This window comes from Mastigoproctus giganteus, chromosome 10, assembly GCF_048544385.1.
Source record: "Mastigoproctus giganteus isolate SK-2022 chromosome 10, ASM4854438v1, whole genome shotgun sequence".
Lineage (NCBI taxonomy): Eukaryota > Metazoa > Arthropoda > Arachnida > Uropygi > Thelyphonidae > Mastigoproctus > Mastigoproctus giganteus.
This window is the reverse complement of record NC_143584.1, coordinates 198,695,485-198,839,663: the sequence shown is the minus strand read 5'-3', so window position 1 is coordinate 198,839,663 and position 144,179 is coordinate 198,695,485.

Here is a 144,179-nt window from a genome sequence, read left to right as displayed (position 1 = left end):
TCTTAAATTATTCAAAATTAACGTAGAACACCATACAAAAATTCGTTTCAACAATCAACCAAACTTCCGTATATCCAAATTCCATCCATCAAATTAACAAATTAAATGTGAATTTTTCATCTACGTAAACAAGGACGCTAAAGCGAAATGAAATATACCGCCACGAAATATTTCCATTTAAAAATAAAATAAGGCGTAAATAATTATTATTAATGTATTGAACAAGAAAAGAATTACAACATATCTCACAGATAATAACATATCTCGAAACCACAAACAAAAAATATAACGAAACAACAAACAAAAATAACGAAATCATTCTGAAATTCTGGAAATAAACTTTAAATTCTAAATCACACTAATTTATTCTAACAACGATAATAAATAAGAAAAACTATAATGTTAAAAATATTAAACAAATGTATGTTTCCTTTCTTTAACATATTCGAATTTATTAATTATTTCATTTATGTTTATTTGATCCAAAAGAAATCCCTATTTTCTTTGTCATCTATTAGATTAGTGTTTTTCTTTTCTCTAACGATGAGTTCTGATTTTTAGCAGGGACGTATCCAGAGTGGTTGGTTAACCATTCTGGACACGTCCATGCTAATAACTGGGCTTCTGCTTCGATTTAAATGAAAACAACAAGAACAAAAAGCAATAATTAAATAAATAAAACAAAATAAAATTGAAGTACTAATCTCTATACCAAAGACGCTTCTCCTGTTCAGATAAAATCCTATTGGCCTAAATTGTTATCCGTGTCTCGGTCCACCTGCAGGTAACCTGTTTGGCAGCTAAGCAGAAAGAATGCCACATTGGTTCTCTCCTCTACAACGACCTAACTGCACATCGGTCACATGATAACAGCCTAACCCAAGGAAGGCTAGAGGAAAGGTGGGATCCATCACACGAAGATAGAGGTCATCAAACACAGCCATTTATTCTGTAGAATTTCTGGCCGAAGATATTTTCACATACGTGCTGTTTTGCGTATCTTAATATTGATTACACTGGGTTGTCTAAATTTCCATGGTTGAGATTTAATGTAGAAAAGTAACTGGAACCTTCTAGAAAGTTTAATTTGAAGAGTTATCAAAATATGGCTGATTTCCTTTATTCGAGAAACCTGAACGGTAAGAAATCATTTTAATTTTCGTTCGAATTTGTAGTGAATTGAACCTTTACATAAGCCACGATTGAGAGTTAAATTCCGATAATCTCTGTATACAACTTCTGAAAATTCGTAAGAGATAATATTGCTACTCTTGTCATAACTAAAATCTTTATAATCCAGGAAATAGTAGCAAATTGTGTAATAATGACCTTTTAGGAACAAATATTATGTATATTGTTCAATATCTTAAATACCATTTTAAGAATAATATACATCACTTTTGTAAAAATAAATTTAAAAATTATAATGAGAAATCGTGAAAACTTCCTGATTTTTAGACTCTACTAATAATGAAGAATTACTGTATTACAATGTGTATTACATGTAGGACACATGTCCTTAAGAAGTCAAAGTTATGCGCCTTTTCGTAAATACTGTATAAAAAACATTTTCGGTGCCGTTCTCCTAATTATTATCATTTTCTTTGATCCTTGGCCATTGAGAAACATACTCTTCTGTCTTTCTTTCTTTCTTTTCTTTCCTTTCTTTCTTTCATTTGAATGCTCACAACAGACGACTTTTGAAAGTCGTCTGTTGTGAGCATTCAAATCTCTTCCATGAGAACGTTGAATAGCAATTGATGAAATGACGTGTCAAGGTCCATGTGTGTTTATATTCTTCACTGAACATCCCCAATAGCAATTGCTACAGTTAATTTTTTTTTCTCTGTAATTCCTTAGGCAGCTTTCTGCCCTAAAGCACGTTAGAAGGGGAGACCAATACACTAATATAAGGATGGTGGTGAATTGCATTCCAAAGTTTGTGAAACTCGTCCCCAATTTACACACCAGGAAGGAGGAAGGAATTTAGGATCCTTTTGCTGTAGGCCTTTAATGGATCATTATTATCAGATACTAAAATTGGGTTGATTCCTGGGAAAATTGGAAATTTTTATCTGAGGTTGCAGTTTTAGTTTTTGAATGTAAGTAATTCAATAATGTCAAAATTGTAATATATTATTGCATAAAATTTACCATTTTTTCTCTATGTACTGTAGTATGAACTGAATTAACAGATGTGTGTGTGTGTGTGTGTGTGTGTGTGTGTGTGTGTGTGTGTGTGTGTGTGTGTGTGTGTGTGTGTGTGTGTGTGTCCCATTTTTGGTGTGTAATTTTAATTACTGACGACATTACTCCAGTATTAATATTTTTATAAATTATAAAATATCAGTAGTGGAATAACGTTTTCTACGTTTAAAATTGTTTTTCCCGTAAATTCCTTCCTCTCTCAATAATTTTCAAACTTGTGCAGTTAAAAAAAAAAAAACAAAGGGCAGCCACTGTTGCAATTTCCGAATATTTTCTGTACATAAAAAACAATGTAAAATGAATTAAATTTCTGTTTATGAACCCGGACAGAGGTCAGAAGAATTCTTATATGCATGATGTGTACCATTCGTGCCGTTGTCCATTCCATTTAGCAAAATCCAGGCTTTCGAGCTCAACAACCCCACCTAGCAAGAATACAGGAAAGCGGAATTAATCTGCAATTGCCTTTTCTAACTCAAATTCATATTATTATCCTTTGGTCTGTTGATTATCTGATGGTAACACCTACACCTTATATTTAGTAATTTATTTTAAATATCGGTTGGTTACCAGGTTGCATTGCTGTGTGGTAGTTCGCATAGTGCATGTTCCACTCAATGTATTATTCAACCAATGCTGTTTTAGATGATTAATTTTAGAGTATTTAAATATTGATTGGGAAGAAGCACCATAAAATCGTCAACTGATATGCAATGGGAGGACTAATTTTAGAATATTTCGTTAAAATAGATGGATCGTGAAGATTTAACGGTGAATAAAAAAAGTGGATGATGTATTGAAACTTTCTGATTTGATTTAAGACTTTGGAAAAGAAACTCTGTCACTAATCTCTGATATTGTTCCTAAAATAACTAACGACTCTGTCAATTATTTGCAGCTATATAGAACTCTGATGCTTTTCAATAATTTTAGGCAATATTTATTATTGAAAATGGCGAGAATTGAAAATCTCTCTATAATGATTTTCCCCTCTTTCGGCATACAAACTAACAATTAATCGTAAAATAATTGATTTAAAAGTGTCACTTTTCATGCTAAGAGGATCTGTGGGACAACGTTTGAGGTCGTTATTTGTTTCATTATTATTATTAGGTGTTTTTCCCCTTACTATTCTTATTTCAGGGTCTGGGTTCAAGTCATGCTTCTTTCCGAATTTTGCATTGTTTGTCAAGATCTTGGTCCTTACGGTCATTTTATTGATATCGTCACGTTTCGTATACTGAGGGGAATAGTTTGATGTGCTTATTTCAAGTGTAGGCCAAATAGAACCCCAAAACCAGATTTTCCAGAAAAACTGCTGATAACAAAGAAAACTACATCAAACTTTAAAATATGTTAAATCTGCTTTTAGATTTGAGTTCCACATCAAAAATAAACTTAGCTTAATCAGTTTTAAGTAGAGTATAGTTGGAAGAAAATCTGGTTTTCACAGTAAGATCACTACAGCTGACCCTGTAATGTTCGTACCGTACAAAAACCGCTCAAAAACACAAAAATAGGTAAAAACAATAACAACTAACAATCTTACGTGAGTCAAATTACCTCTCTCCATCAGTGATCACATTCTAAGTCAAGAAATCCATGAAGAAATACCTGAATAATCCAATAGTCCTCACAACTGCCACCGATCTGGTTTACCTATTAACCTCTGTGACTGTAGCGCCCTCTCCCTGCCTAACATATAATGGGATCAAATCATGAACAACTACTCCCCGACTTACACTAGGGTTGCGTTAGGAGGAACCCTACGTAAGTCGAAATTTCTTTAAATGCTTAGGCAGCACTCGCCACTACGCGCGCTGAATTTGCTAGAAGTAATAAAGAAATGTTTGACTAACACGTAAATTGAATTATTTATTCAGTCTTTTTTGTTTATCTCATGCATAGTAAAAATTACAAAATTGTACAAAATTATCCTTCTCTGATCTGTAAATGATCCACCAACAAATTTTCAATAAAAGAAATTTCTTCTAGCTACTCTTGGAGCTAGAAGAAAATCTGGAAGACAACAACTCAGATGGACAGATGAAATTCATGAGTTTGTGAGTAGCAAACGGGTGACCATTGCACAAAACAGAAGGAACTGGAAAGTTGCTGGAGCGGGCTTCATCCTGCAGTGGATTGAAAATGACTGATGAATATGATGAACAAAGTTCAGGTCTTGTTGGCTGTATAGAAACAGAGCAATCGACAAGGGTAGAATGTTGTGAAAATGGTAAATGAAAACCTCAGAACCATAAAATTAAAAATGCTTTGTAGTGAAGTAGACGCTTTGCTCTGCCTGGTCATTGCTTATTAATCAACATGGATTAACAATAATTACTGGAAGATTCCCTCCCAATACACTGGTCAGGTTCAGAACGCCATATGTGAGGATCAAACGAACCGCAATTGAAATGTGTCTCTTGTTAGACTAGTAATAAGTCATTCCTACTCCTTGCAGTTTTTCGTTTAAGATTGAAAAAAAAAATAAAAGAAAGAAAGCCAAATCTAGCACGATAAGCGTTAAAAACGACACCGCTGTCCATAGCCAGAGTGCTATGCGACAAATTTGTGCCTTGTAAAATAAAACACATTCCCCTCTGACAATAGAGTACGCACACATAAAAAACGTAAATTCACCAACACTAAAATAAAATGAGACTGTGATGTATATTTAATATTTGACACTGGTGTTGCTGAATATTTCACGACTATCTTTTATTCACTAATATTTCTACAAGCTTGGAATCAGTCTAAACAATAATCGGGTGGTAGCCAATCGCTGGGTGGATAAGAAAGTGTCACATTTAATCTAAAAGAACTTGCACGTTTATGAATGAAAATCGTGAATTGTCTTGAGAAATGAATCTCTCTTCCAAATTTCGCAGGGGTCCCTTTCAAGTTCGGCTCCAATGCAGCTGCATTGGCATGGTTATGCCACTGAGTTTGTGTTCCAGCTCCAACTCAATAAATAAAACGAAGAATAATATAAATTTTACTTACACAATAAGGAGCACAATTATTCAAATAAAAATACACCAACATTATGATACAATATTATAGCGATGCCTACAGCATTCGGCAGAGCGAGAGGGGTTGCGCGGCCATATAACGGGCTCCAGACTAAAGTAGTTAATTTTCTTACATGTATACCCCACCCCTAAAGTGGGGTATACATGTGGGAAAATTAATTGCTTTTGATATTTAAAGGGATGTGTAAAACCTGTTCTTGAGAAAATTACTTAGACAATGGCCAAAATTTCTACACCTTTATAAATTATACAGACTTTGCTGTTCACATATGAATTAAAATAAAAATAAATAAATAATGTCATTAATAAAATGCTAATAATATATTTCTAAACATATGTAAAAAAGTCATTATTTCAGGTTTCACAGGAGCCCTTAAAAATCCTTTTTCCTTCCCTTTTGTCTTTTTATTTATCTTTTTCTTTCGTCTATTCTTTTTTCGTTTAATTTTAATTTTTCTGCCAAGTGTGGGTCCCGATTGGGTCTAATCGGCCTAAGGCCGGCCCTTGGTGGACAGGTTGTTCTTTCTTTGAGGTTATATCCGTAGTTGCTGCTGTTGAGCATAACGGTCTGGCCGGTAGCACAGTGGTATCGTCACCGTGCTCCCCACATCAGGTGGTGTAGGCCCGGGTTCGTATCCCGTCGATGACACGGGGAACTTTCATGGGCTTTTTGTACTCCGTGGCTGAGTTAGTTGGTCTCAAGGGTAGATAGCAATGTTTTCCCCCAAAAACACTGGAGTTTTTTGCTCAGCAAACAGAGAAATCGACCACAGAATACACGCAATTAACAGACATTAGACACAGCACGACAGATGAATTTGATTATTCGAGTGGTCTAAATATAATAGTTTAGTTTTTTTGCTGAGTATGGTGAATTGTGGGTTAAGTGCCACGAAGAACCACAAGTGGGCTCAGGATATCTACCTGAAAGATTCCTCTCCTGATGGGGGATTGGCTTGGTTGTAAAGTTCACAATCGTAAGGGTGGTATTCCATTTCGCCATCATTTCTCCTAAGAAGTTTGTCACTATCGGATTGACTTTGTAGATGTTTAGAGTCTCTATTAGCCAGTTACGACACACGGAATCGATGCAAGGTATATACATGTTGCGGTGCTTCTTGTAGGCTTGCTCCACAACTGCAGCATCGATGGTTAATTGCTCCTTGCATCCTTTGCTCAGCCGCTTGCATTCTTTCTGCTGTTCGGCCATTATGTTCTGGCGCTCCAAGTTGTCTGATATCTTGCTGGTTATGCATCTGGTCAGGATCTTGTACATTATTGGAAGGCAGGTGATTGGCCTGTATTTCTCCGGGTTTCTTGTATCTTCTTCTATTATTATTATTATTATTGCTCTTATATTATTTGTCCCTGATTGGTGGTTCCACCTCGTGACAGGTATTGCTACCAAGTACACAGATGGTTGTTATGTCTATTGTTACTGTTAGTCGAGGAACTCTAACTATCCTACAGGTGTTCAGAATTGCTACTTTCTGGAGTTCCTTGTAGGTGTTCGCTGGGAGACCTATTGCTGCTAGACTGTTATGTAGGATCTTTGGTACCATACCGGTGGTTGACACGATCATCGGAATGGTCGTTACTTGTTGCATATGCCATATCATTGATCTCCTGTCTTAGGTTCGTGTACTTCTTGATTTTTCCCCATGGGTTTTCTGCAGGTTACCAGTGTTGGGTATCGCTATATCAATCAGATAGGTATCATTTTTCTTCTTGTCCACAAGATTTATATCCGGTCTGTTGTGCGGGATTGTCCTATCCGTTATTATGGCGCGGTCCCAGTACACCTTGTCGTTTGGGGTTTTTAGTACTGCCTGGGGTTTATACTTGTAGTACGGTACACTTTCTTCGACCAACTGGTATTTCTTTGTTTTGATGTATTATGCTGGCCACTTGGTCGTGTCTATGAGTGTACAGTCTGGGTGATCAATTTGCATCCCGCGGTGATGTATTGGATCGTTTCTCAGGCCAGGTGGCACCATCGACATGTTTCATTGGACTCTCCGGGTTCCTTGACGATGTATTTTCTATAGTCCCTGGGGTTTATTACCTAGTCTTGGATGGCGAGCATGAATCCTTCATTCTCGGGGAAGAGCGCCCCACTCGTGAGCTATGCATTGGAAGCAATTTTATCTATGTGAACTTGATGGAGATCATTGTAGTGTCTGCCATGGAGTGACTTCTCTGCTCATCTTTCTAGCTTCGTTTGTACCTCCTGGTTGGGGGCACTCCTCGCTTAGGTTGAGTGGGATATACCGCTTGTTAATCTTCCTTATGGCCTGGTGGAGTTCTGCTGTGTGTTTCTGGAAGTAATTCTTCAGGTTAACTATCGCTGTCTTCTGTTGCTGAATGAAGTCTATCAGGCCCCTTCTTCCTTCTTCCCTGGCAATTGTCTGTCTCTCCATGGCAGATTTCCGGTGGTGTTGGCGGCTCTTGATCATCATTGCCTTTGTCTTTTTCATAATATCCTCCAGCTCGGTGTTAGTCAAATCTATGACCCCGAAGGAGTATGTTAGCACTAGGACTGCGTAGATGTTTATGGCTTTAACTGTCATCCGTTCAGCTTTGCTTTCAGCAGGCTTCTGAGTCCCTGATGGTATTTTTCGGTCAGACAGCCCTTAATTTTCTTGTGCTGTAACTGCTGAGCCTACATCATCCGCAGGTATTTCAAGTCTTGCCCTCTTCCATGGCTTCGATCTATTTACCACTCTGCAGCTGGTAGTTTCAGTTGACTACTTTTCCCTGACGCAATCCGTGGGTCTTGCATTTATCTAGACCAAATTCCATCCTAATATAATTGCTGAATTCTTTGGTGATATGGAGTAGTTTTTGAATGTGCTTCTCGGTTCCCACGTAGAACTTAATGTCATCCATGTACACCAGGTGGCTGAGGGCGTAAAGGTTCTTCCTTCCTTCTTTGAGGTTATATAAGTACTTGCTACTGATGAGCATGGTAGACAGCGGGTTAAGTGCTAGACAGAACCACAATGGGCTCAGGGCATCTGCCTGAATGATTTCTCTCCTGATGGGATTGGCCTGGTTATAATGTTTTCGACCTTAATGGTGGTACTCCATTTCGCCATCGTTTCTCCTAGGATGTTTTTTACTATCGGATTGACTTTGTAGATGTTCATCGCCTCTATTAGCCAGCTATGTGGCACGGAGTCGAAGGCCTTAAGGTAATCGATGTAGTCTGATGTTGCGGTGCTTCTTGTAGGCTTGCTCCATAACCGCAGCATCTATCGTTAATTGCTCCTTACATCCTTTGCTTAACCGCTTGCATCCTTTCTGCTGTTCAGCCATTATGTACTGGCTCTCCAAGTGGTCTGATATCTTCCTGGTTATGCAGCTGGTTAGGATCTTGTACATTACTGGGAGGCAAGTGATTGACCTATATTTCGCCGGGTTTCTTGTATGCCTTTAGGCTTCAGATATGTGATTCCTTGAGTGAGAAACTTCGGAACTGTCTCTGGGTGCCTTATCATTCAGGTGAACTGCTCTGCCCGGTGATTGTGCGTGCAAGTGAGCTTCTTGTACCAGTAGTTGTGGACGTTATCTATTCCTGGAGTTCGCCAGTTTTGAGAGTTCTTGATGATCTGTTTTACTTCTTCTTCCCGAATCTCCCACCCTCTCATTTCTTGTACGTCCTTGGTTTTCTTACGTTCTAGCTCTATCCAGATTGCTTGGCTGTTATGTCTTACTTCGGTACTCCCTATGTTACCCCAGAACTCTTCAATCGTCCTCTTCTCGGGGGTTCCGTTCCCTTCTTTCCCGTCTTCTCCGAAACTCCTGTAGAAGTCTCTTTGAACCTCATCGAAGTTCGGTTATTATTATTATTATTATTATTATTATTATTATTATTATTATTATTAAATGGCCCTCTGACAAGTACACGGAGAGCACTGGACCATATATATAGATATGCATTTTTTTAATATATTTTTAAGGATAAAGTTGATTAATGTGTTTTGGGAGAGCTGTTCTATTACTGCTTACAATATGCCATATTATTGAAAAGGTAATATTCGGTCATTGTTATGAAAACTCTGAACATTAAATAAAAAATTTAAATGTCAGCAGGTTGCCAACTTATAGATTTCAGATCAGTTGTCTTACTGAAAAAATCTGGATGCCGAAGATTATTTACAGTTATTTTAATTTTTAGAATTTTTATTTCCGTAGACAATTGTAAAGACGTAAAATTTGGGTTGCTTCTTTCAGATGAGCCATAGGAATACACCTCCACCAGTCCTTGTGTAAACTATAAATTGGCCCTGCAAAGAAAATCAAAATGGGAGGTGTGGGATAACAGTCATTTCGAATGGACGAAAGTTATGAGGTAAACCTCCGATAATTTGTAGAGTATACATAGAGTATTTCAACATCATTCAAGAAGTTAATACTACATATTTTAAATGTAACGGGTCACATGAACTCCTGTACCTAAGTTTCCGAACTTGTGCTGGCAAAAATGAAAAAAGAATGGCGTCCAGATCTGTGCAAGCATTTATCTTCAGTTGAAGTATTCTTTTGGCAGTCCAGGAAAGATGGACTTCAGAAAAATTGTTTCAATGATCAGAATACACAATGGCCTCTCGGGTGATATCTGATATACAAAATTTATAAGATAAATAATGTAATCTTAATTGGAGAAGGGATGATATTGTCTTGCAGTATTCCACTTGTATTCATGCAGTATTCCACTTGTATTCACGAGGGCTTTATTTAACAAATAGGATTGAAATTTGATGTTCACTTCTGGAAAATAAACGACTTAACATTAATAAAATTACGGATTTAATCCAAACCAAATTCCTTTATCCTTGCCAATAAATGGTTCATAAATGTCATTCAAATTTTTTTCTGTAAGATTTTTCATTCATTATGCAATTTTATATATATTTATTTTATTTTCCTCTTTCCTAGGACTGCCCAAGGAAAATTGAGGAATAGCTACAAAATACAAACGTAAAAAGAGTGTACTGAAAGAAATTAAGTCAGCAAAAAGCACATCAATAAAAGAAACGGAGAACGACCATGAAAATTTACCGATTTAAAAACAAGAAAGAGAGAATGAATGTCCTATCACTAAACTCTCTGTTTGCAAATGGAAAAGAATTTCTGTATTATCACTGAATTCTATTATTAGTGCTATTGTGTCAGTTAATCTCTACAAAGTGGACGTTTCTCATCTTTAAAAAAAAAAAAAAAAAAAAAAAATCGGAACTTAATCTGCAACACGGTTTACCATTCAGGAAATCTTATACTACATTGGACTTCATGCACGCGTTAAACATTTAGCCTGTCTGTCCAACCTACATAAGTAATCTTATGATGGACATTAGTGTTCATTCAGGAGAGAAACCTTTCACCTCTCCAACCAGTGACAAGAAGTTTTCCTTTTCACACAGTCTTACACAAATATGAGAATTCATACAGGCAAGAGACCTTCCAGACATCAAAAGTGCGAAAAGCAGTTAAAAACATCACGAGATTTGAAATCACACACGGGAGTGCGCACAAATGAGAAATACGGAAAGAAGTTTGACACATCAGTAGACCTGAAATTGCATACGCAATTGCACACAAAGGACAAAACTTTCAGCTGTCAAATATGTGGAAAGAAGTTTGACCCATCAGTAGACCTGAAATTGCATACGCAATTGCACACAAAGAACAAAACTTTCAGCTGTCAAATATGTGGAAAGAATTTTTCCCGCTCAGATAATCTCAAAGTTCATCGCAGAATTCATCGAGGGGAGAAACCATTCAGCTGCGAAATTTGTGGAAATAGTTTTTCCCAAAAATCATATCTCAAAAGGCATTTTGCAATTCATACAGAAGAGAAACCTTTCAGCTGTGACAATTGCGAGAAGCAGTTTAAATCATCACGAGCGTTGAAATCACATTCGCGAGTGCACACAAAGGAGAAACCTCTCAGCTGTCAATTATGTCGAAAGAAGTTTTCCCATTCAGCGAATCTCAAATGTCATCTCAGAATTCACACAGGGGAGAAACCATTCAGCTGTGAAATTTGTGAAAAGAATTTTTCCCAAACATCACATCTGAAAAGGCATCTTACAATTCATACAGGGGAGAAACCGTTCAGCTGTCATAAATGCAGAAAGCAGTTTAGAACATCAGGAGAACTGAAATCACATGGGCGAGTGCACAAAAATGAGGAAATTTTTCAGCTGTCAGAAAAGCGCAAAGCAGTTTAGAAGTTCAGGAGATTTGAAATCACATACGCGAGTGCACATAAATGAGAAACCTTTCAACTGTCAGAAAAGGTAGAAGCAGTTTAAAACAACAGGAGAACTGATATGAAATAGGGAGTGCACACACTACAAACTAAAAAAAAAAATTTCAGATGTCAAATCTGGGAAAATAAATTTGGTCATTCAGGGAATCACATGAAGAAATAATTGGCTTTGAATTGAGGGGAATGAACTTTCCCTTCACGTCCAATCTCAAAAATAACCTTAGAATTCATAGAGAAAAGAAACCTTTCAAATGTCTGAAAAATGTTTTCCATTTCAGGGAATCTTAAAAATCATACACAGGAGAAACCTTTCAGTTATAAAATTTGTAGAAAGAAGATTTCTTTTCATGGAATCTGAAAAGTCATCTTAGAATTCTCATCAAAAAATATAATTCAGCTATCCAAGAAGGGAGAAGTACTCTGCTGAACTCTGAGTATTCCCACTGAGAAGCTCTCGTGGGTAATACAATTGAAAGAATGTTTAACTTTCCCATACCGCGTGGAAATGACCAAAGTTCAGTTCCCATCCATGATGTGAGAAAATTTTATGGAACTTTTTTCACAGAGTCGTTGAGTCAGTCGGAAATTGTTGCATGTGTTTTCCCCAGAAACATACATTTTTCTTCCAGCAAACAGAAATTCAACTACAAGGCACATGAAATTTATAGACAGTGTACGCACGGATGGCTCGAGTTGTGATACTTCTAAAACCTATAACAAGAGCATGTTAAAAAGGCTACTCTGGTGTGTGACTTACCCTATAGCATGCAGTTTACACGTAGCATCATTTCTCCTTTCATAGAGGAGAAAAAAATTTCAGGTGTCAGGTATACCAAAAGCAATTTAAAGCAGCAGGTAAGTTGCAATCCCATGCTCTTGTTCACACAAAGGAGAAACCATGCAGGGGGAAAATTTGTGGAAGAATGTTCCCTGTGGAAGTTTGTCCAATTTCTTGAAAGTTTTCCTCTTCGGGGTATCTCAAAAGGCATCTTAGAATTCATACATCTGAAAAACCATTACAGGGAATCTCAAAAATGCATTTCAGAAATCATAGAGAGTAGAAACCTTTCAGTCGTCAAATTTGTATAAAAAGGCATATTAGAATTCACACAGGGGGAACAATCTTGCAGCTCTCAGAATTGTGGAAAGCAAGACTTGTTCACACTATCTCAAAACGCATGTTTGAATTCATAAAATGGAGAAACCTTCCATCTGTCCAGTTTGGGGCTCCCCCAGTAACTGGGGATTTTATATATATATACAATTATATGTAAGAAATGTGTGACCCTAATATAATAGTTTGAAGTTTGTCCAATTTCTTGAAAGTTCTCTTCGGGGTATCTCAAAAGGCATCTTAAAATTCATATATCTGAAAAACCATACAGCTGTCCATCCGTTCACTTTGTTGTATTTTTGGAACACGAAATAACATCCAGAAATGTTACGAAAATTGCGTTCTGCATATGTTTATAATTTGGGATTCCCTACTCTGCAATTAAAAGAAATACCTCGTCGTGCTAAAGGTTAATAATACTGTCACAGTTCACTCAGGAAAAAACATTTCAGGTGAAGCTACCAGTGATTTATTTCTGCATTTTCAGGACAGCTTCTAAAGTATGAGGTGAGAACACTTTCTCTATTATATGGTAAAGGGCACGAGGGCTAGATCGAAAATCTCAACGGCTCTCTGCAATTTACCATTATGCCTTTCTGGAAAAAAAAAAATGTTTTTGTATGTTTTTGATGTTAAACGTCGTACAAAGACACTGTCGGAAAGTGATGTGAAAAGCTTTTCCAAAATTGCCGATTGATATGAAAATATTTTTCTTGTGTATATGCAACAGGTAAGTTGAAATCCCATCCAATAGTTCACACAGAGGAGAAATTTACAGCTGTAAAATATAAAATAAAACACAATTCGTTTAATAATATACAAAAAAAAAAATAAAATAAACTGTATATTCTGGACACAAATTTGAACATCCATATTCTCAAAGGTAGAAATCACTTTTCCAACAGGATCTACTCTTTCTCATTGATATGCTGTCATCCATGGCCAGATGATGCTAGAATGCAAAGGTGGTTTCGTGCGAAAATTATTCTAACAGAATCGTGATTTGAAAGCCACTAATATGTGAAGTTACATTTAAAATTGTTTCCATTGAACGAAGAAAATTTCCATATAGCGAACGGATTAGGAGAGAATTAACTCGGCATGCACTGTTCGCATTTCTGGCCTTTAGGCAATTAGCAATGCTGCGCGAATTAAGAGAGCTAAAGCATTCTACAACTTAGTGGTATCTGGTAAAACCTATCTGGCCACCTGTTCCACATGCTGAGAAGTTGCGCTGGTGAAAAGTGAGTAGTTCAAAGTGTATTCTCAATGGGTCCTGGCCCACCTTCTACTGCAGTGGTGTTCAACCTTTTTCCCGTACAGGTGCCATATTCAAAAATTTCAAAGTTAGATTTCTTTAGTGTGTTATATTTTCCACATCTGGTTGCAGTTAAAAGTAAAATTGAAAATATTCAAAATTTTATTAAGTACAATACACAATTACATTTACGGACAAAATATTTAATTAGAAAATGTTTTTGATAATTAACAAAATTTAAAATGCTGTTTTAGTTCACTTTTCTCGCGGGCCGTAGGTTGGACACCTCTGCGAATCAACTGTAAGCTCTCCGTTGAGGAATTAGGAGGGTGTGATTTTCTTTAACCCCCACAAATAATCATCTGTTGTTTCGTGGAAGTGTGTAATCCAAATTTTTCCGTAAATTTTCCCTCTCTCTGTTTACATGGTCACAATACCTGGTTATCCGAATGACACCGATATTTTGGACAGGTTCAAAAAAAAAAAAAAAAAAAAAGAAAGAAAGAAAGAAAAGAAAAGAAAAATATTCAAATTTAAGAGCTAGTGACAACACTGATGACGAGAGACGAAAAACGAGAACAACGGTGGTATTAATCTTTAAAGATATGAATTGTTGGCATTTGGTGAAAGCGAAGTTAGAAAATTGTCAATTAGAGTACAGTTAAACGAAAGAGATGCAATTCGCGGATACCTAATTGAAAAGAAGGTTTCAGAAGGCATTTGATAAACGCTCTGAGTACGATACCAATTTGATCGAATGAATGTGAACGAGGATTTTCAAAAATGAATCTGATCTCCAGCCCAACCAGCGCTTTGTTGATGACAAAAACAGTTTCTTCACTACTGTTTCTTAAAATTGTAGGCCCACTGCTGACCCGTTTCCATCCAGCAAAATACTGTATGTCAGTTCATGGCTGCTTCGGAAACGTCATTCAGCAACCGACACAGAAAGAGGAAGAAAAGAAGTCGGCAACCTGCGACTCGCGAGCCGCATGCAGCTCTTCTAATACGTAACTGTGGTTCTTTAACTTTACATCTCATATGAAGAACAATTTGAAATGAAGTTAAGAGGACTTAAAAATCAAGGACATGTGGAGGGCAAGACTAAAATGCCTTAAAAGTGAAATTGAGGATTTGGAGAGGCAAAAGGCTGCCCTCACAATTCTGCACAAATGGACGGCAATAGATGAGTTTAAAACGAACTATATTAAAATTTAATGAACTATATAATTATTTAATGAACTATATTAAAAATAAATCAGGACACCGTCATTTGCCATTGCAGAAACACAATGGAATAGGACAACTTTTATTAACAGTAGATGTAAAACCCATTGATAAGTAGCTTTCATTGTAAAGATGGACTTTTGACTAATCTTATCAGAATTGTCTGCAGGCCTAAGCCTAGAATAATCTTCTTCTATCTCACACCTCGTTTTCAAAAATCGCCACATTGGACTGTCAGACATGTTTGTATAACATCAATGCTAATAAAATATAAAACAGAAAGGAATAATAAATAAATAAAAAGAATAATCGCAAAATATAGGAAAACTTCACAATGCAATTCACTTCTAACCTACACAATCTAAATTTTTCAAAGTTTACGACAGCAATTGTGGGAGATAGTTCAGGAGTGATAGGCTGACGTCATCAACTTACCTTCCTCCCCTCCGTGCAATACAGCGCTTACCAATCGTCAATGGCCTTCCCTAGTTCGCGTCAAAAATCAAGGATGGACTCAACCAAATGAACGAGGTCCAACTGCTATACGAGGCTGCGCAGTTGTGGGAAACAACCGGTGGCGCCTCACCCTAAATACCATGCCAGTGGATTTCAACCCTTGTTCAACCTAAGTAATTTATTTAATTTTGCGGCGCCCCTACTCAACTATTCAATTTTCTGCCTGTTAGCTCCGCAGCACCAATTTTGAAAACCACTGTACTATGCCATTATGCCTTAAGGGGCTGAAAGACCTTTAACGGAATTGCTAACGAAACTGCTCGGTCACTGTCCGTCCCTGCAAGCGCTAGCATTCGCGGCGCGCGAAGTTCAAAAAACGATGTTTATTATTTATTTTATATATATATATATTTTCAATTATGATCTCTAGCGGAATCCCTAGCAATATCTCGCGGCACCCTAGGGTTCCACGGACCCCGAATGAGAAACCCTGCTCTAAACCAAAGACGCTTTCTTATTTGGATAAAATCCTGTTGGCCTGAATTTTTATCCATGTCTCGGTCCACCCACAGTTTCCTGTTTCGCAGCTAGCTAGAAAGAAACCACGCTGGTTCTCTCCTGTCCAACGACGTAACTGCACATTGGTCACATGATAACAACCTAACCCAACCAAGGTTAGAGGAAATGTGGGATCAGTCAAACAAAGATAGAGGGCATCAAACACAGCCATTCATTCTGTAGAATTTCTGTGCGAAGAAGATATTTTCACACAGGTGGTGTTTTGCGCGTCTTAGCCTTGATTGCAATTATTTGTCTAAATTTCCATGGTTGAGAGTCAATTAATACCGAAAAGAAACTGTGACATTCTGGAAAGTTTAAGTTAAAAAGTTATCAAAATTTGGCTCATTTCTTTTATTTCGGAAATCTGAACGGTAAGAAATCGTTTTAATTTTCGTTCGAATTTGTGGTGAATTAAATCTTTACATAAGCCACGATTGAGAGTTAAACTTCGATAATCTCTGTTTACAGCTGCCGAAAATTCGAAATAACAGCGAATTGTAGGATAACGACCTTTTAATCAGTTTTGTTATGGATATTCTTCAATATCTTAAATATCATTTTTTTTTTTTTTTTTTTTATGAAAACCCCAAACACGAAAGGTATCAAAACCTATAGTACTTAGTACCGTGCATGGGTTGAAGGAGAAGTATGGGGAGAGGGGGATGCCGGAAACTTTGCTCTAGAGACTAAACATGGGTTTCACCACTTCAAGGCTCCAATAAGCAAAGTGGTGGTATTGAGAAATATCCTCTTCTCCCTTTCTTTTTCTATTATTGCTGAAAACTTTAAATATCTTTCATCATGAGAACATCGCATAGCAATTGCTGGAATGACGTCTTCAGACCGTGCAGGTTTTGTATTCTTTCATTGAACATGGCCAATAGCACTTGCGACATTTAAATTTCGTTTCTTTTTGTAAGTAAAAGTAAACACTAACAATAAATTTTCACTTTTCGTCATAATATTCTGTTTAATTCCAGTTTACTTTATCTGCTGAACAGAAACAAAAGAAATTCCAAGATTTCTTACTGTAATTGCTTAGGCAGCCTTTTGCCCAGAGGCACTGTAGAGGGGGAGACAAAAACACTGCTTTGAGGGACTCTAAACTTTAGAGTCTAAAGTCCCTGAAGCTCCTTCTTAAATTAGACACCAGTAAGGAATTTAGGATCCTTTCCCAAACGCCATTATTGTTTTTGGGGTTAAAGTTTACAAAAGGGTACGGATACCTTGAATGTTCCGTGGACTTGGGCTGACAACGTGTTTGACAGGCGTTGCTTCTCCGAACAGGTCACGTGATGTTAGCCTCAGCCTGCACGTCATTTTTGATGGTAATTTTTTTAATTTTAGAATGCGAGCCACGCCGGTAAAATTGACCGGTATCCCGGTATTCAGGATACCGGTATTGTAAGACCTAATTGCTACCAAGTACACAGGGTGATTGCTGTTATGTCTGGTGTTACTGTTGGTCGAGGAATTCTCTGACAATCCTACAGGTGTTCAGGATTGCAACTTTCTGGAGTTCCTTGTAGGTGTCCGTTGGGAGACCTATTGCTGCTTGACTGTTATGTAGGGTTTTTGGCACCATATCTGTAGTTGACACGATGATAGGGATGGTCGTTACTTGTTGCATATGCCACATCTCTTTGATCTCCTGTCTTAGGTTCGTGTACTTCCTATTATTATTATTATTATTATTATTCCGCCGCTAAATGGCTAAGAGTAAGAATGTCTACTGTATTATCGCTCTTAGAGTAAATTGGAAATCTTTGCCATTTGTAAGTTGTTAAATTCTTTCTTTTGTTTTTTTATTTCGTGCAAGTGCATTATCTGAAACGTCTTGTGTTAAAACTAACTCTACTCCAAAGATTTGCAAACGTGAGTCCCAATACATGTATATGCAAAACATGTAACCTACCGCTGCACGTGCTAAAAGTGGTCATGGCTGTAACAATGGGTACCATTATCGTAGTTCATTGAAATAAGCAAGGTATAAAGGGATGGCGAAACAAAAGAAACAGCAGTGGAGGCTTATATTGTGCTGGAAAGAAGAGAAGGAAGAAAAAAGTGATATTTCTTACTCGGCAGAAAAATATCACGATTTTCTGCACTCACCAACTGTAGTAAAGGAAGACTTAGAGGTTACACAAAAGCAGGCGAACATCCTAAATATAGAGGACATACTAAGGAAGCTGTCCAGTAAAATCCATTTGCTGGATTTACTAATAGAAATTGTACCACTAAAGAAGCAAATGGAAGACCGGAAGACAGAAGCAGAAGATATCAAGAAATCGATTTCACTTGTCTCAGATTCTTTTGAAGAAATCTAAAAAATGATAAGTAAACTGCAGGACTCCAATGCTGAAATCAGCAAAAGAAATGTGGATCTGAAAGCTTCATTCAAGCAAAATGAGGAAAATTCGAACTTACATAACTTGAGGATTGACTCAATAGAACAACAATTGTTAGCAAATGATGTAGAAATAGTAGGAGTAACTGGATTAGCAGGCCAAGATCTAGAGCTTGTTATAAAGCGCAGCTAGGACTTGCAATGAAGCTGCACTACAGCACAATAAAGAAGAAGTAGTATACTATTACAGACCTAACAATAAGAAAAAAAAAAAAAAAAAAATGAAAAGCCTACACCAATTATGAAATTTTCAAATCAGGTGGTAAAGGAAAAATGGATGAGAAAGGTAAAGGAGATCCAACTGACAGCAAATGATGTCTATCCAAACAATAGCAATATTCCAATCTACATAAATGACCACTTAACAACTCACCTCAAGCTGGGAAACAAAAAAGAATACAGTTTTAACAGCGGTTAACATAAAAAGTGATGAAATTTCTAATTATAACATTCAAGGTGTATATGTTGAGAGATTTGAGAAAGGGTGGAGGAATAATAATATAGAACATACTTTAAGGCAGTACAGATTTACCACTTAACTCGGTCTTGTGAAAACTGCTGTGACAAATTATTAGGAGAAGATCCAGAAAACAAATTCATGATTTGTGCTTTTTATAGGCCACCATCAGATTCTATAAACAGTTTCCTAATTGAACTAGATAACACAATTCTGCTATGGATGACATACAGGCTGATAAGACCATACTAGTAGGAGATTTTAATATTAATTTACTAACCAATGAAACAGAAAATTTAACACTCAGATACTCTGCAATCTTAAACAATTATGGATTTGAACATACCTTATTTGGAATAACTAGGCAACAAAGGATGGAAGGTGATAGAACAGTAAGCTCTTGTTTAGATCACCTCAAAACAAATACAAAGTTGAAGTATGCTAATTCTTACATACTATTAAATCAATTTTCAGATCACAGAACATGTATACTAATAGTGGATAAGTATTCAAAACAACATTCATGTGTAGATATAAAATTAACAAATGTTACAAAGAAAAATTATTTATCAACAGATAAACTCAAACAGAACATTGATAACATGTTAATACAAGAGCAAGTATCTTACGCAATAAATGTAAATATCTTTTCAAATAAGATAATACAAATCATAAACTCCTTTATAAAAATTTATGCAGATGATATAATCTTATATACAATTGGAAAGGACCTGACAAAAATGGCTAAAGATTTACAGCAGGATGTAATGCATTTACAAACTTGGTTGTGTGATAATAAATTAGCACTCAGCTTTGAAAAAACAAAATTTTTGGTAATTAGACCTCCTCATCAAACCTCAGACAACCAAGCGTCCCTCTATTAAATTACATAAACATGAATGCCTACACGATCAGAATTTCCAGAATTGCAAATGTCTAACTGTGGAAGAAGTTTCAAATCATTTTTACCTTGGATTATGGATTGACTTCAGTCTAAGTTGGACAATGCATATAACAAATCTGTACAAAAAAATGAGATTTTATTTGTACTTTTTTCACTACATTAAGAATAAATTAAATCTTAGAACAAAAGTTACCTTATTTTATGCATTAGTGGACTCCCAACTTAATTATTTAGTAAATGTATGGGCCAGAGCAAATATAATTGAAATAAGGGTAATAAACAACTTACTAAACAGGATTCTGAAACTTTTAATGGGGACTAACTCTTGGAATGATCTGAATAAGAGAAGGCAGTTTTTGTTGAAATATAAAATACTTTATCCAATTCAAAAACTGAAGTTAAATTTAATCTTGAAAAATCTTAACACTATATTTGATGAGTCGAATCTGCAAAGAAATGTCTCACATAATTTAAGGAACCCTGAAGCAATTGTTTTGCTTCACCCTAGGTACTAAAGAGATTTGGAGATAGGCACACAATGAATATAATAAACAACTTGAAGGCTAGTTTAGATTTCAGGCCTAGGAGAAGTTATTCTAACTAAAAATTAAAATTCTTAATAAGAAAATTTTTGATACTGAATGATACTGTAGATTAGAATTGCTATGCAGATAAATTCCTGTCTCTGTTTGCAGTGCGAAATGTACTATGTGTTGTGATTTCATTATCTTTTCTGTTCCATAACAATCTTTTATGCAAAAACTGTTCTAAATGAAGAATTACAACTTGTTGTCAAGAAATTTACTTTTCTTAACAAGCTCATTTATTGTAAAAAAATTCCCTTGATAAAAATAAATTGTATTGTATTATTGCTCTTATATATTATTTCTCCCTGACTGGGGGATTCCACTCCTTGATGGGTACTGGTACCAAGAACACATGGTGGTTGTAATGTCTGGTATCACTGTTGGTCGAGGAACTCTGACTATTCTACAGGTGTTCAGGATTGCGACTTTCTGGAGTTCATTGTAGGTGTTCTCTGGGGGATCTGTTGCTACTAGGCTGCCATGTAGAGTCTTTGGCACCATACCGGTGGTTGACACGATCATCCGGATGGTCGATATTTCTTGCATATGCCACATCTCCTTGACTTCATGTCTCAGGTTCGTGTACTTCTTAATTTTTTTTCTCATGGGTTTTCTGGACATATCTAGTGTTGGGCACCGCTTTGTCAACCAACACTCACATTATTACACAAATTATTATTATTATTATTATTTAGCCGGTATGACAAGAACATGGATATCACTGCATCTATATATAATTGTGCAGTTTTTCACATATAGAGTTGATTAATGTGTTTTTTGGGATTCTATTACTGTTTAAAAAAAAAAACATTTTTTCATTGTTATGAAAATCCCGCATATTAAATAAAAATTTCATTAGCCTGCAGGCTGACAAATTCTAGAATTCAGATCACTTGTCTCACTGAAAATATCTGGACACCGACGATTATTAAAAATTATTTTAATTGCGAGAATTTTAATTTTAGTAGACATATGTTAAGAAGTAAATTTTGGGATGCTTCTTTTAGATGTGCGATAGGGTCCACCTCACCCAGTCCTTGTAATCCAGAAATTGGTTGTTGCAAAGAAAATCAAAATCGAGGGGAGGAGGGAGGGGAGGCGATAAAAGGCATTTATCTTGCGCCAAATGTAAAAGGGGAACAACAATAATTTCTAGAGCACACATAGACTATTTCGACATACTTCAAAAAGTTAATATATTATAAATTGGTGGATCACATGATCTCTTTTACATAAGAGTTCGAGCTCATGCTGGTAACAATTCACAAAATAATGGCATCCAGATTTGTGTAAGAATTTATCATCAGGTTAGTGCCTGATTATGGTACGAGCTACTGGGGCTCTTTATCCGGGCCTCATTCTTTAATTAAGGGGCGGCAAAAATAGAAAAACAATGAGGCAAGAAATATATACTGTATATCCTTAGTAAGGAGGCGCTGAAAAACCTTTCTCCCCGGGGCGCGGAAATACTTTGTTCCGTCTCTGCTTCCGTTAAAGTATTCTTTCGGCAGTCCAGGAAAAAATGGACTTCGGAAAAATTGTTTAATATGGTGGAAATGCACAAGGGCCTCTCCGGCGATATCTGATTTACAAAGTTTATAAGATAAGTCATGTAATCTTAATTGCAGAACCTACGATAGTGACATGCAGTATCCCACATGTATTAAACATTGCTTTAACAAAGAGGATTAAAATTTGCTTACTTCAAATACGCTATTTAACATTAAAACTACCCATTTAATCCAAAAAAATTCCATTACCCCTGGTAATGTAATTTGTTTCACAAACCGCATTGCAAATTTTATGTCGAGAGTTTCTTCATTGAATATGCAATTTTACATTTTATATATTTTCTTTCCACTTTCACAGGACTGTTGAAGAAAAATTGGAGAATTGCTAGAAAATGTAAACGTACAAATATTTTACTACAAGAAATTAAATCAAAAAAACCACAACAATAAAAGAAACTTAGAATGATCCTGAAAATTCACTGATTTAAAAACAAGAAGTAGAGAATGCATGAACTATCACTATGCTGTCGGTTTGCAAATGGAAATCTTTGTTTACCATTAACGAAAGAATTTCTGTACCATAACTGAATTCTATAGTTAGAGTTATTGTGTCTCTTACTCTCTGAAAAGTCGACATTTCTCATCGTAAAATAAAATAAAGAAAATCGTTACTAACTCTTAAACTCGGTTTTATCTACAGTATCAGAAAATCTTATAATATTTTAAAGTTCATGCAAAAGAGAAACCTTTCAGCTGTACAACGTGTGAGAAGAATATATTTTTCTATAAGAAAATAAGTTAAGAAAACCTAATTCAATAAGATAGACTTCGAGTGACCGTGAAAATTCAATGATTTATAAAAAAAGGAATAGCGAAGTATGCATGTAGTATCACTAACTTGTCTGGTCTGATTTAATGATTGAAATTTTTAAATGGAATTCTTTATATGTATCATTATCGAAAGCACTGACTGCAGAGTAAGTGAATTCAACATGTACTGTTTGTTGTTTGGTTTTTAGGAGAATTAGCAACTAAGGCCATATTGCTCCGGGATATAGGGTGGTCACTCCCTGACCTTTCCGAATCCTCCGTATTTGGTGGTGACGGACTCGAGCCCCGGTCTAATCAAGAAGCGTGTGCTACGCACTGCTACTCCTTCCCACCTGGCTACGGAGGCGCCTCCCAACATGTACTGCTCTAGTGTCTGTTAACATGTGCAAAGAGTTCTTGAAAATTAATAATAATAAAAAAACATTAAAAACTGTGCCACTTGGTTTTCCCCAGCTAATCTTACAATGCTTATTAGTGTTCAAGCAGAAGAGAACCCTTTCACCTGTCCAACCTGTGAGAAGTTCTCCTGTTCACAGAATATTAAACAACAAATTTTCACTGTTATAACTGATTCTAAAAGTAGAGGCCGTAATTTCAAGTTGTGGTGGAAAATGATTAGACTGGATTGCAGGAAGACTTATTTTAGCCAACGATTTAAAAACGACTGGAATAAGTTACCTACATGGGTAGTAAATATAAAAATATCCAAATTAATTATCCGTTTGCAGGGGCTCGAACCTTTACCGAATGTTCACCTCTGCAACTTCAGCAAAATCGTCCTCAAAACATGCACACATAAGAAAGAACTCTCATCCCACACCTCAGCTGCTCCTTGACCCTTTCATTGATTTCTTATTGTATATTACTGGGAATTTTATTTTACATAACATCAAAAATTGCCATCTTGTCATGGGCATTTAGCTAAATCGAATGGCGTTTTTGGCTTGAAATTACCCAAAGTCCTTAATTAACTATTAATTTTAATATAATAATGTTTTGCAGATTGTTCAGAGACTGAGAAGTAATGTTCTAGTCTAGTAGAGCTCACCTTACAAAAACGAAAACGGCCAGTTATTTCTTCCTCTTTTCAGGGCGAATTGACCCTTGCTCATTGGGGGTCTGTGTAAAAACAGAAGTCATGTGACTATACCAGTCACTGCTGTCTGAAACCACCGCCATCAGAGGGTGTAGTTGTGCTCCGGCATAAAAGCAGCATTTCTTCGGGCAGAGGCGTTTTCACCGCGGATCAGTTTACTCATTTCTTTGTGTGTCTTAAACTTAACAGCATTCATTCAATTGCTTTTCGTGGCTGAGCGTTCAGAGAACAAAAAGATTGGGTTCTCATTAGGGAAGTAGAAACGGTAAGAAATCATATTTTAAAATGCATAATTCATAATACTATAATTGGTTAAAGTAATTAAGCAATCTTTATTTCACACGTAAAAATTCGAAGACCACCAATCGGGACATTTTATGTTATTTGTTACGTTAGAATTATCGATGGTGTTGCCTTTTTCATTAGAAATTGCAAACTTCATTAATGTTTATTTCAATTTCATTAATAATAGTGAGAGGGATTAAAATAGCTGACATTTCTTTTAGCTTTTTTAAAAAAAATATTAAAATTATAAAAAATTATAAAAATTTTGACAAATTTTTAAAAATATGAAAAGAAGACTGATTTGACAGCAATATATCCTGGTGTCTCAGGGACTATAAGGTGCCGGAGTTAGACAAGTGGGAACGAATTAAGGGAACAACGAATTTTTATGGTCCTGGTCCCAAAAGATAAACCCGTTTTTCTGATGACGCCTTACTCAGAATTATCACAAATATATTTATTTTATTAATTATCATTACCTGATGAGAAATCTTCCTTTTTTTTATTAAACATTCCATATCATTAGTAGATGGATTGCCGAGGACCTGTACATAAATGTGCAGGTTTTTTTTTGAAGAAAATATATTAAAATGTTTTTGGTATTGCTCTTTACTTACTGCTTAAAAAATTAAACCATATTTTTCAAAAGGTTTTATTCCGTCATTGTTATGAAAATTTCACATTTTAAATAAAGACTCAGATGTGTGCAGGCTGCCAAATTTTAGATTTCAGATCACTTTGCCAACTGAAAAGTTTTCGAAACCAATAATTAATTTAAATAATTGTAAAGAAAGAAGAAAAGAAGTAAATTTTCGGTGCCTTCTGCGAGTAGTGCCAGAGAGATGGAGCTAACGTAGTTCTACTCCATAATGAGATCACTGAAATGCAAAACAAAGTTTAGAGATGGGGTAAAGAGCCATTTGGCAGCCTGCACACATCTGTTTTGTGATCCCAGTATAACGAACTACGGAAAAATTCTCTAGCATTTTGGGAATAAACAACAGCGTCTTGGCCAATAAATCATATACAAATTTTATAATATAAATTATTTCTTGCAGAAGCTGTGCTAGGGAAGATATAGGATATCTTCCAATATTCCCAAATATAATAAATAAATCACATAAATAAATAGAGCACAAAACGTTTTGTGATTCTAGTCCAAAATTTTTAAATCAGTGATTCAAAATAAAGCTTTCCTGAAAATTTTCTAAAATATTTCTTTTATTATTATTTCATTTTATTTTATTTTTAAATAGCACGTATGACTAGTACAGGAATAGCGCTGCAACCATATATAAATAAAAGCTGTTTTTTTTTTTTTTACGGAAAAAAAATAATATGTTTCTGGGATTGCTCTTCTAGTACTGCTTAAAATAGGCCAAATGTTTGAATAGGAAATGTTTGGTCATTTTTATGAAAATTCTTCATAATAAATAAAAAAAAATCATGTGACTACAGGCAGCCAAATTCTAGAATTCAGATCGTCTCACTGAAAAAATCTGGAAACCGACGATTATTTACAATTATTTTAATTTCAGTAAACAATTGTAAAGAAGAAAATTTTGGTTTGCTTCTTTGAGAAGTGCCATAGAGACCAGCTCCACAAGTCTTTGTAATTCATAAATCGATCATAGAACGGAAATCAAAATGGGGAGTGGGCGGGATTACAGCCATTTCGCATTGGCCAAAATTATGAGGCAAAAATCCGATAATTTGTATGAATTTCAAACTTATTCAAGAAGTTAATGCCTTATATTTTAAATTGAACGGGTCATATGAACTCCTGTAGGTAAGTATCCGAGTTCGTGACAGTAACAATGAAAAAATAATTGGGTCCAGATTTATGTAAGGATTTATCTTCAGTTGAAGTATACTTTTAGCAGTCTAGGAAAAATGGACTTCGGAAAAATTATTTAACATGATCGGAATACAAAAGAACCTCTCCGAAAATATCTGATATATAAAGTTTAAAAAATAAATAATGTAATCTTTATTGCAGAAGATATGATAGTGTCTTGCAGTGTCCGACTTGCATTAACCAGGGCTTTATTTAAGAAAGAGGATTGAAATTTTCTGCTCCCCTCAGACAAATAAATCACTTAACATTAAAATTACCGACTTAATTCAAAATAAATTCCATTATCCATGGCAACAAATGATTAACAAATTTAATTGCGAATTTTTTTATGGTAAGTTTCTTCATTCAATATAGAATTTCATATTTTATATATTTCCTTTTCCTCTTTCACAGGACCGTTCAAGGGAAATGGAAGAATAGCCAGAAAATATAAACGTTAAAACATTTTATTGTAAGAAAATAAGGCAAGAAAACCATACAATAAAAGAAACTTCGAATGACCCTAAAAATTCACTGATTTATAAAACAGAAGAAGTGAAGAATCCGGGCAGTATCACTACTCTGTCTGGCCTGATTTAACGATTTAATTTGCATATGGAAATTTTTGTGTATCATTATCGAAAGGAATTTCTGTACGATAACTGAATTCCATTTAAAGATATTGTGTCAGTTAATCTCTGCAAAGTCGACGTGTCTCATCTTAAAATAAAAAAAAAATTCGTTATCAAATCTGCAATTCATATTACATAGAAGAAAATCTTGTAATATGTTAAAGTTAATAGAAGAGGAAACTTTTCACCTGTCCAACATATGAAAAGATGACATTTTACTATAAGAAAATAAGTCAAGAAAACCGACATCAATAAGGGAGACTTCGAGTGACCCCGAAAATTCATTAGTTTAAAAAACAATGAATAGCAAAGAATGCATGTAGTATCACTACACTGTCCGATGTGACTTCAAGATTGAAATTTCAGTTGAAAATCTTTATATATATCATTATAGAGGAGTGATTATACGGTTAGTGAATAATACAGGTACAGCTTTAGTGTCTGTTAACATGTTCAGAGTGTTCTCTTCGTAAAATAATAAAAAAAATCATTACGAACGGTGCCACCCGGATTTCCCTCTCAGCTAATTTTATAATGCATACCAGTGTTCATGCAGGAGAGAAACTTTTCATTTCTCCAACCAGTGAGAAGAACTTTTTCTTTTCACACAGTCTTCCACAACACGTGAGAGTTCATGCAGTCGAGAGACATTTCAAATATCAGAAGTGCGAAACGCAATTCAAAACATCAGAAAAATTGAAATTGCATACGGGAGCACACACAGAGGAGAAACCTTTCAGCTGTAAAATCTGTGGAAAGGAGTTTTCCCTAACAGCGCAACTCAAAAGGCATCTTACAATTCATACAGGGGAGAAACCTTTCAGCTGTGAAATTTGTGCAAAGAAGTTTTCCCGCTCAACCCATCTCAAAAGCCATCTTGAAATTCATACAGGGGAGAAACCATTCAGCTGTGAAATGTGTGCAAAGAAGTTTTCCCAATTATTTATTCTCAAAAGACATCTTAGAATTCATAGAGGGGAGAAACCTTTCATCTGTGAAATATGTGGAAAAAAGTGTTCCCAAAACGTGGATCTCAAGAGGCATCTTAGAATTCATACAGGGGAAAAACCGTACAGCTGTCCAAAATGCGAAAAGCAGTTTAGAACATCAGGAGAACTGAAATTACATACACGGTTGCACACAAAGGAGAAGCCCTTCAACTGTGAAATTTGTGGAAAGAATTTTTCCCAAAGAGCGGATCTCAAAACACATCTTAGAATTCATACAGGGGAGAAACCATTCATTTGTGAAATTTGTGGAAAGAAGCTTTCCTATTCAGATTCTCTCAAAAAGCACTTTACAATTCATACAGGCGAAAAACCATTCAGTTGTGAAATTTGTGGAAAGAAGTTTTCCAAATCAGGTTCTCTCAAAAATCATTTTACAATTCATACAGGAGAGAAACCTTTCAGCTGTGAAATGTGTGGAAAAAAATTTTCATGCACAACGTATCTCAAAAGTCATCTTAGAATTCATTCCAGGGAGAAACCATTTAGCTGTGAAATTTGTGGAGAGAAGTTTTTGAACTCAGGGAAACTCAAAAGGCATCTTACAATTCATACAGGAAAGGAACCGTTCAGCTGTGAGAAATGCGAAAAGCATTTTAAAACATCAGGAAAATTGAAATTACATACGCGAGTGCACACAAAGGAGAAACCTTTCAACTGTGAAATTTGTGGAAAGAATTTTTCCCAAACATCGTATCTCAAAGCGCATCTTAGAATTCATACAGGAGAGAAGCCTTTCAGCTGTGAAATGTGTGGAAAGAATTTTTCCCGTAAAGCGAATCTCAAAAGCCATCTTAGAATTCATACAGGGGAGAAACCATTCAGCTGTGAAATTTGTGGAAAGAAGGTTTCTCAGTTATGTAGTCTTAAAACGCATCTTAGATGTCATACAGGGAAGAAACCTTTCAGGTGTCAGAAATGTAAGAAGCAGTTTAGAACATCAGGAAGTTTGAAATTACATACGCGAGTGCACACAAAGGAGAAACCTTTCAGCTGTGAAATTTGTGGAATGAATTTTTCCCAAGCATCGCATCTCAAAATCCATCTTAGAATTCATACAGGGGAGAAGCCGTTCAGCTGTGAGAAATGCGAAAAGCAGTTTAGAACATCGGGACATTTGAAATCACATTTGCGAGTGCACACGAATGAGAAAACTTTCAGCTGTAAAATTTGTGGAAAAATATTTTCCAAAACAGCACATCTCGAAACGCATCTTATAATTCATACAGGGTGAAAACGATTCAGTTGTAAAATTGGTGGAAAGAAGTTTTCCCCCTCAGGGCATCTCAAAATGCGTCTTAGAATTCACATAGGGGGAACCTTTCAGCTGTCAGATAATTGAGAAGCAGTTTAAAAATAACTGAAATGAAATAGCGAGTGCACACAGCAAAAAACATTCAGCTGTCTAATCTGTGAAAATAATTTTGGCAATTCAGTAAATCAGAGAAATCAGCTTCGAATTAATTCAGGTCCAGAATTTATTGAGCTGTGAATTTCATGGAATGAACTTTTTTCACAACCAATCAGAGAAATCAGCTTCGAATTCACAGAGGGGAGAAATCTATCAAATGTGTGAAAAAATGTTTTCACTTTCAGGGAATCTTAAAAGCATTTTAAAATTGATACAGAGGAGAAATCTTTCAGATATCAAATTTGTAGAAGGTTTTCCTTTTCATGGAATCTGAAAAGTCTTCATAGAATTGTCTCATAAAAAAAAAAAAAAAAACATTCAGCTATCCAACAAAACCCAAGCACAGGTCCCTTCAATGATGTGAGAATATTTTATGTACCTTTTCAAAATGTCGTTGAGTTAGTCAGAAACATGGATCTTTCTTCCAGCAAACAGATTGTTTGTTTGTTATTTGGTTTTTAGGAGCATTAGCAACTAAGGCCATATTGCTCCGGGATATGCGATGGTCATTCCCTGACCTTTCCGCATTCTCCGTATTTGGTGGTGACGGGCTCGAACCCCGGTCTAATCAAGAAGCGTGTGCTACGCACTGCTGCTGCTCCTTCCCACCTGGCTACGGAGGCGCCCAAGCAAACAGAAATTCAAGTAAAAGACACTCGCAAATTATAGACAGTATCTACAGGGAACAATGTGTCCAGAATTGCTGATGCTTCTAAAATCTATAACAAGAGCATATTTAAAAGGCCAATCTTGTGGTTAACGTATGTGTAACATGCAGTTTTAAAGTATCATTTCTCCGTTCATAGGGGAGAAACAGTTTTCGTGTGTCAGATATGTGAGAGCAGTATAATTCACCAGGTAAGTTGAAATGCCATACAATAAATGGTTACAATAAAAAGATATGCAATAAAGTTACAATAAAAAGAAATGCAATAAAGTTACAATAAAGAAATGCCATACAATAAAAAGTTATAAATGGTTAAATAGTTCACACAAAGGAGAAACCACACTGCTGTAAAATGAAAAAGAAAACTCCATAAGGTTAATAATATAGAAAAAAAAAATTAAAAAAACTGCATATGCCGGACAGAAATTTGAACATTGATATTCTCAAAGGTAGAAATCATTTTCCCAACGGGATCAGCTCTTGCTCACCGATATGCTTGTGACTGTTGTGATGTCGTCCTTGGCCAGATGATGCTCTAATGCAAAGGTGGTATCTTTCTACGAAAATGATTCTAACAGAATCGTGTCTTGAAAGGCACTAATATGAACAGGATAACCTTAGAATACATCTGATATGTGACACATTTGTGAGAAATAAAAATAAAATTACATGAAATTAGTGATGTCCATTTTTTGTGTATTGATTGTCTCTTGAATTGACGTTATATTAAATAGCATTACTGCGCTTGCAATAGTTCATATGCCCTATTAGCTAAAGCCCTATGCCACTTTCCCTATGAGAACCACGTGGTTATAAAATAAGTTTCCCTATTTAGGAGACCCTAGTGTCAAAATGGTTAGATTGTATTGTATTGTATATATACATGTCAAGGGTGGCACCAAGACTAATGTCCTTCTTCAATTCAGGGTCTACGGCTCTGTCAGTGCAATTTGCACGAAAAATTCCGCACCCACCAGAGGTAGCGCAATACCGGTGGGTGCCAGCAATCTTTCTCACAGGCAATCCAGCAAAAAAATATAAAAATTAAATATTAAAATAAATAATAATAAAAAGTTATAAAGATAAAATAAATAAGAATACAATCAATAACAAAAATATTTAATTAAATTCAAAAATAATAAAGTAATATAAAAAAAAAATAATTATTAATGAAATTTGAAAACAAAAATAAAAATTCCAGAATTCAATATCTGTCAACCATGACTAAAACGGATCGTTAGAGAATTAAACAAAACAAAATCAAAAAAAATATATTAATAATATCAATACTGTATCTATTAAAACAGAGAAATGTCTTCTTTTTTGAAAGAATAATTACAATATTCTTGACCGCTTAAATAATATTCCTTGGATTGAACGAATAAATATTCAAAACCTTTATCAAAATTGGAAAATTTATCCCTTAATATATATCGGGATTCTTAATATAGCTGGCACTCATGTAGAACATGCTCCCAACTCTCTATCATTTTGCATTCTTAATATTGTTGGGACTCTAAACCAAACTGATACAACTTTTGTCTTAGAGAACCATGACCAGTTAATATAAAAGAGGTCTCAAAATTAGGATGAAACCTAATTTTGAGACCTCATTCCACTAGTTAATTTTAATTAACTAGTGGAATGAACATAATTAAAATTAACTAGTGGAATGAACAAACGAGTCACAACATCAATTTCACTAGTATTCCATCTTTCCTGTAAAATATCAATTAATTTCATAAGAATATATATTTTTTTTTCTTAATATCTATCGTTAAATCATTGGTTGGACTCGTTTTGTTTTGAATTGATAGTAATTGCTTGTCGAACATACCATTAGTAATCCTATGATACCACACTGAGGCTGCATACACAATAATAGGAATAAAAATTGCCTTATAAAACTGACTTAACAGGTTTTCCTAGTCCCGAGTCCGATTCAGTGATACGGACAATACATGCTGTAAAATTTTAATTTTAATATTCATATTTTCAAGGTGCGCGGTAAATAACAACCTGCTGTCTATAATTATTCCTAAATACTTCAACTTAGATACTAAGCGTATTTATTTATCATTTATATGTAACTTTGCGGCCTACCATAATTTAACGTCACTCTGAATATCATCATTACTAGATGATACTAAGTTTATTGTTTTTAGACCATTCAATCAAGGTATTAATTACATTATTCATTTTTCTTTCTATTTCCAGTACAGAATTTCCGAGAACACAAATAACCAAGACATCACCCGGTTAAGTGCGCTGAATCTGTATACACCCTTGGAAGTCGAATAGCTTTGTGGTTTCGAAAATAGCCTTTTCAAAATTAATTGAAAAAATATATATCAATAATTTCAAAATTCTCTTTCCTCTGTGTCAATAACAAGAGCAAATCTAACAGTGTTTGATGATATTAGATCTTTTAACAAGGTAGCTACGGACAATGAGAATAGGACAGAAATCTTGGACTGTTGCAATGTTCTTTTCAACTCAGTTGAATGAAAATGGGGTCGATTCAAAGAACTCGTCTGAAGAAGTTTTCGAAAGCAGGCAAAAGTGTATCTCCGGGCAGGTTGAATTTGTGTTCTGCTGTTAATATGTAAGAAACTCATTTACATTCAATCAACTGAAAAAAGGACTAAAATCTAGTCATTAAGGAGAACAATTCGCCATATGATTTTCGCACGTGTGTGTTTTAATTTCGAGAATATGGAATATCGAGTGTATTTTGCAAATTTTCCATCAGCAACAGGGCTGAATGTGAGTAAGGTTAACTTTGCTTTTGAGATTTTATCAGTCCTTGTGATTCCTAAACATACCTACTGTGAATAGGAATATAGGTGTAAAAGAAACTGTTGACGACGGAAAAAAAATATTTGTAAAATAATAAGAGGAGTTTACCTCAAACGTAGAACATATTGAGTATTACAACTCTGATTCAAACTATCTGGAAAAAAAAAAAAAAATATATATATATACAGTATATATATTCTGTTAGTTTTTTCAAGGTGAAAATATCCATTTTAATTCCAAAAAAGAGCAATATAACCAGAATAAAATCGAACGGTATAATTCTCGATATTCACAAAATTTTTTGTGCTTAATTTTAAATTTTACTTTGTATAGATTTACACATTAAGTATATACAGAGGTTTCGAAAAATTAAAATCATTGCAGATAAAAAAGGTTTTTCATCCCGCACACAAACAAGGTGACGCATCTTCATCGCACACGCGGGACCTTATGAGGGGGCAGCGAGTGGCCCACAAATAATCACTACAAAATAAACTCCCAGATTAACTTCCCTAATTAATACCCACAATTCTAAATGCAAAATTACACATTCATAAACTTTCGATGTCACAGACCGCTTAACTTCAACTACCAACTTTACTCTCACAATAACCAACAAAGCCCCGAAGAAACGCAGATTTATGGCAACCAAACAGACCCCATATTGTGCCCCAAAAAATATTGAAAATTAAATTCTGAAATTACAAATAACGACATCTATCGAGAGAAAAACAAACCTTTTTATTTCCAAATACCATTTCCTGCCAAATCGGGACCCCCCTCCATCCCAGTGAAATTGGTTCAAAACCTGCCGCAATACTACTCAGTTAACACAAAGCTCGGTTTTAGATACGACCGTAAAGACCATTCGTGGCTACGGACCCTTCATTCTGAGAGCCCTGCACTCAGTAGTTGACTGATTTTTTTTTTTTTTTTTTTTTTTTATCATACAGTGAGAATATAAAAATTGTGATCACTTTAATTAAGAAGTTTGTAACCAAGATTTAGGATTTTTTGTTATTTGGTTTTTAGGATCATCAGCAACTAAAGCCATATTTCTCCCGGGATATGCGGTGGTCATTCCCTGATCTTTCCGCAGCCTTCATATTTAGTGGTCACGGGCTCTAACCCCTGTTTAATCAAGAAGCTTGTGCTACGCGCTGCTGCTCCTTCCCACCTGGCTACGGAGGTGCCATGATTTAGGATATCTCATCCTTTCATTAATACATGTAAACATGATGAGAAACACTCCCCTCCCCACCTGGTCCACTACTTCAACATTCGATTGGTATTTTAATGTATGTGACTGGGAAGTTTATTTTTCGTAATATCAAAAAAGTGCTATATTTTCATGGGCATTAAAATTATCCAAACTACTCCATTGTATTATTTTTACAATATTCATGGTGTGCAGGATGTTAACGGACTGAGAAGTAATGTTCTAGTCCAGTGGTTCCCAAACTACTGAGATCTATGGACTCCTTAAAAAATGAAAACAAAAGTTTACGGACCCCTTCAAAAAGGAAAAAAAAGTTTGCGGACGCCTATATATATACGTATGTGTGTGTATACATGTATCAACACTGGGCTTTCTGAAAAGAATTCTACTTTTTTCTAATTTTTACATAATTATATAACAACTTTATTTTTCACCAATTTGCTGTACATATACCAAATAATTTGATCAGTTCCAGAGGGTCGTTTCTCGGGCCCCCGAGAACTGGTCTACGAACCCCCAGGGATCTGTGGTCCCCAGTTTGGGGAGCCACTATCTAGTCCATCTTAGTTAGCAGAGGAACAATTAGTTAGAAAAATAGTTCATCTATAAGGTCCAAAACGTAGGAACAATTTCAGTTACAATTTACGGTGCTGAAGCCAGAACTGGAGAAATTTATTAGCAATATGCCAGTTAGACAGGTTTCTTCAACAGGATTTAGAGATTTTCAAACATTTTTCGCTTGAACCCAGTCTATTAGTGGTCAAGGCTAAAATCGGATCGAGTCCAATGTGGACATGTGTTGTGCCTTATTTAGGATCGAGTCCAATGTTCCTTGTGAACATATGTTGTATAAAATTTTAAGAAACGAAGGCTGGATTGAAGGTTTCTCGAATAACAGCTGTCTTGAGAGCCGTTCTGTCAAAGTTTGATAGATAAGCCTTGAGTTCGAGTCCCGTGGATGACGGGAATAACCTTTATGTGCCTGTTTCAGAACGTGAATGTGTTGTTTGTTCTCAGGCGAGGGTAGCATGTGATTTTCGTCTTGCAAGTACAGTATAAAATTGACTTCAGAACATGCAATTTACAAACACTATGAACAGAGCAATAAGGTCTTAGTCGCTGATGCTCCTAAAATCCTACTACAAAAACCAGATTAAAAAATTATATATGAAATTTTTTAAGAGCTGGTTCTGTGGATGGTTTTTGAGAAAATCGCGCCAAAATAAGTTGTATTTGCAGTCTGCAAGCATGAAGGAACGCAAAGAAAATCCCGAGTTCCAGTGCCACTAGCGTATCATGGAATTCAGATGAATAAATGAAAGTGCCCATCGGTGTTTATGTACATCGGACAACGGTACGAGCATTCGAGAAAAGATACGGAAGAGAAAATTTAAATTACACAACGAAGTTTTAGGAAAGAGACTCATGAAAGAAGAGAATCAGAACATAACTGCAAATTGAATATAATTTATTTAAAATGGAGAAAGCATACGTTTTAAAGAAATATCAATAACCTCTTGAAGAAGATCGTTAATCTAAACAGAAGCTCATTGAAAACAAATTTACAATTACGTTACAAAAAGTAACAGATAATTTCAATCATGATATTTTACATCTTTCTCCATTCAGAAGCTTTGGGGGGAGGGAATAAATACGCCTAAATAGTAATAATATTTGCCATTTGGCATAGAGTGCAGAAGAAGCCACTGGATTCTGCAGCATTGGCAAAAAAAAAAAAAAAAAAAGGATAAGAAAAGAGATTATTCTCAAATGAACGAAAATTGTAAATTCAAAGGTCAAGTGGACCTTTGAATTTAAAAACTGGCAGCCCCAACTACCTATGAAAGCAAATTGTTCCAACAATCAACTATTGCTGGCTTTTAGAAAGTTCCTGCAATCTAAGCGAAACATTTCCCCTGTAATTTGAATATATGAACCCGACTTCCGGAACTCTTTAGAACATCGTGTATAGCGTACTGTATTTTGAAATGCGGAGGTGCCCCCAATTCCGCGTCAAGCAATATGATGAATACAAATTCTGTAAAGGCGAGATTTATGTAGGTTGGTGAGTGTTCTTGCACTTTTCTTGCCGTTTATGTTGGATGTGTTGTTCAACCGGGCTCTTAGCCTAGGGGTTTGTGTTTTTACAGAAACCTCTAGTTTCCTTCAGCGCCACGAGGAGGCGGATCGAGGGGTAGGGAGTATGAAACACTCCCCATGGCAGCCAAGACAGGGAGAGCCCAGTAAAAAAAAAAAAAAAAAGTGAGAACTTAATAGAATGGAGACAGAAAGTGGGATGAGGTTAAAGTGGTAGAGAGAAAGAGGGGTCAGTTGTGAAGACGCCTGCCTCGTTGAAATGGGGGTGGAGAACCCCCAACTCAGAATGCTCATTCATCCTGTTCTGTGGTCAAGGTGTCAATGTGTGCTTGTTTTAATTGCGGTCCCCAGGGTTCCTCCTATATGCCACTGTTCCATCTGAAAAGGTAAAAAGCGAATGTGGGCAAGTGCATGTATGTTGGTGTGTACAGGGCCGCCGGAAATGGGTAGGCGAGGAAAGCGTCGCTTACGGGTGGTATTTGAAGAGAGCTCCAAAAAACATTTTGACATATAAATAAATAAATTTTCTGTTTATACTCCGGGACGACCAAACGGTCAGAGGAGTTCACAAGATAGACAGAATACAAGAAACAGCACCGTATTCAGTAGTCACGGGCTTGAACCCCGGTCACTCAAGGCACGTGTACTTATGCACCCGCGCGCCTGACCACTAGGCTGCGGCGGCCTACAAGTAGGACCTCTGTTTAATTAATGAACTTCTTTATAGCGAAATTTTCTATTTAGACATACGTGCAATATCACATGTTCTTTCATTTCGCTCAAAGCGTTTCATAATTTCGTTTTTTTCATCTATCGACAGAAGCTGACTGGACTTACCGCCGGAAAAACCCTGGTGGGCCGAGGCTGGTGTGATTTTGGCCATATTGGCAATAAACATTTCTGTGGAAACCTACAAGTTTTCCCCAGAAAGAATTTTTGACAGTCTATCAATGTCGCTTTTCTTTTTCTCTTTGAGTCTGTAGTGTGTTCACCAGCACGCTTCCTTTTCACACTTTTTTGAAGTATTTTACTCATTTTTAGAGGTAAAAAAAAAAAAAAAAAAAAAGTAAACTGCAGCCATTATCAGCCAACTGCTGGATGGAAGCCTCCTCAGCATTTCATGTTGAGGGAAATGAACCATAATCTACAAAGCTGTTCCAGTGTGCGTTGGGAGGTAGACCCTTTTTAGCAGTCAGGGGTTTGAACCCCGGTCTACTCAAAAAAAGGGAGTGTGTTACTGAATTCCCGTTAGTGACCACTCGGCTTCGGATGCCCAGCCATTTTTAGAGAATAAAAGACAATTTCAGTATAAAAAGGACAAAATTGAGAAGGAGCACTTGGTACACATAAAGCTGCCCAATTGTAGCAACTGAATAAACAAAGGAGTAAAGACAGAAACTCAACTATTATCACCTCTGGCTAAATCACATTCTACTACACATTTCCAAAGGTTACTATCATAAAACAATAAAAACAATTTCCAGTTGCTTTCCTGCTACTGGAATCTGTTATAAACGGGTAGTAAACTCAATCTAATTGCATTTGCGATAATACCAATAGCTGGAATTGTGGGTGTTTATGTTATTAAGGTGAAATGTTTCCACTTCACTAAAATATTCTCTTATATGAAAAACATAAATACATTTTCAGAAACTTCGCTTCTTTCAGTTCCAATGATTCCCAAGTTCGATTAGCATTTCTTGTGCTGTTTCTTGTATTCAGTCTATCATGCGAACTCCTCTGACCGTTTGGTCGTCCCCGAGTATAAACAGAAAATTTATTTATTTAAAGGCGAATCGTGCACAAGCGAATTCGGTTCGTGTTATGTACTGTATCGTTCTCTTATTTATAAATAGTGTATGATCGAATTCGTGTAGTGTAAACACGTGTTATACGATGACTGACTGTATTATATACATAATGTAATTTAATTTTTTCTCAGGGTAAGTATTTTTGGTGTTATCATCAGCAACTTATATGTTAGCATATGCTTATAGCTTCGGTTTTTTATACGTTTTCAATTTTTTAGCATTGCTTATAAATATCACGAAAATTACCTCCTAATCTGTATGGTTAATTAAAATATAATTAAGAAATTAAAAAAAATATGAAAAAATTCCCGAGGGTGAAAAAAGCGCATATACTGTATATAACAAATATCAAAACAACCAGCGATAATGCATTAGCTCTCTAAAATTATGTTAATGAACAGTAATATTAACATTAGCATATTAACAGTAATATCAGAATGCATACACCTAAAATGAGCAACCATACATGCACCTACTCAGTGGCTTCCATAAGTGAAAGTTCACACGAAGAAAAAATCAATAGAGAAACATATTTTTATCACCTAAATAGATTCAAAACCTTAGGCAATTAGCGTGGAAAGAATTTACACACAATATTTGTAAAGAAATACATCGAAAACATATACATTCCATAAAGCAGTTAAACATCTGAAACCATTACATACAACATAATGGTTCGCAGCATATATATATATATATATACATTTGTAACGTATCTGTTTTAACACACTTATAAACACATCCAAAATTTAAAAGGGCTAAGCAACAACTGTTCCTTAGCACTGAAGCAGAAGATATGGTTGTGTGTCTCAGCTATCCGATTGTTTCAGAAACATGACTTCTCGTTTAAAAAAAAAAAGTTCTAAACACAAATTTTCAAAGAAAAAATTGATATCAACTTTTATGTCACAAAGTTGTTTTGTGTTATGAAACGTGTTATTCAAATTTATTCAATTTGCATACCTGCAATTGAATCTACATTTGATGTGAAAACATTTTTGGCACCACCTACTAAATTTGCGACTGATTTGTCAAGAAAAGGTGATGCGGAAATGACATATTTAGTCAACGTTAATGACTGAGTTTGAGTCATTAGCCGATTTCTTTGGCACTTAGTGTCAAGAACATTGTAGTTTTACCGAGCTGTCTAATTATAGCAAATAGATGGCATTACTTTGAGCCCAGCAGTAGGTCGAGTTTGCAATTGTCCTTAGGAAGGCCAAATTTGTTTTTGATACAGCTGTTAATGTATTCTTTGACTGAAATTGCTCTTAGGTCAGTTTAGTCTGTTTAGCTATGTATTTGAAAGCCACCTTCAAAGAGGAAAACCCGTCAGTCACATTGTCTGACCTCGCTAGTTGTCATCGTGAAATGAGTCAATGTAAATTCTCTCTGAACGTTCTGATTTGTCCAAGATAAATGCTAGGAGAGGACACTTCCTCTGCGTGATTCATCAAACAGGAAGCTTTCCAGTACGTTAATTTGTTCCGGGGCGAGTCTATGATATTTATCGTAGTCCTACAACAACGTTTGATATTCGGCGATGACACTTTCCTCGATCAAAACCGCTTCCCTTATGTCGTCTTTAGCCAAATTAATATCACGTGATTGCCATCGAAGAATGACTGATCTATCGTGATTTGTTATTTTCGATGGAGAGGCGTGTAGACCAAATATTGAAGCCATGCTTTAAAACTTGCTTTCTCACTTATCCGATCAAATAGCTGGACTTTTGTGTTTTCTTATATTTTTTATATGCACGTTGACACAATGATCGTCGTCAAATCCCTAGTCAAACGATGGACCATGGCGTTGACTGAAACAGGCACATTGATCATTTGGCACAGAATACGGTTGTCCTTCGGCGTGTCTCAGTTGTCATATGAATATGATCTTCATTGTTAGGTTCATAGGTACACGCAGGTAAGCTAACTTTACAAACTCTTCAGGGCATTAAACCAGGGATTAAAATTTTTCTTCTTTATATTCAGGCACGACCACCTGAGCAGTAGAGTTGACAGTAAACAATCAATAAAAATTGTTAATCGTATTTAGTTGTCACGGGCTTGAACCCGAGTCCACTCAAAGATCGTGTTCTTCTGCACCGGCGCACCTGACCACTCGGCTACGTCAGACCTAATGAATGATATCTGCATGAACGAGAGAAATGATCCTCTCTGTTACTAAATCCAATTTGGGAAGTGCGATGGAATTCCTAGGTAGACAAAGTCGTTCAACATAAGCATTTTTTTGTTGCAACCACACTGTTCAATAAATGAGTAATTAGACTATTGGCTTAGATTTCGCAAACCTCTTCCAAACGTTGATTCGGGACAGTCAGTAGGGGGCGTGAGCTGGAAACGGTTTTGATTTTCGTCAAGGATGTTTCCACACAAAACCGTAAAATATACGCATTACGTGTACCACACGTGTTTTTTTTTCGCTTTTTACTTTCTGTGGTTCGGTTAACTGAGAAGAGCCCATGATCCCTGTTTGGATTATGGCCAATTTGTGCCAGCAGAAAATTATTAAGTAATTTACCTGGCCCCTTCTTAAGACATTCAAAATTAATGTAGAGCACCACACAAGTTCGTTTCGACAATCTACAAAACGGAAGTGTGATTGATTGTTGAATCGGATCGGAACAATCCGGACGGCCCTCTCTTTGAGTAGCAACGACAATCAATGTTTTCATTTGAATCAACTTCTCTGCCACTGTTTTGATCGTTCTTGATTTGTGCTACGATGATGATTTTTTTCCCTATTTATTAAAATTCCATTCTTTATATATCTTGGTCATTTCGCCGTGATGAGTGTTATTTTTCCTAGACCGTACCTTACTTAGCGGCGATAAATAAATTTATTATTGTTATCCCTAATTTCTTTAACTCGTCTATGAAATTGGTGTTTCTTTTCTCTAACGATTAGTTCTGATTATAACAGCAGGGACGTGCACAGAGTTGTTGACCATTAGGCTTCTGCCTCCATGATAATGAAAACAAGAACAAAAGCAGTAATTAAATTAATAAAACAAAATAAAATTATGGTACTATTCTCTAGAGACCAAAGAAGTTTCTCTTTTGCAGCTAAATTCCGGGTGGCTTAATTTTTATCCGTGTCTCAGTCCTGCAGTTATCCTGTTTGGTAGCTAGCCAGAAAGAATTCCACTTTTTGTCCAGGTTCTCTCCTGGACAACGACGTAACTGTACATAGGTCACACGCTAATAGCCTAACCCAATCAAGATTAGAGGAAAGGTGGGATCCGTCTAATAAAGATAAAGGTCATCCCACGCAGCCATTCATCTGGAGAATTTCTGTGTGAAGAAGATATTTTCACATCGGTGTTGTTTTGCGTGTTTGCATTGATCGCCCTCTTTCGCGTATTGGTACACTTAATGAAGTAAAGTAACTGGGCCCTTCTAGAAAGTTTAGGTTAAACAGTTATCAAAATTCGGCTGTTTTCTTTTATTCCACAAACCTGTACGGTAAGAAATCCTTTTCATTTTATTTCGAATTTTTAAAAATTAAACCTACCTTTACATAAACCACGATTGACAGTTAAACTCCAATAATATCTGTTTAGAGCTGCTGAACATTCGTAAGGGTTAATATTGCGACTCTTTACCACACTTGAAACACTTACAATCCAGGAAATAACAGCAAGTTGTACGATAGGGACCTTTAAAATCAGTTATGTTATGGATATTCTTCAAAATATTAAATATCATTAAAAATTACTGTAGATCAATTTTTTAAATTAAATAAAAAAAATCACGGAGGAAACTTCCTGATATTTAGACTATGCTAATTGAAGAATTGTACACAAGCCGTAAAGGAAGTAAAAATTATGTGCCTTTGTGTAAACATAAAAAAATATATTTTTTCGGTGACGTTCTTCAAAGTATTATCATTTTCTTTGATAATGAGGTAGCATTATCAAAGAATAATGCCATGGCATTAAGGTTGGCCACTGAGAGATCTATTCTTCTCGGTACCGTACCTACCCTTTTTCGGGCTCTTACTTAATTAATGAAAATTGCAAAAACAGGAGTCAGCCAAAGACGCCGTCCCCTAAACGGGATCGGGCCCGGTGGTAATGGCATTGCCTGCCTTCATGACAGTTATGCCACGGACTCTTCTGTATTTCTTTTTGCATTATTGCTGACTATTCTGGGCATTCAAATATCTTTCATGAGACGTCGCTTAGCAATCCAGGGAATGACGTCTTCAGCCCATGCACGTTTGTATTCCTTCACTGTCCTGCACGCTTCTAGAGACTAAAAAAATCCTGAACAATCCTAAACGTGAAATAGCACTTGCGACATTTAAATTTCATTTCTTTCTGTAAGTAAAAGTAAACACTAAAAACAAATGTTCACTTTTTCTGATGATATTCCTCTTTGTTCCACGTTACTTTATCTGCAGAACAGAAACAAAGAAATTCCAAGTTTCTTTCTAATTCTTTTGGCAGCCTTCTGCCCTGAAGCACTTTAGAGGGAGAGATTTAAACACTAATTTAAGTAAATAAAAAAAGTAAAGTGCAGCCATTATCAACCCACTGCAGGATGGAAGACTCCTCCACAATTTCTGCTGAGGGAAAATAGACTATAATCTGCCACGCTGGTCTAGTGCGGGTTGGCAGATCGACCGTATTTAGTAGTCAGGTGTTTGAACCCCGGTCTACTCAAAGAGCCTGTGCGCTGCACTCATGCTCCTGCCCACTCGGCTACGGAGGCTTCTAATTTAAGAGTGGTGGTGAATTGTACTCTAAAGTTCGTTAAGCCCGTTCCTAATTTACAGGCTAGAAAGGAATATAGGATCCTCTTTCTAATTCCCCAAAAAATGGGTCGGGTATTATCAGAGACATGACTCAAAATTGGGTTCATTTCCAGGAAATTTTGAAATTTGTGGCTAAGGATGTAGTTTTAGTTTCCGAATGTAAGTATAATCCGAAAATTTTAATATATCATTGCATAAAATTTACTATTTTTAACATTTTTCTCCAGGTATTATGAATTCAGTTATCAGGTGTGTTGCATTTTTAGTGTATAATTTTAATTACCGATGAAAGTACTCCAATGTTAGTATTTTTATAAATCATGAAAAATCAATAGCAGAGTAACATTTTATAGATTTAAATTTATATTTTACTCCTAAATTCCCCGTCTCTCATTGTTTTTCAAGGGTGTACAATAAAACAAACAAACAACAAAAAAGATTGACAGTGTTGTAATTTCCGAATAATTTTGGGTACAACTAAAACGATGAAAAACAAAATTTTAAAAAAATCTGTTTATACTCCCGGACTACCACACGGTCAGAGGAATTGATGTTATACGCATTACGTGTACCATTCGTGTCGTTGTCCATTCCAATCAGCAAAAGCTACACTTTCGAGCTCAACAATCCCACCTAGCAGGAATACAGGAAAATAGAATTAATTTCAATGTATCCATTGGACTGTTTTTTATCTAACGGTAACATCATTTTGTGCCCATTTTAAGGGCACAAAAGGTGATATAGTTGTACACGTTGGCACTAATGATATTAAGAGTAGGAGACCAGCGGAATTACTTAACAAGTACAGGTCACTGTTGAAAAAAAGCCGTGAAGTAGGGTTGAATTTGAAAGTGTCTGCAATTCTGCCCAGACACGATAGGAGGAGTATATGATGAGAGCCTTGTCTATGAATTCGGCCCTGGAAAGATTGTGCAAGGCTCAAGGCGTAGAATTTTTTTCAGCATGGAATGTACTTGTTAACAGGAGAGATTGCTTCTACAGGGATGTGATACACTTAAATAGAAAGGGTGCAAGAATATTTGCTGATGCTATCAAGGCAGTGTTAGGTTGGTCGGAAAACTGCTAGCTTAGGGCGGAGACAAAGACGAATAGATTAACAGTAGCCACTGGCAGAGGTGAAAGAGATTCTTGCACTGCTTCTATTGGAATGAGCAGCAGCCTGGAAAACAAGATGCAGGGTATTTCAGTGACTGCTGAGAGTCACTGCGGTACAAGTAAACACATGGGTTGTGTTAGAGTAGCTAAGAATAGAAATAGGTGCATGTATACTTATACTTATATATAGTGGCAGAAGTGGCGTGTACACCAATGCTAGGAGTTTAGTAAATAAATTTGATGAATTTGAGGTATTGCTCAAAACATCACAGGCAGATATTGTTGGGATATCAGAGAAGTGGTGTCACGCAGATATAAGGAATGCAGAACAGGAATTTGGGGAGTACAATGTCTACAGAAAGGATAGGAAGGGAGGAGGGGTTATGCTATTAGTTAAAAAACACATAAAATCCAAGGAAGTGAAGCCAGTCGACATCGATGGACAGGGCAGTGTCGAGTCAGATTGGTGTGACATAAGCACAGGCAAATCAAAATTGAGAGTAGGAGTGTGCTATAGGCCTAATGACTCTGATGAGTATAATAAGATACTGTACAGGGAAATAGAATGGGCCAGTAAATCAGAGAGTCTTATAATGGGGGATTTTAATTTCCCAGATATTGACTGGAATTTGTGGGTTGGTCACTCACACACTAGCAAGGCTTTTGGGGATTTATTGGATGATTGTTTTCTACACCAGCATGTTCGGGAGGCAACTAGATGGAGTAATACTCTTGATCTGCTTATCAGTAGTGATTCTTCATGCATTAAGAATCTGCAGATAAAAGAACCACTAGGTGGCAGTGATCACAGTGTGCTGAAGAGGGATTTACTCAAGGAGGTAACTACCATTAGAGGTAAAGGGAAGGGTTTTTGCTTTCTTAAAGGCGACTATGATGGTCTGAGACAGTATTTAAATTCTATACAGTGGGACCAACTGATGATGTTACCAACAGCAAATTCAAAATGCGAAGCATTCAAGGAACTAATCTTGGAAGCTACCAGGCTTTACATGCCAACCAAGAAATATTGTTCAAGGTTAAGGCCTAAATGGTTGTCAGATCAACTAATGAGACATATGGCAGAGAAGAAAAATGCATGGGATACATACAAATTAATGGGTGACGTGGAAGCCTATGATAGATATAAGTTGGTCTGTAACCAAGTCACAAAGGAGATTAGGCAGGCAAAGGCAGATTATGAGAAATCCTTGGCAAAGGATGTAAAGAAAAACAGAAAAGAGTTCTTTACCTATTTAAACTCAAGAAGGAAAGGGATGAATCAGATTGGTCCACTGGATGTTGATGGTTCAACAGTTGAGGATCCTGCTCAGATGGCTAACAATCTAAACAAGTATTTTGCATCTACATTCACACATGAGGAGTTATTCAGGAAGGGGAATGTCGTAGGTGAAGTAAACATTCGCAGTGCACTAGATGATTTTCTAATAACTGAGGAAAGTGGAGGAGAAATTGTTGAGGATAAACATAAAAAAGGCACCCAGGGTGGATGGGATCTATCCAGTTATATTAAAGGAGGCAGCAAAGGAAGTAAGCAAACCCCTAGCCATAATTATGAGAGCTTCTTTGGACTCAGGGGAGGTACCCATAGACTGGAGATGTGCAAATGTAACCCCAATTCACAAAGGAGGATCAAAGGCTGACACAAGTAATTATAGACCTGTTAGTTTAACTTCGGTTCCAGGAAAATTAATGGAGGCACTGGTTAAAGAAGCACTGCAGGATCGTCTGGACAAGAATTCAGTTATAGCTCAGACACAGCATGGTTTTGTTAAGGGCAGGTCTTGTCTGACCAATTTGATTGGATACTATGATGTAGTCACAAAAGAACTGGATGTAGGGAATAACTTTGATATTATATATTTGGAACTTAGGAAGGCTTTTGATACTGTTGTGCATGGAAGACTGCTGCACAAATTGGAGCAGTGTTTCATTGGAGGCAAATTGCTGCTATGGATAAAGGGATGGTTGAGTGGCAGAAGACAGAGAGTGGTAATCAATGGACACTGCTCATCGTGGACTAATGTTATTAGTGGAGTTCCTCAGGGTTCAGTGTTGGGTCCATTGTTGTTTTCTCTATTTATAAATGATATTGATGATGGTATATCGGGCTTAATGTCCAAGTTTGCAGATGATACAAAGGTTGGCAGGGTTGTTAAGGACACTACTGATGCTATGCTGCTGCAACAGGATCTGGAAAGGTTGAGCAGATGGGCTGAGAGGTGGCAAATGAAGTTTAACATTGACAAAGGTAAAGTACTACATATGGGAAACAGTAACCCCAGATCAACGTATCAACTCTGTGGTACTAGGCTGACAGTGGTAGAGAATGAAAAGGACCTGGGGGTAATTGTGCAGGCAGATATGAAGTTCTCTGAGCAGTGCAGACGAGCTGCAAGTGTAGCTCATTGTGTCTTGTCAATGATATACAGGAATTTTTCTAGCAGGGATAGGGATGTGATTATTCCCTTGTATAAGGCATTGGTCAGGCCACACCTTGAGTACTGTATACAGGTCTGGAGGCCTCATTTCAAGAAGGATGTAGAGCTGCTGGAACGAGTACAGAGTAGGGCAACAAGATTAGTGAATGGAACAAAGGGTTGCTCTTACGAAGAAAAGCTTAAGTTTTGCAAATTACAGAGTCTGGAGACTAGGCTTCGGCGAGATGATCTGATAGAGGTGTATTAGGCTTTGAATGGCTTGAGCATGTTCAATGCCGATGGGATTCTTACTCTTGCTCAGAATAATCACCTGAGAGGGCATAAATTCAAATTGAGGAATAGACTTGGTTTGTGGAATAGACTTCCATCACTTGTTGTTGAAGTTGATAGCCTAAACAAATTTAAGGCTCAGCTGGACAGGTATTTCGAACGAACGGAGGGGTGAAATGGGAGTAGTGGTTGTGTTTTTTTTTTTTTTTTTTTTTTGGCTGATGCTGAATAAGCTTGCTTTCTTGCATCATATGCCTCTACTAATGCTAATGCTAATGCTAAAATCATCAGCCGTTCTTAATCCACTGCAAGAAGACCCCTCAAACAACTTCCCAGTTCCTTCTATTGTGTGCAATGGCCATCCATTTAATACCCCCGAACTCGTGAATTTCATCTGTCCATCGCCCTTGTTGTCCTGCAGTTTTTTCTTTAGCTTCTCTTGGGTACCATTATGCTATTTTCTTAGTATATCCGTTCATATGTTCGAACTATGTGTCTTGCCGAAATCCATTTCAATTCTTTAGTTTTGATAGAATGTAATTTATTTGTGTTTGCTGCCTAATCGTTGTTTCTCTTCTTATCTAACAATAGGATTCCTAACATTATTCGTTCCATTCTTTGTTGTGCAGCTTTCAGCTTTTCTTCCAATATTTTGTTGAATGCCCAAATTTCACTTCCAAAAGTCATGGTGTGGAATAAATCCTTCTCTTGAGTTCCAGCCATTTATCATTATTACAGCTAATAACTTGTCCCAGATAGGTGTACTGTGGGGGGGAATAGAGAAAGGAAAGGTCTTTACTTTATATACATTTCCTCTTGTTTAATTTTTATTTTTGAAAATTAATAATAATAATTCTTTACTAAATATTCCTTATTTGTTCTGTTCCCTTATAACTATATAGACCTCTATTTCTTACACCCCCACATACACATCTGACTTTGCTTCACAGGAGAATTCCAGATTCAAGGGAACTTCTCATTTATGTATAATTCCCTTCGGAAAGGCTGAGTGTTCAGGAATAACAAACTCACAAATTAATAAACAACAAAGTTTATTTACATATATATATACAACATAATACACAATTGAATTAAACATGTAATATCACATACAAAGTTAAGTCAAAGCTACCTTGCATATATTATCCTTATTCCTTTTTCCCTTCACTAGCTAATCTGTGTTGACCACTATATGAAAACACTTGATTCATTCTTCTTGCCTTAACTAACTCCTAACACTTATACACATTCTCCATACCTATATCACTTGCTCCTGGATACAATTCTGTTTCACATATTAACAATCAATATGCTACTTTCATCATTATACTCTGTGTTCTCACCATTCTGTTACAATATACTGAAGACCAATCATAACTTTCCTAATGTCTCAATTTGTTATTAGTCTTTCAGATAAATCAACAATTCTTCATCAATACAAACACTATATTCAGAGTTGCTCGCATAATTCAATTATCTATCCTTAAAACATATTCAAAGTTGTTCATATATCTCAATTATCTATCATTAAAACATATTCAAAATTTCTCATATAAACCTTACTACCTTTCTAACACATTATAATTATTTGAACAACAATTTAATCTATTACTCATCCTTCGTTTCCCTTGCATTTTACAATAAACTTTTTTTTACATAATAACTCTGTTAGTATATATAATTTACTTCAGAGATAATTTATCTATCATTTTACTTGTAGTGCTACCCCCTTGTTTTTAAATTAATTACTATACTGTTTCCCTAACAGTCCTTGTTAACTTACAGTACTTAATATATTTATCTCACCTACTCTATCTTTTTTCTTTCCTTTCTGGGGAGGTTTCAAACTTCCATTTTTGGCTCTGTGAGACTCACCTTCATCTGCTCCATCTGAACCTGCTTCAGATAATTATCAGGAACTCTTGGCTGCATGGGTCTGGCATCCTTTCTCCACCTTATTCAAACTTATTCATAAAAAGAAAACTCACAGAGCATCTCACACTAACTCATTCTCTATTCCACTTTTTACAGCTCATCCACAAGGAGAGAGCTCATAGGGTGCCACCCTCGTTCGTCTTCACCTATTAAGAACTTCTTATTAAATTAAGAAATATTTCACAGCGCTCGTTGCATTTGGGTCATTACCCTTGCCTTTCTTCCGATGTGAATTAGACTATAGCATACGACCACTGCTCTTGCCTTCCAATAATGGACAGGCTTATTCTCCTTACACTCCACACTTTCTAACATGACAGAAACTCAACTGTCCATGTTACTAGCTCATTTTTTTACTTACACCGACGAAAAGACTCAACTGTCTGTCCTAACTTAAACCCCAACAAGAATCTCAACTTTGTCATTCCTAACTCATTCCAATAAACACCCACATAAAACTCAACTCAGGGTTCTGTCTTAACTCACATTTTCTAACAAGACAAAAAAAACTGAACTGTGTCTCCCCTAACTCATTTCCATAAACACCCACATAAACTCAACTCAGGGTTCTGTCCCCTTCTCCTGTTCACTCGCTTTTTTTATCTGAATTACGTACTGCCCCTAGGTGTCAGGCTCGCCCTTGTTCCGAGTCTTAACCAATTTTTCTCATTTTATCAACTTTCACACTGTCCTAATTCACCCATGTTATCTTTTCCCAAGCTGTATGTTTATTGCTCGATCTAACTTCTTATTTAAGAAATTTTTAAAATTTCTCAGGCTGTCTGTATCTTTGAAGTTCGCCGCCTATAGTTATACTTTAGCAGATTTATTTCCCAAGATCTACCAAACCTGCCATCGCCGACAGCCAGACGCCAGTCTTAATTCTAATTCCAGCATTTGTTCCCTATTTACTACCATTTCTCTTCTCCAGGTGTCACCGATCAAAGAAATGTCCCAACAGTACCCTGGTCCAACGAAACCATTGTTTTCCAGAGTTAACACCTATTATTACCAACAGCAGTTGCAACCAGTTTCCATTGTTTTGGATGCTCCTGTGTGCTGGGAACCGAAGTACACCCCAGATTGCTAATAGCCTTTCAGCTTACCACTCCCTTTCATAAACGTTGTCTAATTTAATTCCTAGCGAGTGACCTTAGTAATATCCTTGACTTGTAAGGTTTCGCTCCCCCATATTGCTATATTATAAGTTTTAATTTAAATTAATCTCACTTTTCTATAAAATAGTATACTTGTAAGATTTTACATCTTACAGTACGACTCCACCTGTTCAATTACTGCTCGCTCAATCATTATGTCCCTTTCTGTGGCATACTTGTTCATCATTACTTTTGTTTTAGCCATATTAATCTTTAGTCCGAAACCCTTACTAACTCTGCATAACTGATTAAGATTTTCCTCTAATTCTTTGGTATCGTGGCTTATAATCGCCATGTCAACTGCAAATCGTCAATTGTTGAGGTACTCTCCATTCACATTGACTCCTTTCAGCGACCAGTCTAATCTTCCGAAAGCTTCCTCAAGTTCAGCAGTAAACAGCTTCGGAGGTATTGTGTCTCCTTGTTGAACACCTTTCTCAATTTTAAATTTGCTTCTCTCCTTTTCTAGTCTAATGAAGGACGTAGCGTTCTCATATATTTTCTTCAAAATCATAATATGTGGCGTATCTATGCTTTGTCTTTCCAGTGCCCGAAACATTGCCTTATGCTGTATGGAGTCAAACGCCTTTTCATAATATATAAAAAGATTTAATTATTAATGAAATTGGAAAAAAGAAAATAATAAAAATTCCAGCACTCAGTATCTGTGAACCATAATTAACACGGACAGTTAGAAAATCAAACAAAAAAACAAAACCATTTAATACCTATACTGTATCTATTAAAACAGCCAAATGATTTCTTTTTTGTAAGAATAATCTACAGTATTCTTGAAAGATTAAATAAATTCTTGAAAGATTAAATTTGCCTTGTAAGGCCTTGAAATATTCATCCACAATAGAAAGAGGAACTGTATTGAACATAGTCTATTAAAATTTTCTGCCAAATAACAATTACATCTTGGTCAAGTTTTTTTTAGGAAAAACAAATTTTCCCAGGCCAGTTACTCTCAAAAATGTTAATATTTAAAAATCCATAACTCTGGAACTATTTGACAGAGGGAGGCAGAAAAAGACAGAAAATTAAAATGTTTCCCTTATATACAGCTGGTCAAAAGTTTAAGATCACAGACGCTGTGGAAGTGGAGTTACTGACTCTAAACTGCTGACCCAATACTGTGACATGTCCCAATTGTTAAAATTTCATACTAATTACACAATATGTAATTAGTATGAAATACTAATTAATATAAATACTAATTACATTACATATAAAAAATATACATATATCTGTATATTATTTATCATGAAAAACTCTAAGAGGTATGATTTCCACTGGAGAAATGAGGTGCCAATCCTGGTTCACTTCAACAGTCCACACAAACAAGTAAACTTCTTCTGAATAAGTTAATTTTTCGATTTCCAGGTCCACAAAATCAACCAGCAGGAGTATAAATGATTCAGAAAATAAAAATTTATTCATATATACAAATTTATCCAAGAGCCGAAGACTAAAGAACCTAAAGTAAAGAAAAATCAATTACCAAATTCACGATTCAATTGAGGTACACACGCACTGGTTCACAACTTACAAAAAGTTAAAAATAAGCTAACGAACGCTACTAAGCCAATTTAATATGTCCTATTGAGCACCTCCAAGCAGATCTTCTTCGGGGAGACACAGATAGACTTCAGGGTTGGTCAGAAAAATTGCAGCTAGGCTTTAATCCAGCAAATTGTAAGTTATTGCACCTGGGGAACAGTAACCCCCAAAAAACTTTTACATTTGGAACAGTTTAACTAAACCCGGCAGTGGAAGAAAGACACGGGTATTACGATATAGACATCAATACAATTACGGTCAGGCATGAAGTTGTCCGAGTATTGTAGACTGGTTGCAAAAAAAGTCCATGGTATCCTCTCGATGATATATGAAAAAATTGCTAGTAGAGATAATGATGTCATAATCCCATTGTATAAGACTATTGTTAGACCACACTTGGAATACTGTGTTCAGGTATGGAGAGCGCCCAATGAAGAAAGACATTTTGCTTCTTGAAAGGGTTCGAAGACGGGTACTGTATCTGACTTGATGAGATCGGCAAAACGGCGTCCATACGAGGAAAGACTCCGAAAATGTGGGTTGCAGAGACTGGAAACCAGGCTCCCTTGGGGGAGACTGGGCTGAGGTGTTTGAGGCTCTGAGAGGCAAAAGCAAAATGAATTGAGGACGAAATTTTCACGATTATAAATGACGCTAGAACTAGGGGACATAAATTCAAGTTGCGGTGGAAGATGATTAGACTGGATTGCAGGAAGTTTTATTTTAGCCAGTGATTAAAATTGACTGGAATAAGTTACCTACATAGGTGGTAGAGGCTGACGTTTTGGGGAAATTCGTAGTTCAACTGGATCAAGGGAAGACGCATAGGTTGTCTATTTCATTTTCTCTTATTATTATTATTTTAATTTATTCATTTTTTGTTATTTTATTTTTATTCTTTTATTTATTATTATTATTTTATTTTATTTTTTGTCTGGTGCAGCGTAAGCCATGGGCTTCCTAGCACTATGTTGCCATTCCGAATAATAATAATAATACCTTTGTAAAACACAATTTAATATGATAATTATCATGAATTCGGTAAAAATATCCAAAATAATTATTCTTTTGCAGGAGCTCGAAGCTTTACCAAGTGTTTACCTCTGCAACTTCAGCGACATCTTCCTCAAAACATTCACACATAAGGAAGAATTCTCACCGCGCACCTGAGCCACTCCTTGGCCCTTCCATTGATTTCTTATTGTTTATTACTGCTTTTTTATTTTAATATAATATCAAAAAGAGCCAACTTGTCGTGGGCATATAGCTACGTCGAATGGCCTTTTCAGTTTCAAATTACCTAAATTCCTTAACTAACTATTAATTTTACAATATTCATGTTGCGCAGAATGTTCTGTTCTAGAAGTGCTGACCTTACAAAAACGAAAACGGCCAGTTATTTCTTCCTCTTTTCAGGGCGAATTGACCCTTGCTCATTGGGGGTCTGTGTAAAAACAGAAGTCATGTGACTATACCAGTCACTGCTGCCTGAAACCACCACCAGAGAGTGTAGTTCGCTCAGACATGAAAGCAGCATTGCCTAGTGCACAGGCGTTTTCGCCTCCGATCAGTTTACTCATTTCTTTGTGTGTCTTAAACTTAACTGGATTCATTCAATTGCGTTTCTTGGTTGAGCGTTCAGAGAACAAAGGGATTGGGTCTCCTTAGGGAAGTAGAAATGGTAAGAAATAATATTTTTGTTTTAAAATGTATAATTCATAATACTGTTATGAATTATACATTTGGTCAAGATTCAGTAGCGGGTACAGCCAATGAGAATGAAGTGAATGAAGGCAGCCGGCTCCACCCAGTGGGCGGAGTCAATTACGTCCTCACGATCACAACTGACAACTGTGCCACGAAGTGCGTGTCACACGTGTCGCAGTGCGTGTCACCCGATATTGACGGGAGCCTCCACATTGACGGGGGTCTGGGGGCAGAGCCCCCAGATAAAAAAAATTAAATTAATTTCGGCCATTGATTAAATTACTTTTTTTATTTTCTTAGTTCAACCCCACGGAAAGTGTCAGTGCGCGAATGTTAAAAATTAAATTAATGAAGGATGCAAGTGCGTGTTACCCGTACCTGTTGTTTGTGTTTTGATATCACGTGGTTGCGGTTTAATCATCTGTCTTAATTACCATCGTAATTTAAAAGAAATAATATTTAATCGGCTGAATAATTCCGGGGGTGTGGGGGCTGGAGCCCCCACATTGACGTGGGTCTAAAAAAAAATTAAAGCTATTTCTTTTTCTGAAAAATAAAGTGAAAGTTAAAGTGACGTGGCCATTTTCCTCCTCTTCTGAGCCTTGTCATTGGCTGATTAGTAATTCCTAATTACATTCTTAATTACCTTCGTAATTAAAAAAAAAGCACTTATCCAATTTTAAATGTGATTAAATTCCCCATTTATGAAATTCCGCTTAAACGGGGGTCTGGGGGCAGAGCCCCCAGAAAAAGAAATTAAATTAATTTTGAAATGTCGACTGATGAAAGTGACGTGGCCACTTTCCTCGTCTTCTGAGCCTTCTAATTGGCTGATTAGTAATTCCCAATTTCCCCAATTTCTGTTGTTCCTCGTGATTTTCTTTCTTGTTCAGCCACGTTGGGTGCAGGTGTGAATTGTAGATGCGAAATAGTCTTTTTTGCAATTCCCTGGCGAAATTTACGTTGTGCTGTATTACCTGCGGTCGAGAAAAGGGTTAGTTTTTGAAATTGTGGTGAAATCGGATAGTAGAACTGGTGAAATAGGATAGTAAACTATTTTTTTTTTTTTAAAAAATCATCATAACCATTTCTGTTGTTCACGTGCATCCGCAATTCTCGTTGTTAATTAATGCTCGCGAAATAGTCTTTTTTGCAATTCCCTGGCGAATTTTACGTTGTGCTGAATTACCTGCGGTCGAGAAAAGGGTTAGTTTTTGAAATTGTTCAGTTTATTTGCCTTTCCTTTTAGCGAAATTTCGGTTTAAATTACACTTTCCCCTTTCCTTTTTAGCTCAATCAGACTTATTCAAATGTCACGTGACATTTCGCGAACTCGTAGAATCGTGTATTTTTGTATGTGGATTTTTCTGATTTTCGCATTTATCCTTTGTTTTCAGCCTCCACTTTCGTTGCTGTACCACGTGCCATCCGCGTGTCACTTCGCCTCCGCCGGGCGAGGAGAGGAGAGGAGAGGAGGGGGAACGCAGTGAGTAGGTGGAGTCAAAACCCGTCAATCACTGCTTTTCCCCTTCATCTCCTCGCCGCCATTTTTGTTGGCCGTACCCGATATTGAATCTTTACCATACATTTTATTATGAATGAATTCATAATAAAATGTATTCAATGAAACCAATATTATAATATTCAATTCAATCATAATAAAATTAATGAATTCAATCCATATTATGAATTGGTTAAAGTAATTAAATACTCTTTACATAATTCATAATACTGGTTAAAGTAATTAAATACTCTTTATTTCTCACGTAAAAATTCAAAGACCACCACTCTGGGCATTTTATTTTATTTGTTACGTTAGAATTATCGCTGGTGTTGCATTTTTCATTAGAAATTAGAAACTTCATTTGTATGTTTATTTCGATTTCATTAATAATAGTGAGAGGGATTAAAATAGCTGAAATTTCTTTTAGCTTTTTAAAAAAAAATTATTATGGAAAGTAACTAAATTTCTGAAGGTTCCAATAAAATTTATAAGAAATTTCGACAAATTTTTTAAAAATATGAAAAGAAGACCTATTTTACATCAATATATCCTGGTGTCTGAGGGACCATAATGTTCTCGGGTTAGACAAGTGGGAAAGAATTAAGCCAACAACGAATTTTTGTGGTCCCAGTCCCAAAAGATAAACCGTTTTCCTGACGACACCTTACTCAAAATTATCAGAAATATTTATTTTATTAATTATGATTACCTGATGAGGAATCTTTCTTTTTTTATTAAACATTCCATGTGATTAGTAGACGGATGCAGATGACTTGTACATAAATGTGGGGGTTTTTTTAGGAGAAAATTCATTAAAATATTTTTGGTATTACTCTTTACTTACTGTTTAAAAAAATATATACCACATTTTTCAATAGGTTTTATTCTGTCATTATGAAAATTCCACATTTTAAATAAATTTCGACACCAATAATTAATTAAAATAATTGTAAAGAAAGAAGAAAAGAAGTGAATTTTGGGTGCCTTCTGCGAGTAGTGCCAGAAGTATAACGAACTAGGGAAAAATTCTTTAGCATTTTGGGAAGAAAGAACACCGTTTTGGCCAATCACTCATATACACATTTTATAATATAATTTCTTGCTTACAGAAGCTCTGCGAGGGTCTTCCAGTATTCAAAAAGGTAATAAATAGATCAAAGAACGATGAAGTTTCTTGATTCCTGTGAAAAAATTTGAAATCAGTGATTCAAAGTAAAGCTTTCCTGAAAATTTTCCAAAATATTTCTTTTATATTATTTTATTTTTAAACAGCTCTTGTAATTAGTTCAGGGATAGCGCCGCAAATATATATATAAAAATATCATCTTTTTTTTTTTTTTTTTCGGATAAAATTTAAATACTGTAATATGTTTCTGGGACTGCACTTCTATTACTGCTTAAAAGAGGCCATATTTCAAAAGGAAATGTGCGGTCAATGTTATGAAAATTCCGCATATTAAATAAAAATAGTCATGTGACAGCAGGCTGCCAACTTCTACATAGTTAAAAAGTTCGTGTGTCTCCAGGCTAGAATTCAGACCAATTATCTCACTAAAAATATCCTCATACCGACGATTATTTACAGTTATTTTAATTTTGAGAAATTTAATTTCACTAGACAATTGTAAAGAAAATAATTTTGGTTTCTTCTTTGAGAAGTGCCATAGATATCCACCTCCACCAATCTGTGGGGGTGGCGTTTCTCTTGATGAAACAATCTATCTCTATTTATCCCTGGCTGGGTCGCCAATTGTGGGGGTGGGGTTTCTCTTTTCTTATATATATATATATATTTTTTATTGTTTATTTATTATCTTAAATTTATTATTTATATTCCCCACTTTGCATCTGACTTGTTATCTCACAGAAGAATTCCGGTTCTGTGGGAGTTCCTATATTAGTGCACTCCTCCTTTGAGTTTTGCTGTGTGTTCAGAAATGACCAAACTCCATTTTCATTAAGTGAAATACAATCAGTTTATTATACATACTTACAAATAAAAGATAAGACAAATCATTACACATTATTCACTTCATATATAGGTACAGGGCATGGATCACGTTCCTGGTCATTAGGCTCTCCCATCCATCGTCTTCTTCTTACTATAGGCCCACTAACATCTCGTACAATCAGTTTAATTTAACTCTTTCTTAATTACAAATGAGAATTATTATTTATTTAATTTATATCTTCCTTTTTCATACCTATCTAGCACAATCCTACATTCTTCTTCATGGTTGAAACAATTCTTCTTCTGGAATTATGTCCACTCTACAAACTATTCTATTCTATTCTATTCTATTCTCTCCCCAGCACTTTAAAGTTACATGTTAATGAAATATACATGGGATTATTTATTTCTTCATTCCCTCAGGTAAACTTCAGCATATAGCGACTAATTTCTCTACTTCAGTAACATTATATAAATAACATACAACTGTACCTGCTCTATAGGCTAACCCGTCCAAAATTATTACTTTTACTCCATTAATTGATCGGTAAATAGACCACAACTGTAAACCATCCTTCATTAAACTATTTCTATGATATTTCCTTACTTATCTATACAACATGCATTTAATTAACTGTATGTTTCCCTAAATCTCACTTAATATTTATCTATCTTCCCTGCAGTCCTTTGCAATTACATAGAGGTAAATTCGTTGTTTAACCACTTACTTCTGGGGATTTGGATCTTACCGCTAATACAACGTGTGGCCTGTGACTTTCTGCTCTGCATCGGGTCCTCCATTGGTTTGGGAACGTTCATCTGGAATGCTAAACTCTGCCAGGGACACTTTTCGCTTTGCCGATCATCCTGGTGTCGTATCCTTCTTTGCTGCGCCGGATCATTCAGTAGGAGTCGCTTCCCATCACTTTATTTCCACAGGACGGTATGGTGTTCTTCTCGCTGTCCTCCTTTCAAATATATCTCTCGGTGGACGCTTTCGGACTTCTATGTTTCATCCCGAGAAAGTCCCCCTTTCTGTAATTCATCTACACTTTATTAAAACTATCAGAATTTAGTGAACTCACCATAACTGGTTCTACTGGTGGATCGCTTCCGGGGACTGTTTCCTGGGCCTGTCTTTCCAAAAACACCCTTTTCGCCCTCCAAAGAAACTGCATCACTCCTTCTAAAATATACCACTCCAAAAAGACTTCATCACTTTCCGAAAAAACTTTATCACATCCGAAAAAACTTAATCACCTCCAAAAAAACTTTATCACACCCCGGAAAAAAACTTTATCATCCTCAAAAAAACTTTATCACATCTCGGAAAAAACTTTATCACATCTCTTTTGCGCGCGCTCTTCCCCTTTTATTTCCCAAAATTTAGTAACGCCCCTCCTTTCCTCAACCAATCACTTCTATCTGACCATCATCGTCCCCATTCTCATTGGCCTATGACACATGACAGGAAGGCCGAGTTCCTTCCGGTGTAGAAAGAACTTCCGTTTCTAGAGAACTCTCGAATGTTCTGGAAAAGACCAGAATTTCGGAGCTCAGACTCCATCCGGAAAACATCTGCGTCCATTTTCTTGATTCGTCTCGCATTATTATAAAATGACCACACCTGCTCTGTTTGCAGTAAACAAAAACGCTTACACCTGGTACCCCTATTGTAATCTCTGGAGCACTCTGTCCCTTTTGCCATTCCACCAATTAACCACCCACTGTTCCGTCACGTTATCTTCACTTGCTGCTTCAGGTAGTGGGCGCTGATCCTATATCTGTTTCTAATGTTTATCTTCAAGGTATATTTGCTTGTACATTAAATTTAACCTTCTCTTAAATTAATTCCATTAGCGCGAGACCCATTATCTTAAACAATATTTGTGACTTTAAGTGTTTTCTTGTAAGGTCTATAATATCACTCTATCTAGCATTCTATTATTAATTATATAGACATTTAATTTAATTTGTAAGACTTTGTGTATTACAAATCCTTCTAATCCATAAATTGGTCCTACAAAGGAAATCAAAATAGGGGTGAGGGTACAACAGGCATTTCGAAATGGCCAAAATTATGAGGCAAAAATCCGATAATTTGTAGGGTATACATGGAGTATTTCGAACTCATCCAAGAAGTTAACGCCTTATATTTTAAAGTGAAATGAAAAAATAATGGGGTCCAGATTTATGTAAGATTTTATCTTCAGTTGAAATGTACTTTTGGCAGTCCAGGAAAATTTTTTTAACATGATTGGAATAGAAAAGTTTCATTTGGAATAGAAAACGTTTCATTTGATTCAACTTCCCTGCCACTCTTTTAATTGCTGTTGATTGTGCCACGATGATATTTTTTCCCAATTTATTAAAATCTCAGTCTTTATATATATATGTATATTTTAATTTTTGTGTAACTTATAATTCCCTGTGTAACTTTTCTTTTCCCCAAATTATTCGCATATTTAATGGTTTTCTGCCTTAATGTAAAACTACTGGCCAGTTCCCGTGAGAGTGTTATTGTTCCTGGTACCTGTACCGTTTATTATCGTTTTAAGGAATCACTATTTTCTCTATCTCCTCTATTAAATTAGTGGGTTTTGTTTGTTTTTTTTTTCCCTCTCTCTAACGATGCATTCTATTATCAGCAGGGGCGTGCCCAGAGTGTGGTTGACCACTGGGCTTCTGCCTCAATGAATAGGAAAACAACAAGAATAAAAGTAATAATGAAACAATTAAAACAAAATAAAATTGTAGTACTAGTCTCTAAACAAAGACGCTCCTCCTGTTCAGATAAAATCCTGTTGGCCTTAATTGTTATCCATGTCTTGGTCCACCTGCAGGTATCCTGCTTCGCAGCTAGCCAGAAAGAATGTCACATTGGTTCTCTCCTATCCAACGAAGTAACTGCACACAGGTCACATGTAACAGCCTAACCCAAGGAAGGTTAGAGGAAAGGTGGGAACCATCACAGCCATTCATTCTGTAGAATTTCTGTGCGAAGAAGATATTTTCACATATGTGCTGTTTTGAGTATCTATATCTTGATTGCGCTGGTTCAGTCTAAATTTCCATGGTTGACAGTGAATGCAGAAAAGTATCTGGGACCTTCAAGAAAGTTTTAAGTTATCAAATTTTGGCTGATTTCCTTTATTCGAGAAACCTGAACGGTAAGAAATCCTTTTAATTTTCGTACGAATTTGTAGTGAATTAAACCTTTACATAAGCCACGATTGAGAGTTAAACTCCGATAATCTCTGTATACAGCTTCTGAAAATTCGTAAGATTTAATATTGCGATTCTTGTCATAACTAAAACATTTATAATCCAGGAAATAGCAACAAATTGTGTAATAATGACCTTCTAATCAGTTATGGATATTGCTCAATACCTTAAATATCATTTAAAAAATAATATACATCACTTTTTTTTTTTAAATAAATTTAAAAATTACAATGACAATTCGTGAAAACTTCCAGATTTTTAGACTCAACTAATAATGAAGAATTATTGTATACGCATGTCCTAAAGAAGTCAAAGTTATGCGCCTTTTTGTAAATACTGTATTAAAAAATATTTTCGGTGCCGTTCTCCAAATTATTACCATTTTCTTTGATCTTTGGCCATTGAGAAACATACTCTTCTGTCTTTCTTTCTCCATTATTACTGAAAGTCGTCTGTTGTGAGCATTCAAATCTCTTTCATGAGAACGTCGAATAGCAATTGATGAAATGACGTCTCAAGGCCCATGTACATTTGTATTCTTCACTGAACATCCCCAATAGCAATTGATGAAATGACGTCTCAAGGCCCATGTACATTTGTATTCTTCACTGAACATCCCCAATAGCAAATGCTACAGTTAATTTTTTTTTCTGTAATTCCTTAGGCAGCCTTCTGCCCTGAAGCATGTTAGTAGGTCAGGCAAACACACTAATTTAAGGATGGCGGTGAATTCCATTCCAAAGTTCTTGAAACTCCTTCCCAATTTACACTCCAGGAAGGAGAAAGGAATTTAGGATCCTTTTGCTGTAGGCCTTTAATGGATCGATATTATCAGATACTAAAATTGGGTTGGCTGCATCCTCAGACACAAATTTGAAATTTGTGTCTGAGGATGCAGTTTTCGTTTTTGAATGTAAGCAATTCAATAATGGCGAAATTGTAATATATTATTGCATAAAATTTACCATTTTTTTTAATTTAATTTTTTTCTCTATGTACTGAATTACCGGGTGTGCTGTCCCATTTTTAGTGAGTAATTTTAATTACCCGTGACATTATTCCAGTATTAATATTTTTATAAAATATCAATAGTACAGTTTCCTAGATTTAAAATTATGTTTTTCCCGTAAATTCCTTCCTGTCTCAATAATTTTCAAACTTGTGCAGTTAAAAAAGACAAGGCAGCCACTGTTGCAATTTCCGAATATTTTCTGTACATAAAAAACAATGTAAAATTAATTAAATTTCTGTTTATGAACCCGGACAGAGGTCAGAAGAATTCTTATATGCATCATGTGTACCATTCGTGCCGTTGTCCATTCCAATTAGCAAAATCCAGGCTTTTGAGCTCAACAACCCCACCTAGCAAGAATACAGGAAAGCGGAATTAATCTGCAATTACCTTTTCTAACTCAAATTCATATTATTATCCTTTGGTCTGTTGATTATCTGATGGTAACACCTACACCTTATCTTTAGTAATTTATTTTAAATATCGGTTGGTTACCATTTTGCATTGCTGTGTGGTAGTTCGCATAGTGAACCCTCCACTCAATGTATTATTCAACCAATGATGTTTTAGATGAGTAATTTTAGAGTATTTAAATATTGGGTTTGAAAGAAGAACCATAAAATCGTCAACTGATATGCAATGGGTGGACTAATTTTAGAATATTTCGTGAAAATAGATGGATCGTGAAGATTAAACGGTGAATAAAAAAGTGGATGGTGTATTGAAACTTTCTGATTTGATTTAAGGCTTTGGAAAAGAAATTCTGTCACTAATGTCTGATATTGTTCCTGAAATAATTAACGCCTCTTTGTCAAATATTTGCAGCTGTATAGAACTCTGATGCTGTTCAATAATTTTAGGCAATATTTATTATTCAAAATGGTACGAATTGAATATCATTCTATAATGATTTTCCCCCCTTTCGGAAAATCTTTCTACAATGATTTTTCTCCCTATTCTTATTTCAGAGTCCGGGAGATCATCTGTGATTAAGTCATGCTTCTTTCCGAATTTTTGCATTGTTTTGTCAAGATCTAGGTCCCTTCCAGTCATTTTATTGATATAGTAATGTTTCGTATATTCAGGGGAATAGTTTGATGTGCTTATTTCAAGTGTAGGCCAATTAGAACCGAAAATCCGAATTTTCCGGAAAAACCGCTGGTAACAAAGAAAACTATTTCAAAATTTAAAATATGTTAAATCTGTTATTAGATTTGAGCTTCCCATCAAAAACAAACAGCATAAGCAGTTTTAAGTAGAGTATAGTCAACATCTTTGAGCTGGAAGCAAATCTGATTTTGACGGTACGATCACTACCGTTGACCCTGTAACGATCGTACCGTACAAAAATCGCTCAAAGGTACAAAAATAGGTAAAAGCAATAACAACTAACAATCTTACCTTAGTCAAATTGACTCTCTTCATCTGTGATCACATTCTAAGTGAAGAAATCCACGAAGAAATGCCTGAATAATCCAATAGTCCTCACAGCCACCACCGATCTCGTTTACCTATTAACTTCCGTAACTGCAGCGCCTTCTCCCTCCCTGACATGTAATGAGACAAATCAAAAACAGCCACTCCCCGACTTACACAAGGGTTGCGTTCTGCAGAACCCTATGTAAATCGAAATTTCAATAAATCCTTAGGCAGCACTCGCAACTATGCGCACTGAATTTGATTGACGCAAAAAAAAAAAAAAAAAATGCTAGATGGACACGAAAATAGAATTATTTATTCAGTTATTTTACTCATGCGTAGTAAAAATTACCAAAAGTGAACAAAATTACAAAATTTAAAAATTATAAAATTACAAAAAGATAGAGAAAACATGCATAACTCAGCAAGTTTTACCTTTTGAGCAATGCATTTATTGAGTTCGATTATGTCAAGAAAATTTACCATAAATCGATTCTTGAAATTCAAATGGTACCTTATTACAATTCCCAATATTTTATAACACAAATGTCATTACTTTCATGGATAATTAAACTGAAGTTTCTGTTTCCTACATCAAGTTTTAAATTATCCACGAAATGTGGTGTTATAGCATTGCATATTATTGAAGTACATTTTGTTGTTCGCAGTTTGAAATCCTTACTTGCCCCACTGTCTGAAAAACTTAATTCACAAATGTCACTCAAATGCTCAACTACCCAATGCATAGTGTCCAGCTGTGATCAACTACCCAATGATTAACGATGATCAATTGCACAATGCACAGCCATGAAAAATGCAATGCTGCTCTCTGCCTTTGCTCCACTGTATCGTAATTTTCTTGAACGGCAAACTCTGATCCTGAAAGCGAACGGGTTGTTCGTCTTTCTTGTGATTAATTTGTAATTACGAGCCTTTCAATATCACTTAATTTGGCTCTCAGCGTGCAAGTCAATATTTACAAAAACATTTTAAATAATCACCATCTAATTTGCAGAGTCAGTTCTTCTATTTAGCGTCTCTGAGCCATTGATCACAAGACTTTCAGAGAAAGGAAGTGGAAGAGTTCGGAGTGATTGGTGCAAATTCGTATTATAATTTGTCGTATTATAATCTTTCTCCGATCTGTAAATGATTCACCAACAAATTTCAATAAAAGAAATACTCATATCAGAGTAATAAAATTAAAAATCGTTCTGTCAAATTGTAACAAAATTCAAAGTAATGTAAAAAAAAAAAAAAAGAATACTATATTGGGGTTACTTTATTTCATCTGAAAAATACTTTAGTTCATCTGTAAATCGGGTGTATTCTCTGGTCGATTTGTCTGTTTGCTAAACGAAAAAACCCACTTTCTGGGGAATAAACTTTGCTATCTACGCCTTAAACCGACTAACTCAGCCACGGAATGAAAAGATCCCATTAAAGTTCCTCGCGCCATCGACGGAATTCGAACCCGGGACTTTTCCATCTATTGTGGGGAAACGATGATGGCGATATCACAGTGCTACCTAACATAATAACCAGAGGGGCTGACATCTGGTGAGTATGGGCTTGGCACATCCAGGGTCCTGAGCTGGATGTCACTCTTCTGTCTTTTTTTTTTTTGTGATTCCTTTGTACAGTACTTCTCTCTCTCTCTCTCTCTCTCTCTCTCTCTCTCTCTCTCTCTCTCTCTCTCTCTCTCTCTCAGGATAACTCGGGAATTTATTTATTCTTATTTTTTTTGGCTGGTACAGCATAAGCCCCTGAGGCTTCCGTGACCCATATGGCTAATAATAATAATAATAATAATAATAATAATAATACAAACTATACAACATTTGGCGATCTTCGACGTCATGTGCCATTCATAATTTGTGGAAGTCCATAATGCAAACTTATGAAAACTGAAATGATAAATTCACATACATTAAATAATAAAATCACTTATTACAGAATCATTACAAAGTTGCCATTGCATTGCGCAGAAAGCAAATCAATGCATACTTCTCTATTCAGAGATGCACATTCATTGTTCGATAAGCGCAAGAAAAAAAGTGCGGACAAGAAAAATAGCTTTTTGAAATTCATATTATATTTTGGATAGTAAAATAAATAAATCTACAGCAATGAGTAACATATATTAGTATCAAAACTGGAGAACGTCATGGATCATTCATAACTTCTGAATATCCCATATTCACAAATTATGAATCCACAAGTTGTGAACGAAATCTGGAAACTAATGTTAACTGGAATAATAAATTTACTTACATCTTCAGCCTTTCTATCCCAAGTTGGAAAAAATTGTGGTAATGAGTAAATTTTTTAATGTTCTAAGAAACTTAAAAATGTAGAATCACAGAATGGTACATGACGTTTGATAAGAGCTGCAGAACTTTTTCTGCCAATATCTTTGTAATCGGTTGAATTCTTTTGTTTCATTTCCCACTCTCTTTTTCCAAGCTATTCCTTCAATTAACTTTGCAACAAATTTTCCGACCACAAAGGAAAGCAAAACAGATACAGTACACATAAAACGGTTATAACATGTCTTCCAGGTTTTCTTCTAGCTCTTCTTGGAGCTAGAAGACAACCACGGAGATGGACAGGTGAAATTCATGAGTTTGTGAGTATTAAATATATGGCCTTTGCATAACACAGAAGGAAATGGAAAGTTTTCATCCTGCAGGGGATTGAAAATGGCTGATGATGATGATGAACAAAGTTTAGGTCTCGTTGGCTGTATAGAAACAGAGCAATAGACAAGGGTAGAATGTTGTGAAAATTGCAAATGAAAACCTCAAAACCATAAACTTAAAAATGCTTTGTAGTGAAGTAGACACTTTACTCTGCCTAGTCATTGTTTATTTAACAACACGGGATAAACGCTAATTACTGGAAGGGTCCCCTCCAATACACTAGTCAGGTCCAGAAAGATATATGTGAGGCTCAAACGAACCACGATTGAAATGTGTCTCTTGTTAGACTAGTAATAAGTCATTCCTACTCCTTGCAGTTTTTCGTTTCAGATTGAAAAAAAAAATAAAAGAATGAAAGCCAAATCTAGCACGATAAGCGTTAAAAACGACACCGCTGTCCATAGCCAGAGTACTATGCGACAAATTTGTGCATTGTAAAATAAAACATATTCCCCTCTGACAACAGAGTATGCACACATAAAAAACGTAAATTCACCAACACTAAAATAAAATGAGACTGTGTTGTATATTTAATATTTGACACTGGTGTTGCTGAATATTTCACGACAATCTTTTATTCACTAATATTTCTACAAGCTTGGAATCAGTCTAAACAATAATCGGGTGGTAGCCAATCGCTGGGTCGATAAGAAAGTGTCACATTTAATGTAAAAGAACTTGCACGTTTATGAATGAAAATCGTGAATTGTTATGAGAAATGAATCGCTCTTCCAAATTTCGCAGGGCCCCTTTAAAGATCGGCTCCACAGTTATGCAACTGAGTTTGTGTTCCAGCTCTCCAACTCAATAAATAAAATGAAGAATAATATAAATTTTACTTATACAATAAGGAGCGCAATTATTCAAATAAAAACACACCAACATTATGATACAATTTTATAGCGATGCCTACAGCGTTCGGCAGAGCGAGAGGGTTGCTCGGCCATATAACGGGCTCCAGACTAAAGTAGTTAATTTTCCCACATGTATACCCCACTTTAGGGGTGGGGTATACATGTGGGAAAATTAAAGGGATGTGTAAAAACTGGTCTTGAGATAATTACTGGGACAATGGCCAAAATTTCCACACCTTTATAAATTATTCACATATTATGAACAAAAATAAAAATAAATAAATAAAGAATAATAATAATAACATTATTCTTGTCATCGTCCTATGTACTCATTAATAAAATGCTAATCATATGTAAAAAATAATTATTTCGGGTTTCACAGGAGCCCTTTAACTTAAAAATTCCTTTTTCCTTCTCTTTTTTCTTTTTATTTATCTTTTTCTTTCATCTATTCTTTTTTCATTTAATTTTAATTTTCTGCCAAGCCCGGGGCCCAATCGGCGTAAGGCCGGCCCTGAATTTACAGGTTCTTCCTTCTTTGAGGTTATATCTGTAGTTGCTGCTGTTGAGCCTGGTGGTCTGTGCGGTAGCACAGTGGTATCGTCACAGTCCTCCCCACACCGGGTAGAAAATACCCGGGTTCGAATCCCGTCGATGACGAGAAGAACTTTAATGGCCTTTTTTCACTCCGTGGCTGAGTTAGTCGGTCTTTGGCGTATATAGCAAGGTTTGTCCCCCAGAAAACTGCGATTTTTCGTCCAGCGAACAGACAAATCGATCATAGAATACACGCAATTAACAGACAAAAGACACAGCACGGCAGATGAATTTAATTATTCGAGTGGTCTAAACATAATAATCTAGATTTTTGTTGAGCCTGGTGGATAGTGGGTTAAGTGCTAGAGAGAACCACCACTGGTCTCAGAGTATCTACCTGAAACATTCCTCTCTTGATGGGGGACTGGCTTGGTTGTGATGTTCTCAACCTTAATGGTGGTATTCGGTATCGCCATCATTACTTTTAGGAAGTTTATCACTATCGGATTGACTTTGTAAATGTGTAGAGTCTCTATTAGTCAGGTATGAAACACGGAATCGAAGGCCTTGAAGTAATCGATGTAGGCTGTGTACATGTTACGGCTCTTCCTTTTGGATTGCTTTATAACCGTGGCAACTATTGTTAATTACTCGTTGCATCCTTTCTAAATAAATAAATAAATAAATTTTCTGTTCATACTCCGGACCGACCAAACGGTCAGAGGAGTTTACAAGATACACAGAATACAAGAAACAGAACCGTATTCAGCAGTCACGGGCTTGAACCCCGGTCACTGAAGGCACATGTACTTATGCACTCGCGCGCCTGACCACTAGGCTACGGCGGCCCTGTTAAATTTTCTGTTTATACTCCGGCACGACAACCAAGTCAGCAGAGTTTACAAAAAATAGTAAATCGTAACAATAAATAAATCGAAAGGAGCCAAAGGTGAAAAATCACAACATGGTCTTTGATGTTGCAGGTTTGCTCAACGTCTATCTGAGTAAAGTTTCAGAACACAGGATCTTTGATTAATTTAACTGCTAGACAATCATATTAAAGCCAGGTTTCTCTGGATGCAAATGTTAGTGTACTTTGTTGCCAAGCATCATTTAGTTCCCAGCTAATCTTGACCAACTAACATATCACATCATAATCGAGAGGCTTTGGGGACATTGGCAAGCACACACTATAATGGAGGAAAAGCCTGCGCAACAAAAAGAATGATGATATCCAGCTCAGGACCCTGGGTTTGCCAAGCTTATACTCACCACATGTGAGCCCGCATTAATGCGCTTAATGTGGTTGTAGCGTGCGAATGAGTTTCGTAATATCGAGTTTTAATGTACTAGTTCCAATTCTTAAAAAATCGTGTGAATGCGGGTCAGTTAGACATGCCGTATTTTCTATTTTATATATTTCGTTTTTGGAAAAGGTCTGCTCACATATCAATGTGCTTCCGAAAATCGATGTACCTTTCTTGCAAAATTTTTAATTTTTGGTTAATCTGTCTTAGATAGTATTGAGTAAAATTGAATCAAATTTTCATTTTTAAATATTGTCTTCAGTGCATCGTTAGATTGAAGATTTATCAAATCTAATTGTAAATCTCATCAACATCGTTGACGGGTACGTCAAACAGGTTTTGAAAAAGTTGAAACACCTTTGAATTAATTTTAAAATGAGAAAACATATCTGCAAAATTTTCCTGTAACAAACTTACGTTTTGAACAAAATATTGAGTAGAAAAATTACAAATCGGCAGATAAATTATCGCAACCTCGAAAATATAAAAAATTATTCCCAAGCAGTTGACTTTTAAATAATTCCAGTTTTGTTTCAAATACTGGAATTTGAAAAAAACATTATAATAGAATTGAAAAGAATTGAAATTGAAAATAATAGAATTGAAAAAACATTATAATAGAATTGAAAAGAATTGAAATTGGAAAGAATAGAATTGAAAAAACATTATAATAGAATTGAAAAGGATTTAAATTGAAAAGAATAGAATTGAAAAAACATTATAATAGAATTCATTGTCTAGTTTGTCTCGTCACGGTATTTTCATATTAAGAAAATCCAGGTGTTGAGATATAAATAAGTACAGTACTGTACTTGATCGTCATGGGATCCAGTACTACAAGCCCATTTACCTATATATGCCCAGATATATCTATTAATAGATATATCTATTAAAAAGTTCTACGACCATTTGCGATCTCACAAATTCTGAACAGGTTCCAATTTTTCATTCACAAATAGATCTATTTCGATCCTAAGTTCTCTCTACAGCGACCCAACCATAGTACAGTACTTCGGTGTGGTATAAAAAATAACCGTTTTCGGCCTAAATAGTTTCAAGAAAATTTTTGAATTACCGATGATTCAGGTCACTCTTGCGAATAAAATTTACTGTTAATATTGCAGTTGACATGACGGAATCTACGCCAAAAATTTTCTCCACAAAAGGGAAAATTTTTGAGAATTATACAATGAAATTGCATTGGATTTTTAATATTTTTACTCTGAAGATATTTATGAATCTGGTCTATGAACCCAATTTTAGTAATGATCATATTTTTTAGCGCCATCCGTCGTAACCGCAGATAGCAAATCCCAATTAAATTGCTTCTGACATGCTCAAAAAGATATTTTCATTTGTTCCATTTTTCAAGCTTTTTAATTAATGCAACCAGCTATTCAGTTATCAAAAAACTTTGATTTACACTTCGAATATAAATTAGTAATTGAGCTCTATTGCTTGATCTCACTCTCATCAATTGCCATTGAAAAATGTGTGAATTCACGAACTTTTTCTTCTAGTTGATTTTGAACATCGACTCCTAAATCTTCAATTCTTCTCGATACAGATGAAGAAGATAAACTTACAGACGCAAAATTGCTTACTTTTTCAGGACGTACTTCTTCTTCAAATGCCAAACAGATATTCATCCGTAAAGGCCTTTCCTTCTTCGGCAATGATTTCGGAGCGTTGGAAATTAGCTCTAACTTCAAATAAATTTTGATGAGTAAAAGTTCAAATCTTTTACTGTTGACTGAAAAGTTTGGGTTAATCGTAATTTGAAGCATGTCTTGTGGTCTAGTGAAGTTTCACATTATGTTCTGTGACACCGACAAGTCTTTTTGAACATAAGAGAAGTGCAAGTATCATTAATCAGTGCAAAACAGTAATAAATTGGCCAATTAATTGATTATTCACAAATTACTCACATAAAAATATTGAGACAAAAGACCTAAAACTACCACAGATATCTGTATAAAAATTTTGAATGCATACGAAGTGCGTAATACAGAAAAAAAATTATTTTTTTTTTGCTTTGCCTCACTCAAATGCAATGCTTGATCGAGTATTTATGTCAACGTTTAACACGTGTAAAAAGGATAGAAATAAGAATGTTGAAGGAGAACCGTTGGTGAAAACCAATCGCAATATGTCACGAAAAGAATTTCACGCATATGCACTAAAAATCAAAAACTGTTAAAGAAAATTCGCTCAAATGAAAAGTATTGCTTGGTAAATATTTTATTTTTGATTAAATAATTCAGGTTTATTGAATGTGTATTGTAAACAATTAAGTAAAACATAATTTACGTTAATGACGTTAAAAATTTGATGTTAATATTTATATAAAGTTTCTTTTAGTGTTTAAAACTCTTGCAATAAAATTTTCCGAATTAAAGCACGGGCTAAAATTTGGTTAATTTTATTAAAATTTTACTAATTTTGCATTCCATGAACTAGTAAAAATCAAAAAATATAGAAATAAAATGGGTGTTCGGTTTTTAAACATAAAAAATGCGCGTACTAGGAATGAATATCCCAAACATAAGCATGGGTACCCGGAGATCAAATACTGTATTTAATCTGGTGAAGTCGGTAAAGAAGCATCACATTGCAGTGATGCTTCTTCACCGACCCACTTCACAGTTTACACCAAACAGTAACATGACGAGGGTCCCGTGACGTCATAGAAGTGTGAATCCGCCTTGAATCAGTCACAGTTGCTTAAAACCGCCACTACTCAAGTGGGTCAGTTACCCCATCGGGTGAAAGTAGCATTTCAAAGGCAGAACGCGTTTTCTCCACGTGTCTGTTTACTCATTCTTCATTTCTTTGTGTGTTTTAAACTGGAAAGCATTCAATGAATTGCATTTCTTTGCTGAGTGTTGAGAGAGCAAAGTGATTGGTTTCTCCCAATTGTCTTGATATCTGCGTCTCGTTATGGAAGTAGACATGGTAAGAAATTATATTTTTGTTTCAACTTATGCAAGTCAGAATTCTGTGAGTGGTTAAAAATAAAATAAATACCCTTTATTTAGCAGACAAAAGACAGATCTGCTGACGAGGCACTAGGAGACGGTTGTGTTCAAAGCCGCTAAGTGGATTTTTCTTATTTATTGATTTGAAATTATTGTTTTTCTAAAACTTTTGATTTAAATTTAGTAGTATAACACTATTTTGTGATTTTCTGATTAACTTGGTGTATTTATTCTGTACTCGGCTTTGTAATTGCATAAAAGTATCGGTAAGGGTATCCACGTGTTTGAAACTCCGCTGAACGAGAAGTTCTTTAGCCATATTTTGCCGCTTTATTGAAAATTTTTTTACATCGAATTATTTCTGTAAGTAGCTTATAGACCTAGTAAGGATCGTTAGTTTATTCTGAATTGATACAGGGAGATTTGAAGTTAATTAATACTTAAGTGTCCGTAGATTACCGTTCGTAACTTCCCGCCTTCCCGCCTTTGTGATACGATAGTTATATACCGTACTAGATAACGTTAGTTGAACTTCGTTAGCATTTAAATTGTTAGCATTCGTTAGCATTTAAATCCACTTAGCGTACTTTTAAATAAATACATATAACGACTTAGATTGCAAACGTAACATAATTAATTATATTTAACATAATTAATAACATAACATTATTAAATATAATTAATTAATAAATTAATATAAATCATGACTCAGACCAGAGCAGCAAAGCAAAAGGCTCAAGCAAATGGAAGTGCTGTGGCTCAGAGAAGAACTGAGGGGGGCAGTTGTGCTCTGATTCACAGCCTTATAAAATGCACTGTTTGCTTGATGTTTGCAGAGCAATCGGGTACGGGACATGATACTGCCATGGGGGATGTCTTTGTGTGTGCGCGATGCAAGGAGTGTATCGAAATCAGGCAACAACTCAGCGTTCTTGTGGGCCTATATGAGAGCTTCAAGGACAGGGTGGATGCCCTAGAAGAAACTAAATTGAGGGGCCCATCAAGCTCTCAGCTGCCCACATCAACGCCAGAGCTTAAACTTGGGCATCACGTGACACAGAGGCAACCCCCAAGGCAGAATGCGCTGGTCCCGAAGGAACTAGTAGTTGTTGGTGACTCTATTGTCAGGGAAACGGGAAACATGCTTTGTAAAAAGGATAGGTGGAACACGACCAGGGTATGTCTGCCAGGGGCAAAGGTTGATGACGTTGTAGAGCGAATATCATCTTTTAAGGGCACAAAAGGTGATATAGTTGTACACGTTGGCACTAATGATATTAAGAGTAGGAGACCGGCCGAATTACTTAACAAGTACAGGTCACTGTTGAAAAAAAGCCGTGAAATAGGGTTGAATTTGAAAGTGTCTGCAATTCTGCCCAGACACGATAGGAGGGAGTATATGATGAGAGCCTTGTCGATCAATTCGGCCCTGGAAAGATTGTGCAAGGCTCAAGGGGTAGAATTTTTTTCAGCCTGGACTGTACTTGTTAACAGGAGAGATTGCTTCTACAGGGATGGGATACACTTAAATAGAAAGGGTGCAAGAATATTTGCTGATGCTATCGAGGCAGTGTTAGGTGGGTCGGAAAACTGCTAGCTTGGGGGGAGACAAAGACCAATAGATTGACAGTAGCCACTGGCAGAGGTGAAAGAGATTCTTGCACTGCTTCTATTACAATGAGCAGAAGCCTGAAAAACAAGATGCATGATAATTCAGAGACTGCTGGGAGCCATTGCAGTACAAGTGGACACATGGGTTGTGTTAGGGTAGCTAAGAATAGAAACAGGTGCAGGTATACTTGCGTGTACACCAATGCTAGGAGTTTAGTAAATAAATTTGATGAATTGGAGGTATTGCTCAAAACATCAAAGGCAGATATTGTTGGGATATCAGAGACGTGGTGTCACACAGATATAAGCGATGCAGAACTGGAATTTGGGGAGTACAACGTCTACAGAAAGGATAGACAGGATAGGAAGGGGGGAGGAGTTATGCTATTAGTTAAGAAACACATAAAATCCAAGGAAGTGAAGCCAGTCGACATCGCTGGACAGTGCAGTGTTGAGTCAGTTTGGTGTGACATAAGCATTGGGAGATCAAAATTGAGAGTAGGAGTGTGCTATAGGCCTAATGACTCTGATGAGTATAATAAGAAACTCTACAGGGAAATAGAGTGGGCCAGTAAATCAGAGAGTCTTATAATGGGAGATTTTAATTTCCCAGATATTGACTGGAATTTGGGGGCTGGTCACTCACACACTAGCAGGGCTTTTGTGGATTTATTGGATGATTGTTTTCTACATCAGCATGTTCGAGAGGCAACTAGAGGGAGTAATACCCTTGATTTGATTATCAGCAGTGATTCTTCATGCATTAAGAATCTGCAGATAAATGAACCACTAGGTGGCAGTGATCACAGTGTGCTGAAGTGGGATTTACTCAAAGAGGTAACTACCATTAGGGGTAAAGGGAAGGGTTATTGCTTCCGTAAAGGCGACTACGATGGACTGAGACAGTATGTAAATTCTATACAGTGGGACCAACTGATGATGTTACCAACAGCAAATTCAAAATGGGAAGCATTCAAAGAACTTATCTTGGAAGCTACTAGGCTTTACATACCAACTAAGAAATATTGTTCAAGGTTTAGGCCAAAATGGATGTCAGATGAACTAATGAGGCGTATGGCAGAAAAGAAAAATGCATGGGATACTTACAAATTAACACATGACACAGAAGCCTATGATAGATACAAGTTGATCTGCAACCAAGTTACAAAGGAGGTTAGGCAAGCGAAGGCAGATTACGAGAAATCCTTGGCAAGGGATGCAAAGAAAAATAGCAAAGAGTTCTTTACTTATGTAAACTCTAGAAGGAAGGGGATGAATCAGATTGGTCCACTTGATATTCATGGGTCAACTGCTGATGATCCTGCTCAGGTAGCTAACAAACTAAATGAATATTTCGCATCGACATTCACACATGAGGAGTTATTCAGCGAGGGGAATGCCAGAGGTGTATTCAACTCTAGCAGTCAGCTACAGAATCTTGAAATAACTGGGAGTAAAGTGGAGGAGAAGTTGTTGAAGATAAACACAAGAAAGGCACCCGGAGTGGATGGGATCTATCCAGTTATATTAAAGGAGGCAGCAAAGGAAGTAAGCAAACCCTTAGCCATAATTATGAGAGCTTCCTTGGACTCAGGGGAGGTACCCGTAGACTGGAAATGTGCAAATGTGACCCCAATTCACAAAGGAGGATCAAAGGCTGACACAAGTAATTAAAAACCTGTGAGCTTAACTTCTGTTCCAGGAAAATTAATGGAGGCACTGGTTAAAGAAGCACTGCAGGAACATTTAGACAAGACTTCAGTTATAGCTCGGACTCAGCATGGTTTTGTTAAGGGGAAGTCTTGCCTGACCAATTTGATTGGATACTATGATGCAGTCACAAAAGAACTGGATGCAGGGAATAACTTTGATATTATATACTTGGATCTTAGAAAGGCTTTTGATACTGTTGCACATGGAAGACTGCTACACAAATTGGAGCAGTGTGACATTGGAGGCAAATTGCTGCTATGGATAAAGGGGTGGTTGAGGGGGAGAAGACAGAGAGTGGTAATCAATGGGCACTGCTCATCATGGACCAATGTTATTAGTGGAGTCCCTCAGGGCTCAGTGTTGGGTCCATTATTATTTTCTGTATTTATAAATGATATTGATGATGGTATATCAAGCTTAATGTCCAAGTTTGCAGACGATACAAAGGTTGGCCGGGTTGTCAAGGACACTACTGACACTATTCTGCTGCAACAGGATCTGGAAAGGTTGAGCAGATGGGCTGAGAGGTGGCAAATGAAGTTTAACATTGACAAATGTAAAGTACTACACATGGGAAACAGCAACCCCAGAGCAACGTATCAACTCTGTGGTACTACACTGACAGTGGTAGAGAATGAAAGGGACTTGGGGGTGGTTGTGCAGGCAGACATGAAGTTCTCTCAGCAGTGCAGACGGGCTGCAAGTGTAGCTCATGGAGTATTGTCAATGATATACAGGAATTTTTCCAGCAGGGATAAGGAGGTGATTATTCCCTTGTATAAGGCAATGGTCAGGCCACACCTAGAGTACTGTATACAGGTCTGGAGGCCTCATTTCAAGAAGGATGTAGAGCTGCTGGAACGAGTACAGAGAAGGGCAACAAGATTAGTGAATGGAACAAAGGGGTGCTCTTACGAAGAAAGGCTTAAGTTTTGCAAATTACAGTGTCTGGAGACTAGGCACCAGCGAGGTGATCTGATAGAGGTGTATAAAGCCTTGAATGGTTTGAGCATGCTCAATGCTGACGGGATTCTTCCTCTAGCTCAGAATAATCACCTGAGAGGGCATAAATTCAAATTGAGGAAAGACAGATGTAGGATAGACGTGCGGAAATTTGCCTTTAGCCAGCGGGTGGTTGGTTGGTGGAACAGACTTCCGTCCCTTGTCGTGGAGGTTGATAGCCTAAATAAGTTTAAGGCTCAGCTGGACAGGTATTTTGAACGAACGGAGGGGTGAAGTAGCAGTTGTTTTTTTTTTTTTTTTTTCTTGGCTGATGCTGCATAAGCTTGCTTTCTTGCATCAAATGCCTCTAATAATGCTAATGCTAATGCTAAAAGAATCGTAAAAATATCCATTTCTGCATGCGACGTTAAATGTTGCGTTATTATTACATTTTGTATTGCCTAATTCATTAGCAATTGCAACCTTCGTTAGTACAGTATTTTAAATTTAATTTCATTAATAATAGTAATTGGTTCATGAAAATGACTGAACATAATTTTAGCATTTTTAAATTATTATTGTGGAATATCTGAAAGTTATATTCACATTGTAATTAAAATTAATAAGAAATTTTTAAAAATATAAAAAGAAGACTGATTTGACAGCAATAAACCCAGTGTCTAACGGATTATAATATGCTAGGGTTGGACAAGTGCAAAAGAATTAATGAAACGACGAATTTTTGTGGTTTCCATCCAACTGCTGATTCAGTAACTCGCGGTTAACCTTAACATGGTACTACTCGCATGTCCAATAATACGATGTTTCCCTTTATTTATTTATATTTTATGATGTCGATTTTAAATCGAATTGCTTCCTTTTTTTTTTTTTTTTCTAATATGTCGCGCATGATTCGTCACTAACTTTATAATGGTTTTTTATTGAACGGATGCACCGTTTTGAAACTTTTCAATAATTTCAAGTTTTTGTTTAATTTGAAAGCACCCATCATTTTCGCACTTTCTAAACAAAACAAACAAAAAAAAAATAGTAATAATTACTATAAAAAAAATTCCAACATCTTTGACATAAATAATGAAACAAAATTTGTCCTTTTGCGGTGCGACGCAGTAAATCAAAAAAAGTCTCTGTCTTTTTTGTTTTGAGCTGTATATGTGTACGCAGCGGGGGTTTCGAGATAATAGGGACACTAATCTCCCAATGACGACTTATAGTGCCGGTTCTTGTTGCTTATTTATGACTTATTATAATTACGAAACATATGAACTCCTCTGATCATTTGGTCGTCCCGGAGTATAAACAAAAAAATTATTTATTTTTATTTATAGTGCAAGGAAGCCTGTGGCTCATGCTGTACCAGCCAAAAAAAAAAAAAAAAAAAAATTCTGAGTAACTCTGAGAGAGAAGTAGAAAGGAACAACCAAGAAAGAAGAGAACCCTGGGTGTGCCAAGCCTATACTCACATATCTGAACCGCTGGGGTTGCAAAATAGCTATTTATACCTATTCCAGTTATTTCTTGAATTTTATGATTTCTGTTTTTTTTTTTTTTTTTTTAATTTCGAGACTTGAAGTGTCCCGGTATAAAAAAACTTCATTATTTCTTTCGCTCTCGGCTTTAATTTTCTTCCAAACTGCTGTTCACCCTGTACAAATCGCAAATCCGCCCTAGTATGGAATATTGTTGCTACATCTGGGGCGGTGCCCACAAAATCTCTCAGATCCCTTGATTCCATTGAGAAGAGGGCAGTTAGGTTAATTAATGATTCATCTCTAACAGAGTCTCTCCACTCGCTGTCTGCTGAATGCTTTTTCTACAGATACTTCCATGGGCACTGTTCTTCTGAATTGGCTTCTGTAATTCCCACTCTCTCTTTCAAAACAGTCCGAACACGTGCAGCCAACAGCCATTTACTGTGCAACATCAAACTCACAGAACCGACTTTTCATCTTCTTCGTTTATTCATTCAACTTCCGTTTTCTCGAACAACCTTCCTTCATACGTATTTCCTAAAAATTACAGTCTACAGCAGTTCAAGTCCAATGTCAACAAATATCTTCTTTCGTCTTCTCAACCTCCAACACAAGAACGGTACTGAGTACTATAGGTTCGAATACCTTTCGGGTTTGGTGTTTACATAAAAAAAAAAAAAAATTCCAATCCCGGTAAATCTAGCGTCTCCTCTACTTTATTATTATCGTATTTAATGTCTAAATTCATTATACAATTAAAATATTATTATACATATGTATGTACAAGAAAATCACGTTATATATGGAATCAGCAGGTGTTTGCATATATCCCTGGTTTCAGCCATTCATGGTAGGTGTTGGAACGTAGCCCCTGGGGATACGGGGGTTTACTGTAGTTATAAAAAAGGTTAATGTAAATATATAATTATTATTTTAAGGTAATATATTTTGTATTGCCTGAAAATAATAAGATGAGCATATTTTTTTGATTATTTGTATATACAGTATTTGTAATAATTTATGAATTATGACATTTGTGAAAAGGAGGATTAAATAAAAATACATATAGTACTTAATGCTATAGATTCAACGATTTTAGCTTTCTACTTATCTATCTCTCCCTATATATATATATATATATATATATATAAGGCTAAAATCATTGGATCTATAGCATTAAGTACGTGTACTATATGTATTTTTATTTAATTCACCTTTTCACAAGTGTAATAATTCAGAAATTATTACAAATATTTACCGAATATACTAATACTGTATTATTATTTTCAGGCACTACGAAATATATTACCTGAAAATAATAATTAAAAATTAATAATAATTACCTATTTCCAATATCGTTTTTATAACTATCTGCTTTTATTTTTATAATAAAATTCTTATGTAGTCAGGAAATTTGTTTTTTTTTCTTTCTGAAAACGAAAAAATAAAGAAATAAAAAAATTACTGAGAGTACGTAGAGCCAGTATACAGTTCCTCCAGTCCTTTTATTTCTTAAATAGATTTCTCTAAAGGAAATGAAAAGGGGGAAGGTTCACCACCCATTTCGAAAACTGTGATTCTTCGGTATTCCCACATGTCTTGACAAGTGCTTCATAAAATAGGGCGACAATTTACTGCACACTTCAAACAAATAAACCAGTTAAAATTAAAACTAATCATTCAATCCAAGAGAAAATTCTTTATCGATGAAAACAAATGCTTTGAAACTTCATTGCAAATTTTAGATTGTGTTTCTTTGTTGAATATGCAAACTAATATTTTATATATTTTCTTTTCCTGTCTTACAGGACTGCATAAGGAAACTTGAAGAATAGCTAGAAAATAAAAATAACAAAAAAAAAGAACAATGCAAGTATTTTCTTTAAGAAAACAAGTCAACAAACCACATCAATAAAGGAGACTTGGAGTAATTCTGATAATTCACTGATTTTCAAACAACTAGCGAGTAATGCGAATAGAATCACTATATTGTCTAGGCTGATTTAAGTATTGAAATTTGTAAATGGAAATATTTATATATGATCAAAAGGAATGACTGTACAATAAGTGAATTCTAGAGTTTCTGTTATCACCAGAAAAGATTTCTTGTCCTAAAATAACAAAAAAAAAAAAAACTTATCAAACTCTGCAACTCTGTTTCCCCTATCTCCAAATTTTATAATGCATATTAGTTAATACAGGAAAGAAATCTTTCACTTGTCCAACCTGTGAGAAGAACTTCTTCCGTTCATGGATTCTTAAACATCTGAGAGTCCATACAGGAGAGAAACCGTTCACCTGTCCATCCTGTCAGAAGGAGTTCTCCCGTTCAGGGAATCTTAAACAACATGCCAGAGTTCATTCAGCAGAGAAACCTTTCACCTGTCCAACCTGTAATTAGACATTCTCCGTTCACAGCATCTTACATATCATATAAAAATCCACGCAGGAGAGAGACCTTTCAGCTGTCAGACATGCGAAATGCAGTTTAAAACAGAGGGAGATTTGAAATTACATACGCGAGTGCAAACATATGAGAAACCTTTCAGCTGTCAAATATGTGGAGAGAAGTTTTCCCAATCAGGGCATGTGAAATCGCATCTCCGATTTCATACAGGAGAGAAACCTTTCTGTTGTAAATTTTGCGGAAAGAAGTTTCAGAGTTCAGGGAATCTCAAAAGACACCATAGAATTCATACAGGGGAGAAACCCTTCAGCTGTCACATTTGTGGAAAGGCGTATACTGTTTCAGGACAAGTGAAATCGCATCTCCGATTTCATACAGGAGAGAAAGCTTTCTGTTGTAAATTATGTGGAAAGGAGTTTCAGAGTTCAGGGAATCTCAATAGACACCATAGAATTCATACAGGGGAGAAACCTTTCAGTTGTAAATTATGTGGAAAGAAGTTTCAGAGTTCAGAGAATCTCAAAAGACACCATAGAATTCATACAGGGGAGAAACCTTTCAGTTGTAAATTATGTGGAAAGAAGTTTCAGAGTTCAGAGAATCTAAAAAGACACCTTAGAATTCATACAGTGGAGAAACCTTTCAGTTGTGAATTATGTGGAAAGAAGTTTCAGTGTTCTGTGAATCTCAAAAGACACATTATAATTCATACAGGGGAGAAACCTTTCAGCTGTCAAATATGTGGAGAGAAGTTTTCCCAATCAGGGAATCACAAAAGACATCTTAGAATTCATACAGGGGAGAATCCTTTCAGCTGTCAAATTTGTGGAAAGAAGTTTGCTTCTTTAGGAGAAGTGAAATCGCATCTCCGAATTCATACAGGAGAGAAACCTTTCTGTTGTAAATTATGTGGAAAGAAGTTTCAGAGTTCAGGGAATCTCGAAAGACACTATAGAATTCATACAGGGGAGAAACCTTTCAGCTGTCACATTTGTGGAAAGACGTTTACTGCTTCAGGAGATGTGAAATCGCATCTCCGATTACATACAGGAGAGAAACCTTTCAGTTGTGAATTATGTGGAAAGAAGTTTCAGTGTTCTGGGAATCTCAAAAGACACATTAGAATTCATACAGGGGAGAAACCTTTCAGCTGTCAAATTTGTGGAAAGACGTTTACTACTTCAGGAGAAGTAAAATTGCATCACCGATTTCATACAGGAGAGAAACCTTTCAGCTGTGAGGTATGTGGAAAGAAGTTTCGTTATTCCAGTAATCTCAAAAAGCATCTTAAAATTCATTCCGTGGAGGAACGATTTAGCTGTCTAATTTGTGAAAAGAAGTTTTCCTGTTCATCAAATCTCAAAATCCATCTTAGAATTCATGCATCGGAAAAATAATTCAGCAGTCCAATCTGTGAGAAGAAGTTTTTCCTATCACGTAGTCTTATACAACACTTCAGTGAGGAGAAAGACCTTTCAGCTGTCAGAAATGCGAAAAGCCGCCTAACAGCAGAGGAAAATTTAAATCAGATATGCAGGGAGTGCACACAAACGAGAAATCTTTCAGCTGTGAAATGTGTGAAAAGAAGTTCAGCAATTCGGCAAATCTCCGAAATTATCTTTTAATTCATACAGGAGAGAAACAATTCAGTTGTGAATTATGTGGAACGAATTTTTCCCTCTACAAGAAATCTCAGAAATCATCTTATAATTCACACAGGTGATAAACCTTTCAGTTATCAAATTTGTAAAAAGAAGTTTTCCCTTTCAGGTAATCTCAAAAGGCATCTTAGAATTCACGCTCCAGAAAACTATTCGGCTGTCCAACCTGTGAGATGCAGTTTTCGGAATTCTGAACTCTGAGAAAACGTACGAGAGGGAAAGAGAAATCTTTATTGTAAGTTTGAGTTAGTGATGTGCATATTAGTGCAGTTGCAACTGCCCGTCACGACACAGTGTTCAGGAGTTAACGATGTAATGTATTTAATTTGTAATTCAATGTAATTTATTTATCCCTATTTTATGTTACACTTTTTTGGGAGATAACAGCAAAAAAGGGAGTGGGAACGCATAAATGAATGGCTTTTAATGGGATGTTCCCTTAAAACAAACGACGAATATACAAATATACTATTGAAAAATATACAGATCTGAAATTGTACAGGTAATTTCAACAGAAAAGACAGAAATAATATGGAGTTTTTTGTACATTTCTTCACAAAAGACTTCTTAAACTATTTCTGCCTATAATATCATTGTGAACATTTTTACAATTAAATGATGAGAAAAGAAAAAATGATCACAGATGTTTATACTGAAATTTACAAACTATTTGCCAACTGCTCCTTTAACATTTGTACATTATTTCCTTATTGGTGTATTTAAAATCCAAAGTTTCCCGAATAAACCAAAAAAAAATTTAATAAAAAGTACAGTAATGAACACGTTAAATAAAGTACAGTATTAGAAAAATAGAAAAATGGATTAGGTATTCTAAACATTAAGTGTGTGTACAGAACATTAGTGGGAAAATACATAACATAAGAATATACTGTACAACGAATAGCATAATTATATACATAAGAGAATGCATCGGGAGTCGGGTTACATATTGGAGGCCTTGGCCTCCCGCTAAGGTGTATTATTTTTCTGCAATGTCGATCCTGACTAAATTTGATTAAATCTACAACTAGATCTTGGACACGTGATAACATCTGTTGAGATAGGAATCGGTCCGACAGGTGAAGGCGTGTTTGAATAGGGAAGAGCTGTGGATTTGCTCGCAGATGCGCCACTGGCATCCTTCATGCACAGTTACCCCTGAAAGAAGAGGACACGAGACAAATCTTGAGTTTGATTATAATGACGATTCTTCTTTCATCAATGAGCCGAGATGTCAAGAGTTTTTGGCCATAGCGGTGGTTCGGAGCTGGGGAGGTAGGCTGAGCTTGGGGCAAGCCCAATTGAGGAGCTAATACTTGGAGGAGAACACTGGTTTGGTTGTAGAGGAAGATGCGTATGCCCAGATCTCTGAATCATAGAGAAAGAGAAGAGGAGGATAAACAATTGTTGAATACTGAGAAGCCAATGTGGATAGCACATTTAATACAATCGCCGTCCTCCCCACACGCTTTGGAAAGGACCCGAGTTCGAGTCTTCTCGATGATGTCAAAACGTTTTGTGGATCTTCATCTCAACGTGGCTGAGTTATCCATTCTCACGACAGGGTAGCACTGTTTTTTCTCCCGGAAATTCTAGTTTTCGTCGAGAAACAGAAAATCGACTAGAGAACAAAAAAAATTTTACAAGAGCGTGTACACGTAACAATAAGGAACTAGTTTCTGATGCTCCAAAAATTCTACAACAACAAAATTGAATAAAACCATTTAGTTGTCTAATTCAACCTGTACCTAGAAGTTTTCACGTTTTGTCATTCGCACACTATGAAATATCATCTAGAAACTATTCGGAAACGATGCTCTTCAAAAACGTTTTATTTGGGATTTCTTTCCAAGGTACTCAGTGCTAGATGTTGTTACTAAATGGTAATAATCAGTTATTACTAAATGGTAATAACCATGTCACAGTTCGTACAGGGAATAAATGTTTGGGATTAAGGTACCATAGATTTAATTAGCATTAGCATTAGCATTAGCATTAGCATTAGTAGAGGCATTTGATGCAAGAAAGCAAGCTTATGCAGCATCAGCCAAAAAAAAAAAAAAAAAAAAGTAACATAAATAAATAAAAATAACCACTTCCACTTCACCCCTCTGTTCGTTAGAAATACCTGTCCAGCTGAGCCTTAAACTTATTTAGGCTATCAACTTCCACGACAAGGGATGGAAGTCTGTTCCACCCACCAACCACCCGCTGGCTAAAGGCAAATTTCCGCACATCTATCCTACATCTGTCTTTCCTCAATTTGAATTTATGCCCTCTCAGGTGATTTTTCTGAGCTAGAGGAAGAATCCCATCAGCATTGAGCATGCTCAAACCATTCAAGGCTTTGTACACCTCTATCAGATCACCCCGCTGGTGCCTAGTTTCCAGACACTGTAATTTGCAAAACTTAAGCCTTTCTTCGTAAGAGAACCCCTTTGTCCCATTCACCAATCTAGTTGCCCTTCTCTGTACTCGTTCCAGCAGCTCTACATCCTTCCTGAAATGAGGCCTCCAGGCCTGTATACAGTACTCTAGGTGTGGCCTGACCATTGCCTTATACAAGGGAATAATCACCTCCTTATCCCTGCTAGAAAAATTCCTATATATCATTGACAATACACCATGAGCTACTCTTGCAGCTCGTCTGCACTGCTCAGAGAACTTCATATCTGCCTGCACCACCACCCCCAGGTCCCTTTCATTCTCTACCACTGTCAGTGTAGTACCACAGAGTTGATACGTTGCTCTGGGGTTGCTGTTTCCCATATGTAGTACTTTACATTTGTCAATGTTAAACTTCATTTGCCACCTCGAAGCCCATCTGCTCAACCTTTCCAAATCCTGTTGCAGCAGCATAGTGTCAGTAGTGTCCTTGACAACCCTGCCAACCTTCGTATCATCTGCAAACTTGGACATTAAGCCTGATATACCATCATCAATATCATTTATAAATACAGAAAACAATAAAGGCCCCAATACTGAACCCTGAGGGACTCCACTAATAACATTAGTCCACGATGAGCAGTGTCCATTGATTACCACTCTCTGTCTTCTCCCCCTCAACCACCCCTTTATCCATAGCAGCAACTTGCCTCCAATGCCACACTGCTCCAATTTGTGCAGCAGTCTTCCATGTGCAACAGTATCAAAAGCCTTTCTAAGATCCAAGTATATAATATCAAAGTTATTCCCTGCATCCAGTTCTTTTGTGACTGCATCATAGTATCCAATCAAATTGGTCAGGCAAGACTTCCCCTTAACAAAACCATGCTGTGTCCTAGCTATAACTGAAGTCTTGTCTAGATGATCCTGCAGTGCTTCTTTCACCAGTGCCTCCATTAATTTTCCGGGAACAGAAGTTAAACTCACAGGTCTATAATTACTTGTGTCAGCCTTTGATCCCCCTTTGTGAATTGGGGTCACATTTGCACATCTCCAGTCAATGGGTACCTCCCCTGAGTCCAAGGAAGCTCTCATAATTATGGCTAAGGGTTTGCTTACCTCCTTTGCTGCCTCCTTTAATATAACTGGATAGATCCCATCCACCCCAGGTGCCTTTCTTGTGTTTATCTTCAACAATTTCTCCTCCACTTTGCTGTCAGTTATTACAAGATTCTCTAGCTTACTGCTAGAGTTGAATACACCTCTGGCATTCCCCTCGCTGAATAACTCCTCATGTGTGAATGTCGATGCAAAATATTCATTTAGTTTGTTAGCTACCCGAGCAGGGTCATCAACAGTTGACCCATCGATCTCAAGTGGACCAATCTGATTCATCCCCTTCCTTCTAGAGTTTACATAAGTAAAGAACTCTTTGCTGTTTTTCTTCGCATCCCTTGCCAAGGATCTCTCGTAATCTGCCTTCGCCTGCCTAACCTCCTTTGTAACTTGGTTACAGATCAACTTGTATCTATCATAGGCGTCCGTGTCACGTGTTAATTTGTATGTATCCCATGCATTTTTCTTCTCTGCCATATGCCTCATTAGTTCATCTGACAACCATTTAGGCCTAAACCTTGAACAATATTTTTTAGTTGGTATGTAAAGCCTAGTAGCTTCCACGATAAGTTCTTTGAATGCTTCCCATTTTGAATTTGCTGTTGGTAACATCATCAGTTGGTCCCACTGTATAGAATTTAAATACTGTCTCAGTCCATTGTAGTCGCCTTTACGAAAGCAATACCCCTTCCCTTTACCCCTAATGGTAGTTACCTCTTTGAGTAACTCCCACTTCAGCAGGTGGGTTAAGACTCTTTAACTTAACATAAAAGCATAAATGCTAGATAGCATATCTCAACCATTTTTCGCAATTTACTGTTATGCCTTTCTGGATAAAAATTGTTTTACGCAGTGCTTTTCATGTTTCATTTAGTACGAAACTACTATTGAAGACTAACAAAATAATTGACATTGCCGAATCGTATGAAAATAATTTTTCTAGTGTACATAAAGGAAAAGACTGTAGGGTGAATAATATATTAAAAAAATCATAATAAAAAAAACAATTAATATGCTGGACAAGAATTTGAATTTATTCTCAAAGGAAGAAATCACTTTTCCGACTGGACCAGCTCTTGCTCATCGGTATGCTTCTCACTGCTATGGTGTCTTCCATGGCCACATGATACCAGCATGCAAAGATAGTGCTCCCTAACAAAAGTATTCTAAAGAATCATCGTGTTTTGAAAGCCACAAACATTATTAAACATATTAACAAAAGAACACCTCAACTGTCACTTTCGACCATTTCGTGGTGGCAAGAAAAGAGAATTTGTGCCTCCATTGATGTCAGTCAGAAATTCGTGCTTCCAGTAATACCATTCACACAGTGGAATCCACACACAAGGAATTTCTCAAAATATCAGTGTACGACATGAAGTTTTTGATTATGTCTCTACCTCAATTATTACAGGTGAAATGACAAGTATTTCTCTATTACTTAATACTGCATCGACATTTATACTTCCAACCTGAAAAGCTGCAACGGGTTTTTTAATTCCATTAAAGTATTTCTACTGTTTCATGATCCAAACACAATTGACGGGGCACCAGTACAAAGGACATTTTGATATTTTTCAGAGAGAGAGAGAGTGGTTCTTCCGAGAAGCATTTATACCCGGATATCCTTACCGTTCTTTCGAACACCCTCATATAAAACAGTTTTCGTAGAAGTTCATTTATTTGGATCAAAAGAAAGGATACACAGTTATTGCAAATACACCGTTTTGCAAGGAATTTTCATTTTGAGTTTATGAATTTCAATATTAATATATTCTCTGATATTTTATATTTTGATATTACTCTCACATTGTTTTCTTCTATAATAATGTATATTTTACAGGATTAAATTGATTCTTGAAAAAATGCTATGCTATAATTTCCTTATCGATTACTCGCATTTCATAGTTTAAATTGAACATAGAATTGAACTTTTTCCAGTTTAAAATAAATATATAAAGTAATGTCATTTGTCATTTCCACCATGATTGGTGATCTGCAAGTAAAAATCACATTATATTCTTCGATCTGAACAGAATCAGAATTTTTATCAGTCACGATAGTAATACTGGTAAAATCCCCACAATTTTACTGCCTTTTGTTACTTCAGTCACAGCATGTTCGTAGTTCTTTAAGCATATCTGAAAAATCTAGTTTTAAGACTGAGAAAAAACTAAACTAAGCACAACATGTAACAAAGGCTAGTGAAAGGTTCGTGTTCAAGTAAAATGTAGAATTTGCTGTTCATCTTATGAGCAATAATTGAAAAGTTAAGATTGAGGATAATTTTAATTTCAAATTTTCTTTGTATTAGTGCTGCTCTAAATGTATGGAGTGTAGTCCCGTGTGGGGGTGGAGAATTTAGTGCGGAATGGTTTATTTCTTTCTTGACAAACTCTATCCCAAAGGAAATCATTTAATTTATTCACGTAAAAGACATGAAAATAATTTGTCCTTTTAGTCGCTTCGCTAATCAGAGTTTGGCGAAATTCTGCTTTATGCTCATAAAGTGCCTATAAATTACTTTGTAATGAATAGGTTTGGCTTTTTTCGATAGTATTTTTTCATACAATGGGTATAAAACATAGTACTTGGTTGTGATCACTCTAATTAAGTTTTTGTTATCAAGACGTATGTACGTTTATTTTTCTTTGGCTCCTGGAATGTTAATTCATCTCCGCCTCGTTTCATTTTAAAGTACAGTGCCTTGTCAAAGGCCAGGCAAGAGAAGTTAGTATGCGCGAAAAGTAAAGGACGAGGATCAGAGCAAAGCCGGCTGCAGAGACAAAATCAACTATATACAATGGTCCTGATGCCATATAAGCTTGCTTTCTTACATCATATGCCTTTGCTAATGCTATAACTATGAATAACTAGACATAATGGTAGAGCCCCAAGATTCGAGGACCATGTAAATTAACAGTTCACTTCCCAGATCATCCCAGAAGGGTATTATAAGATTTGTCGGCTTGAGTTTAGTTTTACAGAAAACTCTTAATATACAGCTAAATCTATACTGCTACATAAATATTGACCTTGTACCCGTGGAACAACACATATCCCACAGGCTTACATCTCATAAATGTCCTCAGAATTTTGGTGGACATGCTATTAAACCATTATTGAACAAAACACGTATATCACGTATAATACATTTACTAAGTACTGTATATACACAGTGGTACGTGTAAATACGTATATAAACAAAAGAGAGGAACAACATGTGAGTAGGGGCCGCAGGATATTTTTTACACTGAACTCTAAATAGTTTACAGAGTCTATATAGATAAATAAATTTTTTCCTCTACATAAATGTTTCTCTGTAGCCGTGGAGCCAAGCTGAGTGCCTATTTTTTGGTAGGAGATTATCCATTCTCAGAAAGTAGAAGATAGAGAGGGTGGTACAAAAGAACTCAAGCTAGGAGTAATTGTTGCAACCTGAGTTTATACAGTTAAAGTAATGCGCTGATTTCTGATGAAAAAATTCTGATGCAGCAGTGGTCAATGAAGCCATAATTGTAGGAATAATTGCAGCTGTAGTTGTTGTTGAAGTGTCCATGGGAATAGAAGTTGCACTGTTTATAATCTAGCAAAGATATCATAAGCAAACAGTTTGAGTGCATAAAAAGCGTTAACTTTTTGAATTAAGAGACTTGACCAGGAGAAAAATTTTCAATTGACTTAGATAAACCATCTCTTATGTCGTTTTACAGTTAACACTCATAGAGGATGTGTTTCCAATTTTCAATCCTTCTGCAAGCACAGAGATCAGTTTGGAATAACCAAAATTTGTATCATTTCTCATTTAGAGATCCATGTCCTGTTAACAAATAAGAAGTGCGCAGATCCATAGAGAACCAGGTTTTAATTTTCTTGCTTGACATGAAGGTAACTACAGGAAAATATTCTTTAGTGACAGTACCCAGAGATGTGGTGTCCCAACGTCTTTGCCATAAATTTAAAAGTTCGTTCCAACACTTAGCTCTTTCACGCTTAACGTCTGTTTCAGGATCGATGGCGATATTGAAAATTTCAGTTGGAATCTGTCGGAATCGCTCTCTGTGAAAGCAAAGAGCTTTGTATATTAGGTATAGATCCAAGGGCAACGTGCCAGCGATAACTTGTATCGCCGGTGTTGATACGGCTCTGCACACTTTTAGCATACTAAGGATCATAATTCTCTATAAACTAGCTAGTTTTGCTTGGAATTTAACTATTTTTGCACTGTGGATCCGTGTGCCAGCGGCATAAGTTGCCGTAGAGAGGAAGACGGGGATGTAGTAAACTTGCATGGTCCGACGCTAGAAACCAATCAGTTCTGGAGACATTCGCGATGGCACCAGTAAATTTTCTAATTTTGGTAGTTACGTGATTAAGGTGTGAGAAAAATTTTAATATACAGTTCACAATCACGCCCAAACACTTGGTTTCCGTGACGATTGGGAGTCGAACGTTGTTAACTTTGACTTGTGGTGGTCGTTGAATATTTAATTTGAAGCCAAATATCACCATTTTAGTTTTCACACCAGTAATGAATAGTTTGTTGTCTAGAGTTCAAACATAAAGATTTGGAAGAACAGCGTTAGTAGAGATTTCGATAGCTGCACGAGAGTAACCGCTGAACAAAATGGTTACATCATCGGCATATACAATTATTTGTGTTCTCAAAAGATCTGGAAATCCACTCCTGAAAGACAGTGTTCCATATGAGCGGCCCCAAGATAGACCCCTGGGGACACCCTCGATACAACTGCCTGGAGACCTGACAGAATTTTGATTTTACCAGCACATGCCGGTTCTTTAAATAACTGAACAGAAGATGAAGTTGTTGAGGACAGTGATATGCACACATAAGGAAGAATATCCTGTGTCCATTGGTCGATATACATGGGAACTCTCCCCCACCATCTCATCTTCTCCTTGCCTCTTCAATTAATTTCTTATGGTGTATTACTGGTAAGTTTATTTTACTTATTATCAAAGAAGTGACATCTTGTCATGCGCATTTAGCTATATCGAATAGCCTTTTATGCTTCAAATTTTCCAAACTCCATAACTGTATTAATTTCACTGTATTCGTGTTTTGCAGAATACTCAGTTACTGAGAAGTAGTGTTCTTGTCCGTCTTTGGAAGTAAGTACAGGATTTATTAGAAAGAAAAGTCGGCCATCAATAACGTCCAACTGGTAGGAACAAATTCAGTTAAGATTAACGCCTTATGTGCTAAAGCAAAAGCAGAATAAGCTAAAGAGTTTGTTCCTAATACTCGAGTTAAAAGGTTTTTTTCGAAGGATTTACATATTTTCAAACTTTTGGTGACGTTTAACCCTTTAGTGGTCAAGGCCAGAATCGGATTGAGACCAATATACTGTGTAGTTTAAATATGTAGGTTTTAACCTGCAAAAAACGAAAGCCAAGTTGGTGGTTTCTTGGCAGCACAGTTGGTAGGATCGCCATCCTCTCCATATTTGATGGAAAAGAATTTTCAATCCCGTCGATGATTGAGTAATTTTTATGGGCTTTTTTCAGAACGCGAATGAGTTAGTTGGTCTCAAGCGAAGGTAACGTGGGTTTTTCGTCCAGTATATATAAAATTGGCTTCAGAACACACGCAATTTACAAACACTATACACGAGGTAATAAGGCCTTAGTCGCTAATCCTTCCAAAACCATGCTACAACAACAATAAGAGCCAAAATGAAAATTTCTCGGAAATTTTTTTAAGAGTTGGTTATGTTAATTATTTTTCTTTTCAAAATAGCGCCAAAGTAACTTTTATCCGCAGTTTGTAAGCACGAAGGAACACGTTCTAAAAATCCGCAATACGGATATTGTTTAAGAGCAATTAGCTCATTTTGGATTACAGCAGAATAAAGGTGCGTGACCACAGGTGATTATATAGACCCAAACAACGGAAGAAGCATTCGAGAAAAGATACGGAAGCTATCAGTCAATCACAAAATATTTAAGAAATTTTCAAATAATCACGAAATTTTAAAGGAAAAGGCTCATGACATAGAAATGTATCAGAACATAACTGCACATTGTACATAATTTCTTCTTCCACGGTTTATTTAAAATTCAGAGGGTTATATAATTGAAATAAATATTAATAATTACCTTATAATGTTCTCTAATCTAAATAAAAAACGTATTAAAATCAACTTTTAAGTTATTTTAAGAAAAGTAACAGTGTTGTTTTCAATTATTATTATTATTGTGTTTTTAAATCTTACACCATTGATCATTTTAGGGAAAAAAACCAAACTAATTAAGAACTCCAAAATATTAATAGTAATAATATTCGCCCTCTAGTGCAAGGAAGCCACAGGCTTTTGCTGCACTGGAAGAAAAAAAAAAAAAAATAGATAAGAAAACACAAATTATATCCAGTCGACCTTTGAATTTATTCAAACTGTCAACTACGTAGGAAAACAACTTGTTCCATCAATAAACAACTCCTGGCTAAAAGAAAAGTTTCTACGATCTTAGTGAAAACTTGTAATTTGAATTTAAGAACCGAAGTTTAGGAATTCTTTAGAAGAGTAAGAATTCCACCTACATTAATTTTCCTAATTGCACTCAGAACCTTTGAAACCTCAATCAAGTCACCTCTCAGGTATCTGGCTGCCTATCTCTTTAGCCCATATAAGCCGTATTAGTCTTTCTTCATACGGCCTTCCTGCAAATCTCACCATTCCATTTGCCCGTCCTTGGATCCTTTCAAGAAACACGATATCGTTTCCAGTTGACGTTTCCATACCTGACCACAATATTCCAAATGTGGTCTTAAAATTGCTTTATACAGTGTTACTATGACCTCCTTTTCTCTACAAGATAACGTTTGATATATCATGCATAGGACATCGTAGGCTTTCCTGGAAGTCCATTTGCGCTGTTCAGAAACCTTCATATTTGCACGTATTGCAACTCCCAAATCCATTTCTTCCTGCACGGTTTAAAAAAAAAAAAAAAAAAAAACACCAACTGTATAATTTATCTGTGGGTGTTTCGTTTTGCCCAAGTGTAAGATGTTGCATTTAGCAGCATTAAAACATAGCTGCCACTTCCCTGACTATTTCTGAAGTCTGTTCAAGTCACCAGGAAGGAAATCTGCTTGGCACTAATCATTAGCGAATCTGCCAATTTTTACATCATGTTGGAGAGACAACTAGTGTAGTTGAGACCTGTAATATTCGTAGAATCGGACAAATACTAACTTATTGTGAGGATCTGTGTCCTAATTTGAATTTAAATTCAATGGTGTGAATTTAAACCAAATAAAAACAGAGTAATTAATAGAAATATTATGGTTCCCACATAGAGCTTGATGTCATCCATGTACATCAGGTGGCTGAGGGCGTAAAGGTTCTTCCTTCCTTCTTTGAGGTTATATCCGTACTTGGTACTGATGAGCATGGTAGACAGCGGGTTAAGTGCTAGACAGAACCACAATGAGCTCAGGGCATCTCCCTGAATGATTTCTCTCCTGATGGGATTGGCCTGGTTGTAATGTTTTCGACCTTAATGGTGGTACTCCATTTCGCCATCGTTTCTCCTAGGATGTTTTTTACTATCGGATTGACTTTGTAGATGTTCATCGCCTCTATTAGCCAGCTATGTGGCACGGAGTCGAAGGCCTTAAGGTAATCGATGTAGTCTGATGTTGCGGTGCTTCTTGTAGGCTTGCTCCATAACCGCAGCATCTATCGTTAATTGCTCCTTACATCCTTTACTTAACCGCTTGCATCCTTTCTGCTGTTCAGTCATTATGTACAGGCTCTCCAAGTTGTCTGATATCTTCCTGGTTATGCAGCTGGTTAGGACCTTGTACATTATTGGGAGGCAAGTGATTGACCTATATTTCGCCGGGTTTCTTGTATGTCTTCAGGCTTCAGATATGTCATTCCTTGAGTGAGAAACTTCGAAACTGTCTCTGGGTGCCTTATCATTCGGGTGAACTGCTCTGCCCGGTGATTGTGTGTGCAAGTGAGCTTCTTGTACCAGTAGTTGTGGACGTTATCTATTCCTGGTGTTCGCCAGTTTTGAGAGTTCTTGATCATCTGTTTTACTTCTACTTCCCGAATCTCCCACCCTCTCATTTCTTGTATGTCCTTGGTTTTCTTGCGTTCTAGCTCTATCCAAGTTGCTTGGCTGTTATGTCTTACTTCGGTACTCCATATGTTACCCCAGAACTCCTCAATCGTCCTCTTCTCGGGGGTACCGTTCCCTTCTTTCCCGTCTTCTCCGAAACTCTTGTAGAAGTCTCTTTGGACCTCATCGAAGTTCGGTTATTATTATTATTATTAAATGGCCCTCTGACGAGTACACGGAGAGCACTGGACCATATATATAGATATGCATTTTTTTAAATTTTATTTTTAAGGATAAAGTTGATTAATGTGTTTTGAGATTGTTCTTCTATTCTTACAATAGGCCATATTTTTGAAAAGGTAATATTCGGTCATTGTTATGAAAACTCTGAACATTAAATAAAAAATTCATATGTCAGCAGGTTGCCAACTTGTAGATTTCCGAACAGTTGTCTCACTGAAAAAATCTGGAAGCCGAAGATTATTTACAGTTATTTTAATTTTTAGAATTTTAATTTCAGTAGACAATTGTAAAGACGTAAAATTTGGGGTGCTTCTTTCAGATGAGCCATAGGGATACATCTCCATCAGTTCTTGTCTAATCCATAAATCGGTCGTGCAAAGTCAAACAAAATGGGGAGTGGGGAATAACAGTCATTTCGCATTGGCTAAAGTTATCAGGTAAACCTCCGATAATTTGTAGAGTATACATAGAGTATATCAACATCATTCAAGAAATTAATACTACATATTTTAAATGTAACGGGTCACATGAACTCCTGTACCTAAGTTTCCGAACTTGTGCTGGCAAAAATGAAAAACGAAGCGTCCAGATCTGTGCAAGCATTTATCTTCAGTTGAAGTATTGTTTTGACAGTCCAGGAAAATGGTCTTCAGAAAAATTGTTTAACATGATCGGAATACACAATAGCCTCTCGGGTGATATCTGATATACAAAATTTATATGATAAATAATGTAATCTTAATTGGAGAAGGTATGATATTGTCTTGCAGTATTCCACTTGTATTAACCAGGGCTTTATTTAACAAATAGGATTGAAATTTGTTGTTCACTTCTGGAAAATAAACGACTTAACATTAATAAATTGAGCGATTTAATCCAAAACAAATTCCATTATTCATGGCAACAAATGGTTTATAAATTTCATTGAAATTTTTTTCTGGTTAGATTTTTCATTCATTATGCAATTTTATATTTATTTTATTTTCCTCTTTCCTAGGACTGCCAAGGAAAATTGAAACAAGAAAGATAGAATGAATGTCCTATCACTAAACTCTCTGTTTGTAAATGGAAATCTTCATGTGTACCGCTATGGAATAGAATTTCTGTATTATCACTGAATTCTATTGTTAGTGCTATTGTGTCAGTATTAACTGACACAATAGCACTAACAATAGAATTCAGTGATAATACAAACGTCTACAAAGTGGACGTTTCTCATCTTAAAAAAAAAAAAAAAAAAAAAAAATCGTAACTTAATCTGCAACACGGATTACCAATCAGGAAGTCTTATACTACATTGAACTTCATGCACGCGTTAAACATTTAGTCTGTCCGACCTAGGAGAATAAGACTATAAGAAAATAAGTCAAGACAGCCCACATCAATTAGGGAGAATTCCAGTGATCCCACAAATTCATTGATTTAAAAACAAGGAATAGCGAAGATTGCACGTAGCATCACTACACTGTCTGGTCTGACTGAAATTTTCAATGGCATATCTTTATACGTATAAATATCAAAACGAATGACTGTACAGTAAGTGAATTCTATAGATAGAGCTATACTGTCTCTGAACATGTGCAAAGCGTTCTCGTCGTAAAGTGAAATAAAAAAATTATTTCAAACTGTGCCACTCGGTCTTCCGTTATAAGTAATCTCATGATGCACATTAGTGTTCATTCAGGAGAGAAACCTTTCACCTCTCCAACCAGGGACAAGAAGTTTTCCTTTTCACACAGTCTTACACAAATATGAGAATTCATACAGGCAAGAGACCTTCCAGACATCAAAAGTGCGAAAAGCAGTTAAAAACATCACGAGATTTGAAATCACACACACGGGAGTGCGCACAAATGAGAAATACGGAAAGAAGTTTGACCCATCAGTAGACCTGAAATTGCATACGCAATTGCACACAAAGAACAAAACTTTCAGCTGTCAAATATGTGGAAAGAAGTTTTCACATTCAGCGAATCTCAAATGTCATCTCAGAATTCACACAGGGGAGAAACCATTCAGCTGTGAAATTTGTGAAAAGAATTTTTCTCAAACATCACATCTCAAAAGGCATCCTACAATTCATACAGGGGAGAAACCGTTCAGCTGTCACAAATGTAGAAAGCTGTTTAAAACATCAGGAGAACTGAAATCACATCGACGAGTGCACACAAATGAGGAAATTTTTCAGCTGTCAGAAAAGCGCAAAGCAGTTTAGAAGTTCGGGAGATTTGAAATCACATACGCGAGTGCACATAAATGAGAAACCTTTCAACTGTCAGAATTGGTAGTCAGTCGTAAATTGTAGCATGTGTTTTCCCCAGAAACATAAATTTTTCTTCCAGCAAACAGAAATTCAACTACAAGACACACGCAATTTATAGATAGTGTACGCACGGATGGCTCGAGTCTTGATACTTCTAAAACCTATAACAAGAGCATGTTGAAAAGGCCACTCTGTTGTATAACTTACCCTATAGCATGCAGTTTTCGTGTAGTATCATCTCTCCGTTCATAGAGGAGAAAAAAATTTCGGGTGTCAGGTATACCACAAGCAATTTAAAACAGCAGGTAAGTTGCAATCCCATGCTCTTGTTCACACAAAGGAGAAACCATGCAGGTGGAAAATTTGTGGAAGAAAGTTCCCTGTGGAAGTTTGTCCAATTTCTTGAAAGTTTTCCTCTTCGGGGTATCTCAAAGGGCATCTTAGAATTCAAACATCTGAAAAACCATTACAGGGAATCTCAAAAATGCATTTCAGAAATCATAGAGAGTAGAAACCTTTCAGTCGTCAAATTTGTATAAAAAAGGTTTTCCGTTTCAGGGAATCTTAAAAGGCATATTAGAATTCACAATGGGGGAACAATCTTGCAGCTCTCAAAATTGTGGAAAGCAAGACTCTTGTTCACACTATCTCAAAACGCATGTTTGAATTCATAAAATGGAGAAACCTTCCATCTGTCCAGTTTGGGGCTTCCCCAGTAACTGGGGATTTTATATATATATATACAATTATATGTAAGAAATGTGTGACCCTAATATAATAGTTTGAAGTTTGTCCAATTTCTTGAAAGTTTTCCTCTTCGGGGTATCTCAAAAGGCATCTTAGGATTCATACATCTGAAAAACCATCATCCGTAAGAAGCAGTTTGTGAAATCCAAAATTACGAGAAAACATATGAGTTAGCTAACTTCTTGTAACATGAAGTTTTCACTTTGTTGTATTTTTCGAACACGAAATAACATCCAGAAATGTTACGAAAATTGCGTTCTGCATATGTTTATAATTTGGGATTCGCTACTCTGCAATTAAAAGAAATACCGCGTCGTGCTAAAGGTTAATTAATACTGTCACAGTTCACTCAGGGAAAAACATTTCAGGTGAAGCTACCAGTGATTTATTTCTGCATTTTCAGGACAGCTTTTAAAGTATGAGGTGAGAACACTTTCTTTGTTATATGGTAAAGGGCACGAGGGCTAGATCGAAAATCTCAACGGTTCTCTGCAATTTACTATTATGCCTTTCTGGAAGAAAATTGTTTTTGTATGTTTTTGATGTTAAACTTCCTACAAAGACACTGTTGGAAAGTGATGTGAAAAGCTTTTCCAAAATTGCCGATTCGTACGAAAATATTTTTCTTGTGTGTAAGCAACAGGTAAGTTGAAATCCCATCCAATAGTTCACACAAAGGAGAAATTTACAGCTGTAAAATATAAAATAAAACACAATTCGGTTAATAATATACAAAAAAATTAAAAAAAAACTGTATATTCTGAACACAAATTTGAACATCCATATTCTCAAAGGTAGAAATCACTTTTCCAACAGGATCTACTCTTGTTCACCGATATGTTTCTGATGCTGTCATCCATGGCCAGATGATGCTGAATACAAAGGTGGTTTCGTACGAAAATTATTCTAACAGAATCGTGTTTTGAAAGCCACTAATATTATTACAAAACTAATATTAAAAGAATCACCTTTGAACACCTCTGATATGTGAAGTTACATTTAAAATAGTTTCCATTGAGCGAAGATAATTTCCCTATAGCGAACGGATTAGGAGATAATTAACTCGGCACGTACTGTTCGCATTTCTGGCCTTTAGGCAATTAGCACTGCTGCGCGAATTAAGAGAGCTAATGCATTCCACAACTTAGTGGTATCTGGTAAAACCTATCCAGCCACCTGTCCCACATGGTGAGAAGTCGCGCTGGTGAAAAGTGAGTAGTTCAAAGTGTATTTTCAATGGGTCCTGACCCACCTTCTACTGCAGTGGTGTCCAACCTTTTCGCGTACAGGTGCCATATTAAAAAAAATTCAAAGTTAGATTTCTTTAGTGTGTTACATTTTGCACATCTGGTTGCAGGTAAAAGTAAAATTGAAAATATTCAAAATTTTATTAAGTAGAATACACAATTACATTTACTGAACAAAACATTTAATTAGAAAATGTTTTTGATAATTAACAAAATTTAAAATGCAGTTTTAGTTCACTTTTCTCGCGGGCCGTAGGTTGGACACCTCTGGGAATCAACTGTAAGCTCTCAGTTGAGGAATTAGGAGGGTGTGATTTTCTTTAACCCCTACAAATAATCATCTGTTGTTTCGTGGAAGCGTGTTATCCAAATTTTTCAGTAAAATTTCCCTCTCTCTGTTTACATTGTCACAGTACCTGAATATCCGAATGACACCGATATTTTGGACAGTTTAAAAAAAAAAAGAAAAGAAAAAAAAAATTCAAATCTAAGAGCTAGTGACAACACTGATGACGAGAGATGAAAAACGAGGACAACGATGGTATTAATCTTTAAAGATATGAATTGTTGGCATTTGGTGAAAGCGAAGTTAGAAAATTGTCAATTAGGGTACAGTTAAACGAAAGAGATGCAATTCGGGGATACCTAATTGAAAAGAAGGTTTCAGAAGGCATTTGATAAGCGCTCTGAGTACGATACCAATTTGATCGAATGAATGTGAACGAGGATTTTCAAAAATGAATCTGATCTCCAGCCCAACCAGCGCTTTGTTGATGACAAAAACAGTTTCTTCACTATTGTTTCTTAAAATTGTAGGCCCACTGCTGACCCGTTTCCATCCAGCAAAATACTGTTATGTCGATTCGTGGCTGCTTCGGAAACGTCATTCAGCAACCGACACAGAAAGAGGAATAAAAGAAGTCGGCAGAGGACAGGGGTCGGCAACCTGCGACTCGCGAGCCGCATGCAGCTCTTTTAATACGTAACTGTGGTTCTTTAACTTTACATCTCATATGAAGAACAATTTGAGATGGAGTTAAGAGGACTTAAAAATCAAGGACATGTGGAATGCAAAAAAAAGGTTTCGTACGAAACCTTTTTTTTGACTAAAATGCCTTAAAAGTGAAAATGCCTTAAGACTAAAATGCCTTAAAAGTGAAATTGAGGATTTGGAGAGGCGAAAGGCTGCCCTCACAATTCTGCACAAAGGGACGGCAATAGATGAGTTTAAAACGAACTATATTAAAATTTAATGAACTATATAATGAATGAACTATTTCATTATTTAATGAACTATATTAAAAATAAATCAAGAAACCGTCGTTTGCCATAGAAGAAACACAATGGAATAGGACAACTTTTATTAACAGTAGATATAAAACCCATTAATAAGTAGCTTTCATTGTAAAGATGGACTTTTGACTAATCTTATCAGAATTGTCTGCAGGCCTAAGCCTAGAATGATCCTCTTCCATCTCACACCTCGTTTTCAAAAATCGCCACATTGGACCGTCAGACATGTTTGTATAACATCAATGCTAATAAAATATAAAACAGAAAGGAATAATAAATAAATAAAAGAAATAATCGCAAAATATAGGAAAACTTCACAATACAATTCACTTCTAACCTACACAACCTAAATTTTTCAAAGTTTACGACAGCAGTTGTTGGAGGTAGTTCGGGAGTGAGAGGCTGACGTCATCAACTTACCTTCCTCCCCTCCGTGCAATACAGCGCTCACCAATCGTCAATGACCTTCCCTAGCTCGCGTCAAAAATCAAGGATGGACTCAACCAAATGAACGAGGTTCAACTGCTATACGACGCTGCGCAGATGTGGGAAACCACCGGTGGCGCTGACCCTAAATACCATGCCAGTGGATTTTAAATTACGGCACCCCTGAGTAATTTATTTATCCCTGTCTCGGTCCACCTACAGTTTCCTGTTTCGCAGCTAGCCAGAGAGAACACCACACTGGTTCTCTCCTGTCCAACGACGTAACTGCAAGTTGGTCACATGATAACAGCCTAATCCAACCAAGGTTAGAGGAAAGGTGGGATCCGTCAAACAAAAATAGAGGTCATCAAACACAGCCATTCATTCTGTAGAATTTCTGTGCGGAGAAGATATTTTCACACAGGTGGTGTTTTGCCTGTCTTAGCCTTGATTGCAATCATTCGTCTAAATTTCTATTGTTGACAGTTAATTAATGCCGAAAAGAAACTGGGACCTAGAAAGTTTAAGTCAAAGAGTTATCAAAATTTGCCTCATTTATTTTATTTCGGAAGTCTGAACGGTAAGAAATCGTTTTAATTTTCGTTCGAATTTGTGGTGAATTAAACCTTTACATTAAATAAAATTAAACCTTTACATAAAGCCACGATTGAGAGTTAAACTTCGATAATCTCTGTTTACAGCTGCCGAAAATTCGAAAGAGTTAATATTTCGACTCTTTATCATAACTAAAACATTTACAATTCAGGAAATAACAGCAAATTGTAGGATAACGACCTTTTAATCAGTTTTGTTATGGATATTCTTCAATATCTTAAATATCATTTAAAAAATAATATACATCCTTTAAAAAAAATTAATAAAAGAATTACGGAGAGAATCCCGGAAAATTTCCTGATTTTTAGACTCAACCAAACGAACGAGGTTTGACTTCCTGTCTAAAGGAAGTCAAAGTTATACGCCTTTTTGCAAACATAAAAATTATTTTCTGTGACGTTCTCCAAACTATCGTTTTCTTTGGCCTTTGAGAAATATCCTCTTCTCTCTTTCTTTTTCTATTATTGCTGAAAACTTCAAATATCTTTCATGAGAACGTCGCATAGCAATTGCTGGAATGACGTCTTCAGACCGTGCAGGTTTTGTATTCTCTCACTGAACAGGGCCAACAGCACTTGCGACGTTTAAATTTCGTTTCTCTTTGTAAGTAAAAGTAAACACTAACAATAAATTTTCACTTTTCGTGATAATATTCTGTTTAATTCCAGTTTACTTTATCTGCAGAACAGAAACAAAAGAAATTCCAAGATTTCTTACTACTGTAATTGCGTAGGCAGCCTGTTGCCCAGAGGCACTGTAGAGGGGGAGACATAAACACTGCTTCGAGGGACTCTAAACTTTAGAGTCTAAAGTCCCTGAAGCTCCTTCTTAATTTACACACCAGTAAGGAATTTAGGATCCTTTCCCAAACGCCATTATTGGTTTCGGGGTTAAAGTTTACAAAAGGGTACGGATACATTGAATGTTCCGTGGAGGTGGGCTGACAACGTGTTTGACAGGCGTTGCTTCTCCGAACAGATCACGTGATGTTAGCCTCAGCCTGCACGTAATTTTTGATGGTAATCTTTTAATTTTAGAATGCGAGCCACGCCGGTAAAAATTACCGGTATCCCGGTATTCAGGATACCGGTATTGTAAGACCTAATTGCTACCAAGTACACAGGGTGATTGCTGTTATGTCTGGTGTTACTGTTGGTCGAGGAATTCTCTGACAATCCTACAGGTGTTCACGATTGCGACTTTCTGGAGTTGCTTGTAGGTATCCGTTGGGAGACGTATTGCTGCTTGGCTGTTATGTAGGGTCTTTGGCACCATACCTGTGGCTGACACGATGATAGGGATGGCCGTTACTTGTTGCATATACCACATCTCTTTGATCTCCTGTCTTAGGTTCGTGTACTTCCTATTATTATTATTATTCCGCGGCTAAAGGGCTAAGAGTAAGAATGTCTACTGTATTAGCGCTCTTAGAGTAAATTGGAAATCTTTGCCATTTGTAAGTTGTTAAATTCTTTATTTTATTTTATTTTTTTTTTTATTTCGTGCAAGTGCATTATCTGAAACGTCTTGTGTTAAAACTAACTCTACTCCAAAGATTTGCAAACGTTTGTCACAATACGTGTATATGCAAAACATGTAACCTACCGCTGCACGTGCTAAAAGGGGTATGTCATGGCTGCAACAATGGGTACTATTATCGTAGTTCATTGAAAGAAGCAACGTATAAAGGGATGGTGAAACAAAAGAAACAGCAGTGGAGGGGTATATTGTGCAGAAAAGAAGTGAAGAAAGAAAAAAAGTGATATATCTTACTCGGCAGAAAAATATCACGATTTGCTTCACTCACCAACTGTAGTAAAGGAAGACTTAGAGGTTACACAAAACCAGGCGAACATCCTAAATATAGAGGACATACTAAGGAAGCTGTCCAGTAAAATCCATTTGCTGGATTTACTAATAGAAATTGTACCACTAAAGAAGCAAATGGAAGACCTGAAGACAGAAGCAGAAGATATTAAGAAATCGATTTCATTTGTCTCAGATTCCTTTGACGAAATGTAAAAAATCATAAGTAAACTGCAGGACTCCAACGCTGCAATCAGCAAAATAAATTTGGATCTGGAAGATTCATTCAAGCAAAATGAGGGAAAATTCGAACTTACATAACTTGAGGATTGACTCAACAGAACAACAATTGTTAGCAAATAATGTAGAAATAGGAGTAACTGGATTAGCAGGCCAAGATCTAGAAATTGTTATAAAGCAGCTAGAACTTGCATTGAAGCTGCACTACAGCGCACAATAAAACAAGAAGTAAAGAATGCATGAACTATCACTATGCTGTCGGTTTGCAAATGGAAATCTTTGTTTACCATTATCGAAAGAATTTCTGTACCATAACTGAATTCTATAGTTAGAGTTATTGTGTCTCTTACTCTCTGCAAAGTCGACATTTCTCATCGTAAAATAAAATAAAGAAAATCATTACTAATTCTTAAACTCGGTTTTATGTACAGTATCAGAAAATCTTATAATATTTTAAAGTTCATGCAAGAGAGAAACCTTTCATCTGTACAACGTGTGAGAAGAAGATATTTTTCTATAAGAAAATAAGTTAAGAAAACCTAATTCAATAAGGTAGACTTCTAATGACCGTGAAAATTCAATGATTTATAAAAAAGGAATAGCGAAGTATGCATGTAGTATCACTAACTTGTCTGGTCTGATTTAATGATCGGAATTTTCAAATGGAATTCTTTATATGTATCATTATCGAAAGCAATGACTAAAGAGTAAGTGAATTCAACATGTACTGCTCTAGTGTCTGTTAACATGTGCAAAGAGTTCTTGTAAATTAATAATAATAAAAAAAAACACATTAAAAACTGTGCCACTCGGTTTTCCCCAGCTAATCTTACAATGCTTATTAGTGTTCAAGTAGAAGAGAACCCTTTCACCTGTCCAACCTGTGAGAAGTTCTCCTGTTCACAGAGTCTTAAACGACAAAATTTCACTGTAATAAATGATTCTAAAAGTAGAGGCCGTAATTTCAAGTTGTGGTGGAAGATGATTAGACTGGATTGCAGGAAGATTTGTTTTAGCCAGCGATTTAAAAACGACTGGAATAAGTTACCTACATGGGTAGTATATATAAAAATATCCAAACTAATTATCCGTTTGCAGGGGCTCGAACCTTTACCGAATGTTCACCTCTGCAACTTCAGCAAAGTCGTCCTCAAAACGTGCACTCATAAGAAAGAACTCTCATCCCACACCTCAGCTACTCCTTTACCCTTCCACTGATTTCTTATTGTATATTACTAGGAATTTTATTTTACATAACATCAAAAAGTGCCATCTTGTCATGAGCGTTTATCTAAATCGAATGGCGTTTTTGGCTTGAAATTACCCAAAGTCCTGAATTAACTATTAATTTTACTATAATAATGTTGTGCAGAATGTTCAGAGACTGAGAAGTGATGTTCTAGTCTAGTAGTGCTGACCTTACAAAAACGAAAACGGCGAGTTATTTCTTCCTCTTTTCAGGGCGAATTAACACTTGCTCATTGGGGGTCTGTGTAAAAACAGAAGTCATGTGACTATACCAGTCACTGCTGTCTGAAACCACCGCCATCAGAGGGTGTAGTTGTGCTATGGCATAAAAGCAGCATTTCTTCGGGCAGAGGAGTTTTCACCTCGGATCAGTTTACTCATTTCTTTGTGTGTCTTAAACTTAACAGCATTAATTCAATTGCTTTTCGTGGCTGAGCGTTCAGAGAACAAAGAGATTGGGTTCTCATTAGGGAAGTAGAAACGGTAAGATATCATATTTTAAAATGCATAATTCATAATACTATAATTGGTTAAAGTAATTAAACACTCTTTATTTCACACGTAAAAATTCGAAGACCATCAATCTGGGCATTTTATGTTATTTGTTACGTTAGAATGATCGCTGGTGTTGCCTTTTGATGAGAAATCTTTATTTTTTTTATTAAACATTCCACGTCATTAGTAGACGGATTCCAGAGGACCTGTACATAAATGTGCAGGTTTTTTTGAAGGAGAAAAAATATTAAAATGTTTTTGGTATCGCTCTTTACTTAGTGCTTAAAAAATTAAACCATATTTTTCAATAGGTTTTATTCCGTCATTGTTATGAAAATTCCACATTTTAAATAAAGGCTCAGATGTGTGGAGGCTGCCAAATTTTAGATTTCAGATCACTTGGCCAACTGAAAAGTTTTCAAAACCAATAATTAATTAAAATAATTGTAAAAAAAGAAGAAAAGAAGTAAATTTTGGGTGCCTTCTGCGAGTAGTGCCAGAGAGATGGACCTCCCGTAGTTCTACTTTATAATTAGATCACTGAAATGCAAAACAAAGTTTAGAGATGGGGTAAAGAGCCATTTGGCAGCCTGCACACATCTGTTTTGTGATCCCAGTACAGTATAACGAACCACGGAAAAATTCTCTAGCATTTTGGGAATAAACAACAGCGTCTTGGCCAATAAGTCATATACAAATTTTATAATATAAATTATTTCTTGCAGAAGCTGTGCTAGGGTATTCCCAAATATAATAAATAAATCACATAAATAAATAGAGAACAAAACGTTTTGTGATCCTAGTCCAAAAATTTTAAATCAGTGATTCAAAATAAAGCTTTCCTGAAAATTTTTTAAAATATTTCTTTTATTATTATTTCATTTTATTTTATTTTTAAATAGCACGTATGACTAGTACAGGAAAGCGCTGCAACCATATATAAATAAAAGCTGTTTTTTTTTTTTTTTTTTTTACGGAAAAAGTTAAATTATATGTTTCTGGGATTGCTCTTCAAGTACTGCTTAAAATAGGCCAAATGTTTGAATAGGAAATGTTTGGTCATTTTTATGAAAATTCTTCATAATAAATAAAAAAAATTCATGTGACTACAGGCAGCCAAATTCTAGAATTCAGATCGTCTCACTGAAAAAATCTGGAAACCGACGATTATTTACAATTATTTTAATTTTGAGAAATTTAATTTCAGTAAACAATTGTAAAGAAGAAAATTTTGGTTTGCTTCTTTGAGAAGTGCCATAGAGACCAGCTCCACAAGTCTTTGTAATCCATAAATCGATCATACAACGGAAATCAAAATGGGGAGTGGGCGGGATAACAGCCAGAAATAAGAGAGGACTGAATTTTAGAAGGATTGGAATCAACAAAGGTGACTTTGCCCTACTGGCGAATTACCTGGCGATCGGCATTTAAGGAATTGGTAACGGATATTCAAAAAGTTGAACCTCATTGAGCACAAATTCCATTATCCATGGCAACAAATCATTAACAAATTTAATTGCAAATTTTTTTATGGTAAGTTTCTTCATTCAATATAGAATTTCATATTTTATATATTTCCTTTTTTCTCTTTCACAGGACCGTTCAAGGGAAATGGAAGAATAGCCAGAAAATATAAACATTAAAACATTTTGTTGTAAGAAAATAAGGCAAGAAAACCATACCAATAAAAGAAACTGCGAATGACCCTGAAAATTCACTGATTTATAAAACAGAAGAAGTGAAGAATCCGAGCAGTATCGCTACGCTGTCTGGTCAGTTTTAACGATTTAAATTTGAATATGGAAATTTTTGTGTATCATTATCGAAAGGAATTTCTGTACGATAACTGAATTCCATTTAAAGATATTGTGTCAGTTAATCTCTGCAAAGTCGGCGTGTCTCATCTTAAAATAAAAAAAAAATTCGTCATCAAATCTGCAATTCATATTACATTGAAGAAAATTTGTAATATATTAAAGTTAATAGAAGAGGAAACTTTTCACCTTTCCAACATGTGAAAAGATGACATTTTACTACAAGAAAATAAGTCGTGAAAACCGACATCAATAAGGGAGACTTCGAGTGACTCCGAAAATTCATTTGTTTAAAAAACAATGAAAACCAAAGAATGCATGTAGTATCACTACACTGTCCGGTGTGACTTAAAGATTGAAATTTCAGCTGAAAATCTTTATATATATATCATTATAGAGGAGTGATTATACGATTAGTGAATAATACAGGTACAGCTTTAGTGTCTGTTAACATGTTCAGAGTGTTCTCTTCGTAAAATAATAAAAAAATCATTACGAACGGTGCCTCCCGGATTTCCCTATCAGCTAATTTTATAATGCATAACAGTGTTCATGCAGGAGAGAAACCTTTCACCTCTCCAACCAGAGAGAAGAACTTTTTCTTTTCACACAGTCTTACACAACACGTGAGAGTTCATGCAGTCGAGAGACATTTCAAATATCAGAAGCGCGAAACGCAGTTCAAAACATCAGAAGAATTGAAATTACATACGGGAGCACACACAGAGGATAAACCTTTCAGCTGTAAAATCTGTGGAAAGGAGTTTTCCCTAAGAGCGCAACTCAAAAGCCATCTTACAATTCATACAGGGGAGAAACCATTCAGCTGTGAAATATGTGGAATGAAGTGTTTCAAATCAGGGCAACTCAAAACGCATCTTAGAATTCATACCGGCGAGAAACCTTTCAGCTGTGAAATTTGTGCAAAGAAGTTTTCCCGCTCAGCCCATCTCAAAAGCCATCTTGAAATTCATACAGGGGAGAAACCATTCAGCTGTGAAATTTGTGCAAAGAAGTTTTCCCAATTAATTATTCTCAAAAGACATCTTAGAATTCATAGAGGGGAGAAACCTTTCAGCTGTGAAATATGTGGAAAACAGTGTTCCCAAAACGTGGGTCTCAAGAGGCATCTTAGAATTCATACAGGGGAAAAACCGTACAGCTGTCCAAAATGCGAAAAGCAGTTTAGAACATCAGTAGAACTGAAATTACATACACGGTTGCACACAAAGGAGAAGCCCTTCAACTGTGAAATTTGTGGAAAGAATTTTTCCCAAAGAGCGCATCTCAAAACGCATCTTACAATTCATACAGGGGAGAAACCATTCATTTGTGAAGTTTGTGGAAAGAAGTTTTCCCATTCAGTTACTCTCAAAAGGCACTTTACAATTCATACAGGCGAAAAACCATTCAGTTGTGAAATTTGTGGAAAGAAGTTTACCAACTCAGGTTCTCTCAAAAATCATTTTACAATTCATACAGGAGAGAAACCTTTCAGCTGTAAAATGTGTGAAAAAAAATTTTCATGCACAGCGTATCTCAAAAGTCATCTTAGAATTCATTCAAGGGAGAAACCATTTAGCTGTGAAATTTGTGGAGAGAAGTTTTTGAACTCAGGGAAACTCAAAAGGCATCTTACAATTCATACAGGGAAGGAACCGTTCAGCTGTGAGAAATGCGAAAAGCATTTTAAAACGTCAGGAAAATTGAAATTACATACGCGAGTGCACACAAAGGAGAAACCTTTCAACTGTGAAATTTGTGGAATGAATTTTTCCCAAACATCGTATCTCAAAGCGCATCTTAGAATTCATACAGGGGAGAAGCCTTTCAGCTGTGAAATGTGTGGAAAGAATTTTTCCCGTAAAGCGCATCTGAAAAGCCATCTTAGAATTCATACAGGGGAGAAACCATTTAGCTGTGAAATTTGTGGAAAGAAGGTTTCTCACTTATGTAGTCTCAAAACGCATCTTAGAAGTCATACAGGGGAGAAACCTTTCAGGTGTCAGAAATGTAAGAAGCAGTTTAGAACATCAGGAAGTTTGAAATTACATACGCGAGTGCACACAAAGGAGAAACCTTTCAGCTGTGAAATTTGTGGAAAGAATTTTTCCCAAGCATCGCATCTCAAAATCCACCTTAGAATTCATAGAGGGGAGAAGCCGTTCAGCTGTGAGAAATGCGAAAAGCAGTTTAGAACATCGGGAGATTTGAAATCACATACACGAGTGCACACGAATGAGAAAACTTTCAGCTGTAAAATTTGTGGAAATTTTTTTTCCAAAACAGCACATCTCAAAACGCATCTTATAATTCATACAGGGTAAAAACGATTCAGTTGTAAAATTGGTGGAAAGAAGTTTTCCCCCTCAGTGCATCTCAAAATGCGTCTTAGAATTCATATAGGGGAAACCTTTCAGCTGTCAGATAATCGAGAAGCAGTTTAAAAATACAGGAGAACTGAAATGAAATAGCGAGTGCACAAAGCAAAAAACTTTCAGCTGTCTAATCTGTGAAAATAATTTTGGCAATTCAGTAAATCAGAGAAATCAGCTTCGAATTCACAGAGGGGAGAAATCTATCAAATGTGTGAAAAAATGTTTTCCCTTTCAGGGAATCTTAAAAGCATTTTAAAATTGATACAAAGGAGAAATCTTTCAGATATCAAATTTGTAGAAAGTTTTCCTTTTCATGGAATCTGAAAAGTCTTGATAGAATTGTCTCATAAAAAAAAAAAAAAAACATTCAGCTATCCAACAAGACCCAAGTTCAGGTCCCTTCAATGATGCGAGAATATTTTATGTACCTTTTCAAAATGTCGTTGAGTTAGTCAGAAACATGGATCTTTCTTCCAGCAAACAGAAATTCAAGTAAAAGACACTCGCAAATTATAGACACTATCTACACGGAATAATGTGGCCTGAGTTGCTGATGCTTCTAAAATCTATAACAAGAGCATATTGAAAAGGCCAGTCTGGTGTGTAACTTATGTGTAACATGCTGTTTTAATGTATCATCTCTCAGTTCATAGAGGAGAAACAGTTTTCGTGTGTCCGATATGTGAGAGCAGTACAATTCACCAGGTAAGTTGAAATGCCATACAATAGTTCACACAAAGGAGAAACCACAGTGCTGTAAAATAAAAAAGAAAACTCCATAAGGTTAATAATATAGAAAAAAAATTAAAAAAAAAAAAACTGCATATGCCGGACAGAAATTTGAACATTGATATTCTCAAAGGTAGAAATCACTTTTCCAACAGGATCAGCTCTTGCTCACCGATATGCTTGTGACTGTTGTGATGTCGTCCTTGGCCAGATGATGCTCTAATGCAAAGGTGGTATCCTTCTTCGAAAATGATTCTAACAGAATCGGGGTTTTGAAAGGCACTGATATGAAGAGGATAACCTTAGAATACATGTGATATGTGACACATTTGTGAGAAATAAAATTACATGAAATTAGTAATGCCCATTTTTACTGTATTGATTGTCTCTTGAATTGATGTTATATTAAATAGCATTACTGCGCTTGCAAAAGTTCATATGCCCTAATATGCCCCACTTTCCCTATGAGAACCAATAAAATAAGTTTCCCTGTTCAGGAGACCCTAGTGTCAAAATGGTTAGATTGTATTGTATTGTATATATACATGTCAAGGGTGGCACCAAGACTAATTTCCATCTTCACCTATATATTCTGTATCAAAAAATCAAAAAAACACGTGCCTCTTCGCCACCAAGGAGCAGGCACTGTCTGATACCTGGTACCCATCTCTAAGAAATTAAGTTAGGCCAGGGTCTAAGGCTCTGTCAGTGCAATTTGCACTAAATATTCCGCACCCACCAGAGGTAGCGCAATACAGGTGGGTGCCAGCAATCTTGCTCACAGGCAATCCAGCAAAAAAAATAAGAATACAATCAATAACACAAAAATTTTTAATTAAATTTAAAAATAATAAAATAATATATAAAAAATTTAGTTATTAATGAAATTTGAAAACAAAAATAAAAATTCCAGAATAATAATAATAATATCAATACTGTGTCTATTAAAACAGCCAAATGTTTTCTTTTTTGAAAGAATAATTACAATATTCTTGAAAGCTTAAATAATATTCCTTGGATTGAACGAATAAATATTCAAAACGTTTATCAAAATTGAAAAATTTATCCCTTAATATATATCTGCATTCTTAATATAGCGGGCACTCCTGTAGAACATGCACCCACCTCTCTACCATTTTGCATTCACAATATGGTTGGGACTCTAAACCAAAATGATACAACTTTTGTCTTAGAGAACCATGACCAGTTAATATAAAAGAGTTCTCAAAATTAGGATGAAACCGCTTGAGCCAACTTGTTTTCATAATTAAAATTAAATAGTGGAATGAACAAACCGGTCACACCCCCAGTTTCACTAGTATTTCATCTTTGCTGTCAAATATCAATTAATTTCATAAGAATATATATATTTTTTCTTAATATCTATCGTTAAATCATTGGTTGGACTCGTTTTAATTTGAATTGATAGTAATTGCTTGTGGAACGTAACATTAGTAATCCTATGATACCACACTGAGGCTGCATACACAATAATAGGAATTAAAATTGCCTTATAATACTGACTTAACACGCTTTCCTAGTCCCGATTCCGATTCAGTGATACGGACAAAAGATGCTGTAAAATTTTAATTTTAATACTTATATTTTCAAGGTGCGCGGTAAATAACAACCTGTCGTCTATAATTATTCCTAAATAATTCAATTTAGATACTAAGCGTATTTATTTATCATTTATATGCAACTTAGGAGCCTACCATAATCTAACTTCCCTCTGAATATCATCATTACTACGTGATACTACGTTTGTTTTTAGTCCATTCAATCATGGTTTTAACTACATTATTCATTTTTATTTCTACTTCCATTCCCGAGTTTCCGAGAACACAAATAACCAAGACATCATCCGGTTAAGTGCGCTGAATCCGTATACTCCCTTGTAAGTCGAATAGCTTTATTTGGTTTCGAAAATAGCCTTTTCAAAATAAATTGAAAAAATATATATCATAGTAATTTCAAAATTCTCTTTTCTCTGTGTCAATAACAAGAGCAAATCTAACAGTGTTTGATGATATTAGATATTTTAAAAAGTTAGCTACGGACAATGAGAATAGGACAGAAATCTTGGACTGTTGCAATGTTCTTTTCAACTAAGTTGAATGAAAATGGGGTCGATTCATACAACTCGTCTTCTGTTGTTTTCGAACGCAGGCAAAAGTGTATCTCTGGGCAGGTTGAATTTGTGTTCTGCTGTTAATATGTAAGAAACTCATTTACATTCAATCAACTGAAAAAAGGACTAAAACTAGTCATTAAGGAGAATAATTCCCCATATGATTTTCGCACGTGTGTGTTTAATGTCGAGAATATGGAATATCGAGTGTATTTTGCAAATTTTCCATCAGCAACATGGCTGAATATGAGTAAGGTTAACTTTGCTTTTGAGATTTTATCAGTCCTGGTGATTCCTAAACATGTCTACTGTGGATAGGAATATAGGTGTAAAAGAAACTGTTGACGACGGAAAAAAAATATTTGTAAAATAATAAGAGGAGTTTACCTCAAACCGTAGAACATATTGAGTATTACAACTCTGATTCATACTATCTAGGGAAAAAAAAAAAAAATATATATATATATATATATATTCTGTTAGTTTTTTCAAGGTGAAAATATCCATTTTAATTCCAAAAAAGAGCAATATAACCAGAATAAAATCGAACGGTATAATTCTCGATATTCACAAATTTTTTGTTTTACTTTTTATTTTAAATTTTACTTTGTATAGATTTACACATTAAGCATATACAGAGGTTTCGAAAAATTAAAATCATTGCAGATAAAAAAGGTTTTTCATACCGCACACAAACAAGGTGACGCATCGCACACGAGGGACCTGATGAGGGGCCAGCGAGTGGCCCACAAATAATCACTACAAAATAAACTCCCGGAATAACCTCCCTAATTAATACTCACAATTCATAAACTTTCGATGTCACAGACCGCTTCCTTCAACTACCAACTTTACTCTCACGATAACCAACAAAGCCACGAAGAAACGCAGATTTATGGCAACCAAACAGACCCCATATTGTGATCCAAAAAACATCGAAAATTAAATTCTGAAATTACAAATAACGACATCTATCGAGAGAAAAACAAACCTTATTTCCAAATACCATTTCGTGCCAAATCGGGACTCGCCCCCAATACTACTCAGTTAACATAAAGCTCGGTTTTAGATACTACCGGAAAGACCATTCCTGACTACGGACCTTCATCCTGAAAGCCCTGCACTCAGTAGTTGACCGATTTTTTTTTTTTTTTTAATCATACAGTGAGTATATAAAAATTATGATCACTTTAATTAAGAAATTTGTAACCAAGATTTAGGATTGTTTGTTATTTGGTTTTTAGGAACATTAGCAACTGAAGCCATATTTCTCAGGGGATATTCCCTGATCTTTCCGCAGCCTCCATATTTAGTGGTCACGGGCTCTAACCCCTGTCTAATCATGAAGCATGTGCTACGCGCTACTGCGCCTGCCCACCTGGTTGCGGAGGTGCCAAGATTTAGGATATTTCATCCTTTCATTAAAACATGTACACATGATGAGAAACTTTCCCCTCCCCATCTCGTCCAATGCTTCACCATTCGATTGATTTTTTAATGTATGTGACTGGGAAGTTTATTTTCATAATATCAAAAAGTGCTATATTTTCATGGGCAATAAAATTACCCAAACTACTTCATTGTATTAATTTTACTATATTCATGGTGTCCAGGATGTTAACGGACTGAGAAGTAATGTTCTAGTCCAGTGGTTCCCAAATTACTGAAATCCATGGACTCCTTAAAAAATGAAAACAAAAGTTTACGGACCCCTTCAAAAAGGAAAAAAAGTTTGCGGACGGCTATATATATATATATATATATATATATATATATATATGTGTGTGTATACATGTATCAACACTGGGCTTTCTGAAAAGAATTCTACTTTTTTCTAATTTTTACATAAATATATAACAACTTTATTTTTCACCAATTTGCTGTACATATACCGAATAATTTGATCAGTTCCAGAGGGTCGTTTCTCGGGCCCCCAAGAACTGGTCTACGAACCCCCAGGGGTCTGTGGTCCCCAGTTTGGTGAACCACTATCTAGTCCATCTTAACAGATGATCAATTAGTAAGAAAAATAGTTCATCTATAAGGTCCAAAACGTAGGAACAAATTCAGTTACAATTTACAGTGCTGAAGCGAGAACTGGAGAAATTTATTAGCAATACGCCAGTTAGACAGCTTTCTTCAACAGGATTTAGATATTTTAAAACTTTCTGAGGCTTGAACCCAGTCTTTTAGTGGTCAAGGCTAAAATCGGATCGAGTCCAATGTCCCTTGTGAACATATGTTGTATAAAATTGTAAGAAACGAAAGCTGGATTGACGGTTTCTCGAATAACGGCTGTTTTGAGAGCCGTTCTGTCAAAGTTTGATAAATAAGCCTTGAGCTCGAGTCCCGTCGATGACGGGAATAACCTTTATGTGCCTGTTTCAGAACGTGAATGAGTTGTTTGTTCTCAAGCTAGGGTAGCATGTGTTTTTCGTCTTCCAAGTATAAAATTGACTTCAGAAAACGCAATTTACAAACACTATGAACAGAGCAATAAGGTCTTTGTCGCTGATGGTCCTAAAATCCCACTACAACAACCAGATTGAAAAATTTTATGCAATTTTTTAAGAGCTGGTTCTGTGGATGATTTTTGACAAAATCACGCCAAAATAAGTTGTATCTGCAGTCTGCAAGCATGAAGGGACGCATTAAGAAAATTGCGAGTTCCAGTGCCACGAGCGTATCTTGGAATTTAGAAGAATAATTGAGCGTGCCGATGGGTGTTTATGTACATCCGACAACGGAACGAGCCTTCAAGAAAAGATACGGAAGTAAACAAAAAATTAAATTTTAAGTTACACAACGAAGTTTCAGGAAAACAGACTCATGAAAGAAAACATTCAGAACATAACAGAAAATTGAACATAACTTATTTAAAATGGAGAAAGCATATTCTTGAAGAAGAACTTTAATCAAAACAAGATTATTAAAAACAAATTTACAATTACATTACAAAAAGTAACAAAGGTAATTTCAATTATTATTTTATTTTAAATCTTTAGCCATCCAGAACCTTTGGGAGGGGGGAAGAAATACGCCTAAATAGTAATAATATTTAGGCGTACTTCTAATATTAGGCCCGAAGGATAGGGAGTGTGAAACACTCCCCGTGGCAGCCAAGACGGAGGACCCAGTAAAAAAATAAAATAATAAAATATATATATATATAGAGTGCAGAAGAAGCCACTGGATTTTGCAGCATTGACAAAAAAAAAAAAAAAAAATGGATAAGAAAACAATTATTCTCAAATAAACACATTGTAAATTCAAAGGTCCACTTGACCTTTGAATTTAAAAAAAAATGTCAGCCCCAACTACCTATAAAAGCAAATTGTTCCAACAATCAACCACTGGCTTTTAGAAAGTTCCTGCAATCTAAGCGAAACCTTTTCCCCTGTAATTTGAATACATGAACCCGACTTCTGGAACTCTTTAGAACATCGTGTATATTTTTTTTATTTTTTTCTCTTTATACTCCGGGACGACCAAATGATCAGAGGAGTTCACAAGATAGACAGAATACAAGAAACAGCACCGTATTCAGCAGTCACGGGCTTGAACCCCGGTCACTCAAGGCACGTGTACTTATGCACCCGCGCGCCTGACCACTAGGCTACGGCGGCCTATAAATAGCGTACTGTATTTTGTAATGCAGTCTCGGAGGTTCCCCCAATTCCACGACAAGCAATATGATGAATACAAATTCTGTAAAGGCGAGATTTATGTAGGTTGGTGAGTGTACTTGCAGTTTTCTTGCGTTTTTGTTGGATGTGTTGTTCAACAGGCCTCTTAGCCTAGGGGTTTGTGCTTTTCAGAAACCTCTAGTTTCCCTCAGCGCCACGAGGAGGCAGGACGAGGGGTAGGGCGTATGAAACATTCCCCATGGCAGCCAAGACAGGGACAGCCCAGTAAAAAAAAAAAAAAATTGAGAACTTAATAGCGGGGAGACAGGAAGTGGGATGAGGTCAAAGTGGTAGAAGAAAGAGGGGACAGTTGTGAAGGCGCCTGGCTCGTTGAAATGGGGGTGGAGAACCCCCAACTCAGAATACTCATTTATCCTGTTCTGGGGTAAATGTGTGCTCGTTTTAGTTGCGGCCCTCAGGGCTTCTCCTATATGCCACTGTACCACCAAAAAGGTAAAAAGCCAACGTGGGCATAGTGAGTATAGTGTACACTATGCCGACGTTGGCTTTTTGGAAACGTGTAGTAGAATGTGAGCTAGCCAGAGGTGATAATAGTTGAGTTTCTGTCTTTACTGCTTTGTTTATTCAGTTGCTACAAGCGGGCAGCTTTGTGTGTATCAAGCACGCATTCTCATTTTTGTTCTTTTTATACTGAAATTGTGTTTTATTCTCTAAAAATGGTCGGGCATCCGTAGCTGAACGTTGACTAGCGGGAGTGCAGTAACAGACTGTTTTTTGAGTAAACCGGGGTTCAAGCCCCTGACTGCGAAATACGGTCGATCTGTTAACCCGCACTGTACCAGCGTGGTAGATTGCGGTTCATTTCCGTCAACGTGAATTGCTGAGGTGGCTTTCATCCTGCAGTGGGCTGATAATGGCTGCAGTTTACCTTTTTTTTTTTTTTTTTTTTTCGTTTTTAAAAAGCAGCAAAATACTTCAGAAAAGTGTGAAAAGGAACCGTGCTGGTGAAGACACTACAGATTCAGAGAGAAAAAGAAAAGCGACATCGATAGACTCTCAAAAATTCTTGTAGCTCCCTCATACAAGTGTTTATGGCCAAAATCACACCGCCTCGGCCCACCGGGTTTCCCCGATGGTAAGGCCAGTCCACCTGTGTCGACAGAAAAAAAATGAAATTATGAAACGCTTTGAACGAAATGAAAGAACATGTGATAATGCGCGTATGGCTAAATAGAAATGTTCGCTATAATGAAGCAATAGCATATTAACAGTGATATCAGAATACATACATAGACACACCTAAAATGAACAATCATACATACACCTAATCAGTTGCTTCCATAAGTGAAAGTTCACACGAAGAAAAAATCAATAGAGAAACATGTGTATACCACCTAAATAGATTCAAAAGAATTCCAAAATTCAAATAGTCTGTAAATTCAAAACCGGAGGCAACTAGAGTGAAAAGAATTTACACACTGATATTTGTAAAGAAATACATCGAAAACATATACATTCCATAAAGTAATTAATTAACCATCTGAAACCATTACATACAACATAATGGATCGCAGAATCTGAAAACCCCAACAAACTACAGATTATACAAATTCAACAGCAGCATACATATACGTCTGTAATATGCCATTTCCAACAAGTTAAACAACTCTAGAAATGGATCTGTCATAACACAAACTTATAAACACCTTCACTTGCGGCATCCAAAATTTAAAAGTTCACAAGCTAGACGTCTATGTGTATACAACGTACATAAACAACCAATATCAGGATCAAGATTAATGTCACTTGTGAAGGAGGATAAGCTTCTCAAATAAACAACGAACTTTTAGAGAAGAGGCTCATGGCAGAAGAGCATAAGAACATAAGTCTGCATATTTTTCATAATTCGTTTAAAATTCAGATAGCATTCATTTTAAAAGGGCTGAGCAACAAATGTTCCTTTGCCCTTTTAGCACAGAAGCAGATAATAGGGTTGTGTCTCTCAGCTAACTGATTGTTTCATTAACATGAATTCTCGTGTTTTGAACACAAATTTTCAAAGAAAAAATTTTTAAGTCAACTTTTATGTCAGAATTTACAGTAAGTTGTTTTGTGTTATGAAACCTGTTAATCAAATTTATTCAATTTGCGTACTTGCAATTATATCTACATTTGATGTGCGAAAACATCTTTGGCGCCACCTACTAAATTTGGGACTGATGTTAAACTAATTTTTCAAGAAAATGTGATGCGGAAATGACGTATTTAGTCAACGTTAATGGCTGAGTTTGAGTCATTAGCCGATTTCTTTGGCACTTCGAGTCAAGAACATTGTAGGTTTACCGAGCTGTCTAAATATAGCGAATAGATGGCGCTTCCGTTGAGTCCAGTAGTAGGTCGAGTTTGGAATTGTCCTTATGAAGGCCAAATTGTCTTTGATAGAGCTGTTAATGTATTCTTTGATTGAACTTGATGTTGGGTCAGTTTAGTCTGTTTAGCTATGTATTTGAAAGCCACCTTCAAAGAGGAAAACCCGTCAGCCACATTGTCTACCCACGCTAGTTGCCATCGTGAAATGAGTCAATGTAAATTCTCTCTGAATGTTCTGAATTATTCAAGATAAATGCTAGGAAACGACGCTTCCTCTGCGTGATTTATCAAGCAGGAAGCTTTCCACTACGTTAGATTGTCCCGGGGCGAGTCTTAAGATATTTATCGTCGTCCCACAACAACGTTTGCTATTCGGCGATGAGACTTTCCTCGATCATAACCGCTTCCCTTATTTCGTCTTTAGCCAAATTAATATCATGTGATTATCATCGAAGAATGACTGATCTATCGTGATTTCTTACAATCGATGGAGAGCCGTGTCGACCAAATATTGAAGCCACCCTTTAACACTTTCTTTCTCACTAACCCGATTAAATAGTTGGACTTTTGTGTTTTCTTATATTTTATATGCACGTTTATACAATGATCGTCGTCAAATGGACCAATGTGTTGACTGAAACAGGCATTGATTATTTGGCACAGAATACGGTTGTCCGTCGGCGTGCCTCATGGGCCTTATGAATATGATCTTTATTGTTAGGTTCATAGGTACACGCAGGTACGCTAACTTTACAAACCCTTCACGGCATTAAACCAAGGATTAAAAATTTTCTTCTTTATACTCCGGCACGACCACCAGGTCAGTGGAGTTTACAATAAATCAATCAATACAAATTGTTAATCGTATTTAGTAGTCACTGGCTTGAACCCCGGTCCACTCAGAGAGCGTGTTCTACTGCACTCGCGCTCCTGACCACTAGGCTACGTCAGGCCTAATGAATGATATTCGCATCGACGAGAGAAATGAACCTCTCTGTTACTGATTCCAATTTGGTAAGGGCGATGGAATTCCTAGGTAGACAAAGTCGTTCAACATAAAAATTTTTTCGTTGCAACCACACTATTCAATAAATGAGTAATTAGACTATTGGCTTAGATTTCGCTAATCTCTTCCAAACGTTGAGTCGATACAGTCAGTAGCGGGCGTGAGCATGAAACGGTTTTGATTTTCGTCAAGGATGTTTCCCCACAAAACCGTAAAATATATACGAATTACGTGTACTACACGTGTTTTTTTTTTTTTTTTTTTTTTCGCTCATTACTTTCTGTGGTTCGGTTAACTGAGAAGAGCCCATGATCCCTGTTTCGATTATGGCCAATTTGTGCCAGCAGAAAATTATTATGTAATTTACCTGCCCCTTGTTAAAATTAATGTAGAACACCACACAAGTTCGTTTCGACAATCTACAAAACGGAAGTTTGATTGATTGTTGAATCGGATTGGAACAATCCAGACCGCCCTGTCTTTGAGAAGCAATGACAATCGATGTTTTCATTTGATTCAACTTCCCAGCCACTGTTTTAATTGTTCTTGATTTGCGCTACGATGATAATTATTTCCCTATTTATTAAAATTCCATTCTTTATATATCTTGGCCATGTCGCCGTGATGAATATTATTGTTCCTAAACCTCTACCTTACTTAGCGGCGATAAATAAATTTATTATTTTTTTTCTCTAATTTCTTTAACTCGTCTATGAAATTGGTGTTTCTTTTCTCCGACGATTAGCTCTGATTATCAGCAGGGACGTGCACACATTGGTTGACCACTGGGGTACTTCCTCGATGAAAATGAAATCAAGAACAAAAGCAATAATTAAATAAATAAAACAAAAAATAAAATAATGGTACTAATCTGTAGAGACCAAAGAAGTTTCTCTTTTTCAGCTAAATTCCTTGTGGCTTAATTTTTATCCGTGTCTCGGTCCTGCAGTTATCCTGTTTGGCAGCTAGCCAGAAAGAACGCCACACTGATTCTCTCCTGGACAAGACGTAACTGTACATAGGTCACGTGCTAATAGCCTAACCCAATCAAGATTAGAGGAAAGGTGGGATCCGTCTAACAAAATAAAGGTCATCACAAGCAGCCATTCATTCTGTAGAATTTCTGTGTGAAGAAGGTATTTTCACATCGGTGTTGTTTTGCGTGTTTGAATTGATCGCCCTCATTCGTCTATTGGTAGACTTAATGGAGTAAAGTAACTGGGACCTTCTAGAAAGTTCAAGTTAATGAGTTGTCAAAATTTGGCTGTTTTCTTTTATTCGAGAAACTTGTACGGTAAGAAATCCTTTTCATTTTATTTCGAATTTTTAAAAATTAAACCTATCTTTATATAAGCCACGATCGAGAGTTAAACTCCAATAAACTCAGTTTAGAGCTGCTGAACATACGTAAGAGTTAATATTGCGAGTCTTTACCACATTTAAAACATTTCCAATCCAGGAAATAACAGCCAATTTTACGATAGTGACCTTTAAAATCAGTTATGTTATGGATATTCCTCAAAATTTTAAATATCATTAAAAACTACTGTACATCACTTTTTAAAAATAAAATCAAAAAAATCACGGAGAAAACTTCCTGATTTTTAGACTCTGCTATTTGACGAATTGTGCACATGCCGTAAAAGACGTAAAAATTATGTACCTTTGTGTAAACAAAAAACAATTTCGGTGACATTCTTCGAAGTATTATCGTTTTCTTTGATAATGCCGTAGCATTATCAAAGAATAATGCCATGGAATTAAGGTTGGCCATTGAGAGATCTACTCTTCTCAGTAGCGTACCTACCCTTTTTCGGGCTCAGACGCAAAAGACATGTTCGGGCCACTACTTAATTAATGAGAATTGCAAATACAGGTGGCAGCCAAAGACGCCGTCCCCTAAAAGAGACCAGGCATGAAGGCAATTGCCTTGCCTCCCTACATGGTTGCTACACAACGGACTCTTCTGTCTTTCTTTTTGCATTATTGCTGACTATTCTGGGCATCAAATATCTTTCCTGAGAACGGCGCTTACAATGAAATGACGTCTTCAGCCAATGCACGTTTGTATTCTTTCATTGAACGTGACCAATAGCACTTGCGACATTTAAATTTCATTTTTTTCTGCAAGTAAAAGTAAACACTAACAGCAAATGTTCACTTTTTCTGATGATATTCCGCTTTGTTCCAAGTTACTTTATCTACAGGACAGAAACAAAGAAATTCCAAGTGTCTTTCTAATTCCTTTGGCAGCCTTCTGCCCTGAAGCACTTTAGAGGGAGAGATTTAAACACAGATTAAGGGTGGTGGTGAATTGTACTGTAAAGTTCGTTAAGACCGTTCCTAATTTACACATTAGAAAGGAATATAGGATTCTTCTAATGGCCCAAAAAATGGGTAGGGAATTATCAGAGACATGACTCAAAATTGGGTTCATTCCCAGGAAATTTTGAAATTTGTGGCTAACGATGCAGTGTTAGTTTTCGAATGTAAGTATTAATGCGAAAATTTTAATTTTTCATTATATAAAATTTACTATTTTTAACATTTTTCTCTAGGTAGTATAAATTCAGTTATCAGGTGTGTTGGATTTTTAATGTATAATTTTAATTACCGATGAAAGTACTCCAGTGTTAGTATTTTTATAAATTATGAAAAATCAACAGCAGAGTAACGTTTTCTAGATTTAAATTTATATTTTACTCCTAAATTCCCCGTCTCTCATTGTTTTTTTAGCGTGTACAATAAAACAAACAAACAACAAAAAAAAAAGATTGACAGTGTTGTAATTTCCGAATAATTTTCGGTAAAATGAAAACAATGAAAAATAAAATTTAAAAAAATTCCGTTTATTCTGCCGGACATCACAAGGTCAGAGGAATTGTTGTTATACGCATTACGTGTACCATTCGTGTCGTTGTCCATGCCAATCAGCAAAAGCTACACTTTCGAGCTCAACAATCCCAACTAGCACGAATACAGGAAAATAGAATTAATCTGAATTTGCCCATTGCACTGTTTTTTCCTAATGGTAACATCATCAGCCGCTTTTTATCCACTGCAAGAAGACCCCTCAAGCAACTTCCTAGTTCCTTCTATTTTGTGCATTGGCCATCCATTTAATACCCACGAACTCGTGAATTTCATCTCTCCATCCCCGTTGTTATTTTGCAGGTTTTTCTTTTAACTCCTCTTGGGTACCAATCTGTTATTTTCTTAGACCATATGTTCGAGCTATGTTTCTTGCCCAATTCCATTTCAATTCTTTAGTTTTGATAAGAATGTAATTTATTTGTGTTTGCTGCCCAACCAATGTTTCTCTTCTTATCTAATTCCTAACATTATTCGTTCCATTCTTTGTTGTGCAGCCTTCAGCTTTTCTTCCAATGTTTTGGGTGAATGCCCAACTTTCTCTTCCAAAAGTCATGATGTGGAATAATCATTGGTTCATTATTTTACATTTCATATAAACTGGGATATTGCTCCTCAGTATGTGACTATATTTCCTGAATGCTATCCATCCAAAATTTATTCTTCTCTTGACTTCCAGCCATTTATCATTATTACAGCTAATAACTTGTCCCAGATAAGTATATGACTCCACCTTTTCAATTACTGCTCCTTCAATTATTATATCCCTTTCCGTGGCATACTTGTTCATCATTACTTTTGTTTTTGCCATATTCATTTTTAGTCCAAAATCCTTACTAACACTGCATAACTGATTAAAATTTTCCCCAAATTCTTTGGTATCCTGGTTTGTAATCACAATATCAACTACAAATCGTAAATTGTTTAGGCACTCTCCATTCACATTGACTCCTTTCTGCGACCAGTCTAATCTTCTGAAAGCTTCTTCAAGGGCAGCAGTGAACAGCTTCGGAGATTTTGTGTCTCCTTGTCGAACTCCTTTCTCCTTGTCGAACTCCTTTCTCGATTTTAAATTTGCTATTGTCTTTTTCTAGTCTAATGAAAGAGGTAGCGTTCTCATATATTTTTTTTTCAAAATCATAATATGAGGGGTAATTATGCCTTGTCTTTCCAGTGCCCGAAACATTGCCTTATACTGTATGGAGTTAAATGCCTTTTCATAATATATAAAAAGGTTTAATTATTAATGAAATTTGAAAAAAAAAATATAAACAAAAATTCCAGCACTCAGTATCTCTCAACCATAATTAACACGGACCGTTAGAAAATTAAACAAAACCACTAATATCTATACTGTATCTATTAAAACAGCCAAATGTTTTCTTTTTTGAAAGAATAAACTAGAGTATTTTTGAAAGATTAAATTTGCCTTGCAAGACCTCGAAATATTCATCCACAATTGAAAGAGGAACTGTATTGAAATCTATTAAAATTTTCTGCCAAATAACAAACACAACTTGGTCAAGTTTTCCCAAGACAGTTACTCTCAAAAATGTTAATATTTAAAAATCCATAACTCTGGAACTATTTGCCAGAGGGAGAAAGGCGCCTCCGTAGCCAGGTGGGAAGGAGCAGCAGTGCGTAGCACACGCTTCTTGATTAGACCGGGGTTCGAGTCCGTCACCACCAAATACGGAGAATGCGGAAAGGTCAGGGAATGACCACCGCATATTTCCGGAGCAATATGGCCTTAGTTGCTAATGCTCCTAAAAACCAAATAACAAAACAAACAAACAACAAGCCAGAGGGAGGCAGAAAAATCCAGAAAATTAAAATGTTTCCCTTATATACAGCTGGTCAAAAGTTGAAGATCACAGAAGCTGTGGAAGTTTTTTTTTTTTTTTTTATGAAAACCCCAAACACCAAAGGTATCAAAACCTATAGTACTTAGCACTGTGCATGGGTTGAAGGAGAAGTATGGGGGGAGGGGGATGCCGGAAACTTTGCTCTAGAGACTAAACATGGGTTTCACCTCTTCAAGCCTACAATAAGCAAAGTGGTGGTATTTCTCTGGTTGATGAAAGTCATCTACCACCTAAGGAATTGGAGTTACTGACTGTAAACTGCTGACCCAATACTGTAACATGTCCCAATTGTTAAAATTTCATACTAATTGCATAATATGTAATTAGTGTGGAATACTAATTACATTACATATAAAAAATATACATATATATGTATACTTTTTATCATGAAAAACTCTAAGAGGTATGATTTCCACTGTACTGACTGGAGAAATGAGGTACCATTCCTGGTTCGCTTCAACAGTCCAGACAAACAAGTAAACTACTTCTGAAAAAGTTAATTTTTAGATTTCCAGGGCCACAAAATCAACCAGTAGGAGACTAAATGATTCAGAAAATGAACATTTATTCATATATATAAATTCATCCAAGAGCCGAAGACCAAAGAACCTAAAGTAAAGAAAAATCAATTACAAAATTCACGATTCAATTGCGGTACACGCACCAGGTCACAACTTACAAAAATTTAAAAATAAGCTAACGAACGCCACTAAGCCAATTTAATATATTCTATTGTGCACCTCCAAGCATATCTTCTTCGGAGGGACATAGATAGACTTCAGGGATGGTCAGAAAAATGGCAGCTATGCTTTAATCCAGCAAACGGTAAGTTATTGCACCTCGAGAATAGTAATCCCCAAAAACTTATAAATTTGGAACAGTTTAACTAAATCAGCAGTGGAAGAAAGAGACACGGGTAATTCGATATAGACATCAACACAATTACGGTCAGACATGAAGTTGTCCGAACATTGTAGACTGGTTGCAAGAAAGGCCCATGGTGTCCTCTCGATGATATATCAAAAAATTGCTAGTAGAGATAAGGATGTAAAACTCCCATTATATAAGGCTATTGTTAGACAATACTTGCAATACTGTGTTCAGGTACGGGGAGCGCCCAGCATAGAAAGATATTGTGCTTCTTGAAAGGGTTCGAAGAGTGGTATTTCACTTGATGAGATCGGCAAAACGGCGTCCATACGAGGAAAGACTCCGAAAATGTGGGTTACATAGCCTGGAAACCAGGCACTTTAGGAAAGGCTTGACTGAGGTGTTTGAGACTCTGAGAGGCATAAGCAAAATGAATTGAGGACGAAATTTCCACGATTATAAATGATGCTAGAACTAGGGGACATAAATTCAAGTTGTGGTGGAAGATGATTAGACTGGACTGCAGGAAGTTTTATTTTAGCCAGCGATTAAAAAAGTTATCTACATGGGTGGAAGAGGCTGACGTTTGGGGAAATTCATAGTTCAACTGGATCTACGGGAAGACGCAAGGTTGTCTATTTCATTTTCTCTTATTAATTATTATTATTTTCATTTATTTATTTATTTTTTTGTTATTTTATTTTTATTCTTTTATTTTATTTTTTTATTTTATTTTTTGACTGGTGCAGCATAAGCCATGGGCTTCCTTGCACTGTGCGGCCATTGCTAATAATAATACAATACAATATAATTTTATTTATCAAGAGAATTCGTTTACAATAAATGAACTTGTTAAGAAAAGTAAATTTTTGACAAGTTGTAATTCTTCCTTTACAACAGTTTTGTACAAATTTGTTGTCTTACAGAAAAGACTATGAAGTCACTACACATAGTATATTCCACACTGTAAACAGAGGTAGTAATTTATCTGCATATCAATTCTAATCTACTGTGTCATTGAGTATCAAGGATTTTCTTACTAGGAATTTTAATTTGGAGATGGGGTAACTTCTCCTGAGCCTGAAATCAATGCTAGCCAACAAGTCGTTTATTATATTCATTGTGTGCCTATCTCCAAATCTATTTAGTATCCTAGGGTGAGGCAAAGTAATTGCCTTTGGGTTCCTTAAATTTTGTGAGACATTTCTTTGCAGATTCGACTCTTCAAAAATAGTGTTAAGATTTTTTAAGAATAGATTTAACTTCAGTTTTTGAACTGGATACAATATTTTATGTTTCAACAAAAATTGCCTTCTCTTGTTCAGGTCATTCCAAGAGTTTGTCCCCATTAAAAGTTTCAGAATCCTATTCATTAAGTTGTTTATTGCCCTCATTTCTGTTTTATTTGCTCGTGCCCATATATTTACTAAATAATTGAGTTGGGAGTCCACTAATGCATAAAATAAGGTAACTTTTGTTCTAAGATTTAACTTATTCTTAATGTAGTAGAAAAAGTACAAATAAAATCTCATTTTTTTTACAAGTTTGTTATATGCATTACCCAACTTAGACTATAGTCAATCCATAACCCAAGATAACAATGATTTGAAACTTCTTCCACAGTTAGACATTTGCAATTCTTGAAATTCTGATCATGTAGGCAATCATGTTTGTGCAATTTGATAGAGGGTTGAATGTCCAAGGTTTGATGAAGAGGTCTTATTACCAGAAATTTTGTTTTTTTCAAAGCTGAGTTCTAATTCATTATCGTGCAACCAAGTTTATAAATGTATTATATCCTGCTGTAACTCATTCTCCATTTTTGTTAGGTTCTTCCTATTGTATATAAGATTATATCATCTGCATAAATTTTTATAAAGGAGTTCTTAATCACTTCGAATATGTCATTTATATAGATGTTAAACATGATTGGCCCAGCATGTGTGCCCTGAGGTACTCCTCTCTTTACATTATAAGATTTTCCCTTTGTATTCTCTTGGTTAAATAATTTGCTAGGAGTTGATTGAAACTTCCCCTTATACCATATTTCAGTAATTTCTGTTGCAATATTGGGATATCAATTAGGTCATATCCTTTGGTCAAATCTATAAATAAAATCAATAAGAAATTATTTTTATTTAAATGTAAGGTTAGAGTCTACTAAGTTCTCTAATAATATCTGTGTGCGCTTGCCCTTCTGATATGAGAATAGAGAGTTGTTTAACAGTCCATATTGATGTAAATATTTGTTTATATGGGAAAATATATAACTTTCTATTATCTTATTTAAAATTGACTGTATTGTTATTGGTCTGTAATTGCAAAAGTCATCAGGGGTCCCTTTTTACCTTAAATGAGAGTAAATTTGTAGGATAGCTTCCCGACTCTAACATCCGTGCTATTAGCTCTACCAAGAGAACAGAGAATTGTTCTTTGTTTCTGTTTACCTTTGTTACTGTAATACAGTCCAGTCTATAAGATTTCTTGTTCTTTAATTGTTCTATAATTTTAAGAATCTCAGTATAATGTGGAGCTAAGACTACACAAGAGTTCATTATCTGAGGAAGCCTATCTTGTTAAGTAAAGGAATCTTGGCAATAATGTTTTAAATATCTGTTGAGATCTAATACAGCTTTGGCAAACCTATTTGCAGCCTCATATTGTTTGTTTGCACCAGAAATCTGTTCTACTAATGTTTTAATTTGGTTTCCTCTTGACTTTTTCTTCCTTGTACTTAATATGTTATTTATAATGCTCCATTTATCCTTTTGTGTTATCTGCTTATCCCTGAAAAGATGATTTTAATAAGTGTTTTTTTGCTTTTTTATCATACCTGTCACTTTATTTCTGGGTGTTTTATAATTGTCATAATGTTCTTTCTTTGATGGACAATTTCTATACTGCCTGAAATATTTATCTCTTTGTACCATTAGTTCTTCTATTTCTTTAGTCATCGAAAGTTTCCTAAGCTTAATCCTGCTAATCTCAGTGTTGGTTTTGTTGGCTGTGTGATTAACTTTTCTCTCGGTATTAAACCTCGAATTGTTTATAATTTGTATTATCTTATTTGAAAAAAACATTTACATTTGTTGTGTAAGATGCTTGATTTTGTATTAACATGTTTTCTATGTTCTGTTTCAGTTTACCTGTTGATAAATAATTTTTCTTCGTAGCATTTCTTAATTTTATTTCTTCATATGGATGTTGTTTTGAATACATATCTACTATTAGCACAGTATACATGTTCTGTGATCTGAAAGTTGATTTAATAGTATGTAGGAATTAGCGTACTTCAACTTGATATTTGTAATTAGGTGGTCCAAACAAGAGCTGACTGTTCTATTACCCTCCATCCTTTGTTGCCTAGTTATTCCAAATAAGGTATGTTCAAATCCATAATTGTTTAAGATTGCAGGGTATCTGGGTATCACATTATCAGTTCCATCGGTTAGTAAATTAATATTAAAATCTCCTACTAGTATGGTCTTATCTGTTTGTATGTCGTCCCATTGCAAAATAATGTTTTCTAATTCTTTTAGAAAGCTGCTTATTGAATCTCATGGTGGCCTGTAAAAAGTACAAATCATGAATGTGTTTTCTGGGTCTTCTCCTAATAATTTTACACAGCCGTTTTCACAAGACTGAGTTAAGTGGTAAACTGTATTGCCCTAAAGCATGCTCTATAGTATATTATTATTCCTTCACCTCTTCTCAACTCTCTCAATATATAGACCTTATCATAATCTTGTATCTTATAATTGGAAATTTCATCACTTTTTATGTTAACTTCTGTTAAAACTACACATGAGATATATTCTTTCATTGTATTTATATATTGCAAGAAGTTAAACCAATTTTTTCTTAGTGACCTGATATTTAGAGCTACCATAAAGAACTGTTTTTTATCAATTATAACAGCTTGAATATTTTGATTATTTATAAAATGTAAAGGTGAATTGAAAATCTGCGATTCCTCAAAAAGCATACCTGATGTCTTAATTTTACCTTAAATCTAGATTTCTGGAAATTTCAATTATTCACAATAAAAGAGTCTATTTTATAAACTGCAAATCCTTTGAACTCTGAATTCTAATGGCTCTTGAAGATTCATTCTTCTTCTCATAAATTTTGCCATGTTTTAGCCAAAAAAATTTGTAACTGTGAGTTCTTATTAATTGTTTTGTTTCCCAAAACAATTGCTTGAGGTGGGCTGTTAAGTGGTCATTTATGTAGATTGGGATATTGCTATTGTTCTGATATATATCTTTTGCTGTTAGTCGGATCTCCTTTGCCTTTCTCATCCATTTTTCCTTTGCCACATGGTTTGAAAACTTCACAATTAGTGTTGGCTTGTTGTTTGTTTTCTTATTGTTTGGTATGTAGTAGTGTTCTATTTCTTTGTTGTGCTGTATATAGTTTCAATGCAAGTCCTAGCTGCTGTATAACAAACTCTAGATCTTGGACTGCTAATCCAGTTAATCCTACTATTTCTACGTTATTGGGTAACAATTGCTGCTCTATCGAGTCTATCCTTAAGTTAAGCAAGTTGGAATTTTCCTCATTTTGCTCGAATGAAGCTCCCAGCTCCACAATTCTTTTGCCGATTGCTGTGTTGGAGTCCTGTAGTTTGCTTATGCTTTTTTGTGAATAAATGAATAATAATAATAATAATAATAATAATAATAATAATAATAGTAATAATAATAATAATAATAATACCTTTGTAAAACACAATTTAATATGTTAGTTATCCTGAATTCGGTAAAAATGTCCAAAATAATTATTCATTTGCAGGAACTCGAAATTTTACCAAGTGTTCACCTCTGCAACTTCAGCGACATCTTCCTCTAAACATTCACACATAAGGAAGAACTCTCACCGCGCACCTCAGCCACTCCTTGGCCTTTCCCTTGATTTCTTATTGTTTATTACTGCTTATGTTATCTTAATATAATATCAAAAAGAGCCATCTTGTCGAGGGCATATAACTACATCGAATGGCCTTTTCAGCTTCAAATTACCTAAATTTCTTAATTAGCTATTAATTTTACTATATTCATGTTGCGCAGAATGTTCAGAGACTGAGAAGTAATGTTCTGGTCTAGAAGTGCTGGCCTTACAAAAACGAAGACGGCGAGATATTTCTTCCTGGTTTCAGGGCGAATTGACCCTTACTCATTGGGGTCTGTGTAAAAACGGAAGTCATGCGAATATATCAGTCACTGCTGCCTGAAACCACCACCACCACCAGAGAGTGTAGTTCGCTCAGACATGAAAGCAGAATTGCCTAGTGCACAGGCAACTGAGCAAATGAGTAAACTGATCGGAGGCGAAAACGCCTCCGATCAGTTTACTCATTTCTTTGTGTGTCTTAAACTTAACCGGATTCATTCAATTGCGTTTCTTGGTTGAGCGTTCAGAGAAGAAAGGGGTTGGGTCTCCTTAGGGAAGTAGAAATTGTAAGAAACCATATTTTTATTTTAAAATGCATAATTGGTTAAAATAATAATTTTAATAATTTTATTTTAAAATGCATAATTGGTAATTGGTTAAAATAATTAAATACTCTTTATTTCACACATAAAAATTCGAAGAACACCAGTCTGGGCATTTTATGTTATTTGTTACGTTAGAATTATCGCTGGTGTTGCATTTTTCATTAGAAATTGCAAACTTCATTAGTATGTTTATTTCAATTTCATTAATAATAGTGAGAGGGATTAAAATAGCTGAGGTTTCTTTAACTTTTTTAAAAAAATTATTCTTGAAAGTAACTAAATTTCTGAATGTTCCAATAAAATTTATAAGAAATTTCGACAAATTTTTAAAAATAGGAAAAGAAAACCTATTTTACATCAATATATCCTGGTGTGTGAGGGACCATAATGTTCTCGGGTTAGACAAATGCGAACGAATTGAGCAAACAACGAATTTTTGTGGTCCCAGTCCCACAAGATAAACCCGTTTTTCTGATGTTGCCTTACTAAAAATTATCACAAATATTTATTTTATTAATTATGATTACTTGATGAGAAATCTTTCTTTTTTTATTAAACATTCCATGTCATTAGTAGACGGATGCAGAAGATTTGTACATAAATGTGGGGTTTTTTTTAAGGAAAAAATACTTTGAAATATTTTTGGTAATGGTCTTTCCTTATGTTTAAAAAAAATAAACCATAGTTTCAATAGGTTTTATTCCGTCAATGTTATGAAAATTCCACATTTTAAATAAAAACCCACATGTGTGCAGGCTGCCAAATTCTAGATTTCAGATCACGTGGCCAACTGAAAAATTTTCAAAACCAAAAATTAATTAAAATAATTGTAAAGAAACAAGAAAAAAATAAATTTTGGATGCCTTCTGTGAGTAGTGCCAGAGAGATGCACCTCCCGTATTTCTACTTCATAATTAGGTCGCTGCACCACAAACCAAAGGGAAGAGATGGGGTAAAGGGCCATTTGGCAGTGCCAGAAGTATAACGAACTAGGGAAAAATTGTTTAGCATTTTGGGAATAAAGCACACCGTTTTGGCCAGTCAGTCATATACACATTTCATAACATAATTTCTTTCTTGCAGAAGCTGTGCCAGGGTCTTCCAGTCTTCCCAAATGTAATAAATAGATCACAAATGATGAAGTTTCGTGATTCCAGTCAAAAAATTTGAAATCAGTGATTCAAAATAAAGCTTCCCTGAAAATTTTCCAAAATATTTTTATATTTTTAAACAGCTCGTGTGACTAGTACAGGGATAGTTCTGCAACTGTATATAAATTACAGCTAGTTTTTTGTTTATTTATTTATTTTTCGGATGAAGTTAAATTCTCTAATATGTTTCTGGGATTGCTTTTCTATTACTGCTTAAAAGAGGCCATATTTGGATAGGAAATGTTTGGTCACTGTTATGAAAATTCCGCATATTAAATAAAAATATTAATATAACTGCAGGCAGCCAATTTCTACATAATTAAAAAGATCGTGTCTCTGCAGTCTACCAACTTCTAGAACTCAGACCAATTATCTCACTGAAAATATCTGCATACCGACGATTATTTACAGTTATTTTAATTTTGAGAAATTTAATTTCAAGAGACAATTCTAAAGAAGAAAATTTTGTTTTGCTTCTTTCTGAAATGCCATAGAAATCCACCTCCACCAATCCTTGTAATCCATAAATTGGTCCTACAGAGGAAATCAAAATGGGGAGTTGGGGTATAAGAGGCATTTCGCATTGGTCAAAATTATGAGGCCAAAATTCGATAATTTATAGGGTATACATGGAGTATTTCGAACTCATTCAAGACGTTAATGCCCTATATTTTAAATTGAAATGAAAAACAATGAAAAATTAATGGGGTCCAGATTTAAGTTAAACTTTATCTTCAGTTGAAATATACTTTTGTCATTCCAGGAAAAATTGACTTTGGAAAAATTTTTTCACATGATCGGAATACAAAAGGGCTTCTCTAGCAATAACTGATATACTAAGTTTATAACATAAATAATGTAATCTTTATTGCAGAAGCTATGATTGTGCCTTGCAGTATCCAACATGCATTAACAGTTCTTTATTTAAAAAAAGAAGATTGGAATTTGCTGCTCCCTTCAGAAAAATAAACCAGTCAACATTGAAATTACCTGTTTAATTCAAAACAAATTACATTGTCCATGGCAACAAATGATTAACAAATTTAATTTCAATTTTTTTTATGGTAAATTTCTTCATTCAATATCGAATTTCATATTTTATACATTTTCTTTTCCCCTTTCACAGGACTGTACAAGAAAAATGGAAGAATAGCAAGAAAATAAGAACAATAAAACATTTTATTGTAAGAAAATAAGGCAAGAAACTCACATCAATAAAAGAAACTTATAGTGTCCCTGAAAATTCACTGATTTACAAAAGAGAAATGAATAATCCGTGCAGTATCACTACTCTGTCTCGTCTGATTTAACGATTTAAAGTTTCAAATGGAAATTTTTGTATAACACTGTCGAAACGAATTTCTGCACGATAACTGAATTCAAGTTTTCAGGCGTTAGTGTCAGTTAATCTCTACACCGTCGACGTATCTCATCTTTAAAAAAAAAAAAATCATTACTAAATCGGCATTTCAGTTTACCTTTAGATTTCCTTTAGAAGGAAATCTTGTAATATATTAAATTGAATGCAAGAGGGAAACCTTTCACCTGTCCAATCTGTGAGAAAATGATATTTTATTGTAAGAAAATAAGTCAAGAAAGCCAACATCAATAAGGGAGCCTTCGAGTGAGTGACACTTAAAAATCACTGATTTAAAAATCAAAGAATAGCAAAGAGTGCATGTAGTATCACTAGACTGTCTGGTGTGACTTAAATATTGAAATTTTCAGTTGAAATCTTTATATGTATCATTATGAAGGAATGCTTGTAAGGGTAGTGAATAATACAGGTTTACTTTGGTGTCTATAAACATGTTCAAAGCGTTCTCGTCGTAAATTAAAATAAAATAAAAAAATTCATTACGAACAGTGCCACTCCATTTTCCCTATCAGCTAATTTTATCATGCATATTAGTATGCATTTAGGAGAGAAACTTTTCACCTCTCCAACCATCCAACCAGTGAGAAGTTTTTCTTTTCACACAACACGTGAGAATTCATACAGCCGAGAGACTTTCCAAATATCAGAAGTGCGAAAAGATCTTTAAAACATCACGAGAATTGAAATTATATACGCGAATGCACACAGAAGAAAAACTTTTCAGCTGTGAGAAATGCGAAAAGCAGTTAAAAACTTCACGAGATTTGATATCACAACAGCGGAACTATACAAACGAGAACCTTTCAGCTGTGAAATATGTGGAAAGAAGTTTTCACTAACAGCGCATCTCAAAAGCCATCTTAGAATTCATACAGGGGAGAAACCTTTGAGCTATGAAATATGTAGTAAGAAGTTTTTCCAAACACGGAATTTCAAAAGGCATGTTACAATTCATACAGAGGAAAAATATTTCATCTGTCCGAAATGCGAAAAGCTATTTAAAACATCAGGAGCATTGAAATTGCATACACGAGTGCACACAAAGGAGAAACCCTTCAACTGTGAAATATGTGGAAAGAATTTTTCCCAAAGAGGGAATCTCAAAATTCATCTTAGGATTCATACAGGAGAGAAACCATTCAGCTGTGAAATTTGTGAAAAGAATTTTTCCCAATCATCACATCTCAAAATGCATCTTAGAATTCATACAGGGGAGAAACCTTTCAGCTGTGAAATATGTGGTATGCAGTTTTTCCAATCACAGAATCTCAAAAGGCATGTTACAATTCATACAGGGGAAAAACCATTCAGCTGTCCGAAATGCGAAAAGCAGTTTAGCACATCAGGAGTTCTGAAATTACATACACGGGTGCACACAAAGGAGAAACCCTTCAACTGTGAAATTTGTGGAAAGAATTTTTCCCAAACAAAGAATCTCAAAATGCATCTTAAAATTCATACAGGGGAGAAACCTTTCAGCTGTGAAACATGTGGAAAGAATTTTTCCTGCAAAGAAAGTATCAAACGTCATCTTAGAATTCATACCGGAGAGAAACCATTCAGCTGTGAATTTTGTGGAATGAAGTTTTCTCAATTAAGTAGTCTCAAAATGCATAATAGAAGTCATACAGGGGAGAAATCTTTCAGCTGTCAGAAATGTACAAAGCAGTTTAGATCATCATTAGGTTTAAAATCACATGCGCTAATGCACACGAATGAGAAACCTTTCAACTGTCATATTTGTGGAAAGAGTTTTTCCCGAACAGCGAATCTCAAAACGCATCTTAGAATTCATACAGGAGAGAAACCTTTCAGCTGCGAAATATGTGGAAAGAATTTTTCACATTCATCACATCTCAAAAGGCATCTTACAGTTCATACAGGGGAGAAACCTTTCAGCTGTGACATATGTGGAAAGAATTTTTCCCGCAAAGCCTATGTCAAAACTCATCTTAGAATTCATACAGGGGAGAAACCTTTCAGCTGTGAAATATGTGGAAAGAATTTTTCCCACAAAGCCTATGTCAAAACTCATCTTAGAATTCATACAGGGGAGAAACCGTTCAGCGGTGAGAAATGCGAAAAGCAATTTGAAACATCAGGAAAATTTAAAATACATACGCTAGTGCACACAAAGGAGAAACCATTCAACTGTGATATTTGTGGAAAGAATTTTTCCCGCAAAGCACATCTCGAAACGCATCTTAGAATTCATATAGAGGAAAACGTTTCAGCTGTCAGATTTTCGAGAAGCAGTTTAAAAATAACTGAAATGAAATAGCGAGTGCGCACAGCAAAAAAATTTCAGATGTCAAATCTGTGAAAATAAGTTTGGCAATTCAGTAAATCACAGAAATCATTGTTTGAATAATTCAGGTTCAGAAATTATTGAGCTGTGAATTACATGGAATGAAATTTTTCTTCACAACCAATCAGAGAAATCAGCTTAGAATTCATAGAGGGGAGAAGTCTATCAAATGGGTGAAAAAATATTTTCCCTTTCAGGGAATCTTAAAAGCATGTTAAAATTTATACAGAGCAGAAATCTTTCAGCTATCAAATTTGTAGAAAGAAGTTTTCCTTTTGATGGGATCTGAAAAGGCATCATAGAATTCTCTCATCAAAAAAAAAAAAAAAAAACAATCATTCAGCTATCCAACGAGGGAGAAGTAGTCTTCAGAAACCTGAACTCTTAGAAAACCTATGAGTATTAACACTGAGAAGCTTTCATGGGTAGCGCGGTTAACAAATCCCATACCATTCCCAGGTAGAAAAGAACAAAGTTCAGGTCCCTTCCATGATGTGAGAATATTTTATGTACCTTTTTAACATGTCGTTGAATCAGTTGGAAATTGTATCAAGGTGTTTTCCCCGGAAACATGGATTTTTCTTCCAGCAAAAAACAGAAATTCAAATACAAGACACATGCAATTTATAGACAATATGCTCACGGAATAATATGGCCCGAATTGCAATGCTTTTAATACCTATAACAAGAGCATATTGAAAAGGCCAGTGTGGTGTGTAACTTACGTGTAACCAGCAGTTTTCACGTATCACCTCTCCGTTCATAGAGAGAAACAGTTTTCGTGTATCAGATATGTGAGTGTAGGTTTCACCAGGTAAGTTGAAATACCATACAATAGTTCGCACAAAGGAGAAACCACACTGCTGTAAAATATACAAGAAAACTCAATAAGTTTAATAATATACAAAAAAAATTTTTAAAAAAATCTGCATATCCTAGACAGAAATTTAGACATTCATATTCTCAAATGTAGAAATCACTTTTCCAACAGGATCAGCTTTTTCTCACCGATATGCTTGTGACTGTTGTGATGTCGCCCTTGGACAGATGATGCTATAATGCAAAGGTGGTATTTTCTACGAAAATGATTCTAACAGAATTGTGTTTTGAAAGGGACTGATATGAAGAGGATAACCTTAGAATACATCTGATATGTGACACATTTGTGAGAAATAAAAATAAGATTACATGAAATTAGTAATGCCCATTTTTTGTGTATTGATTGTCTCTTGAATTGACGTTATATTAAATAGCATTACTGCGCTTGATAAGTTTCCCTATTCAGGAGACCATAGTATCAAAATGGTTAGATTGTATTATATTGTATCTATACATGTCAAGGGTGGGGCATAACCAAATCATTGGTTATGCCCAAAAACGTAATCCGTTTACCCTTTCTTAAAAAAATATCCAAAAACTCTGAATACTACCACCAAATCTAAAGTGCCCCGGGCTAAAACTTGCAATGCATTAGTTGATACAATTTTACATGCTCTCACTTTAATCAAAAGCATAACTCTTTGAATTTATAGTAATCGCTTCTGGAACTTAACATTAGTAATCCTATCATACCACACTGAGGCTGCATACACAATAATAGGAATAAAAATTGTCTCGTAATACTGACTTAGAACACGCTTTCCTAGTCCAGAGTCCGATTCAGTGATACGGACAAATGATGCTGTAAACTTTTAATTTTAATACTTATATTTTCAATGTGTGCGGTAAATAAAAACCAGGTGTCTATAATTATTCCTAAATACTTCTACTTACATACTAAGGGTATTTATTTATCATTTATATGTAACTTAGTGGCCTACCATAATCTAACTTCCCTCTGATTATCCACATTACTAGATGATACTAAGTTTATTGTTTTTAGTCCGTTCAATCAAGGTTGTAACTACATTATTCATTTTTCTTTCTATTTCCATTCTAGAGTCTCCTTGAACACAAATAACCGAGTCATCAGCTCAGATAACCAATTCGTCATTTGGTTATGTGCACTAAATCCGTACACTCCTTTGTAAGTCGAATAGCTTTATGTGGTTTCGAAATTAGCCTTTTCAAAATAAATTGAATAAAAAAATATCATAGTAATTTCAAAATTCTCTTTTCTCTGAATCAATAACAAGAGCAAATCAGACAGTGTTTGATGATATTAGATCTTTTAGAAAAGTAGCTACAGACAATGAGAATAGGACCGAAATCTTGTACTGTGGAAATGTTCTTTTCAACTCAGTTGAATGAAAATGGGTTTGATTCATTCAATTCGTCTTCTGAAGTTTTCGAACGCAAGCAAAAGAATATCTCCGGGCAGGTTGAATATGTATTCTGCTGTTAATATGTAAGAAACTCATTTACATTCAATCAACTGAAAAAGGAATAAAATATAGCCACTAAGGAGAATAATTCGCCATACATATGATTTTCGCGCGTGTGTGTGTGTGTGTGGTGAATATCGAGTGTATTTTGCAAATTTCCCATCAGCAAAATGGCCTGAATATCAGAAATGTTAACTTTGCTTTTGATATTTATTCAGTCCTTGCGGTTCCTAAACTTGTTTACTGTGGATAGTCATATATAAGTGTAAAATAAACTGTTGACGATAGAAACATTTATATTACTGTCTTGTTTTGTTTCCTCCCCCCCCCTCCTGAACCCTTGTATTTTGCCCAGATATTTTTTTTTTTTTTACAAGTTCACACTAGCAAAGGAGAACAAGTACTGTATTTATATATTCTGTATAGTTTTTTTCAAGGTGAGAATATCCATTTTAATTCCAAAGATGATGAGCAATATAACCAGAATAAAATCGAATTGTATAATTCTCGATATTCACAAATTACTCTTTTGGTGCTGAATTTTAAATTTTACTTTCTGTAGATTTACACGTCAAGTTTATACCCAATTTTCGAAAAATTTTTCGAAAAAAAGTTTTTCATCCTGCACACAAAAAGGGTGACGCATCTGCATCGCATACGCGGGACGTGATGAGGTGGACAGCGAGTGGGACATAACTTAACTACTCCAAAATAAACTTCCCAGAATACCCTCCCTAATTAATATCCACCCATCCACAATTCAAAGTGCAAACCTAATTACACATTCACAAACTTTTGACGTCACAGACCGCTTCCTTGAAGTACCACCTTACTCAAAATCTACGGATAAACAACATAGCCCCGAAGAAACGAAGATAGACTCCAACCAAACAGACCCCATATTATGCCCCAAAAAAATTGAAAATTAAATTCTGAAATTACAAATAACGACGTCTATCGAGAGAAAAACAAACCTTTTTAATTCCAAATACCATTTCCTGCCAAATTGGGATTCCCCCCCCCCTTCATCCCAGTGAAATTGGTTCAAACCCCGCCGCAATAATACTCAGTTAATATAAAGCTCTATTCTAGATACTACCCTAACGACCATTCGTGACTACGGACCCTTCATCCTGAGAGCCCTGCACTCAGAAGTTGACCGATTTTTTTTTTTTTTTTTTTTCTATTATGCAGTGAGTATATAAAAATTGTGATCACTTTAAGGAATTTGTAACCAAGATTTAGGATTGTTTGTTATTTGGTTTTTAGGATCATTAGCAACTAAGGCCATATTGCTCCGGGGATATCCGTTGTTCATTCCCTGATATTTCTGCATCCTCCGTATTTGGTGGTCACGGGCTCGAACCTCGGTCTAATCAAGAAGCGTGTGCTACGGGCTGCTACTTCTGCCCACTTGGCTGCGGAGGTACCAAGATTTAGGATATCTCATCCTTTCATTAAAACATGTACACATAATGAGAAATTCTCCCGTGCCCACCTCGTCCACTACTTCAAAATTCGATTGATATTTTAATATATGTGACTGGAAAGTTTATTTTTCATAATATCAAAAAAGTGCTATATTTTCATGGGCATAAAAATTACCCAAACTACTTCATTGCATTATTTTTACTACACTCATGTTGTGCAGGATGTTAAGAGACTGAGGAATTAATGTTCTAGTCCAGTGGTTCCCAAACTACTGAGATCTATGGACTCCTTAAAAAAAGAAAACAAAAGATTATGGACCCCTTCAAAAAAGGAAAAAAAAGTTTGCGGACCCATATATATATATATATATATATATATATATATATATGTGTGTGTTTATACGTATCAACACTGGGTTTTCTGAAAAGAAAATTCAAATTTTGTTTAAAACAACTCTATTTTATTCTTATTTTTCATAAATATATAACAATAACAACTTTCTTTTTCATCAATTTGCTGAACATATATCAAATAATTTGATCTGTTCCAGAGGATCTTTTCGCTGGCCCCCAGGGAACTGTGGATCCCAGTATGGGATCCGCTGTAGCTAGTCCATCTTGGTTAGCCGAGGATCAATTAGTAAGGAAAGTATTTCACCTATAAGGTTTAATACGAAGGAACAAATTCAGTTACGATTTACGAATTATGTGCTGAAACGAGAACTGGAGAAATTTATTAGCAATAAGCAAGTTAGACAGGTTTCTTCAACAGGAGTTAGAGATTTTCAAATTTTTGAGGCTTGAACCCAGCCTTTTGGTGATCAACGCTCAAATCGGATCGAGTCCAATGTGGACATGTGTTATGCCTTATATAGGATCGAGTCTAATGTCCCTTGGGAATGTAAGAAACGAAGGCTGGATTGAAGGTTTCTCGAATTATTGCTCTAGAATAACCACTTTTTTGAGAACCCATCTGTCAAAATTTGATAGAAAAGCCTTGAGATCCAATCCCGTCGATGACGAGAATAACCTTTATGTGCCTGTTTCAGAACGTAAATGTGTTATTTGTTCTCAGGCGAGGGTAACATGTGGTTTTTATCTTGCAAATATAAAATTGACTTCAGAACACGCAATTTATAAACACTATGAACAGAGCAATAAGGTCTTAGACGCTGACGCTCCTAAAATCCTACTACAACAACCAGATTGAAAAATTTTATGAAATTTTTTAAGAGTTGGTTCTGTGGATGATTTTTGACATCATCGCGCCAAAATAAGTTGTATCTGCTGTCTGCAAGCATGAAGGAACGCGATATGAAAATCCCGATTTCCAGTGCCACGAGCTTATCTTGAAATTTAGAAGAATAACTGAGCGTGTCCTGCGGTGTTCATATAGATCGGACAATGGAACGAGCATTCGAGAAAAGGTACGGAAGTAATCAAAAAATGAAGTTTTAGAAAAAGAGACTCATGAAAGAAGAGCTTCAGAACATAGCTGCACATTGAACATAATTTATTTAAAATGGAGAAGGCATACGTTTTAAAGAAATATCCATAATTTCTTGAAGAAGATCTTTAATCTAAACAGAAGATTATTGAAAACAAATATACAATTACATTACAAAAAGTAACAAAGATAATTTCAATCATTATGATATTTTAAATCTTTTGCCATTCAGAAGCTTTGGGTGGGAAGAAATACGCCTAAATAGTATTAATATTTGCCATATATTGCAGAAGGAGCCACTGAATTTTGCAGCATTGGCAAAAAAAAAAAAAACAAACAAAAAGGTTAAGAAAACAAATTATTCTCAAATAAACACAAATTGTAAATTCAAAGGCCCACTTGACCTTTGAATTTAAAAAACTGTCAGCCCCAACTACCTATGAAGGCAAATTGTTCCAACAATCAACTTCTGCTGACTTTTAGAAAGTTCCTGCAATCTAAGCAAAACCTTTACCCCTGTCTCATCGTGAATAGCGTACTGTATTTACTAATGCGGCTCCTGAGGTTCCCCCAATTCCGAGTCAAGCAATATGATGAATACCAATTCTGTAAAGGCGAGATTTATGTAGGTTGGCGAGTATTCTTCCAGTTTTCTTGCGGTTTTTGTTGGCCAGTTCAGTTGTTCAACCAGCCACTTAGCCTAGGAGCTTTTGTTTTTACAGAAACCTCTAGTTTCCCTCAGTGCTAGTTTGTTATCTGGTTTTTAGGAGCATTAGCAACTAAGGCCATATTGCTCCGGAGATATGCGGTGGTCATTCTCTGACCTTTCCATATCCTAAGTATTTGGTGGGCACGGGCTCGAACCCCGGTCTAATCAAGAAGCCTGTGCTACGCAGTGCTGCTCCTGCCCTCCTGGCTACGGAGGCGCCACACTCAGTGCCAGGAGGAGGGAGGCCGAGGGGTAGGGAGTTGTGAAGGCGCCTGGTTGAAATGGGGGAGTAGAGAACCCCAAATCAGAATGCTCATTCATCCTGTTCTGGGTCAAGGTGTCAATGTGTGATTGTTTTAATTGCGGTCTCCAGGGTTCCTTCTCTATGCCACTGTACCATCTGAAAAGGTAAAAAGCGAATGTGGGCAAGTGTATGTATGTTGATGTGCACAGGACCGACGAAAGTGGGTAGGCGTGGTAAGCGCGCTTACGGGTGGCATTTCAAGAGTCCGCCAAAAAAACGTTTGACATATATAAGTAGGACCTTTGTTTAATTAATGAACTTTTTTGTAGCGAAATTTTCTTTTTAGCCATACGTGCAATATCACATGTTCTTTCATTTCGCTCAATGCGTTTCATAATTTCGTTTTTTTCATCTATCGAGACAGACGGACTAAAGTTACCGCCAGGGAAACCCCGGTGGGGTGAGGCCGGTGTGATTTTGGCAATAAACACTTGTATGAGGCAGCTACAAGTTTTCCCTGGTAAGAGTTTTTGAAAGTCTCTCGATATTGCTTTTCTTTTTCTCTCTGAATCTGTAGTGTCTTCACTAGCACGCTTCCTTTTCATACTTTTCTGAAGTATTTTATTCATTTTTAGAGATAAAAAAAAAAAAAAGTGAACTGCAGGCGTTATCAACCCACTGCACGATGGAAGCCTACTCGTGTTGAAGGAAATGAACTGCCACGCTGGCCCAGTGCGGGTTAACAGATCGACCGTATTTCGCAGTCAGGGGCTTGTACCCAGGTCCAATTCAAAGAGCGTGTGCTACTGCATTCCTCTCTTGACCACTCGGCTACAGATGCTCCTCAATTTTCAGAGAATAAAGCACAATTTCAGTACAAAAAAGGACAAAAATTAGAAAGCCCGCTTGATACACATAAAGCTGCCCGCTTGTAGCAACTGAATAAACAAACCAGTAAAGAGGGAAACTCACTATTATCACGTCTGGCTAGCTCACATTCTATTACACATTTCCAGAGGTTACTACCATAAAACAATTTCAACTTTCATTCCTATTATTGGAATCTGTTATAAACGGGTAGTAAACTGAATCTAATTGCATTTGCGATAATATCAATAGCCGGAATTGTGGGTGTTTATGTTGTTATGGAGAAACGTGTTTCCCCTTCACTAAAATATTCTCTTATATGAAAAAGATAAATACTGTACATTTTCAGAAACTTCGCTTCTTTCAGTTCCAGTGATTCCCAAGTTCGACTGCCATTTCTTTTAACCAGGAAGGCGAATCGTGCACAAGCGAAATCGGTTCGTGTTATATACGACATGGTTCTCCTATTTATAAATCGTGTATGATCGAATTCGTGTAGTGTAAATACGTGTTATACGAGGACTTACCGTACTATATACACATTGCATTTTAATTTTTTCTCAGGGTAAGTATTTTTTACGTTATCATATGTAACTTACATGTTAACATATGCTTATAGCTTCGATTCTTTATACGTTTTCAATTTTTTAGCTTTGCTTACAAATATCACGAAACTTATCTCTTGGTCTGTATGGTTAATTAAAATATAATGAAGAAATTAAAAAAATATGAAAAAATTCCCCGAGGAGGAAAAAAGCGCATATACTCTATATATAGCTAATATAAAAACAACCAGAAATAATTCATTAGCACTATAAAATTAGTGCTAATGAACAGTAATAATAACAGTGGTAATGAATATTAACATTAGCATATTAACAGTAATATCAGAATGCATACATACACACACCTAAAATAAACAATCATACATACACTGTGGCTTCTATAAATGAAAGATCACAAGTAAAAGTTCACCAGTGGCGTCCATAATTAAAGTTAAAAGGCCTAAGCAACAACTTTTGCTTAGACCTTTTACTACAAAAGCAGATACTATGGTTGTGTGTCTCAAAGCCACCTTCAAAGAGAAAAACCCGTCAGTCACATTGCCTGACCTCGCTAGTTGCCATCGTAAAAGGAGTCCATGTAAATTCTCTCTGAACGTTCTGAATTGTCCAAGATAAATGATAGGAAAGAACACTTCCTCTGCATGATTTATCAAACAGGAAGCTTTCCAGTACGTTAGATTGTCCTGGGGCGAGTCTAAGATATTTATCGTCGTCCCACAACAACGATTGCTATTCGGCAATGAGACTTTCCTCGATCAAAACCGCTTCCCTTATGTCGTCCTTAGCCAAATTAATAGCATGTGTTTGTCATCGAAGTATGACTGATCTATCATGATTTTTTTACAATCAAAGGAGAATCGTGTCGACCAAACATTGAAGCCACGCTTTAAACACTTGCTTTCTCACTAACCCGATCAAATAGCTGGACTTTTGTGATTTCTTACGTTTTATATGCACGTTGATACAATGATCATCCTCAAATGGACCATGGTGTTGACTGAAACAAGCACCTTGATCATTTGGCCCAGAATGCTGTGTCATCCGTCGGCGTGCCTCAGGCGTCTTATGAATATGATCTTTATTGTTAGGTTCATAGGTACACGCAGGTACGCTAACTTTACAAACCCTTCACGGCATTAAACCAGGGATTAAAATTTTTCTTGTTTATACTCCTGCACGACAACCAGGTCAGTGGAGTTTAAAGTAAATCAATCAATACAAATTGTTAATCGTATTTAGTAGTCACGGGCGTGAATCCCGGTCCACCCAAAGAGCGCGTTCTACTGCACTCGCGCTCTTTACCACTCGGCTACGTCAGGCCCTCCGGGTGCTCCCATGTAGAACGCAGGTGACTGCTTACTTGGAACTACCAGCCTAAATGAACAATGTAAGTCAATGGGAGTGCATACAATAAGAGTGTGTGGACAGCAGCATTGCTTCTTTTGTTAATCCCCCAGTTTACCTCAACAATTAAAGCTTAGAGGTTCTCATGGAAGTACAGATGTCACTCATCTGGGTATGCCTTGTTCACACCTCTGATATAAATCTGGCCTTCAGGCAATTTTTAGAACTGCTGTTGCTGTAGAAAGCACGAATTCACGGAGATGTAGAGTAGAGAAAACTTGTAATCCCAAAGTTTTAAACATGGATACTGAAATTTTGATTTCAGACTGACTTTTATGGATTTAGTCAGACGCGCAATATGGGACAAAATTGTCAGACTGCATTAAACAGAAATACCATGGAGAAATGCTGAAAAAAAAAAAAAATAAATAAATAAATAAAATAATAATAAAAAAATACCATTATATATTTTTTTATTTTCTCAAAGTAACAGTTCTTTGACTGACGGACTATTTCTAAATATAATATTTATTAGCACTTTACAAATAAATATAAGAAGAAAACAGTGTTTTTATTATTCGAATTGGAAACATAGCGTTTCTCTATTCCTTCCGAATATTTCAACTTCCAATTCGTTACATAAATTACGCTATTCAAAATTTTGCCTACTCTAATGTACAGACATTGGGTATGCCCATCAGTTCCTTATTGTTTTCAAATCTTAAAAAAAAAAAAATGTGGTAAATAAATAATCATTATGGCAACGAAGAAATAGTTTTGGAATATCTACAATAAACTTTTCATTACTTCAGTTTCTAGATTTATACTTATTGTTTCTAAAAACATCACATTAAATTTTATTATCATTCAAAACAATAAGAAACTTTTTAATAAAAAAATTCTTATTGTTTGCTTTGTACAACAAATTGCAGCCTTCACGGTGCGTAAAATATGCATTATATTTTAAATGAAGACCTTAAAGAAGACAGTAACTGATAACACCCGTCGGTTTCATATTTCCTCACCTCTAATTAATGTCGGGTTTCCTTCTGCAGTTAACATTAAACGAAACTTAATTAATTCGAAAAGTGCATGTTGTATGATTTTCATTTCTTAGCTATACCGAAAAACCACTGATAATCATACAAATTTAATCCGTTAATGGAAAATGTAATTCATCCCTCTCTCCACCAAATCAATTCATCCACCTCTCCACCTGCACTTAGGTCTTCCTCTTATCACCTATGGCTTCCCCTTATCCTTCTTATCACATAGGTCTTCCTCTTATTCTTCTTCCTCGGGATGTCCATTTCAGGATTGCCTTTGCATATGTGGTTTCTTCCATCCGTTTTACATATCGCCACCTTTTTAAAAGCTGCTCTTAGATAGTAGCAATTATATCATTTTTATCTTCCATTTTCTCTCTCATGGCTTCATTCCGTTTTCAATCCCTCCTAGAAATCCTTGCTGAGCATCTCCAAAAAAATCAATTTCTGTTGACAGCAATTTCTTTTCTCGTCACCTGTTAAAAGTTTAGATGTCAGCTACATATATTGAAGGTTGTGATTCCGCCCTCTTCTCCTGGAGAGAACGTTAGGCGGAAGTCACGTGTCATAATAATATGGCAGACGGGTACTGAAAAGGACGAAAAAGGACCGCCAAAGCAGCATTTTTCTTTTAAAGTAAAAAAATGCACGTTATTCGGCGTTACAATATGTTAACTGACATCGCAATGTGACACTGCTGAAATTTAGAAAAGGAAAGGCAATTTTTTTTTTAAAAAACAAAGAACAAAAATTCACACCACGTGCAACCACTTATTTTTCTCGTCCGTACACTAAAAAGCGATTTCACGAGTATTAAAAATGAAAATTACTAATTTTTTTCCTTTTTTTTATATTTTTTATTTCTTAAGAATGTTAATTTTTACAAGCGGCTCTCGCTTCCTTGGATTTTTGATTTGAATTTATCCTAAGTCTTGGTAAAACACCTCCCACCATTCCCAAAACACTCCTTTCAATGCCTCCTGTGGTCTTCCGTCAAAAGGATATCAGAAGGATTTTGATGAATTCTGATGCTAAGATAGCTCCAGGTCCTGATGGTATTTTTCCACTTGTTCTCAAAACCTGAGCTCCTGAACTTACTCCTATTCTTTGCCGCCTTTTTTCACTTTCTTATTCCAAAGGTCTTTTCCTTCTGCTTGTAAATTTGCTCATATCCAGCCAGTTCCTAAAAAGGGTGACAAATCCCTCCCATCCAATTATCGTCCCATTGCAACTACTTCTACTCTTAATTTTTTATTATTTTTTTTTTTTTATGTGAACCCCAAACACGAGACGTATTAGAACCTATAGTACTTAGTACCGTGCTTGGGTTGGAGGTTGAGAAGATGAAAGAAGATATTTGTTGACATTGGACTTGAATTTCTGTAGATTGTAATTTTCAGGAAATAAGTATGAAGGAAGGTTGTTCCAGAAAACGGCAGTTGAATGAATAAACGGGGAAGATGAAAATTGGTTCTGTGGGTTTGAAGTTGGACAGTAAATGGTTGTTGGCAGGTGGCGGCACGTGTTCGGATTTGTTTTGAAAGTGACAGCGCGAATTATAGAAGCCAATTCAGAAGAACAGTGCCAATGGAAATATCTGTAGAAGAGGCTAGCAGCAGAAACAGTGCGTCTATGAGAAAGCGAATGGAGAGACTCTGTTAGAGATAAATCATTAATTAACCTAACTGCCCTCTTCTGAATGGAATCAAGAAGCCTGAGAGAGGTTTTGGGGGCACCACCCCAGATGTGGGAACAATATTCCATGGCAGGGGGGATTTGTGATTTATACAGAGTAAGCAGCTGTTTGGAAGAAAAGTAACGCCGAGAGCGAAAGAGAAAACCAAGTTTTTTAGATGCAGAGGAAGCAATATTTGTAATGTGCTTGTGCCAAGAGAGATTAGAAGACAGCGTAATCCCCAAAAGAGATATATCATTTTGCCTAGAAATCGGAGTGTAAAAATAAGCATAGCAG